Source organism: Plectropomus leopardus, chromosome 18, assembly GCF_008729295.1.
Source record: "Plectropomus leopardus isolate mb chromosome 18, YSFRI_Pleo_2.0, whole genome shotgun sequence".
Taxonomy (NCBI): Eukaryota; Metazoa; Chordata; class Actinopteri; order Perciformes; family Serranidae; genus Plectropomus; species Plectropomus leopardus.
The window spans coordinates 3,071,484-3,214,679 of record NC_056480.1 but is presented as its reverse complement, the minus strand read 5'-3'; the positions used below and the strand labels follow the sequence as shown (position 1 = coordinate 3,214,679).

The following is a 143,196-nucleotide window of genomic DNA, read 5'->3' as shown; positions in this document are numbered from 1 at the left end:
TGCATTTTAGAAAACTAAAATTTTAGAGAGTTTGATGGTTTAACAAGAGGGATCAAATCATTTAATGTGTCTTTTCATTGTCTCATATTTAGAATTTTCACAAAGAGTAAAACAACAAAATGCTTCAGACTTAGTGTGCAAGGTTTCTGTTCGTAACCACTTGGATGAGAGATTAAACTATGGAAATTACAATAGAGTATATGGTGTCTAAAGGGCTTAAGTTTCATTTTAGCCTTAAGAAGATGACAGAAGGGCAAAATTTAAGATTTAGTTGCACAAAATTACTGATAAATTTACACATACAAGTTTCATCCTGCAACTTAACGCTAATCTAAAACTTCAAAAGCATTCAAAATTACTCTAAGTATAGTTATAGTAATACAATTCATGGAGACAAATGGCATATGGAGGACAGCAGTATTAATTACCTGGGGTATGCAGCTCATATAAGTCATAAAAAAAAAGGTTCTAGGAATGAATATATTTTAGTAGTAGCTGTTGTCTTAAGCTCTTTTTAAAGGCCGACAAGGATATAGACATTTTTTTAATGATTGAATAATAATGACGTGCCCATGTGAATACTGAAACAGCTTTTAGGTCCAGGTCAGTAGTTCAGCGTTATTTTACTCACCACTTGGAGAGGTAAAACTCATAGAGTCGGACTGGACAGCGGAGAGGGTTCTCTGTGTTCTCCATCATCTCCAGGATATCCTCTTTACTTTCCTCCTCCTTACGCTTCTTCGCTGGAACCTCTGGATCTTAAGAGAACACAAACATTAACATCATTTCAGACAGATAGACAGATAGATGGAGGTATCATAATTTAACACTGAAGTGCTGGTTAAAAAACAATAAATAAACGTTACAGCTGAGAGGGAAAGAGGGGAGTAAAATATTATTAAACAGATAAAGTGTGTTATTGGTTGCTGTTATTGCCACATTATGGTTCTGTACATTAATAGTGCTGATAGCTCTTTTTTATTAAATTTCTGCGTGTCGTTTCCTAACTATAAATATTGCTATTGTTTTACTACATGAATTCGCATTTGTTTAAAATTTGTTAATTACCAAAAGTTATAAAAGGGTTTTTTATAGGCTGCTGAAAATGTCAAGTTCATCTTCACTTTTTAAAATCCAATCCAATTGCATTTTTAAATTACAACCTTGTCATATAATGTTATTGAAAATGTTCCTGGCTACAAATTGCTTGACTTCGTGACATCTTTATTTTGACCCTCAGCCGTTTCAGTACCTGATTCGGGGTCATTTATGGATATTGGTGGGTAGAAGCGCAGGAAAGTGGTCTTGGTGTTGTTCGGGTTGGTTTTGGTGCAGCGCATGACGTGGGCGAAGGAAAGCTGGCGGTGCTGCTCCACCGTGGTGAAGCCAAAGTACTTGCAGCAGAAGAAGAGCAGAGTGTTGAGGAGGACGATGGGGGAGTACGCCCCCAGCTGTTTACAGTCCCACAGAAACTCCTCCTCCACACGGGAATGGATGTAACCTGCAGACGGGGAGCAACAAGAAATCTGGTTAAATGTGGGTTTGTTGGTGTGAAACAGGAACTGACAGAAAAATAAAAGCATGTAAAACTCACCGTTTGCTGTGACTGAAGGTTTGAAACCTCTCAGCATGTTAGTGAACTCAGTGGAGAACTTGTTGTAGAACCGATCCATGAATATGTTCTCCACGCGACCGTTAGCAAACAGGTACTATAGAGATATTTTTTAAAAAAAGGTTACATAATAAGCAATGACAATAACTAATTCATGTAACTATTTTACATTTGCTGATGCACGACTTTTTGGAAGATCTGGTCTGCCTTACTTCACTGTTTACTGATCATTTTCAGCTGTACTGGAGTTGTGTTCAGTTACTGCTAACACACATCTTTCCTGCAGCGCTGCCTCACATTAAAACCTTTCCACTGGTGATCCAGCGAGATGATTTTATTATGAGGAAGTTATTGAAAATATGGTAGTTAGCACAGCTATTTCTTAATAAATACAGGTTATAATCAATCAGTAACAGTGACAATCTGTGCCTTCTGGTCAAACTTTTCCGTGTGTGACAAACGTCTTGCCTGTTGAATGCCGAGGCAGAGGTAGAACAGGCTGTCGGGGGAGTACGGTTCTCCGTTGGGTCGTTTGACCTCACTGATGAAGCAGCAGAGACCGTAGCTCAGCTCAGCAGTGGTGCAGCGAAGGACGTCCTCCTTCAGCTCCATGGGACGAGCTGACATATGGAGATGTTCAAAACAATCAATGTTTTAAAAAAAGTTTCATTTTGATGTATAATCTCTTAATCTAAATGATCTGTGCACAGATACAGTATCTAAGACAATATGAGAGTGGTAGCAACAACCTCAAATGATCTCAAATCAAAAACGATGCTCAGGGATGACTCCATAACTCTAACATGATTTAAAGGAATCAAATAAAAAGATTCAGGATTTAATTCCCTGCGATTCCTCGAGGTGGAAAATTCTTTATGAGGCCGTACTGCACCAAGCGAAGGAGTCTAAGTATCTTGGAGATTTGTTCATGGCGTATGCAGTGATGCAGGCGTAATGCCGGACTGTCATCAGGAAGAGGGAGCTGAGCCATCAGGCAAAGCTCTCGAATTACCCGTCAATCTACGAACCAACCCTCATCTATGGTTATGAACTTTGGATAGTGATCGTAAAGAATGAGATCACGGATACAAGCGGCCAGATGAGTTTCCTCCGCAGGGTGGCTGGGCTCGTTTCATCTACACTTCATTCAGACTAAGAGAAAATAAAACAGTTGTGTTTTTGCTAAAATCTGTGTAGGCCTTCAAGGGTTTTTTTTCCCACACAGAAAACTGATCAGGAATCAACAGAGGAATCGCTAAAGGATCATCCATAAAGGCATTGGCATCAATGATTTCCCATCCCTGATCGTTCTGGATAAAACTGTCCAACAGATGTTTACAATAATTACATAATCTTGGGTCGAGTGAACAAACCTTTAACGTCGGCTTTAGTGGTTGTGTTAACGTTACATTCAGACTTACAGCCAAAGCGAGGCTTCTCCAGGTTGGGCTGAGTTTGCCTCCACTGGATCCATCGCTTCCAGGCGTCGACTCCGTACTGACTCTTCAGTTTTTGGACGTCGGGACCCTTGGCCTTGTTGGAGGCGCCTTTTCGGGTTGACGCCTCAGCTCCTTTAGACGACCGCTGTGACTTACGACCCTGAGACAAAGAGGAGAGAGCGACAGATATAAACCCAGCACGACTGCCTGTGTCCTGGTCACACATTTGAGAAATTCTCGTGTTTTGCCTAACCTGGTCGGCTCTTTTGATTCAAACTACTTAAAAAAAAAGAATATGAGCTGATTAAAATCAGTGGAGAGCCGCTTGTCTGGAGTTGTCCCCAAATCTGGCTGCTTAAAGTGGAGGTAGCATGTTTAAAATGTATGGGGAGTTTTTTAAAGCCATGACGCCACCATCTGTAAACGCACCAGCAGCATCTTATCCGTTACCACAGATAGTTACCCTCTTTTCTCGGGCTTTCCTATGAGCTTGTCGTCGTCGTGAAGCATTTGGCGGAGGGCTCGGGGATCGCCGGGACTGCTCTCGCAACCGGGCCATCCTCTCCAGAGTTTCTGGTAAAAACACCACATAAAAAAATTAGACTAAGCACGCCAAACCCATAACAAATACATAACAGCTTGATTTGTACTCACACATTCAGCACTTAAACCCCACTAAACTCTAAACACCACTCACGGTGAAAATGGCATCTAAATGCTTCATGCATGCACACATTTGTTCATCTCCTCACCGACAGTGAAGTCAGCTTCGATGTCCATGGGAGGCGGAGCAGGAGGTGGGGGTTCGGAGTCAGGCTCAATGGTCATACCCACAGGAATGTCTAGAACCGGGTTGAGCTTCTCCTGGGTGTACGATCGACTGGGAGACTTGACACCTGCTTCAGAGGAGGCATCCTCCCAGTTGTTGAGGAAACTGGCCAATTCGTCTGTGTCCAAGTCGTCGCTGTAGTGACTGGCCTGGTCTGTGAAATGAAGATTTTGCTAATGTTAAAAACAACATAAAAAATGGTCGAAATAATTTGACAAATACACTGAAAGAGTGCAAGATCATGAAACTACATTATTTTCATACTGTAGTCAGATTATGTCAAGACTCCAAAGTATCCTGAGTGTTGACTTGTGTTTTTTTTTTCAACTTTAACTTTTTATGCTTGAAAACTAATGAAAAGCTACTTTGGAAAATGTAGATGACCAAAGCAGACTGGCTTACATCTTAAGACAACTAAAAAAAAGGGCCTTTTCTTTTGTAAATTGACCAAAACTCAGCAGAAACATGTGGTGAGCATCAGAGTGATGTTTCTTTTATTGTCAGTTGTTGAGCATTAATCAGCACAGCTCTACTATACAAACACGTTATTGTCACTTCGGTCAGTTTTGCTTTCTTTTCCAAACACTAGAATAAATGCTGTCACTTTTCTGTTTGAGTTCCCCTTATAAACTAATGTCCACAAAGCAAAATATAAATGAAATATTTTACCCTCATTCTTAGACTAGAACTGCAATGATTAATACTGAATTAATAACCAACTAATTTAGTAGTTTGATCCGTTTTAGTAATTTCTTATGGCAAAAAAAATCTAAATTCTCTAAAACCACCTTCACATCTGTCAATATTTTGTATTGTGTATTTAATTCTCTATGACAATAACTTGAATATATTTAGGTTGTGGATAAAACGAGACATTTCTAAACATCATCTTGTGCTTTTGCAAACACTGATCAACAATTTTCATGATTTTTGGACATTTTTATCAACCAAACATCTAATCTATTTATTTAGAAAATGACAACAGATCAACAAACAAAGCAGTCATGCAGTCCTATCTTGGATGTACAAAAAAGTTGATTTTTCTTATCTTGATTGTCTTTCCAGTTACCTTAATGAAATAGTTCCCCCCAAAATGGCCATTTATATATCAATTACTAACTCCACGTTGTGCTGAAATGTGTTTGGGAAGTTCTGAACATACGACTTTCTTACCTTCTGGAGCAGCTGCTTCCTGTTTCTCTTTCTCTTTCTCCACCACCTTCTCCTTTGGTGTCTCCTCTTTGTCTTTCGTCTCGTCTTCTTCCGCGACCATCTCGGCCATGAGGATGAGCTCGGCCTCGTAGGGGTCGGATGGGATCTTTTCCTTGATCTCCTGGATGGTTTCCACGATGCGTTCGGCGCTGTCCATCGTCACAGGAAGGAACATGGGTACAGGCAGCTGTGGGAGACACAGTAACAATGTAACAGGTCTGTAACAAGGACGAAGACACTGACTATCTAATGTGTTGTCTCGTATATATATTTCACTTCATAACAGCTCATACAAGATAATACATTTTTATCTTAATTGCCACTTTGGTGCATCAAACATGAAAACTGGGCGTGTGTTTGACGTACTGGTAAAGGCAGGCCCACAGGTTTGGGGGTACACTGGCTGTACATGTTCATGGGTACAGGAACATAAACCGGCACTGGGACAGGAACCACCATGAGTTTTGGGAAGAGGTCATCTTTAGGGAAGAGGAAAAAAGAAAATGAGTTGTTAAAATTGTGAGGGTTCATAACAAAGCAAATATATGAACATAAAAAAGTCTTCAGTCAAGACATGTAAATACAGAAGATAAACTCTGGATAATATTTTCAGGACAAAAAATCTGTACCAACAATTAAAAAATCTGAAAAAGGAAGACAATAGGAGCGCTTCTGGGGGGGCCTCAAACCACCGGTGCTCATGGATGAGAATATATTAAAATAAGAAATATATTATTTCAGCTCGTCCCATGGAGCTGAAGGAGGACGTCCTTCGCTGCACCAAACTCTTGACCCTCATGACTTCTCTCCCTTCTCCTGTGCTTTCACTTTTTATATGAAATCTATGTCATTGTTTGGTGAACCCATGGACTGTCTGTGTGTGTGTGTGTGTGTGTGTGTGTGTGTGTGTGTGTGTGTGTGTGGGCAGGGAGGGGTGGGAGGTGTGGAGGGATTTTTGTGTAAACAGAAAAATGGAAGAACAAATATTGTTTCAGTTATAACACTATATGATTTGCATTTATCCTTCAATTAAAAAAAACATTAAAACTAGACATACCGCCACACGGTTTTATGGAGGAGGAGGAGAGGGAACCTGACCCATAAGTCAGGTTGCACCTACAGTTTACTTCCATGTCTGTGAAAACATGGACGCTTCACACACAGAAGATCTATACAATCAGCACAGTTTTAGAGTGGTTTTTGAGGATTCTTGAGTTCAGGCCAAAAACATGTTATATGAGGTCAGCATGACCTTTATCTTTAACCTTTGACCACCAGAATTTAATCAGTTCATTCTTGAGTCCAAATGGACACGTGTGCCAAATTTGAGGAAACTCCCTGAAGGCCATCTTCAGATATTGCATTCACGAAAAATGAGTCGCATGCAAGGTCAAAGTGACATTTGACCACCAAATTGAAATCAGCTCATCCTTGAGTCCAAGTGAATGTTTGTGCAAAACTCCTTTGAGGCATTATTAAAATATTGTGTGCTGGACACATGGCTGAGGCCATCGCCGGCGCTGAGGCATAAAATAGTATATGCCTGCAGAGGCAGTGGACACTGAATATGCACAGCATTAGCCAAATAATTACTTTTAATTACTCTCCTTGCTTGTGAAAGACCTCAAACTTCCAAGTATGCAGAGTATATGCCTTAAATGAGTGGGGAAAAAGGAAAAAACATGACATAAAAAAGGAATTCAAGGTTTTAAAATATAAATTTAAAAAAAAAAAAAACAATAGAACAATCTCTGACAAAACAATGTCTGACAATAGAACATAGCTGTCGTTACCATAGAAACAATGTTGTCTGGGTGTTGCTTTTACCTGTCTGTGCTTCGACATCGACCGTCTGTGTTCGACAGGAGACCCCTTTGTTCTGCACCAGCGGTCTGCAGAGCAGAGCTTTGTTCTTGAGGATTTTTTGTCCAGGTGGAGGAGGATTAACTTTCACTGAATCTGTCTGAATGCTGATCTGAACGACAGACAAAGGACATAAAGACAGTTACAACTCCAGTATTAATGATCTTAATAAACAACACATGGACTAAATAATTAGCAGACTACAGTCACATACAAATCTGGGGAGCTAAAATGTTCCATCTTTTGTCCGTCAGTGTTTTTATTCAAATCACAGCACAATTTTACACATTAATTGTATTATTGAACAAAGTATCTTCATTTTCTATATTTTCCCACACCTGTGTGTAAATCTATCGTTGAATTTGACTGCATACAAAATAAATATAACGACTCACATGTCCAGATTTCTTTGATTGAAGGCGAGTGACTGTGGACACAACGACAGAGTACGAAACTGTCACAATAAACACTGGTGGCAACTGAATCAACGTGCATACAGCACGTTTTCTCTCTTAAACGTTTGACATATAGCTCATAAATACCTGCTTTTGTGTGCTGTTGTGTACTTTGCTGGGCGGTTTTGTCGGACTTCCCTGTAGGAGAGCCTGCGAGTGAGATGACGTTGGCGATGATAGGCGTGGCCTCGCCTTTACCTGAAAGTTTCAAGGAAACACAAGTTGAGTCAGCATGGGATATTAAAGATCAGTTTCATAACATTTTATTAAAAAAGTCCAGATAAATCAGAATGACTGTCTTGCTGTTGTATGCCTCTGCAAACCTGTGTTTGTCCTTCAGACCCAGTGTGCTGTTTCGAATTCTCTCCAGGTGTGTGCCTGACACTAATTCCCTTAGCGATCTAGAGAAACAAGGATCGTGGTAACCTCCCAGTCATTAAGAACGACTCTCTTAGCTGCTAACATGTTGACCATCAGGTCTTCTGAACAGTATGTAGTCATACAAGAGACGCTTCAGAACAACCAAACAGGGAAATTAATACATCAGGTTTAACGTGCTTATCACAAATATTACAATACCAAAAGAATATATCCTGCCAAGAAGGGACAATCTTAGGACAAAGCCAAATGATCTTGAGTGCCTTTTGCCGAATTACTTCTGTCACAGATATCTGATACGTTAGGATCAGTGATGCACGATAGTGATTATTTCAACCGATACTGATAGACCAATAATTTCCAGCTTCTCGAGGCCAATAAGATACCGATTGTTTTTGTTTGTTTTTCATTACCTGAGGGTATGAAAGGCTGAGTACAGATGAATTTAATTTGTGCATTTTCATTTAAAAAATGACATTTCAGACAAAAAGCTGGGAAAATCAAATTTTTTTAGAAGAAAGTCATTTTCAAGAGCAAAATATATCAATTTCATAATTTATAATTTTACCTTTCTTATCTTCTTATGTCAACTTTGAATTGTACAAAAATAATGCACAAATTAATATTCTGTTTGAGTTATAGTGGAACTATTGAGTGGAACAGTCCCCAAAATAAGAATGAGAGCTGGTCCGACATTTGGAGACACCGGCGGAGATTGATAGCGGAGCGGACATTTAGAGACACCGCCAGAGACTGAGAGCGGAGTGGACATTCGGAGACATGCTGGAGACACCGACGGAGAATGAGAGTGGAGTGGACACTGCCAGAGACATCAGCAGGGTAAGCGCGGAGCAGACACCAGTGGAGACATCGGCGGAGAATGAGAACGAAGCGGACACCCTAGTTAGATAACATTTTATTAACCTTATCTTAGGAATAATGTAATCTACGCATGACCTTGAGCTGAATCCGCTGCAGTCTGGTGTTTAGTGAACTTAAATCGATCCTCTCCATCACTTTTCCTCCACACCTCCTCAGTCATCTCTACACCAAAATCTGATATGGTTTGCTGAAACAACAGCCTTTTTTTAGCCTCTTTATGATTATTTTTGTCATTGGGCCGCTGTTGTCAATAAGTAATTATCTGTTTGTTGCTCAGCTGATGTCAGCTGAAGTGGACATTTGTGCCAAATTTGAAGAAATTCCCTCAAGGTATTCTTGAAATTTTGCATTAACTGGAGTGATATGGACAGACAAACAAACAAACATAAAGACGGACAACCCAAAAATTTCTTGTCTTCACTTATGGCTTTCTCCAGCACAAAAAACACAAAACAACACGGGGAAATAAACTTGAAATGACAATAATAAAACAAACCTCTGTAGATCTCTCCCTGCGTGGCCACTTTATCACAGCAGAACTGCAGAAGACAACTCAGGTCACAGAAGTGTTTGACTTCCCCCAGCATGGGAAGACTCTGCTTCAGTTTCCCTTTGCGGCCACACGTGTCACACTTTGCCACCTGAGAGACATGATAACGTTAAGATCTTCATCACAGCTGTTATTTTCAGTCAAATATGATTTTAATAACTGATGCAAGTCTCGCTTACATGGCAGAAGAGCATGGTGTACTTGGACCGGCAGTCCTCGGAGCAGAACTCCTCCGTCGAGCCTCCGTACTGAGCCGTCACCAGCTTCTTGGACACACTGTGGCAGTAGACGCAGGACTGACAGTGTTTCCCCCAGTTTTTAGTCAGGTCGTGTCTGTAGAGGAGCTTACAGCCTGAGAGGAGAAACACGGTGTCGATATGCATGATTACTGAGCAATTTTCACACTTTTCAAAGACAAAAGCGTGTAATTTAAACCAGTGAAACCTGGAAAAAAAGGCACTTTTCTATTAGTTAAGTTATAAACCCTTTAAACACTGAGCAAATTAGTGTGATTTCTCTAAAAATAAGCAGATTTAGAAAATTACTGGGAAGCTAGGGAAAAAGGCAAGGAAAAACTATATTTATAGCTGTCATTCTTAAATATTTCTTATTTTTTTGTTCAGTTGTTTTTTAAACCAATTTTCATGTAATTTTTCTTTTTTACTAATTTATGTTATTTTCCTTTATTTTTGGACCCCTTTTTTCATTGCCTTCCTTCAATGTTGCTCAGTTTCCAAAGGGTTAACCATGATTTCCTGTTTTTTTTCTCTCCTTACCGTCGCTGCAGAAGAAGCAGTCTCTGTTGTTAATTCTCTTGGCGTCCCTGGTGATCTTTTCGATCTTACAGTATTCACACAGGCTTGTCACAAAGTTGTCCTTCTTGTACTCGTAAGCGCAGTCCATACTACACACGAAAACCAACTTATCCTGCAACACAGAGTTGAAATAAGCAGGTATTAACATTAACATTAACATTAAGTCACCTGTAAGATCACCTTTTTCTAAAACCAGTAATGTGAACTTTCATGCAGAGGAGCTTGAGTCATAGTTTCAAAAAGAAATTAAAAAATGGACAAATAAAATCTGATAAAGTGTTTATGTGTTTAAGTATTTTACTGCTGGAAAGATGTATTTTTAATAAAACTGGGCTGTCTATGCAGTTGCTCAGCATACTTTGGTGTTTGCCTCTTTTGTCGTGGGATTGCGGAAAAAATCTGGGCAAATATTTTGTGCATCATTATTTAAGCAGATTGTACGCACACTGTGAACCCGCCTATGCAGGTGCATCTTACAATCTGAATAATTTGCCCTTTAAATAGCAGAAAAATACTTTGCCATTGAGTTTAGTTTTTGTTTGTAATAAGGCAATTACTTTTTATCTCAATAAAATAGCAAAACATCAACAATGCAACTCAATCTAATTTTAAGACAGATGCGCCCACGGGCACACGGGTGGACTCAAGTACATTTGCTTCTTCATTTGCACTGACCTTGAAAATAAAAACTGCAAAATGTCAAATCAGCATTGACAATTGTGCTGCTAAACTAAACTCCCGTTTTCAAACACACGCTTCCATGCACACGCGTTACCTTGATCTGGAGAAGGTCGGGTTTAAAAGCTATGTTGCGGGAACACTGGGCGCAGTTCAGTTTCAGTGGTCCTTTAGGAGAGTCTGGCACAGTTTGGGGAGGAGTGGCGGTCTGGATTGGAGTGGATCCAATGGGCAGCTTGGTAAAAACATTCACCTGTTTCTGGGACTTCTTGAACTTTTCCTGTGACACAGAAAAACAGCAAGAGTCTTGAATGAAAATTGACGCAAACACTACAAACTTTTTGATTTCCACTCAGAATGAAATTCCAGACCAACTTTACAATAACCAAAACTGAAGAAGGACCACTGTTTATTATGGCATACAACATTTTTTCTACAGTGAAAAATAATATTATTGACTTTTGAAAAAAAGCTATTTAGAGTGGAACATATGAAAGATGATGAACAAATGATATTTTTGTCATTGTATTGTAGTTGGTGGGAAATATCTGGTAGTTGTTGGCAGTTTTTCTTGATGATTTTGTGGTTTGTTTACAAACAATGAAAAACATAAAGCAAAAGAAATGGCCAAACACAAAATGACTCGCTTCACATATTTATACATTTCACTCTGCATACGAGATTCTGCAGCCTGGCTTTTCCCCCGGCCTTCAACACTGCCCGCTCAGATGAGGCAAAAACACTTCTGATTTCTGTTTGGTCTGACAACGCGTCTTATGACCTGATTCTGACTGAGCCGAACCTGCCTCTCATTTCCTAAACTTTTTTACCTGAAAGGACATGACGCAAGGCAGAGTGCAGAAGTTCCTGATGGAGGTGTCTGACATGGCCAGATGATAGGACGGTACGGTGTTTTTCCCACAATTATCACAATTCATCCGAGCACCTACAGGAGAAGAAAAACAGTTAAATAGTTTTAAAAATACACACTCAACAGTGTATTATTAAAAGTCAACATCAAAAACCAGAAACAGCCTGTACCTGATACGCTGACAGTCTGCACCATGAAGGCCATCACACAGCTGCTGCTACAGAAGAGGCTCACAGAGTCGTCGTTGTTTTTGTTGTCAACCATTTCTACCAGCAGACGGGTCGTGCGACACATCGTACAGGGCTGGTTTATCTTGGTTTTCTATTAAGAGATTTTTTTTTTTTAAAGACAGAAAATGTTGAGTTCTGCAGATACTGTGTGTGTTTTTTTTTTATAATTCTGTACATTGCGTTAACTTGCACTATATGTTTAAATCAGTCTTTGCACGGCCAGAACCTGCAGCTTCTGTGCAAACTCTGTGCGGGTCAGATGACGTGGAGATCCCACTGAAGGTAAGCAGTCAAGTTAAGACTTCAAATAGTAATGACATAATGAAAGCAATGAATAATGTATTTTGTTTTCTTTTTGCATTTCATGTAAAGTGTTTCGAGTACTTAGAAAAGCACGACATAAGTCCTACCAACCATTATTATTATTATGTATGCTTTTAAAAAATGAATTTCTTGTTTTAAAAAACATTTGTGGCCATTCCAGTATAACTTACTGAGTGTACAAGGTGAATCTGAACGCACCATGGAGTCTCTAAATCTGTGCGAGCGTCAAACTCTGACACAGACAGAAGCAGCACGGCCGCAAACTGAATATAAATTTAATATTTTGTGGCATCCTCAGCGTACGCTGCGCATTATCTGGACCAAACAGATTCCTTTCATTGTGTGTGTGTTTTTTTAATACCTCTTTGTACTTTGCCAGACACTCTGCATTGCACAGAGTTTTGTTGCAGTCTTCCATCTTCAGCATGAGCGGTTTGTTGAGGGAGAAGGAGCCGCAGTTCGCACAGCCGGCCATGGAAAGGTTGTTCACGGTGCGGAAACGGTTAAAGCAGGCGTCGCTGCAGATCTTGTGGACAGAACCGCCCAGGATCACCTCATGTTTGGTCTGCAGGAGGGAAGAGAGAAATTAAATTTTCACTATTTTGTTGACAAAAAGATTAATGAATTAATTGAGAAAACACAGCTACATAATCATTGGTAATACTCTGTTTTTGTTGTTTTTTAGATTATTTTTTGGCTTTTGCCTTTATTTGAGAAAGGACAGACACAATGTGAAGGGGGGACATGCAGCAGGGGTCGAGGCTGGAATTGAACCTGCGGCTGCTGCAGCGAGGACACAGCCTCTGTACATGGGGCGCCCACACTACCAACTGAGCTACCGGGCGCACCGGTAATATTCTGTTGGACTTACAACACAGTATCTGGTGCACATGCTGCAGAGTGACGGTGGCGGTAGCGGCTGCAGTGGCTGTGATTTTTTGGCGGCGGCAGATTTCCTGAAGTTGAAGTTGGTCAGGCAGCTTTGGCTGCAGAAATCCTTCATGCCTCCTTTAGCATCTGGAGCCAGAATGATGTCCTGAGGCCGAAATATCAACCTGAGAGAGAAATAAGATCAAGAGAGAGCAAGATAAGATCCAAATTCAGCAACACTGATATTATGATATTATTAATATTGATATTTTTAGTTAGCACATGAGATCAAATTTAGGATTATTTATTTGAATGATTTGTGAACTGTAAATGATTTATTATGCTGTTACAGATATCTCTATTATTTGTTTCTTTGTCTTTTTGTCATATATATATAATATATATATATTTATATATATATATATATATACATAGTCTTTGTTAACCATTTTTGTATGTTACCGGTTTGTGTGTATATTTGTATAGATTTGTTTATTTAACTTAAAGAAATGCAAAAAAAAAATTTAAAAAAAATACAGCTACATTGTTGATGATCTCTGGCATAATTATGTTTATCGAGAGGTCATATGGTAAATTACTCTAACTGTTTTCTTACAGAAAATTCTGTTTCCCGCAGTGATAAGTTTGTAAAGATGAAAGTTTTTCTGTTGAACTCACTTCTGGCAGTTGTGGCAGACCTTAGGGGATCCTTTAGCCGAGGGGAGCGACGTAGTGAGGCAGGAGGTGGAGCAGAAGAGCGCCGGGGAGCCCTTCCTCTGGAACGCCGTCTGTCCTTTCTTCAAGCTCTTCCTGCAGTATGAACAGTACATCTCCAGGACGAGGGGTAGATGGTGGGGAGCGACGGCGATTCAGCAGCTGTGGTCACAGAGTAGACCGAACCGATCCTCAAGTCCTCCTGTCAGTAACAGAACACAGGAGACCGGGTTCAGGGGTGCTCCAGTGATTCTGGATCCACGTAATGACTAAAAGACTTAATTTCTGTTATGTTTGAAAAAAGTGACCAAGAACAAGACATTCACAGATGTCCTCTTAGAAAGGAGCGAGCACCGTTTGTCTCTATGACATAACATTTAAGCTGAGGTAGGCAGACATCTGGAAATAGCACAAAAATACATTTTTGAAGAGAATTTGAAAATACACCCTTCTCCTCTGTGCAAACCCCACCCACCAGATAACAAATGCACACATTTCATACAGTGTTTCCAAAACATAAATGAATTGCATCTAAGTTCATTGCAAAGTGTCACCCTCCTCTTACCCTGCTCTCTCTCTCTACCAAAAACAACAAAAATTAGCTCGCACTCGAAGGGCCAGAAGTCCAAAAACTACAAGAAAGGCTGTGAGGGGTCTTTTTGGCCGTCAGATCCCAAACTTTATATGATCTCTCATTATAAATAACCAATATAGATGATATGCAATATATGCATTTCTTGTGTCAGGATATCGTCACAAAAAAAAAAAAAACTCCAAAATGTCCATTTTAAAAAGTTTAATCAGACATTTTTCAATATCTTCATCATCACATATAAGCGGTAATCATTTTATTTATACAGACCAGTTCTTTTATTCATCCAAAATAAGGCAGAAAAAGAAAATAACAATCGATTATATCTGATTTTGCTGGAAAATATTTAATTTTTGGGTGGCTCAGTGGATAGAGCAGTCGCCCCCATGCACAGAGTTGTACCATTGCTGCAGCGGGTTTCAATTCCAGCCTCGGCCCTTTGCTGCATATCCCCCCCCCCCCCCCCCCCCCCCCCCCCCCCCCCCCCCCCCCCCCCCCCCCCCCCCCCCCCCCCCCCCCCCCCCCCCCCCCCCCCAATGCTTACTCTGTCCTATCAGTTAAAGGCATAAAAAGCCCCCAATAATACTAAAAAATATATATTATTTTTCATATAATATTTACAGCACATTTGTAACAGAATAATTGAAAACGTATAGAAAAGAACAAAGTTAGCGCTAATAAAACAAAACAAAACTAGTACATAGTACTAATAATGTTTTAAATAATTACAGTTTGCTTCCATATTACTCAATGGATTTTAATATAATGAGCCTCATGCAAGAAAAAAAATACTAACAAATTTTCTTATATTTGCTCATATGACTGATTTGTTCTTATTTTGTCAGTATCCACTCATTTTTGGGATTCACCAATGTTTTTTTTTTTTTATTTATTTTTGCTCTTCTCTGTGGTGTCCTCACGAGCTCCCTAAATAAGATTAGAGAAAAACATCTCGTTTTCACGAGCCGCAAATTGTTGTCTGGTACAACAAAAAATAAGTTTTTCATTTGAGGAAAATTTAAAAATGCATTAATATAATTCCAAATTAAAATGACGTTTTAAAGTAAATATGAAGACTGGATCATCAAATGTCAAGGCTGAAGAAATACAACTATATGTGGCTGTATATGCGTTCTAATGACATTTTGAAAATATTGCTGAGATTTTGCGCAAATCTGTAATGGCAACCCGCCTATTCATCTGCTTGTCTTACTTATTTGTTGTTTTTTTAAATACATTTTAGACATCACAGGTCATTTTTACGCAGCCAGGGTGGGGAGGGTTAGGTTAAAAAAAATATTAAATCACAAAAAAATCGCTTGCTTGGCTATAAAAGCTTCACAGTCAACGCAGGTAGCCTCCATTCTCCCCGTGCAATTTCCACACACAGGTTTCTGACATTTGCTGCAGGTGTGGCTGGTTTTGTTCTGAGCGCAGTTCCTCCGAACCCGGCACTGCCTCCGTTTAGGTGTCGACTGTGGTGAACAATGCTCCTGCTGACTAAGACTTTGTGCTAACCGCTGTGCTCTTTTTTCCTCCATGAACTCTGCTCGCAGCTCCTCTGCCAGCTGCAGGATGAACTTCCTCCGCGGGATACTGCTGCTGGTGCACTCCTTGAAGAGGATGTGGGCGTTGATCCCAGCCAGGTCGAGGATGTTATAAAATACAGCTAGTGGCCACCTTCCTGTAGAGCTTTTCACAGAGCATTTCCTCGCCATCTGATCGAGGACGTCCACGCTATCCTTGGTGCTGTTATAGTACGTCACCGACTCCGGCGTCGCCTTCGGCCCATCCGTGATGCTCACACTTGTGTGCGCTGTGCTCAGGACGCACACTTTCTTCCGGGGCTTTTCTTGGTAAATGGTGAGAGTTGAATCACCACATTTCAGCACCTTTGTGCTGAACAGCTCTGCTCGCTCCTTCGCAGATGGGGGTAACTCGTGCTTTGTTTTACCCATGGTGCCGAGCAGGCAGGTGTTCTCTGCCTTTAAGGTGGTAGCTAGTTTGAGTGAAGTGAAGTAACTGTTGGTGGTAATATTTCTTCCCTTCCCCAAAAACGGCTCCGCCAGCCTCAGCACCAAACTCTCTCTCACAAGCTGACCTCGGCTCCGCGTCTCGTCCTTCCCCAGACACGGAGCCCCGTTCAGCATGTATTTTGATTGGACATCAGCAGCCAGCCAAAATTTGATACCGAACTTACTAGGCCTATTCCCCATGTACTGAGTAAATCTGCAGCGTGTCTTGGTGGGGAACAGCTGCTCACCTACAGTGATGTTGGCACCAGGTTTGTAGCAGGAGATGCTGTTCTGAACAAACTGGGTCCAAACAGCTGATATCAAAGCAAACTTGTCCTCCTGCAGACGCGCACAGCGAGTCGCCTTATGGTCGAACCGCAAGAACCTCTTTATCTCCCTGAAGCGGTTTCTGGCCATAGTTTCCTTGAAGAAGGGAAAGCCCCATTTTTCAGACCAGAGGGTTTCCAAGTCCATGTTTTTTGCAGCCAGTGCTCCACGGACGTACAACAGGGCGATGAAGGCTTTCAGTTCGGCCACTGTCAGGTCCCACGAGCTTCTGTCACGCTGCCCATGTGCCTCGGCCACAGTGCAGTCCGTTATGTGCAGGAGCATGCCAATATCAAACACACACAAGAAGGCTGAAAGAGCATCACTGATGCTGCGCTTTGCATGCGCGGTGGGGCCGGCAGCTTCAGTGAGGACACTTTGACTTTGTCTTCTCCCTGGATGTTTACTTGGATGCAGGACTGTCCACACTGTCCCATCTCTCCCTTCTTCTACAGCTGCCTCTGGGTCGAAAGGTGGGCTGAGCACTCCAGTTGGTACAGGTTCAGGGAGGTCTAGAGTTGACATTACAGAATTATTATTCATACTGTTTTATACAAACAATAATTAAATAAGGGGAGACCAGTGATGGTTGTAACAACTAATAACAATAAGCTTTTCACTGTACAAATATTGGTATTCTGCTCTGTAGGAATTCAATGTCTTTATCTGTCATAAAGATTAGGAAATACAAATATATCTGTTTTAGTCAAACTTTCCTGCTTCTGTTTCAAAATAAAAGTCCTCTGACAACTTCTCTGTCGACAGAATCCCTTCAGTTGTTGACACAAGGCATTTTATTGTGAAACATTTGTTGTTGACTGTGCAGGAGCTGCAAAACTAAATAAATTACTGGAATATGTGTTTATAAATTTGGAAAACCCTGCAGAAGTGTCACAGCAACAATGCAAAGCGACGTTGCCGCCACGCGCTGCTCACGCATGCAGTGAGCTCCAGGCACGCATTTTCTGCTAGTTATGGGCACTGAAAGACATCCTGTTACAACCGTCCCTAGTCTCCCCTACTTTTTGTCCTTCAAAGCAGCGCAGCAGAGCAGAGCTTACCCGCGTCCACCGGGAGCAGATCTGGATGATCCGTCTCTGATGAAAGTTGGCGTTTTCTCTTTCTCATTGGCATATCTTCAGAATCACTTCCAGATGAGGATGAAACGTTCTCTTCGACCCAAAGAAAGTCACTTTCATCCTCTTCCTCCTCAGACAGATCCCCGGCATCATAGTCGCTGTCCAAGTCCTGAAACATCTTCCAGGCCGCATCAGCAGTCACATTTCTCTTCATACTTCTCATTCAGACACAATATTTTGGTCCAAAACTGTGCAAAATTGCATATGTAAATGGAACGCACGGCCGCACTCAAAGTTTTACTTTTGACAGAGACAATGACAGTTGCCAAGCAACCAAGACGCAGCTGCCACCACGCGAAAATGTTCTCAATTTGACCACAGCGGTCATCATGACCGCCTGTGGCCGAAACAGGTAAAAATGATCACGTTTTCTTTGCCTTTTGTATAAAGTGATGTCTATCCAGCCTTCAAAGGGTTAAAGAATCAGGCTCTAAATTAGAGCATCTCATACAGAGGACGAACACAGGTGTTCCAGCACAGACATTGTTTTTCTTTCTTGATATTTCTATTGTCTGTCATCTGTCAAGGGACTACAAATGTAAATTAGCAGTCCCTCTAACTCCAGTATATTTACAATTGAATTGTATACTGATATTTATTAACCCTTTAACAGTCACATTAAGAAATGCCTTTGCAAAAAATTATACACCCTTATAGATCATAGAATATCTTTAGAATATCTAATGCCTCAATTTATGAAGAAAAAAAACATTTTCCCAGTATAATGCATTTTAAAATGTGCAGAAGTCAATGTTATATGACAAAAATCTGAAAATAAAAGTGACTTCATACAATAAACATATAAATAGATACAAATAAAAATGAATCAAGAAAAAAATAAAATATCAGTATAAAATATATGGTACAAAAATGTTAATGTTATATAATAAAAAAAATCTGTAAATTAAAGTAATTTCATAAAATAAACAAACCAAATAACAAAATAAATATAAAAAATATACAAATAAAAATTAAAACAAAAAATAATAAAAATCAGTTTAAAATGTATGGTAAAAAACAAAGTTAATTTAATACAATGAAAATAGAATTTAACAGAATAACAGTAAAATCAAAATACTAAAATGCATTGTATAGAAACATCTCTATAAAATGAAATTGGGTTTTGCTAAATTTTTAGAAAAGCAAACTGATCACAAAAACATGTCAACCACACGGTTAAAGTGCCTGTTAAAGGGTTAATATGCATGTCCCTATGAATAAAAGTTTTTTGACCATCAAAGGGTGTAAAAAATGTTCTAGTATACAAGAATACATGAATACAAGTACAGAGCTCAAGATAAATTTCAAACTCCTTATAAAAGATGTGTGCCCCACCTTTGCAGTGTTGGGCTCATCTTTCACGCTTGCTGTCGGTGTCGAGGATATTAGAGCTTGTTCATACTCTTCGTCTATCGGCTCATCCTTCACAGTCACCATGGGAGGGGAAGGAGACGACTTCATTGGCTGAGCATCAGATTGTATGATTTCCTATGACAGGAAAATACACACACATCAGTTTTTAGGAGTTCCATGACCATAACTAAGAAGCAGCGGTGTAATGTGACATACTGATAATACTCATCCTAACACTACTTAACCCCTTGAAACCTGAGCAAAATGGCTAGATTTCTTCTAGAACGTAGGAATAAGGCAATGACCAACGAAAAAATAAGTGACCCCAAAGTAGCAAGACATTAGAAAAGTACAAGAAAATTACCTGAAAATGTGGAAACATTATTACAAAGTTGCCCATTGCCTTATTTCCGATGTTTTTGAATAAAATTGCACCGATGTGCTCAAGGTTCAAAGTTTTAAACATTGTGGAAGGCGTCTGAAAGCAGCACAAGAAAAAGTATTGATACTTACATTGTCAAATGTTGGTATTGACAGCTTCACTACTTTCATCCCGTTCATTACAGTAGCTGGCGATGAACTGTCCCTTCCTGCAGGAATATAAGCAACATGTCAATCGGTGATATTGGTGCAATAAAAGTAATAAACAAAAAAATGCATGAAAACTAGAAAAGTAAACTCAGCAGAGCCCAGATCTCTGCCAGGTGGCCGCCTGAGCCGACAGCGGCCACTGTAGACAATTCTTGTCATGCCAGTAGACCTGCACCACGTTTCAGAAGTGTCCCTGAAGCTAATAAAAAAACACACCACTTCTGTTTTTGACAGAGCTGCAGCGCATTGACGGATCGATTTCTCAGCCATTGTATGTGAAATCTGGATGTAGTTATGGGGATTAATGTATTTTAATAACAAAATCGCAGCCACAAATCTCTGATAAATGTCTTTCATAAGTGGATTTTAAATTGTATTAACTTTATCTGCAGGCTACAGCAACACAAAATAGGAATAGGAGCCACAATGTGTCCTGTAATAATCAGTGGGGTTTGTTGTTTAAAGCTGAGTCCATTTCCAAAAACGATTGCGCCTCCCACCGGCTGGTTAAGAGAAGTGAGGACTAAACAGTCAATCACAGTATAAAACAGTCAAACAAACAGGTTTTCAGTATTTGTGAATTAGCACAAACATGAGAGGTTCTTGAGCATATCGTTAGAAATGTGCGCACAAATGTTTAGGCTGCGCGCGCACACACACACACACACGACTAAACATACGATACCCTGCAGGTCTCTGTCTGCTGTTTATAAAAAGCATCCATTTCAACAATGATATAAAAATAAGCAGATAAATTCAAGCTTTCTTTGATTAAGCAGCCAGGATTAAAACTAAATCTAAATTTTATCATGACTGTTTAAAACATTTAATTTTAATTGCAGGATGTGAGGAAGGGTTAAGATGCTTTAAAAGTGCCAACTTATTTCTAATGTCCTGGTTAGCACAATATATACTCCACCAGCATTTAATGGTGAGACGTGCACTTGCCAAAATCTCCAAATCTGGTAGTGTTATCTCTTATCAGCCATTGCAAGAGCTTTAGAAACGTCCTTTATTGAGCTGGTCATATAAAAACTGGTTGGTAAATTATGTATATCTGAGTTTAGCACAAAAGATTTTAATTTCTTTTTAGGAAAAACACCTCAAGGACAGCTGCTCTGAAATCACTCACCTGTACTGGCCGTGGCCTCAGACGACGGAGACGAGCCGGACTGCATCACGTCCAAACACACTTTCATGTCCTCCTCTGCAGGTGCTGGTAATACAGTTGGTTTCACATCCGTTTCCTCCCCAACAGAGTTACTGTCCTCCGCCACTGAGGCTGTGAGGAAAAATTCCAGTTAAATAATTTAAAGACATTAGTAGGATGCATTAAAAATGTTCTTTATTTACATTCTCAAAAAGATGCATATTCTGTGTTTAAGGTTTACTATGCAGCAGGTTACAGGTTACTGTTAGTAAACACACGCACAAGCAAAGTACAAGAAAGTAAAACCCAACCCACTATTCCCTCGTTTGGTGTTTCACCTTATTATATATATTTTTTCAGTGCTGTGTTAAAGAAATTAAGGAAAACCTAATGCACCATACATGTAAAGCAACGGTTGTCAGGGGTTTTAAAAACTATGCAGGATTTACCTAAAAACTATGTATACTCACAAAGAAGTAATCCCTCTCAATCATTACTTTTGACCCACTAGAAGTGTGTTGTGGTGTATTTTTCTGCAGAGGCTCTGCCCTCTGCATGTTTTTTCTTATTTTCTGGGTTTTGGGACATTTACAGCGTGTACCCAAGCAGCACTCAGGTGAGGTCAGAGCTTTATAAAAAGGCAGAAAACAGGTGCAAGGCAGCAGCACGGTGCTGAAAAAAAAAAAAATCACGAATATAGTGAAGCGAAACGCCTCACCAGATCAAATCTGGGGTTGGCTTTTACTTTCCCTTTTGAGAGATTTAACAAACAGAAACCAACAATCCTGCATTGAACACCTTCACTCATTAGTTTGTTCTAATTACAAATTAATTACATGTCCAATTTGTCACCTTGCACAACTTTTTTTTTTTTTAAACATGTTTGAAATCAAGATTCATTCAATTCAATTATGTCATACTGTTTGCAACAATAGAGGCAGATGGTGTTGTGTTACAAGTCACACCTCTTTTGCTTCTTGGATGCCAGCATGCTATCTAAAATCACACACTGGAGCGACACGATGCCGTCATACTTTGGGTTTATTGCAGAAATGCAACGGCAAAGACAAGAAGGGACTTTGTAGTGGCCCTGGAGCACAATCATTGTGTACAAAATGGCTAAAGAGAGAGGAGGAAAAGGTGGACTATTGCATGCAATGTTTCCAGGGAAAAGAAAAAAAAGAGAATTGTGTACTAAAAGACTTTTAAACCTTTGTGATAAAACTTCACCTGTAGTTGAAGTGGTAGGTGATCGACTGCACTCCACGTCCATCGAGTTTTCCTGCTGCTCCTCTTTCATCTGAGCCTCCTGCTCCACCTGGTCCACCGTACCAATGTCCATCATCTCATCGAGGTCGTCCGCTGAAGAGAGCCTCGATTTATTCACCTGCTGCTCGCTGGTGTCCTCCTTAGTGTCGACTTCTGGCTCGTTCAGCTCGGACTCCTCCTCAGCTTTCGGCTCTCTCTCAGACTCCAAAGTGCCGCCTTGTTCACCGCCGTCAACCAAAACTGTGCTGATTGTCTCTTCTGGAGAGAGAGTCGTCTCTGAAGCCGCCTCGCCTTCTTTAGGTTCAGTTTCTTTACTTTCCGGTTCATTTTCAGAGGCAGCAAAGTTGTCCTCCTCTCCGTGTTCAGAAAGTCTAGGAGAAGCTGTGGGAACAAGCTCTGGTTCTCCAACATCCACTGACGCTCCCGACGCTCCCGACGCTCCCCGACGTTCCCGACGTTCCCGACGTTCCCAACGCTCCCGACGTTCCCGGCTCTGGAACACCTTCCATGGACTCTCCTTCTGTTCCCTCTGGCTCCTGTGAAAGACGATGAGCAATTAAGCCTCTGTAAGATGCAAGAATACTGACTTTTGTAATGTTATTGAAAAGTTTTTTTCATATTGCTGGTTTATCCAGTGTAAAGCAGGGATGCAAATTTAACCCTTTAAAACCTGGGTCAACATCAGTTTCCTTGTGCTGCATTCAGACACCACTCAAAATAAATTCAATACTTCAAAATGTGAGCAAACTGGTTTGACTTCTTTGAAAAACATGGGGGGGGACTTGCCAATCTTGGTAATCTAGGGAAAAAATGCCAACAAATCATGTTTTTATTATATATTTATATTTTATATTTATTATATATTTCTAAATATTTTTTGCGCTTTATGTTTTTTTTTTTTTTTACAATAATTTCCGAGACACATTTTTACAAATTTCCTGCCAATTTTTGTCGATTGTTTTGTGAGTCGCTCATTGCCTTCTCCCATGTTTTTGAAAGAATTTAAACCCATTTGCTCAGGTTTTAAAGGGTTAATCGAATGGTAATCATAATCATGATTTAGGCTTCTCACAATTAAATGAACATGATCGACTGAGTTACTGGTGTTAAAAATGAGTCCTCTGCTTGTAGAAAACCCAGCACAGCAGTTTGAGTAAATTAACTCACACCTCGGTCAAAAACTAACCTGTTAAAAAGGGTTGTAGTTTTAATATGTAAAACATTTATAACTTTAATGACTTGAATAAAAGTTAGGAGAGAGTAAAGGTTTGTTTTTCCACAGCTTTATGTGTCACCTTGGTAAACAACTAACTTGATATTGCAGGATAACTTACACCATGTACCCATTTTAAAAAGGAGTCAAACATCTGTTTTTATTTTCACTTTTTTTGTATTTTTAAGCACAAGGAGATAACCAGTGACCATGTAAACCAATCATGCAATTCAAGCAATGTCCATGAAGTAATATTTCAAACATGAACACATATTTAGATAAATATTAAATCTCTATTTAAATGTACACGGCTATATGCCTGTGTGAAAAATGTTTTTAAAAGCTTACTTCAGGTTTGAAGGTTTGACCCTTTTTTAAGTATAAATGAGAGCTGGAATGTGCAGATTTTCTTGCATGATCGATCGTGTATTTTAGGGACATTAAACTGTGATGTGACAGTAAGTTTTCAGACCGACAAACATTATATTATGTTTTAATATTTTTTATTATTTTTATTAGGGATGCACGATACTGAATTATTTGCCGATGTCCGATATGCTGGGATAAAAACAACTTATTTGGGCGATATTGTACGTTTTGTTCATGTTCACATTGTCAATTAAAAAAAAGAAAATGATACAACAGGATGTGAATTCAGAAGAAATCAGCATGTTGGCTGCCTCCACTACTTCCTTTTAAAGCCAATATCTGTCGTACCGATGACGTGCCGATGTTATCGTGCATCCCTTTTTGTATGGTGATATTTCTTTTTTTGTAGGTATTCAGAGCTATCTTACCTGAAATTTGGGCACAGCATTGAGCTTCAGCATATGTCTCATTCGATTATTTGGCATCCTTGTTACTATATAATCATCTTCAGAGAAATGTTTGCTACAAACGCGGAGTTGTTTCAGTTTTGCGGGTGGGGAGTTGACGTCCCTTTTCAGTGCAGCTAACCACAGCATTCTGAGGTCGATGTCAATCAGAGGAATACGGTGAAATACATACGGGGACCACCGCTTTTCTCTGTTTTTGCAGCCCGGATAAACGCAACTGCGCACCATGTTTGAAATCTTAGGAAAAAACGCAAAGTTTGATTTCAGTCTCCTAACAGCACTTTCTGACTGAGCTGACCTGCAGTGAGCGTCACACACTTGCACTTCTGCAAGGATAAGAGAAGTTTTACAGTTGGAAATCAAAGTAAAGCAGTGAAAACTCTAAATACAGCGTGCACTTGATGTAGGTTTTTTGGGTGGGCCTTTTTTAGGTGGCTTAAATGTGTTTTTCTGCTGCCCCGGCCCAAAGTAATAAACTGTGCTTATTTTCCACTGTTACTCCTGACTGCTTCTCCAAACTGGGGGCGGGCCTGCTGCCATCTTTTACAACCCCCACTGCAAAAAATCCAGCCTTCTCCTTTAACCCTTTAAAACCTGGAACAACTTTAATTTTATTGTGCTGTCCTCACACACCTTTCACAGTGAAACCTGTGCAAATTTGGTCGATTTCTTTTAAAATTTGGATAAAAAGGCACTGAGCAACTTGGTACTATAACTCCCACAAACTGCAAGAAAGAAAGAAACAACCTTAAAATGAGTTTAAAAGATAACGTGTGCATTCACGTGTGAAAGAGAGAGAGAAAATTATAGAAGCTTATACCTTAAAAAATAGGGAAAATGTCCAAAAAACAATATTTATACTACTATATCATTATTATTATTATTAACAGTTTTTTCTATATATTAGTATTTTTAAAGCTTTTTTCTTTTCTTTAAATAATTTTCAAGTTAACTCTTCCCTTTTTGTATTTTTCTTAGATGCCAGTGATGATAGATGATAGTTGGTGACAAGAACATGACCTCAAAATGAGTTTAACGGTAAGAGAGAGAGCAAAGTATTTCTTTGAAATTACTAAACAATTAAAAAATAGGGAAAATGTCCCGAAAACAACAGCAATACCAATTGTTATTATTATTGTAGTTGTTAATCGTTTCAGCTATACTTTGGTTTTGATTTTTTAACCTCTTTTCTTTTATTTTTTGGGGTAAATTTTAGGTTATTTTCTTGTAGCTTGAAAGTCCTTTTCTGGAAGGAAATTAAGCCAAATTGCTCAAATTTAAAGGTTGAAGTTAAAAGAATACCATCGCTAAATAAAACGGTAACGTATATTGAATAACTCTCTGCTAAATCGACCTATAGAGTCATTGATAGTGTCAGAGAGCTACATTTAAAGCACTTATATTTTAGACTTATTTACACGCCCACATGGCCCGAGCCCTGCAACATGCCCGAGCGATCAATAACTTCACACCGAAGCGAGCTCAAATGCAATCATGACATTTGTGTAACGTTAAATAAACGGACGCTAAAATCGCGATTGCAAAAATGTAAAGTTGCATTTGCACACGCGCTGTTTTAACCGTTTTCACCAAACAAACACAAATTAGCTTGTTGCTCGAGCAGCTCTGCTATGTAAACACAAACTACCGCCGCACAGCCAGCGTGGACACGAGGAGGTCTATCACCTCCGCGCGAGCCGCCTCTGTGGATTGTGCACGTTACGGCGATAACGTTGCCTAATTACACGACAATTCACGTTAACGTTAACCAAGAAAAACACCAGCTGATTATTCGCTAAGCTAACGCTAGCCTACAAGTCTGCACACCCCTCTCTGCCGTTAGCTCGCTGCGGTTAGCTGCTAGCCTTTAACGCGCCGATGAGCCCACGCGCCTCAATAACGACCCGCCGCGACGCTCAGAAAGCATTTACACGTGCAGTAACGTTTGATGCATCGCCGTGTCCGTGTCTCGGCGGTGTAATGTGTGTGTACAGCCGTAACAACGTGCAGAATATTACCGCGCCAGAGTCTTGGACAGACGAGACTTGATTGGTGGCCAGTAGTTGGTGTCCGTCGCCAGTTTCCGTTGCCGCCATGTTGGCTCCGGAATCCTGATGTGTGTGTGTGTGTGTGTGTTTGCAAACTGAGAGCACCTTTTTTTAAACACACTGTTAAACTGTAAAACACTACTGTTGCGGTCTTTTACGAAAGCTGCATATTTCCCATTCAGTCCGGCTTGTCGCAGTCTTCTTCTTTTGTTGACTTCTTCTGGTTCTTCTTCTTCGCGGTTTCACGACCGACTGCATCCTAAATGTGACACTACCGCCACCTGCCGGAGTCAGCCACCTCCTACAGCGGGGACAAATATAATAATACTAATACTAATACTAATAATACTAATACTAATACTACTACTACTAATAATAATAATACTAATACTACTACTACTACTACTACTACTACTACTAATAATAATAATAATAATAATAATGACAATAAATAATGATGATGATATACTACTACTAATAATAATAATATGATGATATAATAATACTATAATGACAAGAATAATAATGATGATGATATATACTAATAATAATAATAATTAATAATAATAATAATGATATGATAATGATAATGATAATAATAATAATAATAAAATAATAATGCCCCCCATTCATGTTTCTAGGACATATTTTTACATTTTAGGATGTTCCTAGGATTTCAGGACATTTTAGGATTTTCGAACATTTCTAGAATTTTGGGATATTTTTAGGATTTAATGACATAGGATTTTTGGATATTTCTAAAATTTTAGGATTTTTCTAGGAATTTGGGATGTTCCTATAATTTTATGTTTCTAGAATTTTGGGCTATTTTTAGGATTTTTAGGATTTTCTAGGAATTTAGGATGTTTCTGGAATTTTCCAGGATTTTGGGACATTTTAGTATTTTAGAAATTTTAGAATTTTTTTAGGATTTTAGGATAAAAATTTAGGATATTTCTAAAAATTTAGAATTTTTAGAAACAAAATTTTTAAGACATTTCTAGCATTTTAGGACACTTTAGGATTTTACATGTGTTGGGGGGTGCAGGGGATCCTCCACTGGTACTTTTTTATTTAAACAAGCTCTATTTTGATGTTGTTTTATTCACTATGGCACCTTATTTATACTAAAAGTACAAAACAACACTTGAATCACTTGATTTTTATTGTGGGTTAGGAAATGGCTGGGGGGCACCTGTCACCCGATCAGAGGCCAAAGAGACTCTTAATCTCAGTGGGACCAACCTGGTTAAATGAAGGTTTAATAAATAAATAAATAAACAAATTAATATAAAATAAGAACTGACTGCATACTCAAACACCGTTTTATAAAGGTAGATTTATTTATTTTTTCTTATTATCACATTGAAGAATCCCAGTCTCCATTCTTTGCTCTTCATTAATATTTCTGTCACATTTCCTGCATCAGGTTGCACAACATACAATACTTACATTCACACTTTATTTAATATCCAAACTCTGCTCGTGATTAGCAGAGCGGTCTGTGAACTCTTGACTTTAACAGGAACAGGGGAGCAACGACAAAATCTGCACACTCATGTAAACAATACATGAAATTATACTTTCAGTTGCCACCAAATATACAAAAATATTCTATTTGTTTTGAGGAAACTCTAAAAATATTTTTCTCTGTGTTTGTTATGAAACAACAAGCCTTTACCCTAAGTTTTAATTGACAGTGAAAATGCATATTGGCGTGGCGTGGTTTGACTTGCACAGCCAATAAAAAAAAAAAACTATTAAATCTCATTTCCCCTGCAAACAAACCCCACTAACATCCAGCTTTTTTTTGCAATCTGAAAGTGTACAAAATCATCATTTACCCTATTGTCAAAAGCCTCTGCAGTAGACGGGATATTTTATCGCCTCCGGCTCTGATGGAAACACAACGCCCATGTGAACGCGATAATTTCAACTCTTCACCAGGAAGATGCAATGACGCGCCATCACTAAGTGCTGTCCGTCTCCTCCTAAGCAGTTTAAACATCACTCCAGATGAGTCTGCACCGAGTTTGAAAGAGAGACTGAAAAAGTAATCGAAATATAAAGAGAAGAAACCACTGACAAGTTTTCACAGACCTCTTTCACTGTCTACTGTTTACCCGTTCTCCTGTCTGTACATTACGCCAAATGGACACACCAGCAAAACAACCCGGGAAGCATACAGTACTTGTTTGCTGCAGAATTGTGCACACAGTTCTGCTCTACTGGCAATGGGGAAAGCATTATATAATCAATAGTGTTTAAAAAACCCGTGTGCACACTAATTTTTTGATGGAAAATGAGTTTTAGTGAGGTCCAGCAGTACAGGTAGGCGTTAAAGTCAGACTTAAATTCAGCATCCCAGTTCTTCTTAAATTTCGGACGGGGCTGAAGTCAGAGCTCTGAAGTTATTCCACACCAAAATCAAGACATCATGTCTTTACGGATCTGACTCGTAGGAACATTGTCATGTCAAAGCAGGACTTTCCCCAAACTTACATTGAGATTTACCTCGATTTGAACAAAGGAATCAAGCCAAAAAAAATTGAACAACGCAGAATGCCTGTGGACAGGGCCGTCCATGTAGTATTGGTCATACAGTGCTACCACAGTGGACGTTGTCTTAGTGGTACGTCAGTGTCTTTGGTGCTCCCTGCTGGAGCTTCAGAGACGTTATCTTACTGTCCAACTCGTCCATGAAGCCTTCGTCCACAGACTCACTGTCCACCTCCTCTCCTTCAGCCTCTGTGGGCAGAAACACGTGAAGCTGCGTGCGACCTGGACCTGCAGCCAGAGCGGGACGCTCACCGCAGCTCGGGAGACAAGGCTTCCCTACCACAGACAGAGGCTCCCCCTGAGACGGCGAGTTACGATACTGCACCACTGAAGGTCGGAGGTCACCCTGGACCGTCTCTGCGCTCAGGGCCGGGTTGTGCGAATGCCGTCTCACTGGTTTTGGTTTGGAGCCCGGCTGGATGGCCTGGGAAAAGTGAATGTAGGCCGGTCTGCTGGAGCTTTGGACCTGGTTCTGGTGGGTCTGGCTGGTCCCGAATGGGAGGCAGGTCTTGCAGGGGAGAGGGACTGATGACTTGGAGAACGGAGGAGGAGGCGGAGGTCGCTTCTGTAAAACACTGCGGCGACGGCTGCTGGAGAATCCCTCGAATAAGATGTTGTCATTCGGGGTGAAGAGAGACGGCTCGCTGAGGCTGTGGAGACAGAGACGGAGGGTTTATCAGCAAAAACACCCTCAGGGGTTAAATTAAAGCCACACCAGCAGCACTGTGAGGCTGATCTCAGGCACAGCAGTGCTTTAACCCTTTGAAACCTGGACTGACACCGGTCTCCTGGTGTTCGGACAACTTTCACAAAGAGAGGACTGGTTGCTCTGCAGAGTTTAAATAAAAAGGTGAAAAACTGTCGGGCGCTCACGAAAAACAGGAACCAACAGGACAAACAGGAAGGAAATCCAGGAACTCCAAAAGTGTGAAAAACAAGGAGGAATTACATAAAAAGCCTCTGTTATTGTGGCTAAATCATTAAAAAACATGTTTTGACAAACAGCAGTCTTCATCAGGGCTCTAAAAACATGAAATTCCTCCTAATTTTTCATGTTTTTCACATTTTTGGCGCGCCTGGATTTCTTTACTGTTTAGCCTTTCACATGTTATTTAAGCCTTTGAAACCCAAGCAAATTAACTTAATTAAATTTCTTTTAAAAATATGGGGGTAAATGAAATGAGCAAGAGCTGCCCCATAAACTGCAAGAAATTATTTTATTTATTTACTCATTTATTTTTAAATATTTTACTCATTAATTTCATTGTCATTGATTACTGCTATTGTTTCTGTATTATGTTTAACATTTTTGTCAGTGGTTAAATGCTGAAAATAAAAGACATAATTGAAAAAACAAAATCTGCTCTGCTTGTGCAAATGGAGGTCATCAAATCCTCCGTAAGACAGTGAGCGACGTGTGTTTGTGTGTGTGTTTAAGAGCTTAAAGTGTGTGTGTGTGTGTGTGTGTGTGTGTGTGTGTGTGTGCCTTGCTCAGGTTTCCCCCTCCTGTGAGTGAAGCCAGTGTGGGTGCTGCACCAGGCGACGGATCGGCTTCCACACCTGAGATTTATGACACACTGGGCGGTCCCTGGCCTCCTGTACTCAAAGCAAACCGAGGGGGGGGCGCCGAAGTGGCCCACATTATGCTATCAAATTGGGACGGACAGGGAGGAAACAATTACACTGTAATTCGTCAAGCGTTGAAGCTCTGACAGGCACTTTTGCTGAAATGAACAGAGACGTGGAGATGTGAGAGTGGAGATGACATACAGGTGATTAATCACATTCAGAACGACAGTGACGCTGCAGCTGCTGCAGGATCTGCACCTGGTGTCCTTTAGCAGCGGCTCGCCTGTGTTTTTTCTCATTTTTTAAAGATGATTTGATGTTATTTTTAAGTCATTTCATATGTACATATGTAAATGTTCTCTGTAAAGTCAAGTTTTATTGCTGTAAATCGTGTGCATCAGTCTGTAAACGATCCTTAAACTCTCAGGATGGAGAAAAAGCTCCACACAAACATACAACTAATTATTCTTTAATATTTTAATTATCACTTTTCGTCACATGTTCATAACTATTTACACCTTTGAAATATGAGATAAATTCATTCTTCTTTTGCCTTTTACCTTTTTGAAAGACATGAAGTCAATTTTCTCAGGTCTCAAAGAGATAAATAAAAATGACAAAACATGAGCATTTATAAAAACAAATTAAAAAAAAGACACCAGGATGAAATAACTCCTGTAAATATATCCTATCCACCTATCTGAAACATTTTAAATGATATTATACGCAGCAAAGACTTGCTGTGTAATGTTTTCTAGATTAATCGTTATATAAAATACCAAAATATACTAAAATAAATTTGCATCACACATTTTTTTTTTCATTTTTAAATTTCAAATGTTCAATTAAATTTTAATTGACCGATTAATCAATCATTGATTATTGGTAATAATTCCTAGTTTTTACTGTTTATGTTTCATGTTATATTATTAGATTTAAGTTCACATTTAAATAAAATGATAAACAGGATTTATATGGAAGTTAGTCCGCCGCTCCGACCATCCAGCTCTGTTGATTTGAATGAGAATATTCAGCCTTCATTTATTTTTTCTATAGTTTACTTTTTTCCTCCTATTTTTGCTTTTTTTCCAGATAATGTTCTTGTAACTTTTTGAATTTTTTTCAAGTTTCCAGTTTCTTATTGCCTCTTTTTTTCATATTTTTGAATGAAATCAGGCCAATTTACTCAGGTTTCAAAGAGTTAAGAGATCTGTCTTTTCTGGCTATCTGAAAAGGAAATACAGCTGCAAACTGAAAACAACAAACATGGAAACAGATTTTTTTTTCTCTTTCAGGTGGTTAAAAGAGTCTTTGAGGATTTTGGAAATAAAAGCAGCTGTGAGTATTGCTGAGATGAAAAAAAAGACATTACTGAGAGAAACAGAAGCTCAGTTTGGTGACTTGAATGCAAACTGGGGCCACATAAGAACTGAACCCACCTGATCCTTAAAGTCTGATGTGCATCTTACCTGAGACGGGCCATGCTGCTCCTCCTGCGGGGCCCCTTGGCTGTGGCGACCAGTGAGGGCAGCCTGACGGGGGCCCGGGTCCCCCAGGCCCCTCCTGCTGTGGGTGGAGGGCGCACAGAGCTGCTGAGCAGGTACGTCTGGACCAGGTCTCGGCTCTTCTGGACGGCTCTCTGATGCCACCGTCCGCTGACGTCCAGACCCAGGCCCAGCACGACCGTCGGGGGAGCAGCTCCGGCGGGGCCACTCATCGGTGTCCGAGTTTGAGACACACCTGGACAGGAATTCACCTAAAAATGTCCTCTGATAGTTAAACTAAATGAATCCTGCCACACATGTAGTGACTTCAGGTATCAGATAGATGCTGCACAGACCTGGATGTGTGCCTGCAGGCCGCGGGGGGTGAATGCAGAGGGGGTTGTACCGCTCCACCTGTGGGCAGCGGACGCCATCAATGATGCATGTCCATCAATGATGCATGGCTGCAGATGGTCAGGTGGACACCACCTCCTTCGCCTCCTCTCCCTCTCTCCCTTTCCCTCTCCCCCAGGTCGGCTTACAGAGGGAGGGAGCAGGTGGCAAACAGAGGCCAGGAAACGGCGACGTGATACAGTGAATTTCAAATAAAAACACCCTCACTTCAGCGTGTTAGAGGTTTTTAACCGAAACACATCTGAAACTTTCTGTCTGTCTTTCTGTGAGCTCATACAGGATTAGATAACACTTTATAATGTGAAAATTTACAGTGAAATAAAAAAAACACCTGTCTCTTCTGCTGCTTGCAGGTTTCCTGCAGCTTAACCCTTTGAAACCTGGAGTGACATCACTTTTTTTGTGCTGCTTTCAGATGCATTTCACATGTATTTAAACCTTTGAGCCCAGAGCTAAGTGGTATTATTTCTTTCAGAAACATGGAAAAAAAAATGCAATGAGCAACTTAGTAAGAAATGGTCCGCAAATTGCAAAAAAATTACAAAATTATTTTAAAAACGTTTTGGGAAAATGTCTGGAAAAAAATATTTAAAAGGAATTATCATAATTACATATTTAAAACTATGCTACCAAATTGTAATAAGTTTTAACTACTTTAATTTTTAAAAAAATCTCTTTTTAAACAATTTTCAAGTAATTGTTTTGTACTTATTGCAAATGTCTTGCTAATTTTTTCCCGTTCAGGTGCATTCACATTTTTGCGTTGGCAGCTGTATTTTTTCGACACACCTGGCACATGAGAGTTTCACCGCTAACCACTAAATCCTACAATTATGTCTCTTCGCTCGTACATTCCCAACTGTTATTCCCTTCTTCTCCAAATACTTTTCTTGTTTGTAAGTACCAATATTAAAAACAGTTTATTTAAAAGTCTGGTCTTTGGCAACACTGTATTTGCTCCTGTTAACTGACAAAAAGACAATAAATTTATTTAATCAAAACTATACTACTTAACACTATCTGTATTTTACCTGCGATAATAAATAATATATTCTTTCCAGACATTCAGGAAAATACAATCCAGTAAACTAAATATCTTTTCCTCGTTTTCACTGAGAATTTAAGTTTTACCAAAATGTTTTTGTGCCACTCAAACACTCTGAACTGGATCGTTTGGTTTTAGGTTCACGTTTTTTTCCTTTAATTTGTCACCTGTCTGTGTTTCTGGCTGCTAACAGCCTGTTTACAGTGTTATCGTACCTGAGTGCAGCTCAGGTGAGCCAACGTCAAACTGACCCACATTCGGCCTCCCTCAGTCAGTCAGGCTGCTCCATATCGCCTTCCTCGCTCCGGCCTGGACCTCCTCCAGGGTTGACAGCCAAGACCTCAAGATACAAGTGTGATCCAGCGGCGGAAACACTGCACCTTTACCCTTAATTGTAACCGGACGGGCTTCAAAGCCGGAGCACTGAGGCGAGTCAGGCCGCCGAGGAGGTAGTTAATCAACTGCTTAGAGCTTTTCAAGGTCCAGTGTGTCGGATTCAGGAGCATTTATCACCATAAATGATAAATAATGAGATTATACTGACCTGAAAATAAGAGTTATTGGTTTTTTAACCTTAGAAAGAGCAGTTTATAACTACAACTGGAGTGGATCCACAGTCTGCCATGTTTCTACAGTAGCCAGTTCTTCACCAACAGATGTCACTAAATCCTAAACACTGGACCTTTAAGTGTGTAAAATACATCATCAGTGCGACTAAATCCAGTTAAACTGTTTTTTTGGATCACTAAGTTCTTTGTAAGTCCCCATTTTATGCAACTTTAATATGTAATTATGCTATAAAGAGCAGAACACTACTACTACTACTACTACTACTACTACTACTACTACTACTACTACTACTACTACTGCTACTTTAAAGTAAAAATAGACAGTTTTTGCTTTAACTTCTTGTTATGAAGTAAACTTTGTTTAAACAGTGTGGTAGCTATAGATTAACCCTTTTGAAACCTGGATCATCAGTTTTCTTATACTGTGATCAGACACTTAACACAAGTATGTAAACCTTTGAAACACGAGCAAAATGGTTTGATTTCTTTGAAAAACGTGGCAATGAAGGCAAGAAGCAAGAATTAGTAAAAGACAAGAAAATGAGCAAAGAGCAAGAAAATGACTGGAAAATTATCTGAAGAAAAAAGGGGAAAAAAAAAAAATATTTAAATTATATGATAAAAATTGTTACACAAAAATTAAATTTAATAAATGATAATTTAACACTTTTTCTAATTTGTTTTGTGTTTTCTTTCCCTCAACTCTGCTTTTTAGTGTTAATGTTCAGTTAATTGCCTGATAGGCTTTATTTTTGTTCATTTCTTAAGTTTGCCTTATTTCCATTTTTTAAAGAAATTTGCTCCAGTTTTATAGGGTTAATGACATCACCGGCCGCACTTTCACTGTCATTTCTGTCAGCCTACAGTCACAGCGTCTCCCAGGAAAATTAAGACTCCATTTATGCCACAAAAGAAGTGCGTGCAGTGGACCACCACGGGACCTTATTTCTGAAAAAAAAAAAACTGTTGTCCATGGGGAGACACAAACTATTTTTTGGTCCCGTTTCAATAGTGCCATGAATTATGTTTGTCAATTAAAAAAACATTTTTTTTGGAATATTTTTGTAAAAAAAGTTGCAGTTTGTTGTTTTAGATTTGACTGAATATATGTAATTACACTCGCCATATTACATGTGTGACATCACAGCTTTCCCTCTCCCTAAGCTTCGATGCCTGATGTGTTTATTAAATTATTAAATTCATCTGAATTCATAGTGGGACGTACTCACATGAGCTTGATTTTTCTCCTGCTCCCTGACCGATGAGGACCAGGAGTCACTGGATAAAACACATCAGGTAAGATAAGATTTGTACTGTTTACATGCTGCACTGCTCACTTTATCTATTTATTTATTTAATTACCCAATGTTTTTATCTATTATAACATTTTTATTCAAGATAATCTAGACCTGAATACTTCATTTAATTATTTTCATGTACTACATGGCTGGAACAACAATAAAGAAATCTTGAATAAAGTTACATTTGTGCCTTACTTTGACTCTCTATCACACAACTAAAACAGTATCAGTGGAAGATCTTTGCAGTTACTATCTCTGATTACAAAAATGACTGACGGTGGAACAACAAAAGCAAATTCTGAAAACTGTGTTAACCTGCGGGGCTCCGAGCAAAACGGTAAACTATCAGGTTTGCACTTAAACTTCTCAATATAACAAAAGGTTTAAATGGACTCAACATAAAAAGGATTTATTCTGTACCGCAAAAAATTCAAAGAACTTAAGTAAGGTTTGTGTTATTTATTATTAAAGTATCAAAATAGAAAAAAAACAAACAGTGCGTCCCTCGTCTGGACTGCAGGCTGCTTGTCCTCCTGCTGGACGACTCCTGGTGCTGCGTCTCCTCCACCACCTGCAGCTCTGCAAGAAGCAGAAAAAAGGGTTTTTAAAAAAATGGAGATTGTAGGACTGACATGTCTCAACAGCAGTCTTAAATGCATTATACACCAATGCTTATGCAAATCAAATGCTTGCCAGTACTGGCTCTCTAGATTTTTTTAATGCTTTTGAAATAAGATTTTTTTTTTTTTTAATCATTTTTTGCATCTAGGTCTGAAAACCAAATAGGAGGGACTAACATGGACGTCACGCTGACATCACCACAGGGCTGTGGCTGGAGTCTCCTGCAGCTCTGGCATTTTATCAGACATCAGTCTTCATATTCACCTAAAAAACAGGAACAAACAAAATAGCAAAAAAAAAAAATGATTTAACGTCTTCGATTAAAATCAAGATTAAAAAAAGAGGAAGCTCACGCTGAGCAAACTCACCCTGGTTTAACGGTGTGGATTCTCAGCCTCCTCCGACCGCTCGAGGCTCCTGTGGCGAGAAAAAAACAATGAGAGCCGGACAGTGAACTGCCTTTACAGTTTTCTACCTTTGTTTTATATACTTCACTACTTTGAGGTTGCCACCCTTAAAAGTGACAACCTGCGCATCAGTGAGTCTGTGTGTGTTTTGTGTGTGTGTGTTTGACTGTAGCAAGCATATGTTTAAATTATGAATACAGGTTATGAAGTTATAATGTGGACATGCATTACAGGTCAATAACTCTCCATGTGTATGTCAGTGTGAGTACACGTATGTGGTATGAACTGTGTGATAAAGTTAAAGTACAGGATTTTAGAGAGGCATGTCAGCGTCCTGAAGTAGATTCGTTTATTTAGAAACTGCAGACGAGACAAATTTATGACAACAACCTTCAGATCTGCTGCAAAACCTTGAGGTTTTCTGTTACCCTGTTACAAAACCATGTGAAGCTGGACTTGGTTCTGACACATCAGAGGTGTTACTGCAAAAACCCCAAACTGAGCTGGGAGCTGCACCATAGAGAGAAGCTCTAGAGAAGTGGATCGTTTTCAGTGTCAGTCGTGTAGACTTTGGGCAGCGGCCTTTTAGACGAGGCCAGTCGAGGCCAAAAAGGGTTATTCTGGCATCACACTCAGAGACATTGAGAGATTATTTTGGGTCAATCGGGACTGAAGACTTTGTTGGAAAATGGATCACAGTGCAGACGGATACATCTCGACAGCCTCGGGGGCTTAAATCAGGGCTGAACACAGTGAAGCTCCCTCTTGATCAGGGAGAACCGTAAACTCCACCACGGTCCTTCACAGCTACAAGACGACGTCTACTACAAAATGAAAACGCCAGTCGAGACGTACTGTGTTTTCACAATGACTGGCTGGTCACTGGCAGGACAGGTTCAGGTTTATGAGGAAGAGGGACAAAATATGAGCAGTGAGAAGTACTGAGAGGAGACAGGCGATGAAAGCAGGAGTCAAACACTACGTCATTTTAAGCTCTGCATGTGTCTCCCTTTGCCTTCCTGTCAAGACAATAAACAGAAACCTAATGTCAATGTATTTTTTCTGTGTCTGGTTTGAGTGTCTCACTTCAGCCTCAAACAAACAACCGCCAAATATGCAGGGGTTTGCAAAATTTTTTGTCAGTGATAGATCTGCAGTATTCTTGAGGACGCTGCCCTGTTATAATGTTGAAAACTGTACTGAAAGTGCTATGCTCACAAAAATTAAGATTATTAACAGATCCTCTTACCAACTATGGGAGATAATCATCTCAAAGCTTTGTTAAGACAGTTCCCATGATGCTCTTGGGGGATGTAAATAGGAAACATGTTGTTGCAGTTTTTTAAGGGTCTGCTCAAAATCACATCTGAACATACCAGAAGGATGTAAGATTGCTTTATTTTGAGTCGAGCTGCTGTTATAGCTCTTTAATTGGACTGCCGTCCTTGTTCCAGTGTACAGGCACCGATTATTGACAGAAATGTCCCCACAATAGGTGGAGACGTGCCCTTTTTAAGCTTGTTGCTATTGGACCTATTTCTGGCTGACCTGTTACGTCACATACCAAAACAAGATAGCAAGCAGCTAACAAGTTGCATGTCGAGTGGGGACAACATGGATAACTCGGTTGGTTCATCCAACTGCGAGAAATTACCATCTCAGCTGGACTATATATGTATTTTTAAAGTCCAGTTTTAGTAGTAATAACACAGTAATCTGACTTTTTCTAACATCATGTGAGCGTACTGACTGTGGAAAATAAGCACCTTTAAAATTTTGCTTCATTAGCTGTTACATGTACAAAAAAACTATCACTGAATTACTTATGAGGACATTCAATTGCAATGGCCGTCACAGGTGTGACATCCTCAGGAAGTGTGTCACACTGAAGGCACCTTTAACAGTGTGTTTCTCCTCATACAAGACTTCCTGTAATTAATGCACTGGTGCAGCCTGAGTGCTGATACACGGTGAATATACAGTAAATCCAGTTTATAGACTGAGGTTATAAGGAAAATTATGACAAAACCACACGACAAGAACTCAGGAAGTTTGTTATAACTTGTGTGAATTGGTATTTTTTAAGGGGAAAAAAACATCCACACCGAACCCCGAAAATACAAACACAGTAAGTCACACAGTTCACAGTCCAAGAATCAAACTACATTGAGCACTGAATCAAAAAGACACTTTGTCTGACAGGGATTTATATTTTCTACAATCCCACCCAGAGCAACCCCACAAGTATGTGACACTTCAAAGCTGTAAAGACAACCCAACCCAGTACCACAAAGTATTCAAGCTTATAGTTTTACAGACATTTCACAGCCAGACGCAGTCGAGAGAGGTGACGATAGCGTGAGCTCTTCTGCCCAGTGCTAACTCTGACGACATTTAAAGCAGCTACAAGGGGTGAGCGTATTTTTCCTGAGTTATGGCCATAAACATGTGAGGTCAAGTGACCTTTGACCAACAAATTCTGATCAATTCATTCTTGAGTCTATGTGGATGTTTGTGCCAAATTTGGGGAAACTACTTCAAGGCCTTTAATCACATGTTTAAATCACGAGAGAGACACAAAGGTCTCAGTGACCTTTGACAAGTAAATTCTGATCTGCTCATTGATGGGTTGAAATGGATGTTTGTGCCAAAATAAGTTTTTGAGACACAACATTCATGAGAACAAGACAGATGCAAAGCCGGCGACCTTTGAATGCCCAAAAATGAAATCAGTTCATTCTTGAGTCCAAGAGAATATGTGCGCTAAATTTCAGGGAACTTTCTCAAGTTGTTTTGGAGATATTGCATTCATTCATGTGAGACGGATGAGGGACCTTGATCTTGGAAAACCAAAATATAATCAGCTCATCAAGAAGTCCAAATGGACGTTTGTGCCAAATTTGAAGAAACTCCTTTGAGGCAGTTTCAAAATATTGCATTCACGAAAATGGGCTGTCAAAGTTCCTTGTAGTTGCTTTAAATACTTGAAACAATTTTAAAAATGTACCATGGTTCACTGACCGGACAACTGTACTATAAATGAATTCACAGGAAACAAAAATTGGCCTGCACATTTGTGCTATTGTTCCTTAAAGTGCATAAATCTGCCAAAACCACAAAAAAATCTGTACAAAAATCATGCAGCACTATTTGATTTATTTTAATGATGTAAAAGAAAAGTGCACAAAGACAGAACTACCCAAAAAGCTTTTTTTTTTTTTACGTTACAATGTAAAATGTCATCCATGAGTTAGTCTTTGTGTTTGACTTTTTTGTGTTGACTGTTGGATACAACCTGCCTGTCACCAAAGCTAATTACCTTTTAAATGAGGCAAAAAAGTTCAGAAAAAAATCCCTAAAGAAATCAGCTCAAGCTGAATGGAGAGAACTGAAATATCCCATACAGCTGTGAAAGACTGAAGTTTCCTAATGCTATAAAATTATTCCTTCAACCCGCTTCAACTCTTCAAGCACCAAAAATAAAAAACTTCTCTTGACTTGTAGTTTCCACAAAATGACAGCAGCACTGTATCAAACACGTGTGGTTAGAAACTGCAGTGTTGAACCAGTGACTCAGCCGTCCATACATCGCTTCTGTCATGCATACATACGGAGAGGCCAAAGTACTACAACCACACACACACACACTGCACGGGCTACGAGGCTTTGCCACATCCACACACAAAAAGGTAGAAGAACAGAGATCTGCACTGTGATGCCATTCTTTGGAAGTGTGATGCCAGAAGCCCTGTGGACGCCACTGTGAGCTGTGACGTGGTGTCAGAGAGGACAGAGAGTTAAGTTGTGGGATAACTGTGCATCTTGTATTATAGACATGGATGGGACACTTACCTTACTCGTTCAGCTGATCTGTGTAAGCATACCTCTGGCTGCAGTGCAAACAAGTCCAGGCTTTACTGTCCACTGACTTCTGCAGAACTACTCATCGTCAATGTAACCCAACTGCAGAGAAGAGCCTCTACTGTGGACTGGGGCAGCCTGTCTTTGACAAGCTGGCTGACAGCAGCTAACACACCGCTCATTTACTCAAAGACATGACACACACACACGCACAACCACACAGGCACAACACGCCATCCTCTCTTCAACCATTAGGTGCATGGGACTTCCTGCCTCAGGCAGGTTGATGAATAGGAGGTCGATCAGGTCTACGAGTGCAGCTTCTACCAGCAGCTTTAAGGGTCAGGATTTGTCCACAAAAGAGAACAAATATGGGTGGTGAAAAGTTAAGACTTTAAACAAATCTTGACTAAGCAGTCCCTCCAGGATGTTGTGATAGCAACAATTCATGCAAATTCAGCCAATCCCAGTGAATTCTGCACCATCTTGAAATTTTGTCAAATCCCAAATCTTAATATTTAAAATGGAAAAATCTCATTTCATTGCCTAAAATGCATCCATTTACTCAGCCAATTCTGTCGCTCTGTTTATCATGAGCCTGCTGCTGCAGGACGGGAGCTCTGTGCCTGGGATGCATGCACACCGACAAGGCTAACTGTTAGCATCACAAGGCTAATGTTACGCAACGGTTAGCAACTGGTTTAACAACTAAGTTAATCAGCTTCAGTCACCTTGTTGGGGTGAAATTAATGGTTTGTTGACTGCTGTTTTTTTGGCCCAGGCAGCAAAATATGACGAGCAGGGATGAGCTCAGGTTGTGCTGTTTCAGCTCGTTCTAACTGGGCTGAGAGTGCAGGAGGACAGCTGCTCACAGACACATAACGTCAGTACTGCGCTGAGCTGATCGGCAGCTATCAGCTGCTGCTTCCCCGAACAGAATATATTTATTCTGTGGGAAACACTGAATGCTCATAGTAATAATAAGCAGCTGAGAATCCAAAAAACGCATCACATGTATTTTTGTGATTCACGCTGATGTTATTTTACATTTTAAGAGAAGCTGCTGTGGAATCAGGCATTTCAACAATCCTGAAAACGGCCCACAAAATCCTGGAGGGACTAAGAACTTTTCTTTAGGTATGCTGGTGTCAAAGCGTCGGTTTCAATTACGACTCCAATAACACAAAGTCAAAATGTGTTGCAACAGGGGACATCTGCTCCGAATTTCTATGTTATACTTTACAGCTTTGATAAAGAAGTTCTCTTACAAAATGTAACTGTCAAAGCTTTGCCGTCAATTTGATCTCTGATGATGCAGTTGCAATAGAGAGGGGGCGATCGTGCTCTGAACCTCCAACATAGTTACGATGTCATCTGTTTAAGTGGACCTTGACAAAGAATTGCTCTTAAAAATGTCAGTGCCAAAGCCTTAATTTTCATGTTAAGTCAAATGTGCTGCAATACGTCCTTGTTCTTTAACTCTAATGTAGTAATATGTAGGAATGGGTATCGAGATGCAGTGCTAACTTGGTACCAGTTTCTGGTACCACACACCACACCATTGCTTCCACGATAATCCTACGTTATGAACAGGAAACCCGTGTTGAAAGGATAGAAACAGTAGCATAGTGAGACTTTACTTATTTTGAAAGTATTTCTCATGTCACAGAAGAGAGGACATCTTGTATTTTGGTTGTCATGCTGTGAGTCGTGTGCGTTTTTGTTCTGGTGCTCTGCACAGATCTGACAGCTGCCCCCCCATCATCCCGCCTCTGAGCTGTACCGACTGTCAGATGTGTCAACATACAAAACAAATTTAACTTGTTTCTGCAAAACAGTAATAAATAACAATTGTTGAGTCTTTTTATGTCATGTCGTCATCTTCTGCACTCAATTATGGAAAATAGTATCAATAACAGTATCGACAGGTATCAAATCTATAAGCAGCATCTGTATCAATATTGTGTCAGAAAAGTCCTAACGATACCCATCCCTGTAATGTGTCATTTGTCTAAGTCTGATTGGCGCCACCTTTACAAAAATCTTGACTCTGAACTTCTGACTCTCGATTGTCATCGTCAGAGCTTTGGTTACTGTTTTTGCACGAGCTCAAAATGTGTCGGCTGCAAAAGGACACTCCTGTTTTAAACCTCCAAATAGCTTCTGAATAGGTTAAAATGTGCACCAATTCCACACAAATCCCAACATAGAACCTCTATGTATTCTCTGTTCATTATGACATGCACCAAAATTTTATTACCTGCACCATTTTTTTACTGCACCATTTGGTGTATTTGTCCTTTTTCGTTGGCACTTCTGCCAGGGCCTGATCCAACTGAAAAAAATCCACACAATCACTGCAACATTTTTTCCCCTACTTTCATTGTAATTTTATACAGTCATAGTCGGCAAACCTGCGAAGGAAAACTCTTATGCATGTCATTTATGAAAAGATGAGGATATTTTCAATATGTTAGGTTATCTTCTGAGCCTTCCTGTGCAGTAATGTGCAGTGAAACTTATCCAAATTTTAGATGATCAGAGGAATTTTTTGAGCGGCTTCTTGGCAAATCTATTATGGAAACTGGTTTTTACCATATTAGGACTTCTTTGGTGAAGTCACCCATTTTACCAGTCGTATCTAGTTTATAATATATTGTTTTATATTTTAAAGTCTTAACTTGGTGAAAGTATGTTTATAACAGGCCTTAATCAAAATCCAAGCGGTGGCTGGCTCTAATGCAACACTGTATAAAATGCTGCTGTTGCTCTGTGCTGCTCTGTCTCACCAGCTGTATGCCATCAGTGTCTTTTTTTTTTAAACACACAGCTCATTTGTTTCTCACTGGAAAACTGACTTGTGGCCTGAGAGCATTTGAAAAATGCCAATTTGAGTCTCATGGTCAGTGCATGACAGCTGGCAGCACTGCACAAAGTATTTCAGTACAAAGGTAGGTGCACTGTTGCACGCAGAGCTGAGAATTACCAGAACAGCTCAAATTTTACTTGCACTACAGTGCATGTGCACGTAGTATTTCAAGTTTAGTAACACAGTCAAAATGTGCTGAGGAATCAGAACCCTTCACAAACCTCTGTAACGTAGTTGTTAAGGTGCTTGCTGCTTTCTTTAAGCAAATCTTGACTATGAACTCAGAAGTGCCAGTGTCAAAGGTTTGATTTCCATTTAAACTCCAATAACAGAAACTCTTCTGCTGTTGGGGAAGTTTAGTGTTCAGGGCACAGTAAGTGTGGACAAATGTTGAAACCGTATCTTCCAACTTCACAAGATACAATCCAAGCTATAAAGCCACCACCTATCATGATAAATGTAAATCTTTCCAGAACAGGTGCTATTCGGTCCTGAAGAGTGACTGAAAAGTTTCATTAACAAAAGTGATGAAGCTACAGACTTTGACTTTGTTGGTTTTGGAAAGTTCCTTCTCTTAGTCCAACACCTTTAAAGCTGGTCAAACCTGTTAAAAAAAAACAAAGTGTACACAACACCAACAAACAGACATAACATTACAAGTTTTAGAAGTTACACTTAGGTCACGTCAATGAGCGGCACTATAGTACTTTGCGGATGTTCAGATGCTGTCTGGAGGAAAATGTCTCTTTTTTGGTTCAGCTACAAAGTCCCTTAATTAGCTTAACAGTTTTTCTTTAATACGTATCTACATTTACACAAGAGGAAATCATTAATTAAAAATCTTAACTATTTAATTATTATGTTTTTTGTTTAGACTTTTTAAATTGTGCCCAAATTGTCTTACCAACTCCAAAGCATTTGTAGTCATCTGACTTTTCCTTTTCTTGTTTCGTTCACTACGTGAGAAAATCCTTTCAATGTGTTACATTTTAGTCTGGAAATCCAGTTAAACAACTGGTATTAAATCAAACACTGGATAATCTATAAAACAGCACTACATAAGTGGATGCAACAGTTTTCTCCTCGTCAATCATCATAAAGAGAGAAAAGACTCTAAAGAAACTAAAGCCTCAAAAAACTGACAAATTTCTTTTCTTTATCGCTTGCAATAATTAAAACTAACTACAGTTATATTCATCATTTTTGAAAAATATAATTATCATCTAGAAACAAATATATATATCGAGCCATCCAAAATATAAATTTGGAATGACTATAAAGGCTGAAACTGGAATCGTACATAAATATGATTCAATGCTGCATTAATATTTAGTTCCAGGCTGTTAAGAAAATAATAAATACACCAACATTGATCCACAAACACAATTATTGTGAACTCGCTAACAACAATCTGCTGTTGCAGCAGCAAAGAGTTCAGCAAAGAGGCAAACATGTAACTGCAGCATGTTCTCAAAGAAATTAAATAAATTGTCAAATTTATGAATACAGTGTACTTATTAAAAATTGCCGGCATACAAAGGAGGCAAACCACTATCAGAAAAGTTAATACTCACAAGTTCCACGGGGATTTTCTATTCTCTGGCCTAAAGAGACATTTTTCAGGAAATCTAAGGATCTACATTAACATTAAAGAGTGCATAATTTTTTTTTTAATCAGTGAATCACATTCTGGTCTTACAAAGGGATCTTGGGGTTTGTTGTGATTTTATCTACAGGCTTAGGGTACAGTCACACATGAGCGAAATTAACACTGGGTAACTTACTTTCATTCAGTGCAAGCAGAGGGGCGAATAAAACTTGGCTTTGCATTCAGTTCACCTTTGGTGAACTTTGGTGAAATGGCAGCCTTAAACAGTAAAAGGAGGCGTATGTGTGGATGAGACAGATTGTTGCTGTGACTAACCAGCCAATTCAGAACAGCATCAGCCATGAAAAATACAAACTGCCACACGAGAGATGCTGCTTGGCTGGCAGTGAGTCAGGGGACATGTTATGTAAAAAAAACTGGAAAATGTATCAATAACATTATATTAGGGTTGCATATATATAGGGTTGCAGCGATATACTGGTTTTGAGGTATACAATGATATAAAAGTTGACGGTAATAATGTGTAGAATTGCTTATCTATGATACTGAAAAAAAAAGAATTGGACAGAATCTAACCTTTTATTTTCAAAAAAGACTTTTTACACATACTTCCATAAAAAATGGTTTCAAGTTTTATGCGCGGCACACACTGCATGCGTGAGTAGCGTGTGATGGCAACCTCGCCAAACTGCGGCGTCTTGCATGCTCACAGTGTTCGGACCGACAGGATTGTTGCTGTGACGCTTCTGCAGGGCTGCCTGCTGCAGTGAGTACTGTACATCTATAAGCACATATCGCACTCATTTATGAAGCCATGCAGCTCTTGCCTTGTCAACAACACGGTCCTGCAAATATTTCACAATAAAATGCCTCGTGTTAACAACTGCTATGATTCTGTTGACATACCTTGTCAGAGGACTTTTATTTTGAAACTTAAACAGGAAAGTTTCATAAAACAGATTTGTATTTCCCTCATAACTGAGACAGATAAAGACACCGAAACTGTAATTAAAGGTGTTTTAGAGAAAATATAAAAATCAAACCACTATTTTCAATGTCTATTTCTGCTTACAACCGCATGCCGTGTGTTGGACGCGGGACGTGGAAAAAACAGCAAGCCACGGTTTCTCTCGATGCGCTGCATCTGACAAGCACCTGAGACGTGCCTGACAAGCGCTGCTCATGCAGGCAGTGTGGCTGCTCTAACGTGTTAACATGGGCACCGAAAGAAAACCAACTGGTTCCAGGCATTACTTAAAGTGATAAAACATTTGTATTTATCACTATAATTAATTAAACCCTTTGTTTTCATTCTTTTGAGGGTCATTTTGGATAATAATAATAATTCTGTAATACCGTGATAACATCAAAACGCAATATTTTCTGAGATGTATCGTACTGTGACAGTCTTGAACCGTTGCAACCCTAATTTCACAGTAATTGGCAGGCTAACTTGACATGTGAATTACATCCAGTTCAGCATGTTATCACCTCGGCAGGCAATGGTCACTCAACAGCAGTCACTCATGTGTAACCGTGCCCTGAGAACATATTTAGATCAGCATCAATACACAACTGGCTCTCGATGCTACGCTGAGTCAAAGGTAAATATGTTGGCCAAAGGTGGCATCCTGGTTTTTATCCTAAGTATATTGTTCCGTTACTGGGATATTATGCACAAAAAGTCCAGTGTTTAGACTTCTTTGCTAAAGCATTCCTGAGACCAGGCTGTACAGCCACAAATTCCTCCACAGTTCACAATCTGTAAAGCCGGGCAAACCTGTTAAAGAAAAAATGTACAGAACAAAAACACACGAAACATTACAGATGAACACTCCATGTTATCCAAGGCTATTACCAAATATGTGCAGTCCTGTTTCGCAGCCATTTCAGGTGTGATTTGCAGGATGCCACACAAGGGAGGACTTACCTCATATACTTTCTAAAACAAAACAAAACTCTTAAAAAAAGTTTTTTTAGTTATTCTGCAGGGTACACTATAATATTGTGTACAATAGAAATACTATAGGTTAAGTTTCTCGATGTCTTGCATACTCCAGTGTATTGGCAACTATTAGACAAATGAAAAGAACAACCACAGGATGCATTTTGGACATCATGTAAAGGTCAAAGTATTGTCCAAAATCAGCCACTGGACAATTAGTGTTTACGAAAGAGCACTATAGAGTGACTCCAAAACTGACTGAAAGACTGAAGGCCACTTATGGTTCTTATTCATCTTACTAATCTAAAGGCTGAAAAAAAAGTATCAGAAGCTGTGCTGCTGCAGGGACACTTGTCAACTACACATAATGCAAATAAACCATCAACAGTTGACGAAATGTCAATCACACTGGAGCCAAGAAAAAAAGTGCCCCTCTTCATCTCTCAGCATATTCTTCATTTCCATAACAAGAACACAGTCAAGACAAACAATGACACTTTAGGTTTAAATAAAATGTGGTCCATCTCAAAAGCTGTAATTAATGCAAAAAATACTTACACTCACATTTACAGCTCATCTCCTTCTACAACACAACTCGGAGAAACGCTTGCTGAGGCAAGCTAGTCGTTATTTGATGCCAAGATGAAAAAAAATACCTCAATGGGTACTGACATGTTTCTTGGGGCCAGGCTGAGCACAAATGTGACCTTCAGCTGGAAGAAGACTTTAAGTAAGGTTTTAATCCTTTTCTCTTCCATCTGATAATCACGTTACATATTGGTGATAATAATTTGACAGCTTCTTGATAAAGAAGGCTTTTCATCAGTTAGCCAAATGTCAATAAAACAAAAAGACCACTGTGAAAATTTAACAGATCTGGTTCATTTAATTTTGCTTTCCATGTTTCATGTTTAGAAGGCCCAATATCCTGGCTGGAAGGCTGGTATGTTAGAGCTACTAATAAGGTTATTAAAAATGTGTTGTTTTCAAATTGTTTTTGTAATTTTTGTGTCTTGTGATATTCCCAATTTGTAGCCCCAATTTACAAGCAGTTATGCTGCCTCTTAGTTCTGTATTAAAGATACAATTAAGGAATGAGAAGACTGATCTGTCATGCCTTTTAGGTGGCACCATAGATCGTAATAGCGCCAAAAAAAAAAAAAAAAAAGTTGCAGAAACGGGACAGTCGGCTGGATCATGGGTGGTAAATGTGTGATGTTTTGATGAAGTGTTATGCATGCCGTCCACTGCAGGACATTTTAAAAGTAGCTGTAAACAGTTGGCAGTTGACTTTAAAAAAGAAGAATGACAGCCGAAAATGTCTTTAAATTGTAAAAACAATGAGGTCTGGGAGCACTTTAGCCTCCGAGCAGAAGATAAGATCAGCCGCCACATAACAGAGGGTAAAAGATTGTTTCTGCCATGTTATGGTATTGGTATTGATTAAAAAAGACTGTCCACGTGTATGTGATTTCTCACACTGGAGATCAACACTGTTGTGTTACATATCTTGCCCGTCACACCTCTTGATTCCACGATGCCGACCTGCTACTTAAAATCACACACCGCATTTTGCCACTGTTGTTTAGCTCTGTGTAGAAATGCAACAAAGGCAGTGTGAAAAAGCAGACTTTGCAGCAGCCCTATAGCACAATCTCGGTGTGAAAATGGCGATGATATGAAGCAGTATGAGAACAACAAATTGAGGCCAGTTCTGAGAAAAATAAAATGAAAGCACCGTGTCCCCAGCTGTACCGAGAAAGAACGTCTTCAGTCACGTAGGTTTACACATCCAGGCACACCGGAGTGTATGTGTTGAACACAAGATATATGAAATAAGAACACACAAAGTGAAAAAGTTGTCCTAATAAAACTGATAAGCCTTCCTTCTGTGGATGTAAAAGAGAATTCACAAACTGGAGAATGGGAATTGTCAGCGTTTGCTGCCACATATCCCACTTCAGCACGAGCCATGCTGATGCAGAGTATCTTGCTTATGCTTCCAAGTCATGGCAGAGAATTGAAACTCTGGATTTCTTCTCTTCTTACTGGTCCGGCACAACGAATTCTTCATCTCAGTACAAAATACAACCTGTGCAAGGGTAGGATCTATATTTTTTTTTTACAAATTAATACATTAAGAGCAGTAACTGAAAAGAATTGCTCATATCGGCCCATTCAAAGGGCTTGCTTTCCTGTTTAGGCAAGTCTAACCGAGTACGTTGCCAGTGATGCAAAGGCAAGTTTAATCATGCCAACCAATAGTCTAACTATTGAATAAACATTCAATTCAGATAAAAGCTTGTCAATTCATCAAATACTTCCTTTTCTGTTCCTTTTAACTTTTGACCTCTGTTGTACCAAAAAAAAGTGTTCTTAACTAGATCGAATATGACTACGTTTACATGCAGATCTGTAAAGGAACATCATTCTTACTTGTTTCACAATTACCGGATGTATACAAAAGGTTTGAATTGTGCAACTTTGAGGAATGTGGTAACGGGCCTCTCATTTGCTCAATTACACTCTTATGAAATAGATATCTCCTTGCCAAGAATAAAACTGAGTCTAAAAATTCAATAATGTCCATTAAGACATCATTTAAGATAAATACAAACACAAACAGGGCCTGAAGAAGCTTCATACATAACTCGGGAGCCGAATGTAGTTTTTATATTGGGTAAGATCTCATATACTTACAAATTACACTACCTCTCTTCCACCAAGAAGGTGGCAACAGTAAGTATTAGTGCAGGTTACGTGTCAGCAGTCCAACTACCAGAAAAATTTGCTAACAAAACAAAAACAAGGGTGAGCACTTACATGATAATTATTATCATCATTATTATAATGGACTGCATGTAAACGTAGTCAAAAGCCTCAAAACATGCACAAAGACACACTTGTGTGTGAGTACGTAATATGTGCAGGGTGTGTGCGTAAGAGGATGAGTGTATGTCCACTTGGCTACCCACAACCTCACACACGAAACTACAGGCTTTCTTAAAGGATCTATGTGTAATATTTCTGCTTTCCTGAAGCTACTGAACACCAATGACAGACAAAATTCAGTATCGCCACTTAAAAAAAATTCTAAAAGTGTCAAAGAGACGAGACCATGATTTCCACAGAGCACAGCGTTCAGTGATGACAATGTGCAAAGCTGCATAATAAAAATATACAATGAATGGAGTCTCCTGGCCAGCTCATAAGTGCTCTGTGCCGTCTAGTCTATAGACGTCTTGCCAGATGCCAGATGTTTTTGCCAATGCCATTCTGCACTACGAACGATCTGCTTAATTACAGCGTTGTATAAAAAAACCCCTCTAATTTTAACGAGAATGCTTATTGCGTCAGTTACGTTATTGTGTCGGTGTTATTTGAATTCGGCAAGCATAAAAAAACATAAGCAAAGGACAGAGTGGGGTATCTGTAGTGAGCCCTCAGGTGTTTTTTTCTTTTAAATTGTTGGATCTTGTGACACTCGTCACTTATCGAAAGCAGTCAGAACTGCGGCAGAGATAACACATAGACCCTTTAAGACCTAATGTGGCAGATGTATCCACATTATTTACAAACAAATAATTACTGGTATTTAGTTGCTTTTCGAACGCACTGTAGGTTTAAACTTTTAGGAATAAATGTTAACGGTTTGTCCTGATGGAACCAATGTGTCTTTATTATAATACATGCTTTGACTCCAAATGTATGGCACAAAACACAGCCATATAAAGTAGAGAAAGTTGTTACAATTATCACTTCACGGCGACTCACAGAGCAAAGTACATCTAGAAAAGAAAATTATACATGGGTCAGAAAGAACTAACGGACCACACGAGGTTGTCCCATATTTCCAAACTACTGACAATACAAAATAAAAAAAGGAAAATATTGACTTTGTCATAAAATGAGTAAATTGTCAAGCTAAAATGTAGCAACAATTTAAACTTAAATACATGAAATTCGACTCAACAGGTTTGATGTGAAGAATCTGTACAAATGTTGCTGCTGGGAGCATCAAAGAGCAGTGTTTAAAAACGGGGTTTCTTAGCGGGGCCATCAAACTCCTCGCGGACCCTGCCGTACCCGGCGTTACCAGGACCCATACCCCTGGGGCCACCCTGAGCAAAGCGCTCATTGCGCTGTGGGGTCAATTTGCCAGGGAGGCAGATGGGGGGGGCAAGGTATGGGATTGGTGCGCAAGCACAGAGTTCATGTCCATGTGGAAGTGTTTAAAAAGGTATGGCAATAGAGGTGATTTTTTTTTATATTGTGAGATTTACAACACAACCAGCAGGAGACGCATCCGGAGAAACCGTTCGTTCCAATATGAAGATCCACAGGTGCCACAGGTTACATACGGAAAAGGAAGAGAGGGCAATGCTTTTGTTAGTCAGTGCCTACCTAGTATGGTCTCTCCAGCGCATGCCAAGACGAGCCTATGGCCTAGCCATATTGCTTCAGAGGCGCAGCATTTTGTAAATGCTGCCACTATTTATTTCCTTAAGATCATTACACATATAAAAAGATATGTAAAGTACATTTAACTTTTAAAATAAGATCTTCGTATTTTTATATTCCTTTTGTTTTGGGTGAAATTCATATTAATTGAAAAAAAAAAATGAAATTATGTGCCATTGTAACAAATTCTCACTGAATTGAGTGCTTCCCAATCTTTAATGAACAGAAATTATGGTGTATTAATCTAATGTCCACCTGTCACAGCACCTCTTAAGGCACAGGATTGAAAAATCTCAACTAATGATCCAAAGTGTGGCGAGCACCTCAAGTATCAGGACTGCAGCATAAATATATGCATATTATATAGGCACAGTAAAATGTTAACAATTTAGAGGACATTCAACACAACTGTTTTTCTTACAAGACAGAAGCTCATTTACCAGGAGCACTTCACATGCCAAGTCAGACAGGCTCTGACTGGACTAAACCAGAAAAGCATGAGAAGAGTGAAAGTCTCAAAAGCCGAAACTCCAACAGAGGAGCATTTCATTTACAACACAAGGCTACGGTGGAAAATATGTTGAGCAAAACATACTAAGTAATGTAGTAAAAATATAAAGTATTCATATCTCCAGCAATGGATCCACATCGCTCTGCTCAACCGACTTAATTATCAAAGACTTTAAGTGAGCTTTACATTCAGATGTGACGATGAACTGCAGAGCTTCATTGTTCACACCTCACACGTGTTCATGGTGCATTGCCAACATCAACACTGCCAACAAGCCTGAACCTAAAACACATTTTCACCTCCTTAAAGTGTTTTTTTACAATCACTTTGAGGTTAAGAATTGGGCTGTAAAACCCAAAGCTAAATAATTAATGCATACTATTATCAGCATCAGTAAACAAAGTTTGATTTGTCAAAAGATAAAAAATACGAAGTGCACCGTTTTATCAAATGCAAAACATAGTTCAGTAAGTTGAAGAATACTCTGCACAACGAATACAAATGTTGTATATAGAGTAAAAGTTAAGTATTTTGGAAATGCTCTTCATTCGTTTAATCTACATTAGCACATATTTAGTCGTTTTTGCGGACAACTGTAATGCAAGGCCAACCCAACACTGGTACTACAACCCTGTAGAAGCACTGATCTGAAGCCAGAATTCACCATCTCCTCCTAAACACAAATGGTCACAAAGCCTTGCCTGCCCCCGTCAATTAATCCTGCTGAAATATACAATATTTCTTACTGATTGCTGGATTTAAGGCCTCATACAGGGGCTGGGCGTTTGGGCAAAAACTATGATTGTGGTAGTTTTGGATCAATACCGATATTTCTCACAGTATTTAATAGTCAATGTGACAGTGCATATAAAATATTTAAATTTGCAAACATGGCAATAGTTTAACATTGTGTGAACATGATTTGGTTCAGAGTATGTCTGAGCTACATTACTAATAGTAACTGAACATCTAACTCTGCATACATGCAATATCAGACATAGAACAGTATTAGTTAACTTGCCTTATCTCTTATTTAAATAAGGTGATTTCAAGTGATAAAAAAGATGCTGTATTTTGCAATTGGCACTTAATCACTTTTGCATATAACTGACATCAATACTTCCTCAACTGGGTTTGTGGTGATTGATTAAACTACTCACTGCCCCTATTGTCTGCTGTGTCATAGGCTGTTTGGTCTATCCACATTGTATAAAATGCCCCATTATAAAAATTTTTATCTCGATCCCCAAACGAGACCTTTTTTTGCCCAGCCCTACCTTACACCGTCAGCCTGCACTAAAAGCATTTTAAATACTCCGTTACAAAAAAGATGTTGATGAGAAAGTAAAGCTTGCTGCTCCAGAAGATAAACTTCATCCCTACTACAGGTCTCAAATTGGTTTGTAGCACAAAAGGAGCTTTAAACAGGATTTCACACTGCCACCCAAAAAAAAGACAGATGATGCATGAAACTACGAGCGCAGTCCAAAAAAAAAGCTGTTAAAAACTAAATGGAAACATTGTCAACAATTAAGAGACAAACTCTGTAGCTGACCTTCTGCCTCTGGTCAAGAAGTAGTGCCTGTCCAGCTCACGTGAGACAGGGCTTGCAATAGCAGTCCACTACACAACAGTGTGAAGAGTGAGCAGAGCCACTGGAGTCTGTCTACAGCTTTAAGAGAGCGCGCTGGAGGGAGCACGTTCTCGTGATTTAGTGCAGGTTGACGGTTTTGTAACTAGAAAGCAGCGAGACTCAGGTGAACTGAGGGGGCGTGGCTTAACACTGAGAGAAATCCTATCCGACAGGCAGCACGTGTGTCGCGCACAACAACCAGCAACCCGAAGACAGCTGGGAGCAGAAAGCATCTGTAACTTTTCAAACCGGCTTGGTCAGCTAGCCTTGATGCTGGGAGTCTCTCCAACAAAAAGTCACAGCCGAACACAAACTACATTAACTACAGATCGTCCAAAAAGTGGGATACGTTACCATTTCTTTGCCCATCAGGCCTCCAGAAGCTGATCCCAGTCCCTGCTGGCCCTCAAAGCCCAGGCCACCCATGGGGAACTTCTGGTTGGACCCACCAAAGGACATTTCTAAAGGAAAGAGCACAACATGTCAAATTAATTCCTGAGACAGTCAATCAATATAATCAATAGGTGTGGGACTCACCAGTGGCCACAAGATGCAAAATTATTGCGATTTTTTAATATGAAATTTGTGTATATTATACAGCACAGCCAACATTCATCATTTGCTGTTTTTAACATTAAAATTAGATAATATAAAATTAAAAATAAATTAGAAGTACATGGAAAGTGATATCAAATACATATATAAATATAGCCAGAAATAATTACATATTAGATAAAACACTGTGCATCCTGGGGACTCACTACAATTTAAACTTTTTAACATAATTAAGAATTACTACAGAAACTTACCACCCATGCCCAAACCTCCACTGGAATTCATTCTCATTTCCCGTTCCCTCTGTAGTGAGAAGACAGGAAAATAAATATTGAACCGGACACATATTGACAAAGTATCTTGCCTAGCTGCATATATGACATTTTTATATTCATGTCTTGTGTTCTTTGACTCACGTCGATGAAGTTGCCCATCCTGTAGTTCTCCTCACGCTGGCGGCGAATCTGCTCTTCTATCTCCCTCTTGTGAATCATCTCTTCTTCCCGCAGGCGACGCTCTTCTTCTTGTCTGTTTACAAAGTAAATATCGGTCATTCATGTGATCCCAGTTCAGCAATATTTACAAACTGAATCTAATTTTCTCTTATTACAAAAGAAAAGAGAGACGTTAATAGTAAAAGAGGCCGCCGCACACTCGATCTAGATTAAAAAACAGAAATACCTGAGCTGCATCTCCTTCCTCTTCTGCATCTCCTGACTGTGTAACTCCTCCATGCGCCGCAGCTCCTCCTGCCGCCTCAGCAGATCTGAAACCAAACATGAAACAACAACAGTTAATTGTGGCACTTAAATCCCGTGATGCACCACACCTTGTCAGTGACGTGCAATCTTTCCGGTGAAAATAAGCAGAAAATATAACCAAACAGCTGCAGTACTCTGTTTTTTTCCTCCTTAAACCTAACAATACCACTACACCCACCCTGTCTCAGCAGGTTGGCCTGGTGTTCATGGTACGCTTCCTCCATCTCGCTCTCCAGCTTCTCACGGGCCTCGCGCATGTTCTTCTCTACCTGCTGCCTCTGCTGCTTCTCCATGTCGTCCAGGGACTTCCAGCGCTTTGAGTACTCGTATTCGAAACTGCCGGGACGAGCAAAACGAGGGGGTTCCTCGCGCTCTCTGTAAGACAGGTTAACATTAGGTTTAGATGAATTTTTGCACCACAGATCAGTACAATGGAAATCCTAAAGCCGATTCACAATGAATGTCGAGAACTACAAGCACATTAATGCTAACCGCACGATATACATAGATGCCTTAATCGCTGTAACAAAACTGTCAGTGGCAGTTTTATATTATCTAGTATTTTGTGGCAGTGAGGCTCAAATATGTTACACTGTAGTTAACAGTATGGGGGGTTTAAAGGCTGCAGTCAATTTCCTCAAAACACCATTCCCCCCAATTTACACGAGTCAACATCTGCTACTCCACGCAGACCCTGAATCCACACCCCTCCCCCGCGCATATCCACCGCCCACCATCTGCTGCTCACAGAACAATGACTTGAAACAGTGACGCTCTTAATTAGGCAGATCGTATCAGACAGGAACCGTATTCAACTCAAAGTCAAAACAGCTCGAATTATCCCTACAAAGAAAAACGGATGGGATCATCAGTGATTTGCTTACACTTGATATCTGGGGTTCTTCTGTGCCAGCTTTTCTGGAAGACCATCCTCATCATCAAACTGCTCCAGAGGCTCAACAATGACAGGCCGGGGTGACCTGAAAACAGTGTAAACAAAAACAAAAAAACCCCAAACAAATAAGCAAAAGTTTGCATGATTTTTTGGCTGAGTATCAACTCAAAGCAAACTCTACAAAAGTGTGTTTTTGAACTTAAAGTGCACATACGTGGTAAGCAAGAAGACGCCCTCATTGCACCGATCCAGGGCTTTTCTGGCTGCAGGTTTGGAGGCAAACTCAACAATGCCCTTGCCCGTGGGGCGTCCGCGGTCATCCACGATGACGACGGCTCTCTCGACCATTCCAAACTGTGAGAACGCTTCTTCCAGGAGTTCGTTGGAAACGTACGGTGACAGATTCTTCACGGACAAAGCTGCAGAGTGAGTGGCAAATCGGACACGCAGGGGTCTGCCTCTTGTTGGTGTGTCATCCAGCTCTGCTTTTGCTATCTCTGCCAGTGCACGCGACTCCTGAAGAAAGAAAGCGTTACAATACTCATTAGGGATCTGTTCAACCTCAATCAGAAATAAATAATTGCTAGCTGCAGGTCAACATTGAGGACAACATATGACAGAGAGCTAATGACAAACTAGACGATGTATCAGTATTCAGATGTAACGGATGCATTGTCTTACCAATCGGATGAAACCAAAGCCTTTGTTTTTGTTGATGAAGACCTCACTGGGCTCTCCGAATTTCGCAAACAGCTTCTTGAAATCGTCCTCTGTGATGTCGTTAGGGAGGTTTCCAATAAACAGACGGCATCGCTGTGTGTACGCCTTCTCGCCAGGTTTCAGTAGCATGGAAAGTGCTGCCTTAAACTCCTGTTAAACAATTATTACATTAAAACTTAAATCTCTATTAGACAAAGAAAAAATCTTCCATACTGGATCACAAAATACATGAATGTATTTAAGAACTGACATAAAAAATAACTATTAACTCAAAGGCAATTACTAGCTTGTTTGTTTGTGCGCTCATGTAATCTACAATCACGTCTTTTTTTTTTTTGAAAGATTTAAGGTCAAAATTAGATATATTTAAAATTTTAACTATCCTAGGTTATCATCTGATAAAAAGTATGACAATTTGACAACTGTTACAGCAAAACAATATGTACATAAAATCACTTAGCTAAAAAACTGTCCTCCTTTAGTATTGTACTTGTAAAAATAATTTGATGATACAGTCATTGGTTTAAAATTGGCATGAACGATTAAATTATTCAGATATTGCCGTTTAATTCCATCTTTATAGTCGACTCTGGGATTTTTTTTATTATTCATTTTGTTTTACAAATTCAAGAAAATATTTAATATATATGGGTCACACAAGTTTGAGAAAATAAAATATATATTATATTTCCGACAAGCCGCCCATCCCCCACCCGGTGTCTGTGCTCAACTGAAAAGCTTGACCTACATTTTGTTGACGTTGATTTTCGGGCAACTATCGTACACGAGAAAAATCCCGACAACGATTGTAAATCAGTATAAAAACACATTACTCACTTCATGATCTTTGTTTTATTCCTGTTTTTAAATTTTCATATAAGTGGCTGTTCGGATTTTGGACAAGATGGCGGACAGCTAAACGGAAACAACTTGGGTGCGCTTGTTTTGTGGCATGGCATGCACCGCTACATGAAGCAGCAGACGATTACAAAGCAGCTGAGAGAATGAAAGCTAACACCGCTCGCTCGGGCTGCACTGTGCTCCAAATCGAACGTAGTGCTAGTCCTAGAGAATAGGCTAACGTTAGCTTCCGACGCCATTAACGGAAGAAAATGTATAGAAATAAAAACAAATAAATTAAAAAACAAACCTTTTCCCGGGGCCCATCCGACACGATCGCGTCGTCGTTTGTGACCATTTTCTCCGGCTGCTGGCTGGGCTTAGTCGCCGGTGGCCCTGACCTCTGGCCTTGATATGGACCCGTCCTCTGGCCTTGATAAGGGCCCGTCCTCTGGCCTTGTTGAGGACCGAATCGCGGGCCCTGTTGAGGACCGGACCTGGGGCTTTGTTGTGGACCGGACCGGGGGCTTTGTTGAGGACCGGATCGGGGGTTTTGTTGAGGACCGGACCTGGGGCTTTGTTGAGGACCGGACCTGGGGTTTTGTTGCGGTCCTTGCTTCGGGCTCGGTTGTGGGGGCTGCCTCTGCTGCTGTCCGTTTGCATTTCCAGCCGGCGACTTCATCTGCTGGTTCTGGTTCTTGTTGGCCTGGTTGGGTGGAGGGGAGGTCATGGTGGGCTTTGGTGGGGGTGACTGGATCTTCGGCTGGGGCGCGGGGGTTGTCGGTTTCTGCTGCTGTTGTGCCGGTTTCTGCTGCTGCTGTGCGGGTTTCTGCTGCTGCTCTACCGGCTTCTGCTGCTGCTCTGCCGGCTTCTGCTGCTGCTGTGCCGGGCCTTTCATGGTGAGAGCAGGGCCGGGACTCGGCGGAGGGATGATGGGCTGGTTCTGTTGTGGCTTCTGATGACCCCCCCTGTTGTAGTTATTATTTCCTCCCCTTCGATTTTGGTTGTGGTTCTGGAAAGGATGGTTCCTAAAATGTGGGTTTCCCATTAACCCACCCCGCATCGGGCCGCCGGGCCCACCGCCTCTGCGCTGCTGGAAATTCATCCCAAGGCCGCCACGGTTGTTGTTAAAGCGAGACATTGATCCTTAAATCGGCGGAAAAAATGTAATTAAAATACCAAACGCGTTATAAATTTGCTGCGTAACGACGACCGTTACCGGTGTTGGCAGGTCTGCTGCTCAAAATGGCGACCAACGGCAGTGTGTCTGGATAAGTCGTTCTTTCTCCGGAACAGCGCGCTCCGCCCCGGCCCGCTCATTGGACCGCTGCTGCCCCGCAGGAGGAGCCAGCACCGGCGGGCATCTCTGGAAGGAGCCGCTCCCTTTTTTTGTTCTGCTTTGAAGTCTGTGACTTTATATTTTCCATAAAGTTCTTTGAAAAATTATATTTATAACGTTAAAACAAGTTAACTTTGTTATTATTATTATTATTATTATTGTTGTTGTTGTTATTATTTATTATTATTATATTTATTTCTTAATTAAAAAGAAAAAATAAATATAAACAGTACTGTACAAAAGTCTTAGGGCGCTTTAAACTTTATTTTAGCAAGGTTAAGATGACTACATAATTATTTCTCAGTAGTTTCTTTACTAAAATACAACCAGTATACAGTATTAAAAAATGAAATATTTCAGAATAAAAAAAACTCGCCAGGCTTGATTTGCAAATATTTACTGTGACCTCCATTTCCACTTAGCATGTCTTGAACTCTATTAGGCAATATGAGATTTACAGTGTATTTACACCAGGTAGCATTCAAGACATGTCCAAAGCTCAATATTGATTGTTTGAGCTACCTTTTGTTATGGTTGTATGATTCCATGTTTCATACTAAATATCGACTTCAGTCAGAAGAAGTCATTTTTTTTGACTTTTTTGCTGTTTTAAAACATTGTACATGTTCTCTGTATTCTTTGTATCTTCTTAAAGAGACTAAGCAATAAATGTTTTTATTATATCCTCATATAAAACTTTTCTAAGACAATAAATCTACAGTGGCCTAAGATTTTTGCACAGTATATTACTGTGATTCTTCGTCTGTTGTTGGCTCCCCATGCTGGGATGCACAGTTGGTGTTTTCCTCAAATCAACTCCACCTGTGGGTTTTCTTTGTGATATTGCCGAAAGTACATGCTGATTAATGGGCGTCTGGCCCAAAACGTCCGTGTGCCAATAAGAATAAAGCTAAATATATTAATTAATTAATTAATTATGTTGATTGTGAAGTTATCCATTCATTTATTTTTATTTTAATCTAATTTAATTTAATAATAAATAATATTTATTTATTTTTTGCATATAATTTACTGTGATTTTGCATCTTAAAAATGTTGGCTCCCCTGCTGGGATGCACTGTAGGTGTTTTCATGTGTGGACTAACATTCACCCCACCTGTGGGCTTTCTTTGTGATACTGCCGAATGTGCATGCTGAAGAGGGGCATCTGGCCCGAAATGTCCATGTGGCAGTAAAAAATGCTAAATTAGTTAATTAATTATACATGCTAGATAAATAAATGTTTATTTATGGACAAATGTAATGAAAGCACTCATTGTTTGCATAAAAGTCCATCTTCTACTATGAAAAATGAAAGAGAGCTCTATTTAAATGGACCTTTTTTTTTGTCTTTATTCCGCATACAGGTGTTTTGGAAACAAAAAACAAACATGGAGAGACCACCAAGTTTTGCCTACACATTTTCTTAATGCTCATCATTATAAACAGACACAAAAAGGATGAGATGACAACAGTGACAAAACACAACGAAACATAACTGATAAACAAAAAAAAAAAAAAACACGTCAAAAGTTAAAATCAGGAAAACCACCAGACAGTGTGACGTCGTCACAGGAGGGGAACAATAATTAAAAAATGGTAAAGGTGTAAATGAGGAGAAAAATGAGCTAAAGAAAGCAAACCGGCGCAAGACTGCATCAGAGAATCAGAGCCGGGAGAAAACAAAAGGACTGGAGGAGATGAGACACATTCATTGATTTGTCAACAACAATCCAAACAGATGAACAACAATATTGTTGAGAACAACAAGTAATCATGAGGAGAGCAAAATTAACATTCACAAAGAAAAATGCAGAACACCTGATATATATATTTTTAAGCACACACGACTCCGCAGAGTTACACTCCTATGTTATCACACGTTGTTCAAGATTAACTTTTTTAAATTTGTAAAATCACCCTTCAGTTATGTTGGAACAGCTTCTTGCCAAAGCCCTCCCAGTGTATAGCCATTTTTTACAATTTATTTAAAGAAGTGAACTATAATAGCATTGGGTTTAACTTTAATTCTGACCTTTTATATCCTATTAGTGGGTTACAGTAAGTTGCCAGAGGAGGGAGTAGAATGATGTTTTCTTACATTTTCTTGGGAATAAATGGTCGAAACTGCTTTGGTGTTGTGGAAGAAGACACAGAGGAAACAATTTTTCCCAGGAAACAAACAAAACCATTAAAAATGAATCGGGAGTAATGGAGAGGAGGCTGTTAATGTGGTGACGGATGCTGAAACAGGAGCATTTGAATTGGGAAAAAGAGGACGAGTCGGTGGGAGGAACAGTGAAGTGACTCATGGTGTGCAGTCTGTGCAGGCCTGCAACCATTATTTCATGCAACTCATTCATTAACCTTTAAGCCTTCACTCTTACTGAACTAAAAAAAAGACATTGAGGTAATTTAACATAAAGAATCCCATAAAGCAGAAACAGAGCATGCAGGGGTGGAGGTTTTTGAATAAACAGCACAGGGTGGCAAAAGCATTGATTGATTTGTTTTATTTCAACTGGATTTTCTTCATATAATTAATATTTAATCACACTCATTAAAAAAAAGAAATACTGTAATACTTTTATGGATGTTGGTGCTTTAATCGGAAGGTAAATTAGTGATACAAGACCCAGACAGGCTTCAAGTCACGGGGTGGAAGGCGGTGGAATGGATGGGACGAAGGAAACCAGCCGAGTCAGACTCGGTGGGACTCGAGCGCTGGATTGGAGCTGCAGTCAAGACTGAACTGGTGTAATTTTTTCATGTGGTGTAGAAGAAAAAATCAGTAGAGGACAAAAAAAGTGCAGCTATGGATTTATCCATAGACTGTATAAAATAATGGAGGGGTGTTCTTTCTAATGGCCAGCAGGGGGCGACTCCAATGGTAAATTAAAGGCCCCACGTTATCCAAAAAATAAAATAAAATTGTGATTGTTTTGACAGAAGGCAGATTTATTAATGAGAATAATACGTGTAAAACAAGCAGCAGCAAAGAAAGGACACTTGAGTGATTGCAAAGACAGTGACAAAGTTTAAAGACGATAAAAAGTTTGATAAAACCATAGACTATTTTAGTGGGAATTTATTTTTTGCATCTCATTTTCACTGAAAAAAAGATGCATAGCTCAGCTCCTGCCATTTGGATATTGCACTTGGCCATGATGCAATTTCGAATTTCAAAGCCCGGCGCACCTCAAGGCTTTAAAACGGATGTCCACAACGGCACGATGTCTACATCCACTTCTTTTATGCAGTCTGTGATTTTAACATTTTACTGTCTTTAAACTTTTTCACTGTCTTTGCATTCAATCAAGTATCCTTTCTCTGCTGCTGCTTGTATTATATGTATTATATTGGTGTATATTAATAAGTACTTTAAAATGGTTGAATAACAGTGTGAATAATGTTAATGCATAACATGTCTGAGATCAAGAGATTGTTTGTTATACTTTTTTTCTGATTTTTAGTTTCAATTGTTTGTCTTGTCTGTGTCTAATCTGTTTCAGGTCTTTTATGTTTTGTGTGAACCTCAGGAGGAGTAGCTGATCAGCTTATTGGGATCTTTATAAATTCATAACTTTAAAGAAAGACTGAACAACCAATGAGAAGCCAATCCCACCTTTTCTCCTGAACTGGCTGGACATCGGAGAGTGTCAAGATTTTGTGCGTAAAAGCTGAATCGAATCAAAAAAAAGGAGGTCAATTTGGGACGAGAAGCAAACGTGTCTCGCCACATAGAAACGATTGGGAATCCAGTCTGACTGCGCTTTAGTTTGGTCACCGACAGAAAATAACCCGCTCATCCGACTCAATCTTATTTCCACTAAATGCCTTACGAACCGGCACAGCGATGTCAGAGGGGAAAGCGTGGCAGAGGAAGCACGGAGGATGTGACAGCTGGAGGTAAAGATGAAGCAAAATGCGACAAAACTGAGGTGGCGTGGAGGCGACAGACAGAGGCTGTTTAAAAAAAAAACCAAAGGGAATGTATAGTGTGTCAGTGTTTCTCCCTCCAAAAGGCTAAGATGTGTGAGTGCGAGCACTTAATGATGTTAAAATCCAATCGGTGTTTGACGGATCTGTTTTCAGTGTGAGTGTTGTTGGATTTGCATGGAGAAGCGTGTGTTTGCTTTAGCAGTGTGGATCAAATCATCATGACTGTTGTATGTATGTGTGTATATGTATGTGTGTGTGTGTTATCTTGCCGATGTGTGTGGAAGAGGGGGTGCTCATGGCTGTTTCCTGTGGGAGAATGGCAGATCAGGGGTGAGAGGTCAGTGTCTCAGGGGGTCAAAGTGGGGATGAGGTGACGTCAGATTCGGGGCAAACACTTCTCCATAAATTCCTTTACAGCCGCCATCTCCTGCAAGAGAGCAACGAGGAGGTTGGTACAGTGGACAGATGGTTGTGTTGTCTCATCCCTTTTAAAAAAGGACAACAAGACTGAGCCACTGACTGTTCGTAGGGGCCGCATGATTATGCATAAAATGGTTATCAAGATTATTTTAATCAATGTCGGGATCACGAGTTTTTATCCAAATTATTCACTGATTTTAAGTTTTGTTTGTTTAATTTAAAGGTCCGGTGGATTTAAGGGTACATACTGGCAGTAATAACATAAAATAAAGTAAAAAAAAATACAATAAGTACCTTTTCTTTGGTGCGTAATCACCTGGAAATAAAGCTACATCCACATTATTCTGTTTAAATTTGAGATGCGTCGATATAACTACGTTTCAACCTGACAAAGCTGATACAGCCTTCAAACATTAAGAAAAACCATTAAATGTTAAACATAAAAAAACATTTTTTGGTTTCTCACACACACACACACACACACACACACACACACACACACACACACACACACACACACACACACACACACACACACACACACACACACACACACACACAGTACCTGAGGACAGGAGCAGTGTAGCATGTCTGGGTAGGTTTTGAAGGTGACCATCGCAGGGTCGATTATGGCTTTGAGTTTTTGTGACGTTGCATGACCAAAATGCGGCGGAACCAATGGGTCCATCTCACCGTGGCACTGCAAGATCGGGGTGTTCTTGTTGCCGCTGGACGCCTGCCGGACAGACACAACACACATAAACGGACATCAAAAAACAAGCATCAACAAACTCTTGTGTCTATCCTCGTCTCTGCCAAAAAGTTGCACCTGCACACATCACAAAGCCTACAACCAACGGCCAACGAACACGTACTTATGGAGCTTTTTGTTAGAGGTATTTGTTTGCATATCTGATGTTGTTTTGATTATTCTAGATGTTTACATTACTTGGGTTACATTTTGATAGTGTTTTGTTTTGCTAGTTATTGGTTTAGTTTTTAGGATATTTATTTATCTCACAATGAGTATTTGGTTTTGGTTTTATTAGTGAATTGGGTGAAATGAGGCAGCTGCAGTTACAAAGACAGATAGGCAGGTCGGACCAGCATGCACTTTGGAGGGGATAATAGTTACTTGCTTGATTTTGGATAAATAAATCAAAAGAACTGACAAAACATTGAATGGACATTTGACTTCTTTCGCCTCGGACATCACATACACATGGTGCATCAGTGGCTCTCTGATCGCTTGATTTAAATCTGATTTTTGTCGACACATGGCTGCGACATGTACGCTCTGCGCATGCATGAGAGGATTTAACTCTTCACACCAGCAGGTGGCGATGGTCTGTTTTGGTCTTAAAAGCCATCCAGAAGACCAACTAGACGGATTCAAGATGCAACATTACCGGATGTTCAAAGAAAAAACTATATTCATTGTGCACTAGCAAACAATAGCAAGGACAATTATGAATAATTTCTGCCGAAGAGCTCAATGCCTTAAAAAAATAAATCTACCGTAATTTAGTCAGTTCAGTTTAGTTTAGTTTACTTCAGTTTATCTGGCTTTAATACTTTTTTAAAAACCTACGTTTATTTTTTTCAGAACACAAATCTCACAGTGTCACATAACAAATCTGTAATATATAGACTCAACTGTGAAAAGGTATAAACAGTCAGAGAGGAGAGCGTTACTTCCAAAGAGGGCAAACCCAGCAGGAATAGCCCTGAAGTTGTTTCTGCAGTAAAGATGCTGCACAACTCACGAGCTATGTGGCTCCAGTATCCAGCAATCAGATTACACGCCCAAAAAGTAGTGGAAATAAGTCCCGAGGTCTGTTTCGCACTTTCAGCAAATCGGAGAGATGCTATGAACTTCCGTTTCTGTTATCGTGCACTGAACTGAACTGCAAATCAGCCTGATTTCTCTCACCGACGGGCTCTACCAGCTCCGATGTTTTCATCCCCAGATTTGCTGCAGAGTGAGTGCACTTGACTTTCATGCACTCTTTGGCGCTGCAGACATGCAGGCAGCGCACAGAGGAGGCACCTTCTGCTCAGTGGTGGTAAAAAACATGTTTTTTTTTTGTAAAACGACCGTGAGTTTGTGAAAGGCGCTATATAAATCCAATGTATTACTATCATTATTAAATTTGAAACTCACAGCAACTTAATACGACACAGTCTCTGGCTTTTGTGCGATATCTAGTGACAGAAAAAAATGTTGTTGCACATTTACGACCTGATGTTAGCCCCGTTAGTTTGTTTACGCTGTCACACTGTGCAGTGCGGTGGATCAGAGATTTTGCTGGACGGGTCCTTATTTTGGACACTGGCTAGTAACATTTGAACAAGTATTACATTTAAGAGGCAGAAAGACCATTTTAACTTCTCCCCAGTAAGACTGTGACTATACCGATGGGAAGGTCTGGTGAAGTGGTAGCCAGCAGCTGAGGGCCACAACGCCGGCCAGCTGATGCTCGCAGGTCAGGGCGGTATACAAGGACAAGGCCCCACCCTGAGGAGGAACGGAGGAAGCAAACATGGAGAGAGAGGTTTGTTACAGTATTTCAATTTTTTAAAATAGTGAGTTAGAGATATGGAGATTTGACTTTGTGGAAAACAGTGGAAACCGCTTTTAGTGATCACATCTGTCTGGGTTAAATTGATTATTATCAGGGGATGATTATTATAACAGTTTTCCTTTATTTCTAAAGCGGATCACCGTAAGTATCATGATAGAGATAGACAAGAAGGGTTATAAAACAAAAACACAATTATCGACTTTTTATATTGTTTTTCCACGTTGTGTTGCACAAAAAGACCCCAAAATGACCACTGAGAGCAGACAATTTAAAAACTGTGTGTAAATTATATCAAAAGCATCTGTACAAGGGATGTTTCTGTCAGACGCTTTGATCCATATAAGTGTTTGATCACGAGCGGTTTCCACTGTCTAACAAAACACTGAGATATGAAGTCCCACCTGAGAGAAGCCACCGAGCATTATGCGATTCGGGGGAATCCCATTTTTGACCTCATGGTCAATTATGGCCTTGACTAGAGGAAACAAACATGTTATTCATCATATCAGAGAGACAACACACAGTGATAGCATTTATTGGAAACAAACCCTTCCCTGTCACTTTTAGGACTCATCAATTTTGGCAGGACCACAGCACACGAGGTCAGTCCTATAAAAGCCCCCTAACGAAGGGAGAGTCAGTTTGTTTTGCTTGGGGGTCGATTTAAAAAATGTCAGGAGGCCAGGCAGCCCCTTACATGTGTTTCTAGGATTTAAGGACATTTCTAGGACTTTGCATGTTTCTAAGATTTTAGGGTGTTTCTCTGATTTTAGAACATTTCTAGGATTTTCGGACAATTCTCAAATTTTTTAACATTTGTAGGATTTTAGAACATTAGGATTAGATTAAATCATTTTAAATTATCTTTTTATCTTTGCACCTCTTGTCTGCACTGCTGTTTTGCTGTTTTAATAGTGATTTTTTTTAAAAGTCATTTAGTAATCGATTTTACCTTGTATATCTTAGCTCTTTTCTCTTTTATTATAAATCTGTATCTTTTATTAAGTTTTTATATTTTATTGCTCCGTAAAGTTTATTGCTTGTCTGGCAACTTATGTATACCAGAAGTACAAAAATAATTCCCAGTGTGAATTACTTTATTTTTATTGCGAATTAGAAAATGGTTGGGGGGTCACCTGGTGCACGATCGGGGTCCAGATTTGGCCTCCCGGGCCATAAATTGAGTACCCCTGCTCCAGTGTTGTACACAGTGCAGCAGTTTACTAGGTTTTGACCTTGTCTTGTGTTACTCTGTACTTTAAGGTAAGTTTTGCTTTCTAACCACTGGGAGGAGCCTCAGACATCAAATTCATTTCTGATTTCTGAAATAAATGGCCTGACCGAAATGAATTAGTTCACATGACGCGTCAACAGTCTCATGACAATAATGTTTACAGGCGCTCTGAAAGGTAATGTTAGGGTGAGAAATGAGCATCGTAGAGAGGCATTAATCACATTAACACAATAGTGAACACGTTCTGATAAACTCACTGTTGTCTGCTGCCTTCTTGATTCCTACTTCATCCTCCTGGCTGTGTAGGGAGAGACCCATGAGGTCGAACCTGCACACATGCAGAGGCGAGCGTTCAAGCAAATCAACAGGCACAATCACAGTATTGTTAATGCCACTATGGGAGCCTATTGTGGTTTCCAGGGAAACAATAGAGGCCAGTGTTGAGTCTGTTTTCATCGCGCCAACCCATCTCCTGAGGTCACCAGTCTTTTTCAATCGCGCCACCACGCGGGCATCCTCGCTCCCATGTTGAGAGTGACGGGCATCGGAAGTCTGCGGGGGGACAAAGGGAGAACATGTCAGTCAGTGTAGGAGTTTACCGGCAGCCAAAAGTGGTATATTGATTATTTATGTATATATATGTATATTATTATATTTTAATTATAGATATAAAATATCTATTCAAAGCTGGTTTTGCATTCTTATGTGCAAATAGTCTTTTAAAAAAGAGCAAGAAACTATATATTCATGGGGCGCCCACTCTATCCACTGAGTCATCAGGTGCCCCAGATTTGTTTTTAGGATGTTTCTGAAATTTTTAGATATTTCTAGGATTTAAGTACGTTTCTAGGATTTAAGGATCTTTCTAGGATTTTAGCATGTTTGTAGAATTTTAGGACATTTCTCAGATTTTAGAACCATCGACGCACCTTAAATTTCAACATGACAACTTTGGTCGTTTCATCTGTGTGTGATGTCTTTCTAGGATGACATATACTTTTAGTAAAGATTAGTAAAGATTGGATCTTTAATCTTAATCTTTTTAAATGATTAAAAAAATGTATATTAACTGCGGCCGGATTATTTGAACTGCATATATTACTACAAAAAAACAAAACCAAAAAAAACAAAAACGTGACAATCTCTGAGGGATAAAATATGACAGAGGAAATCGGAGAAAAAAAAGACTTACGCATGGGGGCAAATGATCTTGACGTACGGCAGCTGGATCTCCATCAAACCCTGTGCCCACCCATGCCTGACAGAAAACACAGAGACAGAAAGTCTTTGTTTCTCATCCAGCTTCAGCAAAATGACAAATATGCAGTACATCAATACGCAAATGTATTACAGCTCAGCACAATGTAGGAAACAGAGAGTAGCACCACATGTGGCCTATAAATAAAAAACACTTCTACATTTAATTTGCACTTGAGGTCCGATTAGGCACTTCAGAGAAAAGCACCCACCGAAGGGAATATTTTTAATCTCCTCTGACACGATTTAATAATCTGATTAAGTGCATTACTCAACATCAAGTGCTGATTTGAGAGCTTTTGAATTAGTCATTCACAATGTTGTTAGTGGAGTATCTATGAAATTAACATGAATGAGGGCATCAATTAAACATTTTTACACTTAGTGCCACTTCATGTATCTCTGGCAGTTCAAACAGCATTTAACAAGGCTGCAGCCGGGATCTCAGAAACACTGAGTCCCAATACACAAACTCAAAAAGAAGGCTAAAGACACATAATTTTATGTGCAGTTTGACAATTTAAGGCAGTTTTTAAAAATTCATCTCCTCATCCACCTCACTTTGAGAAATAAATACATGATCCTTTTTTTATTGTGAAAAGAAACCAACATTTTTCAACATTAACCCTTTGAAACCTGAGCAAATTGATTTGATTTCTTTCAAAAACACGGAGGAAAGACATCAACTTATCGAGACATGGCCCAAAAATGAGCAAAAATTAGTTACGAAAAAAAGTTGAAGGAAATTGCTTAAAAAATAAAAATACCCCACAGTAAATGTAAAAAAAAAAAAGAAAAAGTTGCAGTTTTTATAATTAAAAAAATAAATAAATAAAAGAGCACATCAACACAAAAAACGTACAGGTGCATCTCTACTCTGATATTGCTCACTTAAACGTTAAGATAATGACAAATAATTAATATAAAAACAACATTAAATCATTCACTGAGAGCTTCATGTACAGATATTTAAGATGAAAATGTCACTCACCCTGAGTCACCCAGCCCATGAAGGAAGATCACCTGCAGCACAGATCAAAGAACAGTGGTTAATTCTCTGTATATCTTTTAAATATTTACACTATTGTCAAAGAAATTGGGAACATTTCTAAGCATGTCCTTCCAAAAGCAGATACCAAGACATTAAGAAGTTTCTGATACCGATCGTTAACATTGGACACATTAATTGCTGAACACATCATAAACCTGCTTTGAACCTGGAGACTATTTATCACTTTACATCCATCTTGTAGTACTCGATGTACCACTGGTAAGCGTGCGTACTTGTTCCAAAAACAGAGAAAATAACAGGCGCCAATCTCCAATTCGTGCCAAGACAAGCTCTCACTGCCAGTCTCCACACACGCCGCTCCCCTCAGAGAAACCATGAAAGGGAATAACAACAATTTAGAAAAGCTGGCAATTCTCTGCTCACTGGCTAGAAATCAGACACTCAGCTGTCTTCACAGAGATCAAATACTTTTCTTCCACGTAGGTTTTGCTGGGAGCCGGGATCAGTGACAGTCAGCTTTGATCCTGCACTGTATCTGACAACGGCACATTTAATTTTTACACTCAGATCCAGCTGAGCATCTACACAATGTGTCTGCTCTCTGCTCTGCACCTGTTACACATCCCGCTACAGGTGGGGCTCCTCCTCACAAAAAACTGTGTTTTTTAGGACTTTATTAAGATTTATTCAGTACTGAAGAACACTGAATATTTCTGCCAAGGATGACATTGGTATTTAGTGCTTTTAAAGGCCCAATGTGTAACTTTTTGACCAAGTAACTTAAAGATAGTTTTGGCTTTTTGCTCTTATTGACAGGACAGTTTAAGCATGAAAGGGGGAGAGAGAGGGAATGACATGCAGCAAAGGCCGGAGGCTGGAATCGAACCCGCGGCCGCTGCAGCAAGGACACAGCTTCTGCACATGGGGCGCCCACTCTCCCAACTGAGCTACTGGACACCTGCTGACCAAGTAACTTAGAGATATATCTGAAAATATTATGCCGAAATTTTCCTGCCTTGATCAAAGGGAAACTTTGTATCATGACAATGTGGGAAATTTTAAAAGTTTTTCAAATTTCCTTAAGTAACCACGATAATACGTAGTTTTGCTGCCGTACTTGCAGAACATTTTTCAAACATCATATGGATCATCACTGATTTTTATTGTGCTTCGATCAGATAACTTTCACAAGGATTTTGAGCACATTTCTGCAGGCCGATCAGCCTGCCACCAACGACTTTCTGTCTTATTTGAACACATGAAAGCTTCAAAATTCAAAGTGGGATGCTGTGTCAAAAAAAAAAATGATAGTCTCTTCGACTTGTGTTACCGCTGACTTTATTTCATTTCTAATCAAAGACCCACTCACCAGAGGTGCTAACTCATTTCTGGGTTTCAGGACTTACTCCTGAGGTTCTCTATTGGGACACCCCAAATCTTTTCCTGGCACGCTGAATAGTATTGTAGTATGGTTACTGAAATTTGCAGTGTTACACAGTTTATATGGAGCCAGACTGGTGTTGTAAGATCTGGAGAGAAAGTCAAACTCCCTGTTTCTACATGAAACATCGGCACCTTCCGGGCGACACAAAAACAAGCCTTTTCCCGCCTGTGTGTGTTTGTTTGTTGTTCCCACTCACCGCCGCGGTCTCCTTCTCCTTCCCAGACACCGTCACAGCCTCGGCGAGCAGCGGCACAGACATGTTGTTGCCACACATACACTGTAAGAGGTGCTGGAATCAAAGCAGAGGACAGACAAACCAGCTGAGTGCAGATCCCACAGTGCGGAGTACATAAATTATGTTGTCATGTGCATCGGGACCAAAACAAAGAGCTTTAGTTCATGCATACATTCATACATTTCAGACATTTTTGAGGCAATTTGCAAACATTTTCTGCATTATTTCAAGAGTTTCCAGAGCCTTCACATTAAAACTAAGAGACAGAACACATTTACAAATGTACTCAATGTTTAAACTTTACATATTTGATTCCTGCTGTTATAGAGAGATGAGTAAAGACCCTGATCTTTGGGAGGATTTTCTGGATGATACAATTTTCAATAATGGAAGCAGACATCAGTTTACACAAATAATCTACCAGTGAAATTTGCTTTTAATGAATCAGCCCCGGGCTCTGGAGTCATTTGATAACATAATTTGAACTGGAGAGACTGAGACTCTAGTTTTTAGATCTGCAGGACAAGGACATAAATTCAGATTCAGAGTCCCTTATTGATGCCACGGAGGAAACTGGGAGATGTCACAGTTGCTATTATACTTTAAATAGTAAAACAGAAATAAGAAAAATATGCAAGAAAAAATAAAAAATGTGCAACACAATATATAGTAAAGATATATCTCGGATAAGAAATATATGAAATATGTAGGAGTAGAATAGGCAAGAATTAAATAAGAGTTTTTTTAAGCTGAAATACTGCACAGTGCATTTCACAGTTTATTATTATTTCACCATAATGTAAACGGCTTCAAGTCAGTATTGCATAGTTTATGGGTAGAGACAACAGAGATCACAAAGCTTCTTCTTTTACAGTTTTCTTTTTAATTACTCAATAAAGATTAAAAAAAGTCAAAAATCCAGATGAGAAAACAGCTTTTTCTAGAAGTTTACATTGTTCAATTTTTCAATACTTGCAGCCTTTAATTATCACTAAGAGCAACAAACTTTAGCCCTTGATTTTTGCCTCTCAGGCTACATACAGACTCCTCTTGTAACTCTCCTCTGGTAAGAGGTTACTGTAGATTTTCAGAAGTAAAAACATTTTAAAAAACCAACGTATTTCCACCTCCCATGCATGTGTTTGGTAAATTAAAAATCATTACATCTTTATTTTATTCATAGTAAATATTCTCCTTAAGGGACACAAGAATTAAACAAAGATAAAGCAGCAAAGGATGGTGATGCATTTACTTAACATTATTTATCAGTGAAACTAAATGTAAATTTAATTAGACTTACTGAATTACTAAAACAGCTATTTAGATAGAATCTAACATTTTTGTTGCAATTTCATTAAGGTCACAACTAATAGTTATTTTTGTTATCAAATCATCTAAAGAGGATATTTTCAAGTAACAGTTTATTCTGTAAAATATTTACAAAATGGGAAAATTAGTGCCAGTTAAATCTCTCCAAGCCCACAGTGATGTCTTCAGTTAGCTGGTTTTGTCCGTCAACAGTCCAAATTTAGAGTAATTCCATTAGAGATAATCAGCAACGGTGAATATGTTTGCTGCAAAGAAACTGCAGTATAGAAATGCCAAATTGGGTTTGAGGTCTTTTTAAAACAGTGGGTCTCATTCACTAATATGTGCGTAAAAGCCGTCTTACTCTGCCATTGACACGTGCATACCGGCGGATTTTGTTAAAGCTCAAGTTGGTGAATCAGAATCATTTTAAACTGACAGGCTTGTGCCCGCTAACTACGAACAGCCACGCCCTCATTTCTCAAAAAACACATTTGCCCAGAGGTGTATCACAGAGAGAGCCACACCAGTGTCGGGCCATCAGGGAGGGTCTGCGAAAGTGTTGGCAGGTGAAAAGCCTTGTCACTCTCTTCAGATATGTTCAAACACGTCGCTCTCTAATGCGCTCTCTCCTAAAGGTGCGGACTGAATTATCTTCCAGCAAGGTAAGATATGAAATCTTTACACCTGCTGGGACGTAAATCAGAGTCTTAATCTTAACATTTTAAGAGGCTACCAGTCATCCATTTGGCTAAAAATGAACATGTGCGCAATTTCTATAAAATAAAAAACCTGGGAAACTCTGTTTTCCTTGTTGATTTTTTTTTAAATTAATGATAGATGAGGATGAAAGTTTGTCAGTTTATAGATTATATATATTTTACATATACATTTTAGAGAGGGAATTATGAAATTTAAAGGTCTTAATTACTTTAAAAGAGTTCAATTGTTGTTTTTTTATTATGAAGACTTTTTTTAATGATTTCTTTGTTTCCCTGCCACAAAAGGGGCAATAAATTACAACAAAAACAAAATAAACCACAATATGAAAACATCCATATAGGCTATCAGCCAAATTGTTATTTTAAACATCAGTAAAGGCCCAGAATTTCGAAATCCATGCATTCCTTTAAGAAAGTGTAATAAACGACGGGATGACTTAAAAAAAAGTGCAAAAAGGGGAATAAAAAACCAACAAAAACAACAAAAACAACAAAAACAAAAAAGTTGGTATCAGCCAAATTGTCATCTTGAACATCGGTATCTGTATTTGCCCTGAATTTCTAATCGGTGCATCTCTAGTTTACACATGCATGAATTAGCATGGTTCGCTTGAAAGCACAATAACTGAAACGTGTTAAATTCTCTTTTGTTTAAAAACATTTTACCATTCTCTTCATCCATAATTCAAAAAACTGAATGCTTAAATCACCAATAAATAATGGGCAGTGTCGTTATGCATTCCTGATTTGTTATTTAATCAAGGAATTATGTTTATTTGATTTTTAGTTGGTTTGTACTTATTTTTCTGTTATTATTATCATGTATTTATTTATTTTTCCACTTCACTAAGACTTTGTTATGTGGGATGGTGGTTTGTAAATGTTTGTTCTTTTTACGTCAAATAAATAGAGAAGCCAATAAACATAATCGGGGGGGGGGGCATTGTTTTGTATAGGTGTGCCTGTCATGTAGTTTAGATTACTAAATGTTTATTTTAACATCAGCTCTGACAATAAACGGCTCACTCTGACAGTTACAACTCCGGCTTGTTATCAGCGCAGCCACTGAGTCTGCAGACAGGAAGCTGAACAAAACACTTATACACACATGAACATGATGAAGCTGCTGCTGAACCTGAACAGCAGCCGTGAGGTATGTGTGTGATTGTGTGTGTGTGTGTCAGCAAGTGCCCAAGACTCATTAACTAAATGAAACGTACCCCCCCCCGTCTACTGCAAACCGACTGCAGACGCCCGTCCCTCCACACAGTGAGTCAGACATCGATAACATGAGATCAGGTGGTTGCTTTTACAGTAAAGCCGGGCAGTAAAAGCTCCATAATGCCCTCTAACTTTCTGTTGATGTAGGGAAGAATGTGGCAAGACGGGACGGGCGGGTCAGAAGGCGCGCTGCCTGATTGGTAAATAGGCGATGAGGCGATGAACAGGCAAATGTCTGAACCTCAAAGGTTAATGTGTAAACCTTGAGCGGGATTATACTCCACGGGTGTTAAAATTCCTCCGCCGTTAAGGCCGAGCTGCGCAGTTCTGTGCACCGTGTGTTTGCTGTGGTGACAAATCATCATCTGAAGGTCACGGCTAAAATACATGGAAGTGGGCCGTGAACGTGGGATTTAAGCGTCCAAAATGTGGACAAAAGAGGGTTGTTTCTGGCCTGCATCCTGACCCTTGATGAATGAGTAATAGTTGAATAGTAACTGGGCAGGGTTAAAAGGAAATAGCCTCTTTCAGAGCTGTACAAAGTTCTGGGATCAATCTCGAACATCAAGAAGGAAAATTTACACACAATGTTACAATTTTTATTTCCACTTAATGCTACTTTATGCTTCATTTTAGAGGGAAATATTATATTTTCTGTATTTACAAGTTACGAGCAGTGAAGAGCCCTCCAAAGTCATAATTACGAGTCGGAAATTGGGAAAAAAGACATAAACACTGATTACATCTTGACTCATCAGTATTAACAACCTTATTATCTAAGATATAAGAATATATCAATCAGTTCACTCAATCATCAGTTGTCAGCTATTAATTTAATATCCAACTAGTTTGATTCATTGGTTTGAGTAATCTCTTTCAGAAGAAAAAGTCTAATTTCTCAGATTCCAGCCTGTTCAATGTGAATATTTTCCTAGTTTCTTTGAAAGTTATCTTTCAAAGAAAGCCAACTGAATATCTTTGGGTTGTGGACAAAACAAGAAACTGAAGGCTGTCATCTCAGGCAATAGGAAACACAAAATGGACAATCAAACAACTAATCGGCAATTACAAAAAATATTTACTGGTTGTTGTATGTTTGGTGCAGAACCTTGTGATACTTAAATAAGAGTATTTTTTAAATGGTGGTTTTGGTACTTTAGCTTTAAGAAGATGATGCGATTACTTTTTTCCACCACTGGATGCTTTGACATGAACAAAATGTGATGTGATTACGACGTACATCACAAGATGTGCACTCACTGCCACTAAATTCTAATTCAGTAGTAAAAACCCATCTATTCTGACAAATGTAATTTAGCCGTCCTCTGGCCCCGAGTGGGAACACACAGAGCCACATTCATAATACGACTAAAAGCAAACAGCAAAGGAAGAGGAATCAAACAAAAGAAGATCATAAGAAAAGATAAGCAGGAGTGAGAGATGGAGGAGAGCAGGGACATCGGACAATCTGGTCGAACAAGCTTTCTAAACGTGGCAGCATATGCAAAGAGGTGATTAATCACTTTAACATCCTTTTTTTCTCTCCATCTGTAATTGTTCAGAAGATTCACAATGACCCACAAAACAGATTACCAACATAAAACAACCGTGTGGGTTTTCAGTGCTCCAAGAAACAATGGCTCACTCTGGAGGAGGCCGGTGGTTAAAAATAGTGCCACGTTGTGCACAAGCATCTTGTCCAATTCAGGTTGGGACTAAAAAGAGACTTGTTCCACACATTCAGTATAATGTATCAAATGGAGTTTCTACCTGGCTGTGCTTTCCTTTAAACGGCTGAATGGATGCAGCTACAGCCTGATTGTTAATATTTCCTTGATTTTTCACGGCCCTCTGCCAATAAAGATATATATTTAAGCTCTGCATGGAAATACACCAGCTATACATTCACCGCCAGAGAAGCCTTCAAAACACAACGCTCGAGATAATGCATATTAACTGATTTATTTTTTTTTTTGAAAACTTGAGTCTTCTCCTTCTGTCAGATGTTGTGATGATTACTTTCATCAACTGTTAATTATGTTTGCAATTTTTGCAATTAATCCATTAGACTTAAAAATGTTCTCCAGATCCATGTTATTGTCTAAAAAATGATTAATTTGTCTTGTATTACGTCTAAAATTCACAAATACTGAACACTGTAGCCTCTAGTGTGGCGCTGGAGAGGATGAAGAAGTTCAGCATCATAAGTAAGTAAATGTGCAATGTATGATAATTGTACATTTTTATATCACGGTATACAGCTGTGACCCTACTTTCTACCCTCTCATTTCCTGCTATCTCTCTGTTGTCAACTAAAGTCAAAAATACTGTTACAGGCTGATGTAGAAAAAGCTGTGTTGTAGTTAAGTGACACTTACATCATTGTGACAGAGCATCAAGTGTTGTCAGATGAATGAGTAAAAATGTGAGCCGAAGGCAAATGCTTGCTGTTGTTACTTTTTCAGTGACACAAACCATGAAAGCACATCACGAGTCACCACCCTATGTGACTCCAATTACATTTAAGTCAACGCACACACACACAAAAAAACAGCCCAGAGTCGTGCTGCGGTTGGTACATTTGTGTGTGTGTGGACGTCAAACGGCCGAACACACATACACACCAGCGGCCACTGCCCAGATGCATTTAGCCATGTGGACTCAGGATTTAAACTGTGTAGAAATGTAGATTATTTTCATGAGATTTATAAGGACGCACGTGCGCCTGATTGTGTTTTACATATCTCAATTAATGTGGAACTGAGCCCTCGTGCTGGAGCCTTATTTCCACTCCCAACATTAGCCACAAAGGGAGGTGGAAAATGGATCGGCAACAATAATTACAAAGGAGATAATAGCTCAAAATTTAACAAAAAAGAAGACATTTTTATCACTCATAAGGGACTGTTCTTTATTTATCAGAGGAGGGGGTCGGCTGGCATGTGACCTTATTTTGTTTTGCATTTTGACCCTCACTGAATCTAATATTTTTCCCTTGAGCCTCTCTGAGTGACCGACTGCATGACTCTCTCTCCACCATCAATTAGTTTTTTTAGATTTTAAAAACTTGTGTGATCGTGTTCGAGCAAACGATTTATTTTGGGCCAAAATTAAGTAGGGGAAAAATCGATACAGCCTAGTTAGCACACCCCAAGTATTGATTTTTTACTGAATTATATAATATAGTTCTTTTTCAGTCCACTAAATACATTTTGCTGCAAAAAATGAATGAAATGAGATGAACAGACTGAAAACTTTATCTTATTAAGAAACACAGATGCTTACAAAAGTTTTACTTCGGAAATATAATAAATCAAAACATATCCCAATATATTTTATCTCAATACTCAGCATATTGCAACGCAATTAAAATCACAATAATATTCAGTTCTAACTTTATATTGTAAGAATGTCATCTTGTGGGGCCTCTGGTGATTCCCACCCTTAGAATAAAGTGATTTTAATGAAATATCATTATCTTAAGCTTGGATGTGGATTTTTTTTCCCTGACAGAACATCTTAGGCACATGATGTGTCCAAGGACCATCAAAAATTTGAAAACCCAGCAATTTCAAAAGAATTCATGGCATTTCAGGGATATTAGGACATTTCTACAATTTAAGGACATGTCTGGGATTATGAGACGTCCAAAGAATTTTGGGACGTTTCAAGGATTTCATGGCATTTCTAGGAATGTATGATATTTCTAGTATTTTAAAACATTGCTAGGATTTAAGGATATTTCAGGGATTATGAGAGGCGTAAAAAAAATTTGGGATGTTTCAAGGATTTCATAGCATTTCTAGGATTTTAAAACATTTCTAGGATTTAAGGACGTTTCAAAGATTTTAAAACATTTCTAGGATTTAAGGACATTTCAGGCATTGTGAGACGTGTAAAGAATTTTGGGGACGTTTCAAGGATTTCATGGCATTTGTGGGATTTTAGGACATTTCGGACAATTCCACCTGCCACCCTACAGAGGGCCAGATTTGGCAAGAGGTTTCCCTATTTTACAGCATGCTGTGTACCCTGCAAACATAATAACAGACAGGGAGATTGTTGACAACCTAAAAACAACGTATTTCAACTTATAGTAAATAGTTTTCTTTTCGTATCGACTGCAGCTACCGCAGGTAAAACATGAGTGCGCCTGGTTTGAAATATGCGTGAAATGCGCGCATTTTGTGCGCACGCATCGTTTATACATCTGGCTGCTGCATTCAGGCAGGTCTTTGCTCAGTGGTTACGGGCGGCTGGCAAGGATAATATGCGGTACTGAGTGACAGGCATCCCCCCTTCCTCCTCCTCCCATACACCATCCACCGCCACCAGCAGCAGCTAGCTCCGCTCTCCGCCTGCTGCTGATGGAGGTTACCAGCTCGGCTGCTCGCTAGCTGCTGTCGAAACACACCGCAGTCAAAAGAGCAAAGTGAAAACAGTGAAACGTTACATAAGAATTAATAATATCGGTAGCCGAGGAAGAGGAAGCGTGTGGTGGGGGTGTCGAGGAGGAAGAGGACAATGAATGGTTGAAGCTTAGCTCTGTTATTCGACCCATCATCCCCCAGTAGTGATGGCACTCAGCGGTGTAAAGCCTCTGCTGCCCCAAAAACACTGTATAACTACCAACCCTTAATCTCTCTCACACTCACACTCACACACACACACACACACACACACACACACACAATAACCGGAGCTAGCTGTAGTAGAGCTGCTAGCTAACGTCGCACACACACATTAATTGTATTGTCTTCCGCCGCCGGTGTCTCTGTTCGTCAGCCCCGGGCGACCGTTTGGATTCAAATTCGGACTTCTGACACGGGCCGTTTTTTAGAAGACACTTTAAGCAACAAAAGGCTCCGGCACCAATCAGTTTGGAGCGGAATAAAGCGCTTAAAATTAAAAACCCGCGGCCCACTAGCTAGTACAAATGCAGTACACTTACCGCTTGCTGTCCCAGTTCACGACGGAACGGAACTTCCGGTACTGGCCGCACAGAAGCAGGGGGCGGGGACAGAACGTGGGGACGTCATCACATAGCAACGCCCTACCGTAGATACCATCGTTTTCTTATCACGATTTTATTCCCTCATAAATTGATCAATATTTTATCAATAAACAGAGATTAAAGACTATATATAATCAGTCACTATACTCTTCAACATTTCAAAGGCAAAACATCTCATAATAACTCCTTAACGTTTATTTGACAGCTGTTATACTGTTATAGTGTTGGGGAGTAAGTAGTCACATGTGACCTGTTAAAGTCACAGACTGTATGGTTAGAGTAATTAAATTTCAAAATAAATGTAAGCTAACTGCAATCAGTTAGGCCTAAAGTTACTGAGAAAAAAATGTAATTAAATTACAGTTACAGAGTAGTTAAATTGACTGCTAAAAGAAAATCAAACATATATTTATAAATATTTGCTTTTAAATAAATAAAAATAATACCATGGGAGCCACTACAATTTACAGAATAGCCCACATGAGGTCTGAGGTCTTAATTATGCTTATGCACTTTTCCAAATTTTGTACGCCTTGTTTGATTGTATCCCCTTTCTTTCTTTGTTTTCTTTTTTTTCACTAATATCAGGTACATTTCTCAACATTTTATTTAAGCTTTTTCTCAGTAATCTGGGTAATTTCTTGGGTAATCGGTTGTTGCTCGTTGCCTTCTTCCCATGTTTTTAATTTCACAAATATTTAAACCCTTTTCTCTTTGAACCTTTAGTAAGTTGGTGCAATTTCTTTCAAAAACATTGAAAAAAGCAACTAGCAACCTGGTAAGAAATGGTCCACACATTACAAGAAATGAGTAGATTTTAAAAATTGTTTTTGAAAAAGTTAGGGGAAAATATTTTTGGTTAAAAAAAACTATAAACTATATTTATAATTGCATTCATAAAATTATCCTGCAAATATTTTATGAATTTTTATGCACTTTTCCAAGCCTTGTTTGTGGGGGGTTTTAATCCCCTTTCATTTTTTGTTTATTTAATTTTTTTAAATTTTATAATTATCATTATCTTTTATTTTTGAATATAATTTTTAGATAATTTGGTTGTACTTTTTTTTAAAAACTAATTTCTAACTAATTTGGGTTATTTCTTCTGTCACTGCTAATTGCCTTCCTATGTTTTTGAAAGAAATCAAGACATTTTCTTAAGGTTTCAAAGGATTAAAAATTGTGCTTAAAATGGAATAATTATTATTTTTATGTTAAACAGTTCCCTGAAGTATTTCAGGTAATAATATACAGTCTGCTGTATGATTTTATAGTTGATGATGTAGATGTTTCTAATGGTCCTCCACTGAGCTCACACATTCCCATAAATTCCCTCACATGCTGCTGCTCACTGCATGAGGGCATGCTGCATATCTAATGCAGCAAAATCAAGGATGACATCACCCCTCTGTGGAAATAAAAACGAAGGTGTAAAGATGACAAATTGTTTTTCGGGAGTTCTTTAACAATGCAGTTACATGATAACCTGCATGTGTTTGTATTAAAGTGTCACAGTGGCAGAATCACAGCTCAGCCTGTTCAAACAGCCCTCTGCTGCAGGAAACCTTGGATCTGGTCCAAGGCTGAGTCTCAATTCCTCATCCAGGCTTCCTGAATATCAATCCCCTCGACTCCACTCACTTCGCTCCCCCCCATATTACAGCAAATTTACTGAATAAACTGTGCCTGCTGGGAATTCATCTCATCACAGAGATGAACTGAGGAAAAACAAACAGCATTTTGGGATATAGAAACCCATCAAAGATCTAATAATATTAAAACCACTAGATGGCAGAAAATATCCTGCACCGGTTAGCTTCGGCTTGATTTCTTTCAAAAACATGAAAAGAAGGCAAGACACCAGCGGAGAATGAGAGCAGAGCGGACACTGGCGGAGACACTAGCGGACAATGAGAGCGGAGAATGAGAGTGAGTGGACATTCAAAGACACCGGAGGAAACACTGACGGAGACATCAGCAGAGAATGAGAGAAGAGCAGACTTTCGGGGACACTGGCGGAGACATCGGCAGAGAATGAGAGCGGAGCGGACACCGGCGGGGGGTGTAAACATGGCAATCAAACTTTTAATTAATCAAAAAGTTCCATCACTTGGTTTATTTCCAGCTGTCTGTGTTTTATTTAGTGGCGTATTGAAGTGGTGGATAATTAGACATTAATCAGAGTATACTGGTTAAACTGCTAACAGACTTTATCTGAGTGTCAATTCATGCATTTATTATTAAGCTTTTTGCCCACATTCAGCCTTCACTCTTTATTGCCGTAGAAACAGAGCAACAACTCGGCATTCCAGACGCGTCTAAAGCTCTCTGCTCTTCAGATTTCGGTGCTCAGTCCGGGTCGAGCTCAACCAACCTGCAGCCACGCAGCGTTGAACTCATCTTTGACCTTTTTGTGTCAGTGACAGTCAGCAGAAACCGCCCCTCGTCCCTCTCCTCTTCCTCCCGACTCTCTGAAGCTTCTTCAGGAAATGAAATTGGTTTGTGGGATGATGCTCTCCACTTTGTGATCCGCAGGGTTCGCTGCGGCCTCGTAGTTACAGATCGTCACTTCGTGTCTGTGAGCCTGAAGAGCACAAAAAGAAAGAAAGTAATTTGTTATCCTAGCGGTGACATCATAGTCTTTAATCACTGTGCTTAATGCACAATGAAGACACAGACTTGATCGATTTTATAGTTTTTTAAAAGAAAATACGTAAAAAAGAGCAGACTTACAGCATGAACAAACACTCAGTGTATAGTGTTTCAGCTTAATAAAGGCTACAGAGAGAAACAGCTGGTTATGTTTTATGGATGTTTATTGCTATTTTGTGTATCTGTTATTAAGTAAACTTAATTAATTTAAGCACAATGGGATAATGGCAGGTATGCTAAAATGCTGGAGTAATAATAACTAGAAAAAAAGACAGTAAATAGTCTGCAACAAACTAAATGACACTAAATATTATTTCCAAACTTATTGTTTGGTCTATGAAATGTCAGAAAAAGTGGAAAATCATGAACGAAATAACTAAGAAGTAAAACGTATGTACCAGAAAACATGATCAGACCATTATAACAGCTACATGCAACTTCTTTCTCAAGTTAACTCACTGAAACCTGGGCAAATTGGCATGATTTCTTTTAAAAACATAAGAAGGTAATGACGAACCTCAAATGACACAGAAATTAGCAATACATTTGTAAAAAGCACAAAAAATGCTTGAAAATTAACACACAAAGACCCCAAACACAAACAAAAAATAAATAAATAAAAGTAAAATAAATAAATAAAAGAAATGACCTGAAAAAAAATGCATAAAAGAAATAATAATTCTGTAAAAATAATTTTAAATATAGAATTATGATGGTCACAAATATAGTTAAAAAAGATATTCTCTAGAGAAACGTAACTTAATGAAGTAATTTACTACAATACTTTTATTGTACCAGTTGCAACTTTTTTTGAGTTATCAGATGTACTTCTGAGAGGATATTAGATCCCTTTTTATAGGCATTCCCCCGGGTTACCATCAAAAATAAAGATGCTAATGATTTTCTTTTCCAAAAAAAAAGAAGCAAACTAGACTACATTTGAACGCACAGCTGGTGCAAATCAGCGCAGGACAATAATCAAACTAAAACTACGGTATGACTGCATGCTTGCAACATGCATGATCTTTCTGAGCTGCAGGGAAAAGTGTTAACTCATGATTTAATAACACAATAAAATAAAACTATTATTCAAAAAAATGGGGGAGAAACGTAATGTTTTGTTAAGGTTACAGTAACTGGGAACTCTGGTGTTAATTAAAAAGAAGGACTTTGTGAACAGCTTAAACAGCTGTCACCACGACAGCATCGTACCACACGGACACAAAAGTGCTCTTTTGAGGACTGAAGGGAAAATGATGTAACACCAGAGAGATATCAAAATATTTTGGAAAACATCTGCTGCCCTCGGGATTAAAAATGAGTCAATAACATTTCTCCTTTTAATGCAGTTTTGATGTGACGCACACAGACAAACTAACCATGGAACCACAGGGGAAAAAACAAATATTTATAAGTTTGTTTGTCCTGAGACTAAATTCCTACATTTGAGAAGATTAAAAATGCCAGCCAGTTTATTGGGTTCAAAGGGCTTAAAACTTATGCAGCCTAATACCACAACCCTGGAAAAATTCAGTTTTGTACAGAGGTGTTATTTCAACTTTGAGGTCATTCTGGAAAACGTGGTTTGTTGTGTTACACTGTGAGGTGTTTCTTATATTTAGTCTACCCTGAATGATATCTACAACAATATTTAAATATTTTAGATGATCATTAAAGTAGAAATACCACCTCATAGTTGTATGTAAGTCGACTTACAGTTTACGCCAATTATTTTTTTATTAATAATATCAATGGGTTTTACTGAATTTATTTTGTTTCCTATCTGATTTTATGCATTCTGTGCATTCAGTTTTTATCCTTATTTTATCTTTCTTGTACTGGTATTATCAGGTGGGGTTTATCCATGTGAAGATGCATTCTATTTATTCTATTCTGATCTCAATTTTTTTTTTACATGCAGGTTTTATTTTGTCTATGTCTTCTGTGACTTTTGATGTGCATGTAAATTCTTTCTTGTAAAGCACGTTGGGCTGCATTTCTTGTATGAAAGGCGCTATACAAAGAAAGTTTATCATCATTATTATTATTGTTATTATTATTAGTGTCACCAATTTGGTATCTGACCAAACGTCTCCTCTTCTGCTCCTGAGATATGATGTTAAATAATGCCCTGATAAGTTTTTCTGAAGAACATTATGATGTCAAAGTTGATCTTTGATAAATGTCAGAACTTTATCATTATATCCTATGACAAATTTGCGTGAAATCTTACCATAATTCACATATGAAGTTTTGAGTTATGGCCAAAAACATGTTGTGTGACATCACTAACATTTGACCACCAAATTCTAATAAATGTATCCTTGAGTCCAACGTTGGTTTTTAGAAAATTCTCTCAAGGTCTTCTTAAGATATTCCATTCAAAAGAATGACACAGATGCAAGGTCACAATAACCTTGACCTTTGACCTTCAAAATCTAATAAGTTTATCATTGAGTCTAACTGGGCGTCTGTGCCAAAATTGAAGAAATACCCTCAGATGTTTGTGAGACATGGGGTTCACAAGAATGAGACAAAAAAAGTCACTTCATCATTATATCCTGTTAGACATTTATGAGAAATCAAGTTATGACCAAAACCATGTTTTATGAGGTCACTGTGACCTTTGACTTTTTGAGCTTCAACCACCAAATTCAAGTCACTTCATTTTTGAGTCCAAAGGAATGTTTGTGTCAAATTTGAAGAAATTTCTCGCAAGAATGCAAGGTCACAGTGACCTTGACGTTTGACCACCAAAATCGAATCAATTTATCACTGAGTACAAGTAAACGTTTGTGCTTAATTTGAAGAAATTCTCTCTTGGTGTTCATAGGATATTGTGTTTACAAGAATGAGACAGATGAGGTCACGGTGACCTTGACCTTGACCTATGACTACCAAAATCTGATAATTTCATTGTTGAGTCTAAGTGAACATTTGTGCTAAATTTGAAGAAATTCCCTCCAGGTGCTCTTGAGATATTGTGCTCACAAGAATGAGATGAATGCAGGATCACAGTGACCTTGACCTTTGACCACCAAAATCTAATCAGTTCATGGTTGAGTCTAAATGAACATTTGTGCTAAATTTGAAAAAAAATCCCGAGGTGCTCCTGAGATATTGTGTTCACAAGGATGAGATGAATGCAGGATCACAATGACCATGACCTTTGACCTATGACCACCAAAATCTAAACAGTTCATGAGTGAGTCCAAATGAACATTTGTGCTAAATTTGAAGAAATTTTGAAGATATTGCATTATAAGAATGGCTCAAACAGACAGACGGACGGACGACCTGAAAACGTAATACAAGGAGGAACAAACTAACCTCTGAGTATTCTCCTCTCAGACCGATGTAGTAAACTCTGGTGCTCTCTTCTCCAAAGTTCTTTGACACGTGGATGGAGAGGTGGTTAACGTTGGAAAAACGAGCAATCCTGGAAATCAACGGGAGAAAAACTTCAATTCAAGGCCTCAGTCCACAGTCACACTCAAAGGAAGCAACACTATACACTTTATCACGAAATTTGTGGAGGATTATAAATGAGGAATTAAATATGTCCGTCCCGAGCCGCCGCATGTTGAACGTGTGTTCATGTAACCAAAACACTTACACACGCATACAAATGAAGACACGCATGACGACCTGAGACAAACAGAAAGAAAAACAAAGATTTGCTTCCACTTCTGTTTTGAACGCGTCCTTGACCACAAAACAAAGATCGAATTTCACTGCGTCAAACTCACAACGTGCTTTTATCACTTTCTATCTTCGTGTCTTGTTTGGCTGTTCAGTGTTCTGCCTGCTGGAATATCAAGCATGAGCAAACCCATCGAGGTAGATTTTTTAGGACATGCATTTGTCCTCACAAATAAAAATATGAAAGTAGCAGAGGGCTTTTATTTTGATGAAATTAAAGGCAGTGACAACGCAAACTGATGCAGATTTGTATTTATGTGAAACAGTTGATGTCCTGGGATGCTAAACAAATTTCAGAAATATTTCTGAAAAAAAGTTACGTCTGTGGGAGTGTTTTCATACATTCTTGTTTTTTATTTAGTCAAGTAATTATGTTTATTCTAGTTTTGGTTTGAATATATTAAGGTATCTGTGCAAGCATTGCTGTAAAAGTAGATGTGTTTTTTTCTTTAAAAATTTTTTAATAATGATTTTTATTTGCATTGTTTATTTATTATTATCCTTATTATATACAGTTTTTTAAACTATAGGGATTCATGTTTGTTACATTTTTCCTTTCACTGAGAAAGATTTGTGAATGTATATTCTGTTTATTCTAAATGCACAAAAAGCCAATAAACATAATAATAAAAAAATAACTACAAGAAAAAAACTGACGCCTCTGTCGTCACCACATCAACCCGTGCTGATCGGCTGTTGACGTGCGGACGCACAAATCTCCGTTCACGTGCAGAAAACAGTGCAGACAGTCTGTCTGCAACATCTGATCTGAGAAACAAATGTGGTTTGAACACACAAAGTATCAAACAAGTCGACTCTTTAAGCCGCAGATTTCTTGAGTGCTCAGTGATATCTTTGAAGACAGAAGGGAACTGTTGATTTAAGACCAAAAGTTTCTGTTTGAAGGCAAGAAGTGATAAAAATAACTTTTTCTGCCCTCACTTTGTCGGGTACTCGAGCTCAGCAGCGGGGTCTCTGTTGAGTCTGAAGGCTTGTTCAGGTTCTCTGCCGGTGTCGTCGAACGACATCTGAGGGATGTTCTTGTACCTGCAGAGGAAAATAAGATCATGAAATCACTGCCCTCTAGTGAAGGAAGCGATAGAAGCACTTTAACAGCAGATCAGTAGAGTTTTTTCTAGAACATATTTATTTCTAATTTTAATGGGAATTACAATCAGTCAAAAATTCCTCCTATTATTTATTTATGAAAATTGGTCAAAAAGGCTTCACCATGTGTCCACTACTATAAGACCTGATTTTGTATAGCAGTAATATCACGTCATGTTTTTCAAATTAAAATATATTTTTATTTCCCCAAATGTACGACTATGAACACTTTGAAACCTGAATCGATGTCAGTTTTCCTGTGCTGCCTACAGACGCCTTTTACAAGCTGTTAAATCCTTTAAAACCTAAACAAATCAGTTTGATTTATTTCTGAAACATGGAATAAAAGTCAGTGAGCAACATGGTAAAAAAAAATGAGCTGAAATTTAAAAAAATTTAAGGGGGACAATTAAAATAAAAAAACTATTGAAAAAAGTCAAGTAAACTATTTTCATAATTGTTCTAATTAAACTTTTTTGCTGATTTTCAGGTAATTTTCTTATACCTTTCTTTTTACTAATTTCTTGCTAATTTGGGGGCCATGTCTTCATTAGTTGCTCATTGCCTTCTCTCCATATTTTTCAAGAAATCAAAACAATTTGCTTTGGTTTTAAAGAGATAAAGGATGATAAAAATGTGAAAGGATACGGACGTGCACCTGTGCAAATGTAAGTGCATATGTATGTGTGTGTGTGTGTGTGTGCCTGTGTGCATATGTGCATGCATGTGTGTATATATTTGTGCAGATTTTGCTTTTATTTAAGAGGGGTTGCCCGCTAGCTTTTTGATTTGTTGAGTCCAGTGGACACACATGTATCATTTTGTTTTCTGTGATTTTTAATGGAAAGCATTAAAAAAAAAAAGTATATATCAAAAAATAAATAAATAAATAAAAGCCTTTAACACTCACAGTCGAATCTCAGCTGGATGAGAGTCGTCATCTTCTCCAGAGATGATGATACCTTTCAGCTTCACGCTGCCGGTAAAACTGAGAGAGACACACAGTTCCTTCACTGCTATCTCTGGCAAAACTGAGTGAAATCACAAAGAGACGCTACCAACAAATGGTGAATTATGAAAAATCAAAAATGAAAATAGAAGCAGAAATGTTTTGGTCTGAAATTACAGAAAAAAAAAATCCCCCAAAACTTTAAGAGCTCATTTATCATTATAACTGTCAAAGAAGAACCTTGTTACTAACTTAGCGGAAAAAAACATTTCATAATGACTACTTTTGTGTTCAGTCATTTTCAGAGAGAGGGTTCATATTTGGACTAATTATGAGGATGATGATGATGATGATGGTGACGGTGATTACTTTAGGACTTACGGGATGTTGAACAGCAGCTCTTCATCTGCGTCGCTCTCCACGTACTAAAAGAGAAAAACAAACGCGTGTTAATCCTTTCTGAGTCATCACAGAGCTGCAGCAGCAAAAAAACAAACACCACAATCTGCACTGAGACATGCTCAGATTTGGATACTGGTTTGACTGGTTTTGAGGCCACAAAGATCCTGGTATGAGTGATCAGAATCGGGCATTATTTTTCAGTGTTTTCCGACATTTAATAGACAATCAATAAATCAAGAAAATAATGTGCAAAGTCATCAGTGATGAAAACATCAATTCAGTTATTTTAGATGTAAATTTGCAAACATTTACCATTTTGTGACAAACCATAATATGAATATCTTAAAATAATATAATAAACATCATGATTATGATTTCAACAGTGGAGGAATAAGTATTCAGTTAAGTAGAATTACGAGTACAACAATGTTAAAATACTAAGTTCAGTTTCCCATAAAACGAAAGACCCTTCTGAAATAAATATTATTATATATTACATTATAAGATAATACAAGAAGCCTTTAACTGTTATAGGTGACCATAGTTGAGCTAATCTGTAGCAATCATATTTCATTAATTATCACTGATTATATTGGCAAGTTGTGTAATTTGGTTTAATCTTTAACAAAATTGTTACATTCATATTGTTAAGTGCAAAAATGTGCCACTGAAACCCATTCAAACGGCATTTTTTGATCTCACAGCCATCAAAGCATAAAAACATGCATTGTATGATTTCTGGGTGTCATTCTGGACTTTTGCCTTGGATTTTGTCATTTCTACTTTTTTCCACCTGATGACATTTTTTTTTTTTTTTACCATACTTGACAAATGGAGAAAATACATTGTATTTCCACTAGGTGCAATGGTGCTGCTAATCACTGACACATCCCAAGCTACAACAATTTTAAAAAAAATCTGCCTTGCTTGTAGCAAAGTGAAAATAATTGGGGGGGGGTTTCATCTGAAAACATAGTTGCATCATGACAAAAATCTGGCATTTAAAGGGTTAAAATTCTGAGGAATTAATGAATATTTAATATTACGATTAGGACTGATGTTGGTTAAAAAAATAAACTCAATGTAAGTAGACGGTCATATTAATGGATAACATTTTTAAAGCCTGATTTTTAAAAGCACATTTTGTGTGCAGAGCTGTGTGAGTGTGTGTATGTGACGGTGCACAAATAATATCAATGTATAAAAAACAATGTTGCTGCTAATCACTGACATATCCCAGGCTGTGATAATTTAAAAAAAACAAAAAACATAAATTTTGCATACAGTAAATGGAAAATAATGGGGTTTTTTTTTTAAATCTAAAAACAGAGTGGCATCATGACAAAAACCTGTCAAAATTCTGAAAATTAATGAATATTTTTTATATAATTTTTATGATTGGGACTGCTGTTGATTAAAAATGAACTCAATAAAAGAAGAAAATAATAATAATGTATATATATTTTTTTAAATCTTATTGCTCTGCCCTAATTAGCAAAGTAATGTACAGAATTGCAGCCTCATCTGCTTTGGCAGCCTCCGTGATGTCAATAAAGTTTTGTTAGTTTTAGTAACTGCGCAGCACCACGGCGACGCTCCGCGACAGACGAAGCCGCAGACCTGCACCTCCACCCGGGGCACACCTTCAGAGAACGCCCGTGTAACTTGGGTCCATGCTATCGCTCACCGCGCAGGCACAGAAAAGTGACCGGGTTAGAGGCTCTGTTCAGCCGTTACCTTGTCCCGCTCGTGCCGCCGGTCCCACGGTTTGAACACCAGCTTCCCGTCCCCGTCTCTGCTCTCGTTCAGACACTGCAGCTTCTCCAGGTCGATCCGCCGGTAGAGTCCGTACTCCAGGCCCCTCTCCGCGGGCTCGTGCTCACCCTTGCACCCGCAGCTGTGTCCCTGTCCGTGACCGTGGCCGTTTCCGGACATCGTGGAGCTGAAACGCTGATTCCCGTCGCAGTTAGCTCGGACAAACACGAGTGTGACAGGCGCAGCGTGTTCGGTTTGTTTTCAGAAAGTAAAGTGTGAGCAGCGAGTTTCGCTTCGCGGCCTGAAGCGAACTGAAATCTTCGTCAAGCGAACAGAGAGCAGACATGTGCTTCCGGTGCAAGATTTACAAAATAAAACGCTGTTTCTCGACATTTTTTTTAGGACAAGGGGGCTGATAGTACTAAAATAACATTAAATTGAGTAGTAAAAGATACTATCAGTTCACACTGTCTACTGCACCCTAACTGTCCTTTGTTGCTGCTGATGTTTGCACACGAATCATACTTTCATGTATATTTTTATACTTTGTAAATATTTTGCGAAATATAACTTGTGTATTTTGCAGCCTATGTAGGATTTTAGATTTTGATTTCGTTATCTATCATAGCTTACATTTGTGTCCTAAACTACATAAAAGTGAATTTTTATTTTCTTTTAAATAGTATGCACTACTGAGGGTGACACAGCTGCACTTCTTGCATATTAACAATAAAGTCCTTGAACCTTGAACTTGAAAGTGTTGTGAAATACAGACATATTTTAATATACGAAATGTTTAAATTAAAGATAAATGTCTAACAATTAAGCACTGAGGAATAATAATGGCACATTATTTAATAAATATTGAGCACTTTGGGCCCACATAGAAATTAGCCTTTAAACATAACGGTTCTACTAGCTATATATTCTCACATCAACTTGTTATTATTATTGACATATTAGTGTTATTGATATTAATTAGTATCAGGATAGGGTTTATTGCCCTTATTATTTGGTGCATAGGCTACAATAAGCATTTTAAGGGGACATAAAATAAAAAGAATAATAAAAATAAATCAAGAAGCCCATCCATCCATTCATTTCTATCAATCAATCAAGAAGCATGAATGTAGAATAAAAAAATTCACGATAAAAGTATGCATAATATTACAGTGTTATGTCCAGGGTCGGAGGGGTCAGCCACAGTCTATTTCCACCTCAGGGTCCTGGATAGTGATATAAATTAAAAAATACATGTACGTACCTGAATTAGACAGGCATTAAAAAATGTGGCTTGAAAGCGTGTTGGACATTAAGATGAAATCAATATAGATGTAACTAAATATTCTAAGTGCAACATTCATTACTTTCTTGCCTTTTACAACTGTATCCTTCTGCTTTTTGGGGGAAAGTGTCGCCATCTCTCTTTTTGAAGTACAGATATTTTATTTTGAAGGGGAAGCGTGCCCCGCAGGAAATCATCTTCTTCGACATTGACGTCACTTTCCAGAAGTCAGACGCTCTGATTGGCTCGTATCGCTTACCACCAAATGTCAAAACTGTCGTACGTTACCAAAGTGCCGTGAAGTTAAAATTATAATAATAATTAGAATAAGTGCATAAAAATGGATGAGCCATTATGTATTTTATATGTACATCTAGTTAACTAAAACTAGTGACAAACAATTAACAAAAAATTATAGAATAATTGATCAGTTTCTGTGGATGAAGAAGAGTTCAGATCTTTTACAAATTTTAGAAAAAGTCCTAAGGATGACATATCATGTAAAATATATACTAATAACTAAGGCAGACAGGACAATCTAGAGTGAGCTTTTTATTTACTGTACCTGCTTTTCTGCAGAATTTTTAAATTTTATCCTGCCATTTAGAGAGAAAATGTTTCATAGAAAATACAGAAGATGCTTGTGTTACTTGATAAAACACTACCACACACACACACACACACACACAAAATCTACTTACAGTCCTTAAGGGCAAAAAGTCAATTTTAATAAAAATGACCGTATAACATTTATTAAAATCTAATAAAATTACAATTTTTAATCTACTTCCTTTCGGGCCCATGTTGTGGGGTGCCAGGTCCCAGTGTTGAAAATAAATACATCTCATCATTGTTGTCGACTGAAGCTGCTGACGTCCTATTAACTTTCCTTCCTTATTGTTGTGTTTCCTTGTTGTTCTCTTCCCGCAGTCTCTTCAGCACTCACTCAAGCTATTTGTCACAGTGAAGCAGATATAAACAGGGACACACACACATTCGACAGCAGGAAAACATGATCTGAAGCCACAGGAGGGTTAAAACAAGTCTACTATGTGTGTTTGTGTAGTTCACTGATATCATTTTAGCCCTACACATTAAAAAAAATGTTAAATATGTTTGTTTTTTTTAAAAAGCAGAGTCTTTAACCAGCCAGTTGATGCGTCGGCTGACGTGCACCATGCATGCCGTTAAGTTAAAAAAAAAATGGCGTGTGAAGGTTTTCCGCTAGTAGTGTATCATTTGATCGTTGTGAAAAGTAAAAAAGAACTATTCTTTAAATTAAAATAATTGGTATTTTCTCTGCCCCATGAAGGAAAAGCTTGATGTTTAATTAATAAGAAATACTTTTTCTTTTTATTTGCTTTCTTGCTGAGAGACTGACACCACTCTCACATCTGTGTGCTAATATGAAGCTACAGCCAACAGCCGCTAACTTAGCTTAGCATAAAGACTGGAAACGGAGGGAAACAGCTAGCACGGCTCTGTTAAATATTGCATACACTTAAACTTTTGTTTTTAGGTGCGGCTTTCTTCTGGCGGCTTAAGTTTTGTTGCTGACCCGTCCACAGCGGCACATTGCTTCACTTTCAAACTGTGTGTGTGCCGACTCATAAATACTGTGTACGTAAAACACTGACGATAGGTAAGCACACCATATGACCCCACTTTAAAAAATTTAAACTATTCCTTTAAATATCACAAAAGACATTTCCAGCACATCTTGGGCTCATTCATTAACGTGTTTTGTCTCATTTGTTGAATATGTGCGTGTAGTTTCTTGTGTAAAAGTGACAAGTCAGCGTTTTGCACATGCTAGAATACTTCTTCAAGTCTACATCTGGTCCTCGTCAAGACATAGCTTTGCACAAAGCCAGAGTAATACTACAATTTGTTTTTACACGTGGTTTTGGACATTGTTTTTGTACAGTTTAACCCTTTGACACCTAAGGAAATTTGCTTGATTGGTTTCAAAAACATGAAAAGATGGAAATGAGCAACCAGAGAAGATATTACCCAAAACTTAGCAAGAAATCAGTAAAAAGCACAAGATAAAATAAAAATAAAATATTTTTTAAAAAGAAAATTGCATGGAAAATGTGCTTAAAATTATAATAATTTCATAACATGATTTTAAATAGGTGTTATGATAATTAGAAATAAATATAGTTTTTCCCTTGCTTTTTCTCTTTTATCCCTAGACATTTTCCGCCAGAATTTTTTTTGTTTGTTTTTTTTTTAAGAATACATTTAAAAATCTACAAATTTCTTGCAAATTGTGGAACATTTCTTACCAAGTTGCTCTTTCTTCTCTATGTTTTTAAAAGAAATCCCACCAATGTGCTCATAGCTCCAAATGCTTAAATACTTGTGAAAGGCGTCTGAAAACAGCACAAAAAAGCGCTGTCGCTCAAGGTTTCAAAGGGTTAAATATACCAAAATTAATAGAGAGCTCAATTATGTTAACTGTATGTTAAGTAGCCTTAGAGGTTTACACTTTAGAGAGTGTTATTTTGGACAGAGCCAGGCTGTTTCCAGTCTTCGTGCTAAGCTTAGTTTCGTATTTAGCGTTCAGGCACGCGAGCGGCATCAATCTTGTTTTTTTAGCTCTCGGTAAGAAAACAAACAGGCGCATTTCCTTCGAGGTCGAGCTGTTCCTTTTAAAATGTGAGCTAGAAAACGAGAAAAAGTAACAGACTGTGTGATGTCCTTGTAAAAAAACTGATGACTTATTTTCTTAAGACAGACGTCGTCACACTCACTGACCGTCACTTAAGAGTTAAATACTCAGTTAAAGATCCCCAAAAAACCGATGCCACTGCTTAAATACATATACTTCTTAAATTAACCTTTTCTACTTAAAAGTTCATATGATATGTTTGGTGGGTCGAGATGATGGTTTTTGTGTGTGTGTGTGTGTGTGTGTGTGTGTGTGTGTGTGTGTGTGTGTGTGTGTGTGTGTGTGTGTGTGTGTGTGTGTGTGTGTGTGTGTGTGCAGGGACGACGGGGTCTCCGGTACAGTTTCTGCTAAACTTAAATTAAAAACACAGTTGGAATTGATAAAGTACATTCAGTCTCTTTCACACTATCGGCGGGAGAATCTGTTCTTGAAAGCTTTGATAGTTTTGGCCATCATGGGGGCGATTTCTGCGAGAGGAGGAACCACAAAATCGTTTGTGAGATTTTAAAGAATTTCAACACAACTGGCTTTTTTCATGATCGTTAACTGAAGCGAGTCAACACACACACACACACACACTTACTTTTGACCTGAGGCTTGTCCCGAGCGACAGGTCCTGGTCCTCCTCCTCCTGGTCCTCCTCCTCCGCCTCCTCCTCCTCCTCCTGCTGAGGAACGAGACAAGCTGGTAGATGGGTTATTTTGGGAGGAAGAGGAGCGGCTTGATTCGCCAGAGTAATCTGTGCTAGCTGGTCTTATTCTGAAAGATAGAAGAAGAGAAAATAAATCTGTGACGGTGCTGAATGTAAAGTGAAATGATGCAAACACCAAGAAGTGCAGAAAATACACGATGAACTTCATTTTAAATATGTATCGAAGTTGCAACTAATAATTAGTTTTATTTTTTTCCTATTAACTGAATTGTCATGTAGTCTATAAACTATAGAAAATCAGTTAATTCGCACATTTAAAAAGCTGTAAACAAAGATTTTTTTTTTCTTGGAAAACTGCATCTTTTTTTCTCTTTTCTTTCTTTAAATGGATGATTTGATAATAATCAAATAACTTTCTGCTGATCGACAAATCGATTAATCTACTAACCGAGCACTTGATTCCAAAATGACTTTGAGGAAACTATTTTTTGGTTTAAAGGCTGATTAATTAGATTATATATGTTTAAAAATACTGTCCTTAAAAAGTAAAAAAGATGAAAATAATTTTGAAATTGCAACATGATGGATAAAACACAGAAAAAGGGGGCCGGGGCATTTGCTGTTGCTCAAAAGGGCAGAAAACCTAGCAGAATTAAAATGATACAAAAATCTGCATAGTATCCTTTTAAAGTTTTAAATATGGACATGCAGAATATTTTGTCCACAGTGAGCATCACTAGTTCACAGTAAGTGGATTTCTTGAATCCACGTGTGTCACCATTACTGGTGAAATTACAGTAAACAAAAAATGTATCTAATTTAAATTACAGAAATATGCACGTTTAATTTTAAAAACGTAGATTTGTATGTACACAGCAGGCAAGTCCACTAAATAGGACAGTAGGACATCCATAAAAACATTTAAATTAGCATAATCACCAAATATTTCATCCAGATCTGTGACATAATAAGGAGGGGAGTGGAAAAACAGATCAACTCCCCTGATAAACTGTAAATCCAGCCTTGGAAAAAAAGGGAATTCCTAAATATATAAATCCTCCATGTTTCTCAACAGAGTCACTTCAGCAGCAAATTCACGTCATAAACCTCGAATATCAAATATGTCGCCGGATGGGATACTGACTTGATGGGAGCTGCAGCTGCGGTGGAGGCGGCTGACGAACCGCTGATGGTACCGAACTTCTCCTGACGGCGGCGAACGTCACGTGGCGGCTTGGCGACAGAATTCACAAACGCCATCTTCACCTGACGCCCTGCCGGGACAAAAACAACACTCACACTAAGTAACTAACCCTCTAAAACCTGGAATAAACGCTTCACCCCAAAATGAACGATGCATAGTTTTCCTCTCACCTGTAGTGCTATTCATCGATTTAAATTGTTTTAGTGTGAGTTGCCGTGTTGGAGATTTCAGTCCTAGAGATGTTTGCCGTCTATCCAAAATAATAAAACTAGATGGCACTCGTGAAAATATGTATTGTTTATTTTTGGGAGAACGGTTCCTTTAATAATTAAACTTCAACATCAATTGATGACACTTTTATAGAAATTAAAGAAATTAAACCATTTTTGTCGTTTTCTACTGCTCATTAATCCTTTGAAACATGGGCAAACTGACCTGAAGAAGGCAATGAGCAAAAAAAGAAGAAATGACCCTAAAATTAGCAAGAAATAAGTAAAAAAATAAATAAAATAAAAAGGAAATAAATAAATAAATAAAAAAGGAAATGACCGACAAATGTGCTTAAAATTATTACAATTCTGTAACATGATTTAAAACATGTAATTATGATAATTAGTTATAAATATAGTTTTCCCTAAATCTAATTATTTCTTGAAATTTGTGGAACATTTCTGACAAAGTTGCTTATTGTCTTTTTTGCTTTGTTTTTGAAAGGAAGTCGCCGATTTGCTAAAGGTTAAATTTTTAAACACTTGTGAACGGCGTCTGAAAGCAGCACAAGAGACGTGACGTCACTCCAGGTTTTAAAGGGTTAACATAACACAAAAGTGACTCCTACCTTTCGGCTTGTTGGCGTGAGCGGAGGAGATGTTCTGGGTGAGCAGCCTCAGCCGCTCCTCGCGCTCGTCGTGCAGCCTCAGGTACATCTCCCTCCACGACTCGTACTCCTGAGGAGTCTCGCGTTTAAAGTCCCGCTGACAGTGACGCATCCACAGCTCGTCAGATTCCTCCGTGAACCACTGAAACGAGAGGGAATAAAATCAAATACACTGTGCTCGTTTTGTTTTGGGTTTTTTTGTCATTAGGGAGATAAATTATTGCTTTGCTTTCTTTGGTTATGTTGTGCTTATATGTTATTTTTGGCTTTTATTTAATCTATTATAAGACTGTAAATAAATAAACGTAAATACATTTTTATTGTAGATAAAAACCTCCATTGTTAAATCTCAGCAGTCTGTGGCTGCTGGGGACTTGGGCGAGATACATGCTTTTTATCTTTTCTTTTATTGATCTTTCAGTCCTCACAAGTATAGTCCAATGTGTGTGTGTGTGTGTGTGTGTGTGTTACCTGGTTGCTCTGCTCGATGCGAAACAGCTGCTCTGGCGTGCATCGCTCCAGCACCGGCTCCAGGATCTCAAACGGGACTCCTCCCACCTCGGCGATGGCTGAAAGAGCACAGAGGCATCGGACAGTCACACCTGAGCGCTTGTGTTTGTTTGTTTTAACCACCTTAAGACAACAGACGGGTGGAGAGGGAAGCGACTGCAGAGGAGTACATATTGACTCTCAAATATTGGTCTGGTGATCGTAAAGGCTTCCTTTTTGTCTTCTGTGCTTGGTGGTGAGCCAGCACTTCTGTCACGTGTATTTAACCCTCTGAAACAACAACAGAGCAAACTGTTTTGATTTCCTTCAAAAACACAAGGAGAAGGCGACAAGCAGCTCAAGACATGGTTCAAAAATTAGCAAAAAAATTGTTAAAAAAAAAAAAAAAAAGAAACCCCTTGAAAATTGACAAACCAAAAAAGTAACGAAACATGAAAATTACCATCATAAAAGTGCTGACAAAAAATGTTTTAAAAAAAGTATTTCTTTTTATGTTTTTCATTATATATTTTTTCCTCTAACATAATTTTAAATACAAAATTATTATAATTTAGAATATTTTTGGGGAACTTTTCCCCTATTTTTTTAGGGGGAATTTTCTAATAATCTTCCTATTAAAAAAAAAAAAGAAGTCATTTTCTCATCATTTTTTACCTATTTTATTTTGCTATTTCTGGGACATTTCTTGCCTAGTTGGTCATTGCTTTTTTTCCCCATGTTTTTGAAAAAAATCAAACCAACTTGCTTTCAAAGACTCAAATAGCCTGTGAGCGGCAGCACAAGAAAAATGTTATCAATCCAGGTTTTAAGGGGTTAATGTATAATAAAACATCACTGTAAATACATTGTTGAGCTTATTCTACATGTTTGTGTCAACACCGTTATAGTGCCACCTGCTGGAAGACTCAGTGACTGTTTTTGATTTTCGTGGCTGCTAATGTGATGATAAGAGAAGATCGAGCAGCTCCACTCACAGTCGATGTTGTTCTGCAGCACACGGATGCACTGCTCGTACAGAGTCATCATCCTGGGCAAGTAGGCCGTCTTTGATCCCGAGTAGACCACCATCTTAGAGTTGAATCTCTTCCCTGTGAACCCGGCGTCCTCCTCGTCGTTGCAGACGGGAACTGAAAGTGTAAGTCAGAGAGTGTGACACACAGCAGGGCAGGATGAACTCAGATATGGTGACACTGACAAGAAAGAAAAAAAAAAACAAGAAAAACTAGATTACAACTGGTACAAATGCAAAATAAAAATGCACCCGTTTCAACATGTCAAGGCTACAATCCGATATTTGACAACAAAATTCTGTTCAGCTGCGTCTGAGTGAGCCAGAAGCCTCCAGGAAAGGCGGGTTATTATTTAAACTGCACAATTTAGCAACTGAGTGAGTCATTGTGCGTCACGAACAAAGTGAATCAACTAATGCGCTGATCTGGAAATTAATATCTCTGCTGAGACATTTTGTTGACGTTTTTTATTTAATGTTTTTAGGTCAAGTCTTTTATGAATTTTACGGTGAAACTGAAGGCAAATTCTCACATTTGTGGACAATAAAGTTTTCATAATTTGTAAGTGTAATTCACTGTTGTTTTTGACCCAAGTAGCCACAAACTGAGTGTGTTTTTCAGGAATGGATTTAGTGATTTTGGGGCTCACCCTTTCTCGAACTGGAAACACTGGTATCAGTAATGGTGGGAGAAAAGTTTTTGTAAAAGCCACTTAATCACATATTAAATATATAATATATCACATTCACGTTTTTACGACAGTTTCTGTATATTTTGACTGGTGTATAATAGTAGACTAAGCTAAAGATGCGTTTTCATTTTCATTACTGCTTATATTACATCTTGTAGTATGCAGGTTGAGTTATGTACCACAGAAGCATCACTCCAGGCGTGACCTGCTCCAAAAACGCCTTGGAAACGTTTCTTGAAAAACCGCTGGGAGTGCCTGTGAAGCAGAGCTGCGTGCACGTGGCCAAAAATGACAACCGGTGCGACTTCGTGCATTTTGAATCTGTTAGTGTTATTGCGTTTTTGTGTTTTTTATCTTACCTTCTGATTATTATCATTTGTAAACTTTCTTGCCATTTTCTTCGTTATGCCTTCATGTATCTCTCTTTATCTCTCTTTGAAGCACTTTGAGCTGCATGCCATGTATGATATGTGCTATAAATAAAACTTTATTATACGTATTTTTATTAATTCTTTGTCTTACATGTGTATACTTGCAGGAAACCTGATTACACATATAAATGGCCAAGGTATCGGTGAAATGTAGCCAGGGATATTTGGCTTCTGTAATCCCTTTGCACCAGTTACCGAGTTTCTTGTTCATGTGATGTTTAAGAAATCAGGTCACAGTAGAAAGTTTATTGTAACCCTGAAACTGAAACACAACGCCCTGCACGTTACTCACAACTCTGAACAGAAATTCTTCGGACTGAAGCAACGTCAGCAAGAAAATACAGGACACAGTGAAGGAAATCTTGACCAGAAGTGAAAATTCCTCCATGAAATATTAGAAATGCGTGATATGAATATTATGTTGGACATAATATCAGTTCTTGAAGCTGTGAAATGATGGTTTATCACGGTTTAGAGGAAGGAACTATGATGTTTCATAAAAAAAGACATGAAACTTTAAGATGAGGACGCTACCTTTCCGTCTCTGAGGGGACAGCGGTGTGACGTCGATGGAGGGCAGAGGTCTGTAATTCGGCTGAATTGCTGGCAGAGGGATTTCGGGGAGAGTCGGAACAGCGTCGACTACCTGAAAACGACATAAAACATTAACATTAACAGACAGGATGTGATAAAAACTCCTCTTTTTGTCGCCGCTGCTGTTCTCACCTTCTTGCGTTTCTCCGGTGCTGCCGAGCTGGAGCCTGAATGTGACCTCTTGGTGCTCTGCGTGCCGTTAGCCTTGCTGCTCTTGGAGGAAGAGGAGGATGAGGAGGGTGCGGGCGGAGGGGTGCGTGAACGATGGGAGGACGACGTGGAGGAGGAGTGAGAGGGTCGACTGTGTGACGAGGATGACGATGATGATGGCTTCTTCTTCTTCTTGACAGGCGTCGGGGCGTCATATGTGAGGAAAGACTCAAAGGACATGGTGTGAGTCTCGTAGTCCTCCTCCTCCTCTTTGGGTGGAGAGTCCTTCGGTGCCCGTGGTCGCCCTGGAAACACAAATGGAAAAGTTAGACCATGCAGTGAATCATGGGAAATCCCCAGCCAAGTCCACATTGACTGACATCTAGAAGAAGGTGGTAAAACCTTTTAAAATGTTTGCCGGCTGCCAAACACATTCTCATTAACTTAACTGATTATTTGGACATAAAATGTCATAAAAAAGTGAAAAAGGCCATCAAAAGTATAAATATTTGGAGCTTTTTGTAGTGTGCCTATGTGGAATAAACTACAGTTAGAAACCAAATAATGTAAAAATATCAGTTTGAAAAGATGCACAAAAATCAAATTTCTGCGAGATACATATATGAGTGAGGGGAATGTGCAGCACGCTAATAATGTTACTGTTGTCACTGGATTTCTTTTTTTGGGGGTAAAGCATAAACAGTGGTTTAGATGTGCAGGTAGACACTTGTGCGGAGAGTTGTTTTATAAGACTAATTGTGTAATTATGGGTTAAAATAATAATAACAACAACAAAAAAAAAAAAATAATTTACAGCAATTTGGGGTTCAGTATTTTGCCCATAGCCGGGGTTTAAAATGCCAATCTCTCTACAATCTCGAAAAAAACCCCAAAAATGTTTTCTTTCCCACACAGACAGCAGAGGGTAATCTGTTACTTTACTATAATTCATATAAACGCACCGTGGTAAAACATCTCTTGTTGAAGTGTTCGCCTCTCTAAGGTCAAAGCAATCACTCACGGTTGTCATTTGCTGTCAGCAGAGTCACTTAATATACAGATTTTATCTCAATTAGCCGGTACAGGATGTTCCTCTGCTGCGGCCACAGTTTGTCGGCTTATGACACAGAAACATGTTTTCTGGTGCACAGAACTGCACGTTTAATCATTGCATGAACACATTATCATTGATTCGGCTCCTAAGGTTTATGAAATGCAATCGTACTGTCAGCTTTATGTTTGAAAGTGCTGCTCTGGAGCATCAAAATAAATGCAAAGAGTTCATATAAGCTGTCTGTAACAGAGGTTATCGACCTTCTTTACGTCAAGGACCTCTTAATTGACACACATTAGATCACAAACCAAAATTTGATAAGATTTTGCTGCAGGGACCTCCGTCTGAAAATATTTTGGCTGTTAGAAAAACTGAATTTTATGTCAAATACAGCTGAGGAGAGATCGGTGGAGGAAGTGAAAGCTGTGATCAGAATCGTTGGACAGATTGGACTCACTTTTATGGTGAATGACAAAGTGAAAACAAACTAAAGGTCGACAGATTATCTGCCTGGCTGATGTTCGAGGCCGATATTTGGCATTTTGTCAATAAACTGTATCAGTGTTTCAGTTTCATGATTGCAGATCAAATAATTAATTAAAAAGTGCATAAAAAGTGTCAGCATGGGAGGAACTTTTATTTTGTAGAACCTCAGGGAGTTGTTTTTCTTTAAATTTTCACTTGTCTATTTGATGTTGAAAAACCTCCTAACTGACGCTGTTTTCTGACATATACTGCAAATGAATCCAGTCTTATTATTTACAAACTTTGCAATCAACAGAAATCAACGTCTATTGTATGAGCCAAAATATGAGAATAAGTTCATTTAAAATGTATAAAAAAATAATTTTCAGACATTGCATAGAACATAGTTATGTCTGTATAACTTTAAAAGGATGAAAATGTTTAAGGATAAAAATAAATGCATGTTGAACTGCAGTGTGTTTGAGCAGAAAGCTGCATGAGGCACGGGAGCGCAACGAGTGACTGAGTGTAATTTAATCGTTTTTTAGTAAACTGGATTACATCTCCCGTCATTTGGTCAGACTGAAGTTTCTGTTCTGGCTTCATTAGAAACGCCACTACATCTGTACTGTCTCATAATTCGTCCACGCCACGAAAAAACAGGACAATGACTGCTGATGTCTCCGAGGAGTCTCTGGTGTGACAGAGAGTCTTCGACAAACACAAAGTGAACACAAACGCACTCACCCTCGTCTCCTCCTCTCTTTTTCTCCTCCCTCTTACTCTCATGTGTGGAGGACTTTTTGCTGTGCTTTGCAGACTTCTGTACTGGACTCTGCTGCCTCTCTCTGTCTGCGCTGCGTTTCTTCGCCTCACCTCCTCCTCCTCCTCCTCCTCCTCCTCCTCCTCCTCGATCGCTGCTCATCTGTGCATGGCGTTGCCGCCGCTCCTCGTCTCTGTCCCTGTTTTTGTCACCATGGGAACCGTGGTGGTGGTTCTTGTTGGGCTCTTTGTTTGGTTTGGAGTGGCGGACCTCTTTGCGAGGAGGAGGAGGAGGAGGAGGACTCGGCTCAGGTTCAGGTTCTGGGCTCTCGTACTCGTCCGACTGGTAGCCTCCTCGCTGTGGAGGGCTGTACTGCTCGTGTTGAGGAGGTGAGGGCGAGTAGTTCGTGTTATAGCCTCTCTCCTCCTCCTCCTCCTCCTCCTCCTCCTCTTCCATGTAGGAGGGCTCCTCCTCAGGGGAGGGTTCCCGGGTGCGTCTGTGTCCTCCTCCTCCACCGCCTGACTCCGGGGCCCGAGAGTGTGTGTGTGGCCGCGGTGCCTCTTTGACGTGGCTGTTGGTGGGTCTGAGGGAGAAACACACACACAGAGTCACAAAACTGTCCGACTCAACTGAAGCACTTCAAAATAAACCTGATGCACCAGCCACAACAACTCTGAACTTATGTTGCTTTTATTTATTTCCTGTTAACATGGAAGAGCTCTTATTTTGAAGAGACAGTAGACAGGTGGTAAAAAAAAAAAAAGACTAGAAGGAAACAGTAACATTAAGAGGATCTATCTCTAATAAAAGGCAAAAACCCCAAAAAATAATCTTAAAAAAAAAAAAAACACACAGGAAAAGGTAATGAGCAACAAAAGAAATGACCCCAAAAGTCAACAAAAAATACAGTGAAAAGTGTAATTCAACATTACCTGAAAATTTGACCAAAAAAAGCGAGAATGATCTGAATTTTTTTTTAATTCTAAGACTAATTGTGATAATTATGAATATATTTCACTGGTTATATTTCCTTTGTTTTTTAAAAAAAGTCGTCCACGTCTACCAGTCTCTTTTTTTGGCTTCTCTCTTGTTTACTATGCTGATAATACTGTTTTTATTTTAAGAATTTTTAAGAATCTTACCAAACTAACAATGTGAGTAGCACGTCCGTACTGACAAAAGTTTTCACATTTATATTTGTATGCGTTTTCTAAGCAGCTAACTTACATTATCTCCAGCAGGTAGCCTTCAACACGTTTTTTTACATCTAAAAAACTTCTATAAAAATGAACTGCATGATAACTAGGCCTCTAAGACTGGACTTAATTTGTTAAAATGCAGAGCCACACTGGGCTCGTGAAAGAGACTGGGCGAGAGAACAACCTGGACCCCAGTTAATCTGTAATTTAGGGTTTACAAGTGGACATTGCACCTCTGTTGTACACTGCAGACACAAAGACAAACAGTGCACCGGCACAGATGAGAGCTGAAGCACGGAGCTGTTTCACGCCGGGGCACAGGTGTGCAGACGTACCTGTCTGCAGACTGAGGAACCAGTTTCTTCCATTTAGCTACGAGGCCTTTTGCCACCTCACCAGCAAGTTTGTGTTTCCTAAAAGAGTTCACAGTCTTCCCAACTCCAGTTTCCTACGAGACAGAGCAAAACAAAGTGAAAACAAGGACACCGATCGTTTTTTCTTCTTCCATCCAAGTCCTCCACACATAACAAAATGAATAAAATCTTGTTTAAATGTGTATTTCAAACCTAAAAGTCTTATTTTATGTATATCACTTAAAAAGAGTATCGGTATATTTTGCATGTGATTTGACTTTTACAGCTGTTGTATCTTCGGCAGCTTCAGCCGAGTGATCTGATTGGTCAGAAACATGTCGAGGCTGTGCTGATAATGGCTATAAATCGCTGCTGACAGACAGAAAAAGCTGACTCGGCAAAACATTTTTGTTCCCAAGAAAAGCTTTTCTCAGAGTTCAACCACTGTCTTATGTTGCTTTTTCACTGGAGCAGTGAAAAACGAAATGTTTTGCTAAAAGAGCTCAAAATCTGAAACAGATTTTCTACCGATCTTGGCAGCTTAAAACTGTTTCACCACTGCAGCGTAACTTTTTCATGGCGGACGTTTAACTTTGGAAATCAAAGGGGATCCTTACCACCAGTATGTCCACAGTCATTGGAAGTTCCCCCAGTCTTTTGAAAGTCTTAAGCAGCTGGAAAAACAACAGAAAAACTTCAGTTGGACACATTTTTAGTATCAATAATATAAAAGAGCTCTAAACAGTGTGACTAATAATGAAGATTAATGAGCGATGAATCATCATTTCAATCAAATATCCTCGGGGCCACTTTTGCAAAATGACCAGCAGCCAGTTAATGAACAAACATTAATAGTTTTAATATGAATAATTAGGGACTCTCCTCTGGCACGTTTTTAAACTAACAAGCTCTATTTGGGTGCTTTTTATGCACTCTGGCACCATATATACAATCAAAGTATAATTAAAAAAATAAATGTATATATTTAGAGCATGGACAGAGTGGATTAGTTGCACGGACAGACAGCAGCGGAGAGCTGGTTTAAAAGATTGACAGTGTATTGATGGGTAACAACAGGACAGGAGTGAGAATAGACAAGCAGTTTGCTTCTTCCTACTCCTTTTCGGACATGACACGTAAATCTATAATACTTATTGTTTGTTTTTTACATAAACATTGATTTGTTATTTTTTTTATTAAATCATATTTTTTATTTGTATTTTTTTAATGTTTTAAATAAAGTATAATTAATTAAGTCCAATTCAATTCAGTATATATACATAATAGATATTTTATTTATTTATTTACTCACTTATGTAATAGTCGGCTGGCCACCCTGAACCCTATTAGCTGTAAGCGAGTATCACGACCCTATAGTATGATATATAGAGATATATAAAGATACTGACATAATATTACAGCGATAAATCATATGCTCTTTATTGTCTTTTTGTACTTGGATATGAAGACAGGAGAGGATGTGACACAGCAGTTTTTTTGTGGTTAGAATAAACAACTAAACAAATAAATAAATAATCACCATGATAATAAAGGAAGGATGCATGTGTCATAAGTCTACTTGTAGCTGCACTTTGATATGACTTTACTAAAAACAAACATTTAAGTTGGTTGGTAATTATTTAATTTTAAAGCATGCTCACATATCTGCAGATTCACATTTCAGTTTCAAGCTCTCCTTTCAGCATGCTTTACATGACAATAATCTTAAATGTGCACTCTTTTTGTTCACATTTTTTGTCGTATAAAACAGTCCCCTGATAAAGACATTACACCTGGAGATCGAGGATCTCTTTCTGACCTTTTAATTATCAGAAAAATTAAAATAAACAGCAGAGTCTGTGATTCACGGTGGGAAAAGCAGCATGTAGCAGCCCTGCGTCACGGACACTGAATGGTAACGTGGCCTAACGGGGCCGGGCTGCGCTCAAACCCGCTCAGCTGAGTTTTCACCATTTATTATAAAATCATAACTTATAGTGACCCCATTAAAGCGTCTGTTAACCAAACCGACCACAAACATCCTGCCCGCTTTGTTTTGGGAGGTTACATTTGAGCAGTGAAAGTAAACAAAGGGGCGGTCGGACTCTGTAAATTATTATCTCTGTGCTTCTAATTTTAAACATCTAACGAGCACACACACGTGCAGCGACGCGCAGCTGCTGCATTAAGGTGAATTAAATAAATCAGTGTGACATTAGAGGCCTGAGGTCGGTGTTTACTGTCAGGACTTTAACGTTAGTTAGCTAAAAGGCTAACGGCTACTCTGGCCTCTGGAGTTTCGTTACAGGATAAATTACAGTGTGGTTAATTTTACTATTTTAATAACACAAAAGGTGTCTATGAGCGGCTGTTAAACCGAGCAGACAGGTGTTAAAATGAGCTAAAAACAAGCGTTAAAGAAGTACGTTATAACAAGTTAAAACCCCTTAATTATCGTGACGTCCACATGTTGTGTTCAAATGCTGTCGGAAATATTGAAATCCCAAAGTGAGCACCAAGAATCATATCTAAATCTACTCAACGAAGTCTTTTTTTTTTTACATTCATTTATTTCATGTATCATTCTAAAATATTAAACTACTTTAAAAAATATTTTAAAAAATACAGTATGAAGTTTTAGTTATATCTAGTGGTGAATTAGACTCAACTAAAAAGATAATAATAATGATACTAATAATAATGAAGATTGTGTAAAATGTTTTAAATAATTTAAAAAACAAGAACATAAATAACAATATCAATGATTGTTGGAGATGAGTGAGCTACAGGCCTTTAGGTTGATATCAATGAAAGAATGTTTCTATGAAAATAAAATATGTAGTCAGCTTCTCTCACATGCATAAATAAAATATGGATTTATTATGAGTAACAGTTAAGAAAACACAAATATTTACTGATATAGCCTGCACAAATTCAAATACTTGCAAAAGTTTACAAAGCCAAATATTGAACTAAAACTGCGAAGGAAATGACATTTCTTAATTTTTATCTTTGAGTGTATTCTAAAAGTGGTGAAGTAACATAGAACAAACTCCCAAAAATCTGAAACTCTGTTTTTTTTTACTTTTTTTTTTTTATCAAGGGTGAAGCCTTCTCTCTTTGCTGCTGCCTTTTATTAAACTAAATATTACCTTCATTAATCTTCATACGCTCTATTATAACTTCTAATATTTTCTAACTGTCATAGGTTTTAGCAGGCTTTTAATTACATTTAATGTCCTTTTTCTGAACTGTATTGTTTGCATATCTTGCATCTCTATGCTTTTGATTTTTATGTATGCTTGTTGCCTAAAAAGGTAACAAGAAACATGTGAAACAAATCAGAAAAAGCTGTAAAGTAAAATGAACTGTCAGTGAGTAAATAAGTAAACAAAATAAAGACAGAAAAAACAGGGAAACAGCAAGAAAAACGCATTAAAAAAATAAATATTCACTTTTGATTGCACATTTAAAGCTGATTACATTAAAATATATTTAGCATCTTATTCATGATATTCCCCTTTCCTTTTATTATTCTTTTTTACTAATTAAGAATATTTCTGAAAAACAACAAATTATTTTAAAAATAATTACTAAATTGTAATTATATATTTAAAGCTATTTACATTTATTTTTCTGCACATTTATTCAAGATATTTCCTTTCATCTTTCGTTTTTCCAATTTCCTTATCTTTTTTTGTTTACTACTGTTCCATATTTCCATATATTTGCTAATTCCTTGCTAATTTAGGGTATTTTTTGTGATAATTCTCATTGCCTTCCTCCCATGTGTTTGTCAGAGAGTGTCGATAAGGTCAAAATCATGATAAAATTGATTTCAGTCATGATATGTCATGATTTTTGTTCCAGTCTCGTGTTTACCACGAAACCATCTGATTTATAAATATAACAACTCCTAAATAAAACAGCTGCAGTTTCAGATCGGCTGTATTCTGTATTTCGGATCAAAATAAAACAGTAAAAAGCTGTTTTGGGTGAAATGTTTTCAGATGTCGGAGCCGGACGGAGGCCCTCAAACGCCGCATTTAAAAACCGATGCGACTTCCAGAGAAGTGCCGTGGCCGCGGCTCCGTCTCGAGCCCCGCGGACAAACCGTCGCATTTCGGGACACAGCCGGTGCTAAACACCGAGTCGGCCCGTCCCCACCCACGCAGAGGTTACCTTTCGGGGCTCCGGATTCTCCAGGAGCCGGGACTGAAGTCTGTCCACTGTTTCCAGCAGTTCCTCCGCCATGTTTACTGCTGGTACCCTGTCGCCCGGAAACGACTTCATCCTGAAACGGAACCGCGAAAAAAACCGAGAGGTTCCGCTCGTTTAGTGACTCCTACCGCGAGGACGAGTCGTTTAAAGACGTTTAAAAAATACCACATCGTGCGTAACTAAGAAACAACATCGATATACACACTAAGAATCAAATAATTTACATAAAAACAGAGAAACTCTGAAGTTTGTACATTAACAGAACAGACGTAAAAGACGGAACTACGTCATAGCACAGCTGACGCAGCACGCAGGGACACCTGTTAGTTTGACAGCAGTGAAAACGCGTAATTAGCGTTTAGTTTCAGCTACAATCTTGTTATTTTTTGGCTAAATATCAAAATTCAGACGGTTAAGTGGAAAGGTTGTACTCTCCATTTTACAGCACTTTTTAATAATGTTGCCAAATACTTCATGTCATAACAACCATTGGAAAAAATGAATTGAAAACCAAAAACCAAACAAAACAAACAAAAAAGAAAACCTGTAGCCTATTCATTTATATCCAAGTCTTTGCGCTATATGTCACCTGCATTGCTCCTTTGTGCTCCTTTTTTATTTACCCGATTGTTTCTCCTTTTTGTTGCCTTTTTGTTAAAAATCAATTTTATCCTTTGATTTTCCAATATATTGCTATCTCTACTGCTTTTTCTTTTTTTCTGTATCTGTCTGTTTTGCAGTATCAATCTGTCCTTTGTATTTGTTTATGTTTTCCCTGACTTGCTCTGTACATTTTTGTATTGAATAAAGTTTAAAAAAAAAAAAAAGAAAAGAAAAAGATACTAAATTAAGTGTTGGTTATTGTTCAACCTGTTTACGCAGGATCTTCTGTCAAAGAACTGTAATATTACTGTAGACTTAATAGTAATAATTTAATAGTGCAAGTTAGTTAGAAAAGTCATACACTTAAAAAATGTATTACTGTCAGTGCAATAATAAGAAATGTACATAACAATAAGAAATTACCCAAAGTACTTTTGCATTTGATATTATCAGCTTATTTAGAATACTTTAATTCTTCAGTAAACATTTGAATTCAGGAATTTTCCTTGGAATGGAGTATTTCTATAATGTTATATTGGTACTTTTACTTAAGTACAGGATGAGTAGTAACTCTGTAGTAACTACAGTAATCTGTGTCCCCCCTTAGAGGCACATCAGATAACATGTTTTATGTTAACATGTGTGAGTTTCTCTTGTTTTGTTGGTGTGAAAGATGAATTAGAGAGATTAACAGTCAAAGAAATACAAATCTAAAATCTAAAACCCTGAGGCCATGAGGGGGGTGAGGCAGTGTCGGGTGAGAGGGCAGCCGGCCTCTTATGGGATATTTTTGGAGGGGAGGGCAATGAGGAGTGCCTGTATTTGGAGATGGAGGTGGGAAATGAAAGAAGAGCATCAGAGGGAGGCGCGGTTGGGTTTTTGAGGGTTTTGGTGAGAGGGGCGGTGAATGATACGTCACAGCTTTGGTTGGGACCCTCATCTGACACACACAAACACACGCACACACTCACACACACACACACACACACACACAGCACTGACAGAGGACGGACAGACGGACGAAGCAAAGACCCTGTTAGAGAACAACAACAGAGAAAAGAAAGACGGTTAAAGAGAGTTTAAAGACTGAAGTTGAGTGAAAAAGGAAAAGAAGAGGAGCAGGAGTCAGGGGGGAGAAAGAGGTAAAAATACATTTAATTTTACTGCATCACAACTCAAGAGGAGTTAGTACTTAACCTTTTGAAACCTGGAGCGACAGCTTTTCTTGTGCTGCTCTCAGACTCCTTTTGCAAGTATTTAAACTTTGAGTCAAGAGTGCAATTTCATTCAAAAACATGGGGAAACAAGGAAGTGGGCGACTTTGAAAGAAATGTTACACAAATTGCAAAAATTAGTCAATTTAGATTTATTATTATTAGAAATTTAAGCATTTTTTTCCTAGTGATTTCCATGTTTTTTTTTAAAAATTAAAAAAAAAAAATTCCAGCACTTATTACTAATTTCTGGATAATTTTTGCGTCTTCCGTTACTCATTACTCCCTTCCTAAGTCAATTTGCTGAGGTTTCAAAAGGTTAAATGAATAAAAGTTTTGCATCCTAAAATCTCCACTTACACTTTTGTCACTAAAGTTTCATTAATAAAGGACAGAAATCACCAGTGAAGTACATACAGTTAATGAAGGGGGGCACCGGGGGGAGCTTGCCCCGGGCACCGAATGTATTAGGTGCAACACTGGAAACCACATATAAAATGATATATCCAATGACATCATTGCATTAATCAGTAATTTATACTAATATTTATATTTAACTGCTGAATGGAAACAATGTAAAGAAGTTGCCAGTTGCTGTTGGGATACACACAGCGGGGGCGTCGGTCCTTCTGTTTCCAGCCCTTAGCTGCGAAATACACACAAAATACACACACGAAGTACATGTTGAGTGTGTCAGCGCCTATAAATACACACAGGAGATAGAGAAGGAATTTAGCTGCAGCCGAAGAGCGACAGAAGAGGTGGAGAGGCATGCAGGGTGGTGTGTGTGTGTGTGTGTGTGTGTGTGTGTGTGTGTGTGTGTGTGTGTGTGTGTGTGTGTGTGTGTGTGTGCACTGTAACAAACTTTCCTGTAAAATTACTGCAAACTGCTGCCAGGTGTGGTGGCTATTTTAAAGAGTCACTACTGCAAATTACTTTAACAGTATATAACTGTTGAGTTTGTAACAGTATTCTGCAGAAGAATGTGAGGTTTACAGTGACAATGGCTCAAAAACTGCATCAAGATTTACAGCGTTTTGCTGTAATTTGGAAAAACACTAGTAAAATCTGACTGCATTTTTACAAAAAAAAAAAAAATCGCCCTCACTCACAGTATAACTTGTTGAAACTGCAATAATTCTCATAAGGTTGCAAGAATTTAAAAAAAACGCTGTATCGAGGTGCTGTCCTATTTTGACTGCTGCATTTTTACAGCAATATCACAAAAACAACTTTTCCAACACACTTTTTAATACAGCACTATATCGCTGCAGTTCGTACCACTTTCGTAAAGTTTTAAAAAAGACAGTCAGTGGTGTTGGTCCTTGACTCTACAGGGTGTTTTGGTGTCTTTTAGCTCATTATTTTGGATTTGCACCTATTATATTCCACTGTTTTGATTGATCCAAATCTTTATTTTGGAAATGTACATTTTTTTAAAGACGATAAATAAACAAGCCAACAAAAGAATAGTGCAGATCAAATCCGTCGCTCCGCTGGAGGAAGTTACCTGCTCGGGCACATTCAGCCGCATTCAGCTGCCGTCAATCTCGACTACGCGTGCTCTGTGAGCCCGAGCCCGTAGATTTGGGTATTTCCAGTAAAGTTATATGGCTTTTCCAGTTTTGCCCGAAATACCACCTCATGTGAACATAAAAACGTTTTTGCGTTTTTTGGGGGGTTTTTTTTCAGAATTGACTTGTTTCCATCAGGCGTATTTAATGATAAATATATTTAATAATATGTGTCATGGCCAACAGTTATTTGATTCATTTTGGAAGCACACAGCCGTTGTTTCCTCTGCAAACACATCTCTGATAAAAGCATCACAAAGCTTCATTTCATGTTGTCTCTGCTTCTTTGCAAAGCTTTGACACGCTGAGGTCGACGTCTAAAAATAACACGCAGACCCCGAGGAGCTCAGATTTCCACCCCTTCCTCTTTCCTTACGCACCTAAACTGTTTATTTTCCTCTAAATTAAGACTCTCACACACATCAACACCTGGCAACCAGTTAAACTGCAGTTACTTTATATTATCAGTTCTTCTCCAATGTGCAGTTAACAAACACTGCCAAGTTTTTTGCTCTCCAAGAGAAACAAACCAGCCGTTACATTAAAGAAGAGACGGTTTAAAAACAGTCACATGACTGTAAACACACATGTTCATGTCATTGGTACGAGAGGCTGCGGCTGATGTTTTTGCTCTTCTCAAGACGGGGGCAGTGATTCAAACTGAGCCCTATTTCTGCTCAGCTGATTTTAACAGTAATGTCTCAAATAAATACTATGCAGAGTAATTTTGGTTAATGCATTTTAATTTAGCAGGCCTCTTAACTCTCTGAAACCTGAGCAATTTGGCTTCATTTCTTTCTAAAAAGAAGGGTAACTAGAAATTACCCAAAAATTAGTGAGAAAATAATTTTAAAAAACTTTTTACGTCAAATTAACTGATATTTGCAAAAATATATATATATAAAAAACAAATAATTAAAATAAAAATAGTATATCTTTTTCTTTAGGCTTATTTTAAACATATAATTAAATACAGATTTATCTGTACTTTTCCCTAGTTGTTGATGATTTCATTGACATTTCATGCCAAGCTGCTGATTTCATTTTTCACTGTTTTTTTGTTGTTGTTGTTGTTGTTGTTAAAAAAACAACAGTGAAATGTATAAGAAATAAATTTACAAAAAATTAGAGGAAAACTGTAAACGTGTGTTTTTAACCCTTTGAAACCTGTATTACCATCAGTTTTCCTGTGCTGCCTTCAGATGCCTCTCACAAGCTAGTTAACCCTTAAAAAACAGATTTCTTTCAAAAAACTGCAGGGAAAAGAAAATAATCAACTTGGCAAGAACTGTTCCTCAAATTGTGAGAAATTAGTGAAAAGGAAAAGGTGACAACAAACGACCTGAAAATGTGTTTTTTAAAGAAGAAATATTTATATATTATTAGAACTATATATATTTGAATTTAGGTAAGAGAAAAAATATGAATATATATGTTAAATTTTCAGCACTTTTTTGGGTCATTTTCATGTTTGTTTTTACTTTTCTTCTTTTTTTGCTTATTTTTATGTTATTTTTCTCATATTTTTCATTATTGCTTTTTTTTTTGGTGATTTCTTGTCAAGTTGCTCATCGCCTTCTTCCCATTATTTTTGAATGAAAGAAATAAAACCAATTGACTAAAGTTTTAAAGAGTTAAAGTGAAATCTTAATCTGTAAAGTAGACAGTAACTATGGCTGTTTGATGAATACTGCAGAGTATAAAAATACACATACTCTGACGTACATATACCTAACGTTTACTCAAATGATGTACGATATGTAAATAATGTAGGGCCTTTCCACAGATGCAGGTGACGTCTGTAAAATGTAAATTAAGCTCTTGGCGACGTTTCAGACAACAAACCACTTGTTCAGTGGTTCTGCGGCATGAAAATAATCTCTGCACAGATCAGCCTTCAGAAATATCCGGGCCAAGGTTAGCGTAGGGAGCAGCTGCTCTGTCATCGGCCATACTGGGAACCAGACCTCACCACCACCACCACCACCATCATCATCATCATCATCACTGTCAGATATACTGTAACTAACAACAGCGTCTCCTTTCAAAACAAGAGTATAGTGGCTGTGTCAGCAACGAGGAAAAATCATCACATACACAGAATCTGATGATCATTTTACGCCTTTCTATTGTTAGATACTAACACCACTGACATATAATTTGGTTATGATTGATTTTACAGGCATGTAAATTCCTGATAATTTTTGAATAATTTCCAAAAGCAGGGTGATCTGGGCGTAATTAGAAAAGTACCAAATATGAAAACTACAGAAGCCCTTAGTGGCCATACTTTCAAATATTTGTTCCCCCTCTGTTTTTCCGATCTCAATTTTCAATCTTATTGTGCCGTCATCTCAGGATAACACAGTTTTGTTATCTCAAGAAAATTATCCGCTTAGGGCTTCCACAGTAAACAAATTTTTGTAGTTTTTTTTCACCTCGGATTTTTCTTGTGACCCTTTGGAGGGGTCCAACCCAAAGTTGGTAACCACTGGACAAAACAGTATAAAGTTTTTGAACGTAGTTTTTGCCATCTGCAGCCTCAGCCTGAAACACCAGGCGGGTTTCCATTACGGATTTCAGCAAAACAAAACGCTTCAATATTTCAAAATGTCGCTAAAACATAATTGCGAGATGACGCCTTTGCGTTTGTGATGTTATGCGACGTCTCTCCTCTCGTGATAACGTTCAAAGAAGCATGGCGGAGGATGTTCAAAACATTAGCAGGTTTATTTCTACTGCAGCCACCGCACTAACCATCATTGTTTCCAATCAAAGGCGACGAAGGCGTGTTGTTTGATAATGGAAAGGCGAGACCCCTATACGTGGAAGGGGCCACGTATGGGGGGGTTTTACGGAGGTGATTGGTGGATTTAAAACTTCTTGATGATCTGCCCAACTTTGAAGAGTTATGCGATGCATGTTTTTTAGAGAGACTCTTTGTTGTATCATGTGACCTATAAAAGCCAAAAAAAGTCTTTCCACTGCAGTTTTGCGAAATTTTTTCGAGTCGCCTGAAATACCACCTGGTGTGAGCGTAAAAACTTTTTTGCTATAAATGGGAGTTTGTTTGTTTTTTCAAAACTGATGTGTTTCCATTGGGTATATTTTACGTTTGCAATTTCAATTTGCGCAATTTCAGTTTATTGGAAACTCAGCTGTCAGTAATAACAATCTAATCATGTAGAATTGGAAACGAGTATGTTTATTTATTTTTATTTTTTTAATATTTTAATCACATTTTACTAAAAAAAAAATATTTCTGTAGTTTACTTCAGTAGTTGTTAGGGGCTATTTTTGGTACTTTTTTTAAGTAAAGATGTACTTGTTGGATTTTTTTTGGATACTTTAAATTCTGCAGATGTGTTTACTATGATTTTATTGCTCATTAGTAAAATCAAGTTGCTTTTATCCTCCACCTTGTTGTTTTTGCATCAATCGAATATGTTTTTCACATCATCGTCCGGCCCCTCGTGTCTCCAGTTGGCTTTGACACTGAATTTCTCACGTTTTCGTGGCTCTTTGCCTCCGGGATCATCAAACTGAGCGGCTCACAGTCACAGAAACTATTAGCCGCTGTCGAATAGCAAATTATCCTTCTCATTTAATTTTTGTAGTAATGAGGTCATACAGTGTCCTGGCTGCTGGACGTTACTGTTTCAGCTGTTTAAAGGGTGATTGCAACATCTACAAGCAGCATGTATGGTCTGTGACAGGAAGCCCCGCCTCTTCATATGACACCGACAACAGCTGCGGCTCCAGCGTCTGTCCCCGGTCTGTCCATGTGTGGAGGCCGTTGGCCGGCGAGCCAATAGGTGCTATTTAAAAAGAGCCAAGTTCAGACACAGAGCGAAGGAGGAGGAGGAGGAGGAGGGACGGAGAGAGTCATGTACATGTTTGTGGTCAGAGGCGTTATTTAAAACGGCCACCAGATAAAGTTAATGAGGACGTCACAGACAGCGGTGTGAAACATTTTTGATATTCTGAGGTTGTTTCAAGAAACCTTTAAAACACATAAATGAACATAACATTTCCAATTGAAGTTAAAGGAGCTGTATGCGATTTTCAGAGAATATTGAGCTACAGTTCAGAGGCTGGGCCGTGACTGTCTGCACCAGCACGTTCTCATTCGGGAAATAACTCATAAAATAGGGCCGCTCTGTCAGAGTTTTTGGCATACGTGTGAAACGCCAAATGGCACCTTTTGCATGTGCATGGTAGGCTGAGTATGCGGCCGGACAGAAACGGTCGCAGTGTTATCATACGCTGATAAATGGGTGGACAGAAGCTGCTGCGTCCACCCAATACGTGCACAGGCAGCGTCACCTGAGAATGCAGCCGGACGCAACCTGTCGCGTCCACATGAAACACAGCCAGATGGCGTAAAGTTGAAATGCTGCTGCTGACTTATAGTAATAATATAAACATTTAACATAACATAAAACATAAGACATTGAGAATGATTTCGCGACGACGCCATCGCTGTGATAAGACGTATGTGTGCCGTACAGAGAGATGTGCAGTCACACAGAGAGACAACATTCTCCACTCAGGACGCCATCGCTCCACTACATTTCTGCATAACAGTTGTTTGCTGCTTTATTAGGCCTCCGACTGTCATATAGAAAACCTTTATCTGACAATAGATGTGTCTAATAACGCTCACTAGAAGGTGGAAAGGGCAAAGATGTGAAAATGTCAAGTATGGGTCTTAATAAAGCTCAGTGGGAGAAAGATCATTTATAACTGGCACACAGCTGAGGCCCCAAATAGACACTGGAGTTACTTTAAATTTCCACCCTGACACAGCAGGGAGATAATCTCTGCTGGAGGCTCAGGTGAACGACAACAAACCGTGAGCCAGAGACAAAGATCGGTGTCTCCTGTTTACCAACAGACGGCCAGCTCACTCTAATGACGCCCTTTGACTACAGGGACGCCTCGTATTACTATATTACGATACTGAGTTATCATATTTCCACTTGAGCTGCTGTCACAAAACGTTACCAGTTTAGCCAAATACTAATAATATGTTTAACAGTCGTCCCACTATTGTCATTTGTAGCTGCCATTAATGCAGTAGGTGAAGACTTTTTTAGCCTTTGTTCACAGCCGGGTCACCAGCAAAAAATGCAGCCATTAAATGCAAAGCATGTTTCATTTGTACTTTTCATATATATCGTATCAACTATATGAGCTGAGGCCTGTCAAGCTGCAGATTAATGCAGGCAACTTTTTGAGACCAAAAAAGCTGTTTTCTACCAATGCATCGCTGTGTTACCTGCTGCTGTTTTTGACAATTTCGGACCTGGGTCGACATCAGTTTTCTTGTGCTGCTTCCAGATCCCTTTTACAACCTGTTTAACCCTTTCAAATGCATGCAAATAAAACGTGGGGAAGAAAGGCAGTGAGCAAATTGCAAAAAAAAATGGAAGTTACAAGAAAATTACCTAAAAATTATTTTGAAAATAGAAAAAAAATAGAAAACTCTGTTCATAATTTTATTATTATTATGACTTTGATTATGATGATGATGATTATATTATATTTAATATTGTGTTACAGATTTTTTTTTTTCTTTTTTTGAGTCATTTCCTTTTTCTTTTACTCCTTTTATGTGTTTTTCTTTCAGGTTATTTTGTTTTACCTAATTTCTTACTAATTTTTAGGCCAATGCTTTTTCAGTTGCTCATTAGAGTTCACTTAAACACCGAGACACTGAGTTTCTTGCCGCGATAGTACCGAGAAAGTTGAGTATTTCAAACCTGATCTCTTCCAAACCATCATAGAATGTTTTTTGTGCCTAAACCCAACCATGTTTATCACAACATCGCTGAAACATTATATTTTTACAACCAAACTAAGAAAACACAAAATGCTCCTTTTAAAATATATATATATATTGTTTATTTCAGCATGCCTCTACTCTGCACATCAGCTCTTAAATGTGATGCCTTCGCTCTCTGCGTCCGTCTGCGGCTCACTGTGATCATGAATAAGATTCCTCAGGTGCATTAAATGTCGGATGGCGGCTGTAAACCACAAAACTCGACCCCGAGCTTCTCTTCAGGACACTTGCAGCTGTCATTCACACTGCTGCCAGCACACAGAGTCTCTCAGTTTGTAGGTGATCCTCAGGATTTAGGAAAGGTGCCGGTGTGTTTGTTGTTTTGTTTGATGTTGAGAGATTAACAGAGAAATGTGCATCTGTCAGTGGGTTTGTGGCGTCCTCCAGTGACCATGAAACTGTCATTTAGATGCTGGAAACATTTGCCAGGTGTGTTGTTACGATTTTCTCTTCAATAATTCAAAGTATTAAAACACATTGTCGTGGACAAAGGAGAGATAAGACAGTAATTTGTGTTTTCTTTAGAGTAACTCTTTGTTAGTGATATATTAATATAATTTAAATACATACATACATGGTTTTGTTTTAGTGCAGAAACTGAATCTTGCTTTAAATATCTAATCCCTTACTGCAAACATGTTTGCTTTTATCATTGTTAAAGTTACATTTTGACAGCACAGTGATTCTGCTGAAAGCACAGACCAGTTAAAAATGTCAACACTAAAATAATGCCATGATAAATTAGCTTAACTTGAAAAAGTTTTATGTCTCTGAATGTGGATTTTCATATTTCTCTCAAATAATTTCAAACTGATGGCCGCCTAATGCTGGAAAACATTCAAATATTTTAAAACTATGATATGTTTGTGACACATTGCATCTTTTACATCAAGATTATTGGAGATATTTAGAATACATGCAAATGTAACATATTTGCAGAAACATAAAATGTCAACATTTTTTTCTGGGGACTTTGCAATAAAAAAAAAAAACATGAAAATATTTAGAATAACAAAAAATGCAGTTTCTATACTTCCTGTTCTTCCATTGTGCTGAACTGGGCATTCAATGGGCTAATTATACCTGTACATTTTCACACACACACACACACACACACACACGCACACACACACACACGTTATTTCAGCTGTGCATGGCACTTATTTTGGTTTTGGTGAACTATAAGACTGATTAAAATGAAGATCAATCAAATGGTTTGAACAATTTGTGTCTTCACTTTGCAACTGATAATTACATCTTTGTCTCCTCCTTTTTCAGGTGCTGTGTGCTGTGTTTAAACCACCAACAAAATCCCAAACCAGTCAAACCATTATACCATTCTTCGCTTCAACCTCCAGCCAAAGCACTTGCAGCAAAGTCAGGAAACAGTTTTCATTAAATTTTGTCGATTAGTTGGATTTTTAGAAAGTTAAAGAGTCCCTGTCTGTCAATAAGTCGACACAATAAACCTTTTATTAAAATAAACTTAAAACCTACAAGAAACGACCTAAACCGTCAAACGATGGCCCCCAAGAAGAAGGCCTCCCGTCAGAAGAAGCCCGGCGTGGAAACCATCCCTCAGGTCGCCCTGGAGACCACCAAAGCCCAGCTGAAGGTGGAGAGCCGTGGTGACGGTGTGGTGGTGGTGGAGAGCGGCGTGAAGAAGATTGAGCAGATGGCGGCGCTCGACATCGCCCAGCTGAACAGTCTGAACCTGCCGCTGCCGCCGCCGGTCATCAAGCCCGGAGAGAGAGGCCTCGGCCTGGGCAGCGAGCTGACACGACCGATGCACGGAAACACCATGCTGGAGGAGCTCAGCAAGATGCGGCAGGAGAAGTAGGTTCAGATACTCACAGTACTGTTTGGACCGTCTTACAATTACAATACTTATCACTTACGATACTTTACAATTACAATACCGTAAGATTTACATACTATTACGATACATTACAACTACTACACCATATGATTACCATAAAATTTGGATACTTTACAATTACCATACCATACGATTACTATAAAATTTTGATACCGCATACTGTACGGTTTCCATATGATAAGGATATTTTACAATTACAATACAGTACGATTACTATGAATCTACAATACTTTACAATTACGATATGGAATGATTATTGTACCATTACGATACTTTACAGTTACGATACATACAATTACCATATGATAACTACACAATGTAGATACAGTACAATTACGATACAAATAAGAGACATTAGAATTGCAATACAATACAATTATGCTAAGTTACAATTACAATACAGTACAATTACTAGATAATTACGATACTTTACGCTTACAATACTTTACATTACAGTACATTACAATTGCAAAACAACTTTGATACAATACAACATCAATACCAATTCAGTATAATTACCAAACATTAATTGTACTGCATGGTACAATTATGATGTATTACAGTTACAGTACAGTACATTGTTTGTGTATCATCCATCCGTCTGCTCTGCTCCGCAGGTTCCTGACTGATCTGGAGTTGGCCTGTAAGACGAAAGCCTTCGACGTCCACAAGCTGGTCATTTCGTCCATCAGTCAGTACTTCAGAGAGATTCTGGCCAAAGACCCGGGCATGAAGCGCCTCGAGCTGCCGTCCCTCTCACCTCTGGGTAATGACTCTGTCACTGCCGCAAAAACTCCCGTCTGAAGAATTCAGTCTCGGCTCGCCACGGTTGGCTTTTTAAATGAAAGTTTGTCTCACTCTTCTGTCTTCAGGCCTGGCTAACGTCATCACCTTTGCCTACCTGGGACGTGTCCACATGTCCCTCTACACCATCGGCTGCACCGCCTCTGCCGCCGCCACTCTGCAGATCCCTCAGCTCCTCAAGATGTGCATGGACTTCCTGCTGGCCGAGCTCAACGTACAGACCTGCGTCTACATCTGGAACATCGCCGCCGCCTACGGTCTGATGCCCGTGTGCGACGCCGCCCGCCGCTTCGTCCTGGAGAACTTTGTGCAGTTCGCAGAGACGCCGCTGTTCACGCAGCTGACCCTGGAGCAGATCTCCGCCTTCCTGCAGGACGACTCGCTGTTGTTGCCGTCAGAGGTCACCGCCTTCCAGGTGAGAGGTCAAACTTTGTCTTTAAAGGTTGCTGAAAATGTAGGTTGCAATATGATCTTCTGTCAAGTGAACATATTTACTTCAAATATCCAAACTGAGGAGAAGCGCCAGGTCTTCTAGGAGGCGACCGCTGCCATCCAGCATTAACTCGACGACCCTCTGGGACTATTTTCATCCAGAACTAAAAACAGACCCCAGACCAGCTGCTCACAGCATAACGCAGACCAGTCACCTGCAGGTCGACTGTGAGCAGAAACCCCGAATATAACTCACTGTATGCAAGAAGAGCTCGTTTATTAATACACAACTCTGCTGCAGACCTGAATAGACAAACAGCTGAGGAAGCAGTGATCTTTATATTTATAAACTGGACCAAATGTGTCCGACAGCCCTGCTTATAATCCTCATTTATCTATTCAATTTATTTAATTTATCTTTTAATGTCTGATGCTACAACTACATATATATATTAGGGATGTCCCGATCAAGCTTTTTTGCGATTTGAGTAATTTAATATCTACTGATACCGAGTCCCGATCTGATACTTACCTGGATAATACAGCTGCACACATCAAGTTCTTTAAAGTTATTAAGATCAAGTCATTGTATTTACGCGACAGTTTCATAGCTCTGCAACACAACACATGAGAAAACGTCTGTACCTAAACTCTTCCTAAATGTCTTTTATTTTGGTAAATAAACAAACAAGGAAATGACCTGAAAAAGTGCACAAAAATAATTGTGAATGTTTAATTATGATCATTGTAACTATAATTTTCTTAACATTTTTCAGTTTTTTTTTTGTTTTTGTTTGTTTTTTTTACAATTTTTTAAATCTACTGTCTTGCAATTTTGCAGGATATTTCTTGTCAAGTTACTCATTGTCTTTTTTTCCCATATTTTCAAAAGAAAGCAAACCAACATGCTCAACGTCCAAAGGTTTTAAAACATGTGAAAGGCGTCTCAACGTAGCACAAGAAAACCAATCTAGGTTGGAAAGGGTTAAGCAACCACAGGTTTTTAAAGGTGCTCTGTTAGGATAACGATAAAATATATCATATCTGTTCACTGTGAACGTGTCTCCCTGCAGCTGGCCATGAAGTGGCTCGACTTCGACGCCACTCGTCAGGAGCACGCCGCAGAGCTGCTGTCTCACATCCGCTTCGAGACGATCCCGGCCAGCGAGCTGGTGAGTCAGATCCAGCCGGTGCCCCGCATGATGATGGACGCCCACTGCCACCGCCTGCTGGTGGACGCCATGAACTACCACCTGCTGCCCTACCAGCAGAACACCCTGCAGTCCCGACGCACGCAGGTCCGTGCCGGTCAGCAGACGCTGCTCACCATCGGCGGTCGACCATCGCTCACTGAGAGAGCTCTGAGCCGCGAGGTCGGTGCTTTCAGTTTCTCACTACCTTAAAAGTAACATTGGAAACGTCCTCACTGACCTTTGACCTCTGCGTCCAGGTGCTGTGGAGGGACCCTCGTGAAGGAGGAGCCACCTGGCGTCACCTCACCCAGCTGCCGGCAAAGAGCTTCAACCAGTGTGTGGCTGTGATGGACGGCTTCCTGTACGTGGCCGGAGGAGAGGACCAGAACGACGCCCGCAACCAGGCCAAGCACGCCGTCAGCACGCTGAGCAGGTAGGAGCGAGCCGCTGCCATCGTCTGAAACAAAACCAACAAACGCCGCACCATCCGGTTCATTTTCTGTAGAAAGTCCAAAGTTTGCAGGATGACACCTGAAGGGCCTCATCATGTCAGTTAACCCTTACAGGCCCGCTTCAATACTACACACACTTATTCCACTCTGCACACAAAACGCACATTTCAAAATCAGGCTTTGAAGAATATTATACTTTAATATGATTTTATACTTTCCTCGAGTGTATTTTTTAACCAACACCAGTCCTCATCATAAATATCAAATATTCATATATTTTTTGTTTTAACCCTTTAAATGTTAGGTTTTTGTCACAATACCACTATGTTTTTAGATGGGAAAAAAAGAAAAAAAGTAATAATTTATTTTCAAATACTACATGCAAAGTAGAGTTTGTTTTTTAAATCACAGCCTGGGATATTTCAATAATAAGGCTAAAACATGATGCCTGTGACTGTTTTCAAAACAACTTGTCACATCTGGGCTTCAGGACACTCGGATTCCTTCAGATGAGCAGTATGGAGACATTTTGTCGTTTTATTATGTGTTTTTTTTAACCTTTGAATCCTGTACAACATTCGCTTCAACTGTCTGGGAGATAAGAGCAACGCCTCCAGCAGTGTTTTGTAGACAATAAAATTTCACCCAATTCTCCATCAGCATGAGAATGAGTAGATAATGACTGAATTTACAAAGTGGGTCCCAGAGTTTAAGGGCGCCCAAAAGCCTCACAATCATTGTGTGGCAACTGTTTGATTGCATCCTGCAACTTTGGGTCTCAAACATCTGAACTATCTGTCCTTTAACTCCACCAGATACGACCCTCGCTTCAACACCTGGCTCCACCTGGCCAGCATGCGTCAGCGCCGCACCCACTTCTCTCTGGCAGCCAGCGGCGGCCGCCTGTTCGCCATCGGCGGCCGTAACGTGGAAGGCCTGCTGGCCACCACCGAGAGCTACGTGCCGTCCTCCAACACCTGGCAGATGCGTGCGCCCATGGAGGTGCCCCGCTGCTGCCACTCCAGCGCCACCCTGCCCTCCGGAGACATCCTGGTGACTGGCGGGTACATCAACTGCGCCTACTCTCGCTCAGTGGCGTGCTACAACGTGGATACCGACACCTGGAGCGAGAAGGCCCCCATGGAGACCCCCCGCGGCTGGCACTGCTCCACAACGCTCGGAGGGAAGGTGTACGTGGTCGGAGGAAGCCAGCTGGGGCCCGGAGGTGAGAGGGTGGATGTGCTCTCCGTGGAGGTCTTCTCCCCAGAGAGCAGCTCCTGGAGCCGAGCCGCCCCTCTGCCCCTGGGCGTGAGCACCGCCGGCCTCTCGCCGCTGGCCAACAAGCTGTACCTGCTGGGAGGCTGGAACGAGGCGGAGAAGCGCTACAAGGCGGCCGTCCAGAAGTACGACCCGGCCACAGACAGCTGGTCCATGGCGGAGGATCTGCCCGAGCCCACGGTGGGAGTGTCCTGCTGCACCCTGACCCTGCCGCCCCGCCACGCACCGCGCCGGCAGCAGCACCGCAACACGCCGGCGCACGACGAGCAGCAGCAGGCCGCGAAGAACCGGAGCAGAGAGAGCAGCGTGGCTCCTTCACAAACCATCACAGCGTAGAGAGACAGGACGCAGCGGAGAGACGAGAAGAGAGGTTTGACCTCTGGAGAACATCTGGATCGGGGCTGCTCTTTTCTCTGTTAACCCTTTGAAACCTGAGCAATTTGGTTTTCTTTCAAAAACATGGGGAGAAGGCAACGAGCGGGCCAAAAATTAGCCCAAAAAAAAAAAGTTAAAAGAAACTTAAATTTAAAAAAAAATTAAAAGTTTTGAATATAAATATTTTATATTATGTATTGTATTTTTTTCTGTTAAATAATTTTAAATATAAAATCGAATTATAAATATAGTTTTAGGACATTTTTCTCTTTTTAGGTGGGAAAATTTTCTAATAATCCTATCTTTTTAAAAAGAGGTTTTTAAGTTTCTTGTCACATTTTACTACTTTCTTGCAATTTGTGAGACAGTTTTTGCCAAGGTTTTTTAAAAAATATTTAATTGGACAAAATTATCCATTTTTTCATGGATATACACAATTTAGATGAAACTTATTTTATAATGTCCAAAGAAAATATCTGCATGACATCTCTTCATTATTATGATGATTAAAAAAGATAAATTAAACTAGACCTTCATGCTGCTGCAAATCATGCAAGAAAAGAGAGCGTGCACGATCCAAAGTGTCCTCCGGAGGTTTTACTTGAATGGAAACTGAAGTGAAAAAGGTGGCAAAGGGTTGTGAGTTGTAGAGCGGAGCAGGTGGAGGTGAAGAGGTGATGACGGAGGAGGAAGATGAATGATGGGAAGACGGGAACAGTGGCTGTCTGCGGTCTGAGCGGGTTTAACAAACGTCACTGTGAATCCTCTGGCAGTTTGTGTACAAAGATGTATCTAAGCCGAGTGTGTGCGTGAAAGTAAAGTGTGAATGTGTGCGTGACTGACAGGAGTGTGTGTGTCCACGACAGGAAAATGAGCCAATTCTGACAAAAAAACAAAAATGCAAAAATCAAGATTTGACATCAGCGAACTTGAAATATTTCTTCATGAGGAATGAAGCAGGTTGGCAATAAACAAACCTGTTTATTGTTTAATTTATTTAATGATATTTTAGAGGTAGTGTAGATTAATTGTGAAAAAATACATAAAAAATATGTAGATGTAGTACTTAAGTATAAATATTTTATAAGTGCGATGGAGTGGAGGGATTACGAGGCGAACACGAGGAAGGCGGTGTGAACTCAACAACACCGGTGAAATTTAAAAGGTAGTAAACACAAAATAACATGAACAAAGTGTCCAGACATCTTGGCGTCAAAAAATAAGCTTAAGTAAAAATATTTCTGAAAATGATGTAAAAATGAAAAAAAAATCTGAAAAAATGTATAAATAAAACTTGAAAAATAAAGATGAAAATCTGAGAAAAAAATGTAACAAAAATCTAAAAAATAAAAAAAAATCCACCCAAACGTCACCTGTGTTTGTGATTTGAAACACTTGCCATCCTCGAATTATTCAACAATTTTTACCAAAACTATGACAAACTACCAAATGAAGAACCAGTGAGACTCCAGCAGGTAAAAAATCAAAGCGAGCTGCATCGTAATGACAATTACTGATAAATATCTGTCATCACGAGATACAACGAGGTTAATCTGGCTCATTTGATTGGATGAATCCCTCTGTATTTGTCTCCTTTTCGGCACTGATGAGCTCTGTGTTGGTTGTTTCACTGAATAAAGCCAATATGATCAAAACATGCCGTTTCCTGTCTTTTGTTTATAAATGCAAACCAGGCTGCTGGGAAATGCAGTGTGATCACAGAAAAGAAGTTTAAACTGACTGCTTTTATGTGCTGCAAGACGCATTTGATCAGAGGCCAGAAGTTATTAACATATATTTATAAGTTAACATATAATTTCCAGTTTAGCTCGTACAGGAAGTAAACAAAATTGTTATATTCAAACTGTTAAGTGCAAAAAAAGATGCCACTGAAGCCCATTCAAACTGCAACTTTTGATCCTGCAGCCATCAAAGAAATAAAGACATGCATATAGTTATTTCTGGGTGTGGTTTTGGATTTTTGCCTTGGAACCTGTAATTTTTACTGTTTTCTACCTCATGACATCATTTTTAAAAATTGTAATAAAAACATGCTATTTCCATTAGGTGCACTGTCACAGTCAATGTTGCTGCAAATCATTGGCATATACCAGGCTGTGATTTAAAAAAACCCCAAAACTTTTCATGTTGTATATTAAAAATAATTATTTTTTGCATCTTAACACATAATGGCATCATGACAAAAACCTGGCATTTAAAGGGTTAAAATTATAAAAAAATTATAAATATTTGATATTTATGATTAGGACTGATGTTGGTTAAAAAATAATCTCAATGAAAGTAGAAAATAATATTAATGTGTAAAATTTTTTAAGGTTTAATTTTGAAAAGCCCGTTTTGTGCGCAGAGCGATACGAGCGTGTGTGATATTAAAGCGGTGAAGATTATCTGGAGGAACGAGACACTCAAAAACAATGATCCATGTCTAAATGTAAAAACTATAGAGATACTTCAAAGTAATAACAAAAACAAGTCTTTTTTTTCCATTTTATTTGTTACAAACAACATCAAAAGGTGGTCCTTTACTTGCCGGGGAGGATGATGCCGTCATACTGCGGAAAAAAGAGCAGAGAGAAAAAGAAATTAGAAAAATATTACACCATAAATCGACAGTATTTCTGCACAGCATCACACCCAAATAATAGAGAAAAATAAGAGCGCGCACGCCCGACGACACTCACTTTCTGCTGGAACCAGCGCATGGCCTCCTCTTTGCGGATGCGGTGCTTGAAACCGATGCGGCCTCTTTTCCGCTTCTTGTCGGCGATGCTGAAGCCGGGTCTGCCCAGAACCTGAACAGCAAGAGGACGACAGAGGCCGTCAGAGAACCCCAACAGTTTCTCCAGATGAATAAATCATTATCTTTCAACATTTAAAAACTCACTGAATGTCACAAAACTCCGGATATAATGAGACCTATGAACACAACTGCAGTGTTGATTCTCTACAATGAGAAAAGTCGTAAAGACTCTGCAAAACCTGTATTTATTTATATTTGACAAACTAACAGAAATGTTTAAAACCTTTGACAGGTTAAATATTCAGATTAATCAGCTAAAACTTGTGATTTATTTGATTAAATGAAAAATAATCACCTCATTTTCTCAGCACTACATTTATACCACGGATACAAAAAAGTTTGAAACTTTGTACAAGACATCACTGTTTTATGAAAACATCTGTTTGCTGAGTAAGACATTAACCGTTTGACATCTGGAGCGACATCAATGAGCAAATTTATGCAATTTCTTTCAGCGACGTGCAAGAAACTAGAAGACTAAAAAAAAAATAAAATTAAAGCTAGGCGAAAAATTTAAAAACTAGGAAAAAACCCACATAATTATATATACCTAAAATTGTTAGAGAATTACACATTTTAAGCACTATTTTGACTACTTTTGTTTGGTTGTTTTTTTAAAATAACTTCATGGTAATTTTCTCGTGCTTTTTACTAATTTCTTGGTAATTTCGGGGTCATTTCTTGTGAAGTTGCTTCCATGCTTTTGAAAGTAATTCAGCCAGATTACTCAATTTCAAAGAAACAAGTAAACTTTTTGTATCTGCGCCTCTTCAACGTGTCATCCGACCATAATTAAACATTTAAACTAGGACAGGAAGCATTTAACCGATTTCCTGTTGACCAACTTCTGAGAAAGAAGTGCAGCAGCAAGTTTCACTAAATATCACAACAATTACAAATTCACAAGAAATGAATTCAGCTGCAGCACCGGATCTGCAAAACTCAAATCTCGCTTCACTTCAAAGCTTCCATGATTAAAAAAAAACAAAAAACACAGAAGCACAAAGAGATTTTGACCGCGTTTACACACAGAATTGCGCTGTAGGGCCTCAACAAAATCCCGCCCCGCGCTTTCACACGGACCCAAACGACGGCGGCATTACGGGTCGATCACACAAAGATGCGTCGCTAGAAAGTTGCCAGCAAAATCACCGATACCGGGCGCTGCTCTCCTGCTGCTGTGCAAATTTCTCTGCTGGTTTTAGGGTGCGCAGAAAAGTTAAAATATTTTCAACTTTTCCGCTCAAGGTGCGGCGTCGCACTGCTGGTCATTATCACTTTTGGCCACGCACACGCAGCATCGAAGCCGTCTTCAAAATGTGCTTCAGGGCGTTTTTGAAGCGGAGGCTGCTAGCGAGACGCGTCTTGATGTGATTGCACCCTTATTCTGCTCCTGTGTGATTATTCACTGCAACTTTTCACATTCAAACATCCACCTCTACACACAAAACGTGCGTAAGCAGCACTTTCTGACCAATAACAAACACGTCACACAGATTTATTTAGTCTCAGTTATACGGCAGCTGACCTCGTCCTCTGCTCGGAGTGAGAGGAGCTCAAAGTTTGCGGACATTTACGGCCGATGTTTTTTGTCTTTATTAGCTGCAATTGTTACAGCTTCTTTTTTGATCTCCTGCGGTGGTTCGCACGCATAAACCTGTCATAAAAACGTCACACCCATGACCCCGCGGTGACATCTTCCCAGCTTCACGTTTTCCACAGGCCTCGTTTCTGGGCTGTTATTAGCTCTGTTAGCGGCTCAGATGCGAGAGCACTCTGACGCTCCTTTCCGCCATCGGACGTTCAATACAGAACGGCGAGGCAGCGTAACGGCATGATATTCCCGCCTTGAACAGGCAGCGTTAAAATGGAAAATTAGTTCCAACAAAAAAAGAGACAGTTGTCTCACCTATAAGCCAGCAGCGGAGGTAGTAACGCCACTGAATCGATGTCTGTGTTAAAAGAGCAGCCGGCAACATTTCATGCGTTCAGCCCACAACAGGGAAATTAACAAAGCAGCTAGCAGCAGGCAGCAGCTTCTCAAAAGAAGAACCGAAAATGTTAACAAAGTGGAAAAAATTTGGTCGGGGGAGCTCCTTACTCTTCGAGCTGAGGAAGAGATCAGCCACCACGTAACAGCGACCGTAGATAATTGTTTTTGTACACTTGAGGCGACCAATGTTGTGATATAAGCTACACCCTTTTGCTTCCTGGATGCCGGCATGCTGTCTAAAAATCACACTGGAGCTGGATGATGCTACCGTCATTTGTTTCGTTATAAAAAATGCAGAGAAGGACTTCACAGCAGTTTTATTGTGTGATTTCTGTGTAAAAAGAGCTTTTGAGATGCAAAATTAAAACAAGAGTTGAGACAATTTTCATTCGATTGTGACAAAAACTCTCCAACAATTTATTATCGCTAAGAAGTCTGTATGCACCTATAAACCCACAGGTTTCCACTCTCTGCTCTCACATGAACGGCTTTAGCACCACGTCCTCCAGCAAAAACACCTCCATTCAGCTTCATTTAATATGGGGTTTTTTTTTCGGCCACTCACCACGTAGAAGTCCAGTCCGTAGATGCCGATGCTGGGGTCGTACTTGATGCCCAGATCGATGTGCTCCTGGATACCGAAGCCGAAGTTTCCAGTATCGGAGAAGTTGTTCTTTCTCAACTCGTACTCGCGCACCTGGAAGCAGTAAAACATTCATATAACCTTAAAACAAATGCTGGAAATGTAACTATTAACAGCCTCAGTGCTTAAGAGCATTAACAGCACAATAACATCTCCGATCTTTAATTTGTCCACATGCATTTTGTTTTTGGAATAATTTTGGATAATGACAAAACCCAAGCCACGGTGAACACTGTACTCACAAGCCTGAATATGAAGCAAAATATTGTTTTTTTTACAATGTGAGCATGATACCTTTTTCCTGTACCATGTCCTTTACCCGAAACTTTAAGTTAAAGTGTAACAAAAACGGTCTGAAATCAGCTCTGAAACTACTTTTAACAGACATCTGTAATTATACTGAACATTTCTGAGTATTCATATTATAAACATGAAAGGGAAACGCCATCCTTTAACTGATCGACCGCCGATCGTTTGACAGGACTGAGAAATGCAAACAAATAACGACTTTCTGACCTTGAGTCCTTTCTCGAGGATCTCCTCTGCTTTGGCTCCACGGACGGTACAGTGGACAGCAATCTTTTCATTTCTGCGGATACCGAAGGATCGCACAGTGTAGCGGGCTGTAAAAAGAAAACAAACGGGTAAATACAGTAATGTGACATCCATAAACTATAATATTTACAGTCCGTTTCACAGTTTCATCACGTCAACTTTTCGCAGTTTTACTGTGACTGCCAGCTGATCGTCTCATATTAAACAGCTCGAGGAATGTGCGTTATTCTGCTTCTTCATTACGTTGGACGAAACATTACTCAGGCCGTGTCTACATGTCTACAGATTTTTGTTTTAAAATGGTTATTTTCCTACTGTTTTTAAAAAACAATTCTATCCACACAACCTTCATTTCACAAAATATCTCCATCCATACTAAACGGCAAAAACAACCCAAAAGCGTGCCGGCGTTAGCCGTCTACCACGTTTTCTCCCGTCGATCATTGCAGCAGTACAAGAATAGAAATAAGTGCAGGTAAGCATAGAAGTTAGTGGTGTTAAATAATAAAAGATAATAGAGTGATGAAGTAATGCGTCCTAAAATGCAGAAGTCTGTTGGCCTTTCAGCACGTCCAGTTCCCTCATCTTAAAGTCTATGGGATTTTTTCTAAGGGTTTTCAGTAAAATGCCTTAAATCAGGTCTATGGTTAACACAGGCTAAAGATACTGAGACATTATATTCTGCAACATAAAATACCTCTGCTTAAACCTGATTTACGAACTTTAGAGGTTTAACTCGTCTTAAAAAAGGCGGTTGCCAACAAGTGGCTACATGGGACAACAGTGTGTCATCCCAGCGGACATAAACTCATTAAAGCCCCTCGTGTCCACCTTTACAGAGTCGCACTCGATTGTGTTTATAGTGGTGACATTTAAGTTTTTGCTTCTCAAATTCATTTACGCTTCAAAACACAAAAGTGGTGTTCATCTGTGAAGATTATCACGCTGAAAAGTTTCATAAACTTGTGTCATCACAGAGCTTATTTTTGGCAATAACCGAAAATCCCATTCAAAAATCCCTTTAGGATTTTGGAACCAGTGCGGTGCTAACTTCCTGCTTCCTGTCCTACAAAAATACATCATAGCTTCACGCTCTGTAACGTGCTGGCTCCCTAAACCTGAACTCGACTAACTCAAACCTTTGAGCCCTAAAGTGAACACTTCCGCTGCTCCTACCTTAGTTTTCCCTCCACACACGAACACAAACAAATAAATCCAGGCGGAGACAAAGGCACTGACCCTTGGAGAAGACGGGGGTCTGCCCGGTGAGCTGCTCCAGCACCTTCGCGGCTCTGGTCAGTCTGTCTCCGCTCTCACCGACGCAGATGTTCAGGCACAGCTTGCGGATGCGAAGCTCTCTCATGGGGTTCTCCTTCTTCTCACCCTGGTCCTGAAGAAACCCAAAATAAAGGGTTAAAATAACACCACAGACGAGTGACTGCACATACCAGAAGAGCACAGGGACACCTGAAGTTTGACACCTGGTCAGCCGCTGCTGCCATGTTGACTTCACCTCCGGACGTTAGCCTGCTGACAGCTAACAGCTAAACCGTACGGCTCAAAGACGAACCAGAAAACTCAAATTTCAGGGTTGAAAATATAAATTATGATTATGTGTAGATCCACGCGCTCTGACAGTTAATCTGTGTCCTAAAATCGACCCCCGGCAGTGCGGGACCGTCACACGCCGGCCGGGAACATGTCCGTACATATCCCCGCTGCTGTTAGCATGTTAGCATCCACACAGAGCACATAAGAGCCAGCAAATTTAACTCTTTTACACAATAAAATCTAATTTAACATACTTAAAAGCCCCTGCTGTGTAACCGCAGTGTCATCATATCAGCTGTATTATCGTCATTAATGAAAGAATCTCACTTAAAGTTTACGGGCGAGATTTTTCTCACGGAGCTAGCATGTTAGCATCGCTCGTTTCTGTAATTTAAACGTTTTTTATTGCTTTTATAGCGTAAATAATAATTGTATTTATTGCTTCATGGTGTATATTAAGTCTCTGAACGTCAAATATCGGCCAGGATGGCTCCACAGCTCAGATGATTGCGGATTTCAACCACAACTTGACATTTGTTCGCCATCGTACGATGTGAGACCGTACTCACCGCCATGTTGGATCACTTGAAGAGGACGTTACGCTTCCGGTGAGGGGCTTTTATAGCGCAGTGTTCATCGCAAATAAGCTCGGGGAAACATCGTAGATTAAAGCGAGGGTTCCGGTTTACGGCACGAAAAGCAAAATATTAGCGTAAAGAAATACATAAATTAACGAATTGAATAACGTTATTATAATTGAATCAAATGTAAATGCCTTATTCACTGTGGTATGTTTTAAATATTTTTATATTTTATTTTATTTATTATGTCCTACCTACGGACCTCTCTGAGCCAAATATTTATGTTTTATACTAATTAATTTTTTTGAAAGATCCATTTATTAAAAGACCAGTTTCTGCTTATTTCGTATGTTGTTCTTGTTTTTGTTTCTTCTAAAAGTAAATCACTTTAAATTACATTCAGTTTGTTTGAAAGGTGCTATATAGATCCAATCTGATGGATTGATTTTAATTTCATATTTTAAACTAAGTTTCGAAATGACAAATAAATCTCCCATGTCCCTTTAATTACTGTTACTAAATAACAGAATTTTAGTTAAATTGATAAAATAATGTCACATCTATTACATGCAGTCATGCAGTATATGTTCATTGCTAGTTTTTCTTTTATGATGTATTCATTGATTTTCACTTTTACAAGTTAAACAAGTAACAACAAGTTATATTATGAAATGCAGAGGAAAAAAATGTTCAAAAAAATATATATGTATTACATTTCATACAAGAAATTCATCCCAACATGCTTTACATGAAAGAAATTACACACAATAAGTGCTTCGCATCAAAACACATAGAAGACAAAAAGACACAATAAAACCTACACATATAAACAAACAAGTCCAACCAAACTGTTCTGGTTTCAAAGGGATAAAATCAAACATTATAAACCGTTAAAATCTTGTTTTTTATTACCATGGAAAATATGATATTTGATATAATCACTGATCAATGAAAATCGATACGGAGTAATACGTTTCATTTCCTAATTTAACCTAATTCAGACACTCTGTGAAAAGTGCGTCTGCAGTATTTCATATATGCAGTGTGCTTCCTCGTTTCTTATCAATAACTTATCCAACAGGACACATAAACAGCAGCTGCAGCAAATATCAGGAGCAGCATATTTTTAAAAGCAGCGTTCAGGGACGTCACTGCAGTCAGTATGGACGACTGATCAGCAGCTGTCTCAAAAGACTGATCAGCAGCTGTCTCAAAGGACTGATCAGCAAAGGAGATATCCTCCACGAGACCCATTAGTCTCAGCGGAGGGACGGGAGCTGGAGGCTTCAGCAGCGGCAGGCCCTCCCTCCTCTGCTCCTCCAAGGCGCAGGTGAGGAAAGCCAGCGCTTTCCTGGGGAAGACGGCCGGGGAGAAGAGGTTGCAGGAGGGAACGAAGAAGTGAGGGAGGACGGCTGTGCGAGCGTGGGCCTCCAGATCGCCGAGGAGGTGCAGGAAGCAGGTGGGGAGGTGCTGGCGAGCCCACATGGAGTCACTGAACCTGAAAAACATCAGAGGAATGACTGGAAGAGAAATGAAAACACTGACAGATTTAATAGTGGTTCTATCATCGTGGTTTACAAATTAAAAAAAAATATATATATATTATTATTATTATTAATAATAATAATAATAATAAAAAGCACGCACATCCAGACGACAAAAATACGACATGCAGGACAAGAGATATTTTAAATTTCGCCTTTCAGATGTTAAGAATATTCATAAATCTCAGAGCCCAGAGTGGTGTCTTTAAATAGTTTACTTGTCTCCAACAGTCCAAAGAGATTTAATTCATAATTATATAAAAAGCAGAAAATGTTCATATATAAAGGAGCTTGAAAAAGAGACTTTTTAGCACCTGTGTTGCTTGATAAATTACTTAAACAATTATAAAAAAAAATATTTATAAATTCATGCTCTGTGCCAATGCCTCCATTAATCCTTCTGTGCTTACATACATTTATTATTTGTGAGGCTGCAAGCTATATCTTTTTCTGTTATTGATTCATTCTTGGCTTATTTCTTTAAATGAACTGATTAGTCGTTTTGTAAAATGGCAGAAAACAGTGAAAAATGTGGATCATAGACTCTAACAAGAAGTCTTTAAACCTGCAATAACCAAATCTTTTGGCCACTTTAAATGTAAAAATCCAAAGATATTCAATGTACAATGATTCGACTGTAATCACAGTACAAAAACACCACTAACACAGCTACTACTGGTAATATGATGCTTCGGTGCTGCTGTTACAACCGCTGCTTACTTCTGCACTGCACTATTTTTCTATATGCTTCAATTTTGGTAATTTCGTTTATGTTTCTTCATGCTAATGCTTTTATCTTGTAGCACTTTGAGATTTGTTTCTAATGTAAGTTGCAGTACAAACAAAACCTATTATTGTTATTATTAACTTAAAGTGCTCCTGTTTCCATTCCTCGGGTGATAATAATAACAATGATATTTTAATAATCAGAGTACCTGATGGACAGGGTGTGGAGGAAGGCGGTCTTCCCGTGGTACGAGCAGAGGTCATCCAGCTCTTTGGGGAAACGTTGTTTTAGGCCTTCAATCAGAGACTTGAGGAGCATCAAACACTGTTTACTGTCAGAGAGAAGATTAAACCATTTATTGGAGGAAAAACTGTTAATTCAAAATGTATATGTTGTCCTTTACAAAATGTTATGACACCTATTTATCGATTTAAAAACTTGAAAAGTTTCAGTCGGAGATCGTTTTGGTGTCTTGTAACTTAATTATTGTTGACTCTGAAGGCCAGTCGGTCCCAACTGGTGGGTCAAAGTCCAAAAGTGGATTGTGGGTCCATTCTGTCCGCAAAGGACTCGTGAACGTGTCAAGTTTGTAAAATACACCCTTTATTTTGAAGTACAGTAAATCTGTGGCACAGAGCTTTTATTTTGAAATGCCGTTTCTGTGTATTCTTGCCACATGTTTTATTTCTTTGTGTCCTCAGCCAACATGTTGAATACATTTTGTGAAATAAAATTGGTCATCATATTGTGTGGACCTTGAACCAATGGCTGAAGAGAAATCTGGACCCTGTGATTTCTAACATTTTATAATTCGACCTTTGTAAAGGGCTAATAAGTTACAAATAATTACTTTATTGATGGTTCAATAAATAGTTTATGATTTATTCTTATAGATCAGTTATAAATTATTAATAAAAACTAATTTTTGGGTTGTCATGTTGTAAAAAAAATCCTTTATTTTGGCTGGTAATTCACTTATTCATGTAAGTAATTCATTAATAAAGGTTCATCTTTAACAAATCATCAAGTCTGTAGTTATAGATGTCAATAGTCATTATTAAAAAGGGGTTTTAAATATCAAGTTTTAAGCGGTTAGTATTCATAAGCTAATAAATGAGTCATCTGCAGCCATTTTCTAGAAAAAAATGGTCAGATTTTTATAAACTGGCCACCCATAAGATGTTCTTAATATTCTGCTTCATAAAGCATTACTAAAATGATTTCTTTTTTTATTAATTAACTCATCCATTAATTCCAGCTTTAAAACTCGTTATATAGAGTGTTTTAATGGGACTCCATACATGCTGAAGCTTTCACCAGTTGCCTTTTTGAAGCACTTTTATCAACATGTTGTTTTTCAGATAAAAAACAGACACAAATAATTAGATGAATAAAGACGTTCATGTTCAGGACGATGTGGAAAGAAACGGCTCAGAGTCTCACCGGCAGCATTTGGTGGCTTTGCTCTCACAGCAGGTTTTCTTGTTTCCATGGCTTGTGATGATTTTCTTTTCGATGTGGGAGAAAGAAATCCTCCAACTCTCTGTGACAGAAAAACAAAAACCTGAGTGGACAATGTCACCATACAAATACATGTCTTAACTTTGGGGAATTTACACATTGAAGACAAGGACAGGCACTAAAACTTTGTCCAGTGGTCTCCAAACGATGGGTCGAGCTCCTCAAAAGGGTCACAAGATAAATGTGAGGAGTCCTGAAATTTTTAATTTAAGAGGAAAAACAAAGATCTGCTTCATAAATCTCTCCCCATGTTCAGACCTTTCTCTAATCTTTAATTTTTCTCTAAAATGTGGGAAATTTAGAGGGGAAATGTCTCATAGATGCAGCTGTATCATTAAACTTCATTCTTTCAGAGTCGTTGTTTCGTCTCTCACCTTTGGCGTCCTCGCTGAGGTTTCGTCCTTTGAGTCTCTTTGGTACAAAGTAACACGGTAAACTTCTGATTTCTTGGCGAACCTTCTTTCCCAGCCACTTGTCCACATCTGGACCGTTTCGCACAGCGAGCGGCCAGCCCTGAGAGGAGTGAATCTGCATACAGGAACAAGGACAAGCGTTATATTAAGTATAATACTACCTCTACTAATGTTATCTACCTCTGCCATTACATTAGTGCAAAGTAGCACTAATTTTACTCATCTTCTACTTCTACTTATTACTCAGACTACCTTTATATTAATTACCTACAACACTGTTACTACAGGCTGAGGAAGTATGCACATCTTTAACATAGGTAACATAAAAACTACAAGTAATTTACAAGTAAACACACATATGAATTATTCAGTATACACATGCACTTTACTTAAGTAAAATTTAAAGTTACTTTACTTGAGTATTTCTAGTTTATGTTACTAAACACTTCTACTCCATGATTCCAAGAGGAAATATTGCACTTTCTATTCCACCTAATTTTAAAATGTTAGTTACTATGTATTACCTCGAAATTTTGGAGCTTAACCAATACAAAGAAATGAATCATTGGAGCCAAAATTCAAAGGTCAAGTGTGTAAAATTTAGGGGGATTTAGTGGCATCTAGCAGCCAGGACTGCAGTTCGCAACCAGCTGAGACAAACCGATTTGCTCCGTTTTCAAAGGGTAAAATATCTTGTGAAAGGCGTCTGAACACAGCACAAGAAAACTGATGCCGATGTAGGTTTTAAAGGGTTAAACTGGTAAAAACACTGAATAAGGTAGTTTCGCACAGTGTTTTTTCAACACTCTCGACACACAGGAGCTGTTAACTACGAGGTCGACACTAAGACACGAATGGCCTCGTCTATACACAGAAGATATAATAAGAATACTTATTATATTATATTCTATTTCTGCAAATATCCCCCTAAATCCTACAAACTGAACTTTTAAGATCAGTTTTATAAGAATAGTTTAAACATTCCTGATGAAGGTCCAGAGTGACCAAAACGTCACTGTGATCAGTAAATTGTGAAGCTGAGCACCAGCGGGCAGCTGCAACGACTTTTCCCAAGACTCAAAAGATACTTTTTAACCAATACTCTTGCATCTGAGATAGTTGGACATGTGAATATCTACTTTGAATGTGAGCAAATGTGTTTGTAAAACTGTTACCTCCAGAGCAGGAACCAGGTCCACAGAGATCAGCTCGTCAATGTTGTTTTCAGTCCTGCACAGAGACAAAGTCACAGCCGGCGAGAACGGTCGCTTCCTGTTCACTATCCAGCGACAGCATTCATCAGGCACTGGAAACAAGGAAACATGAGTACAGAAAGTTATTCAGGTTCCCAAAGTTTAATGGAGATAGACAAAAAGAAAAAAGAAAAAGTAAGAAACTAGAATTACGGCCTCACGGCTGTAAACCTCCGCAAACCACTAATTCAGTATCTGACTAAATGTCGTCCTTTCTCAGATACGGTGCTGACTAATGGCCAGAAAAGTATTTTAGTGTTTTTGAAAAACATGATGACGGTGAAGTTTATCTTTGACCTTTTAGATGTCAAATGTAATAATTTAATCATTATATCCTATTAGACATTTGTGTGACATTTTGTCATAATTACTGTATGAACCCTCGAGTATGGTCATGTTTGTGAGGTTACACTGACCTTTGACTACCAGTTTCTAATCAGTTCCATGTTGCCGAATTTCCACACAAACACAGAGAACATAATGAAAAAAACAGATGTATTGTTTATGAGATATGATGGCGTCAAACTGTTGAGCTGCTGGTTACAATCTCATTTAACAACGGCTCCTGACTTTGACTCAAGCACTGATTTGCTCCTGGTAACTTTTTTATTTTTTTGCACCTTTTATTTAAGCCTATTTGTACAAAATAGTGATTTCTACATCATCGCTTGTCTGCTAAGATGAAGACTTCAAGGCACAGTTCAATTTTTTTTGAGGTGGGCCGTATGGGTCACTTCAGTCAGTCTACTTCCATGTATAGACGGATGGAAAACTCCTAATAATGCCTTTGGCCACAGCTATTGCTTGCGCGGAGGATGTTAAATCATGACACCTCCAACTCTGCTGACTGTGCAAAGACAGAAAGCAGAGAGAGAAACCAGGTGCTTGTCAGCAGGTAAGAGGCGACAGTGATGTTCAAACCTTTGTAGGTCTTGAGGAACTTGCGGACCAGGCGGTGTGTCTCACTCAGGATCTTGCTTGATGAGAGGGTGCGCTCGTTCTCCACAACAAAGCCACGTATGGGGCTCCGAGTGGGTCGGGCAAGATCGATCCGGTAGAAGAGGCCATCGTCGAGATTCGTCATGGTGAAACGTGACGGAGCCTGAAGCTTCAGCATCATGTCGAACTCATCGGGGATGTGGATCTGAGATTCAAAACAGAGACAGTGGCACTTGTTTATCTTGCATCCACTTTTCTGTGCTGTCCGTCATGCAAAACTTATTTAATTTAATAACTTTTTAAAATTGTGGCAGGATATTATGGGCTTAGTGTTTCTCATGACCTCACCTTAACTTTCTCAAAATAGCTGCCGGTGTTGAGGAAGTCAGCTGACTGGAAGAAAGGCTGATCGACGTTGTTCCGCAGGAACTTCAGGAAGTTGTCTCGGAAATCGTTGACCACCTCTGCGGCCCAGCGGCGGTCTGTCTGCCGGATCTTGAGGTCTTTAGCGTTGTTTTTGATCCAGCTGATCAGCTCTGGGGAGATGGAGACCAACTCCTTGTCCGCTCTGGATTCCTCCTCTGCAAAGAGATGAGGACGAGACTTAGGGACTGTATATTTATGACAAAAACTGTCCTTAAGAACAAATTTGAGATACTTGTATCTAACTTGAGTATTTCCATTTAATGCAACTATTTCTACTCAATCTTTGAAGGAAATATTGTGCTTTTTACTGTACTACATTCATCTGAAAGCTTTGGTTTCTTGTAAGAGTGCTGTTTTCAACCCCGTCCTGTCCAGTGAAAATGTTCCTCCAAATTTAGTGATTTTGGTTTTTAATGCTTGTGATAAACTGACAGAGGTGGGACCAAGTAAGAACAAATACATCTCAAGTCTTTACACTCAAGTCAAGACAGAAAAGTGCTGGAAATGAACAGCGTTAATGTCAGCTGGTTCAAGAGATGAGGGGAAATTAATTAATTTGTTGCACAATTTTAAGTAACATCCTTTTTGATCTCTGCACTGGGGGGAAGGTTTCAAGTATTTTCAAGTCATAGGGCTCAAGTCCAAGTGAAGTAACAAGTCACTGGTTTTTAAGTGCAAGCAGTGTTGCAACAAGTCGTTTTTGATTTTGTCAAGTTGAGTCTAAATCTAAATCTAACTCTCCTTCTTTTTATTTTTATAAGCTAAATAAACCTTCTTGGATCAGCTGTAAAATATATCGTCACAAAGCTGAAAACAAAAGCAAGGTTCTCACAGCACAGACAAACGAACATATGATGTTCTTATAATATTGTGGATTGCTATTGATAAAACTACCCAACACTGTATAAAAGAGTTAAAATGACATCGACAGCAGTAAAATGCAACATATACATACTATAAGTGCAGCAGTAAAATTAATCAAAAAAACCTTAAAACTCAAACAAATTTAAAATGCAGCATTACCTGCTGGTTGTTGCTGCTGAACTCTCTGCCTCTGTTTTGGTAGTTTGGGTTGTGGAGGACTCGAGTCTTCTCTGATGGCACCTTTAAGCTGCTTCACTTCAGTCAGACCACCCTTCACATCTCTGTCCACTGCGTCCATAACTCACTCGTCTCAACCTTGAAAGTTTATGTACAGAAAAACAGGAAAATCTGTTACTGAAGTACACCCGCCAACCATATATACTGATATACTATAAGACAGCTTTATAGATAAATAGATAGATAATTAGCTCACCTGTGTTAGAGAAGCTTCTGTTGCAATCAAAGTTTGTCTTTCCGTCTCTCCAGCTCTATCCAGTATATTTGCTTTCACTTTCAGTTTCGATGAAACACAACCTGAGGATAATGTCTGCCTCCTCCTCCTCCTCCCCAGTTGATTAATTCATTGCTGCATTAATATTCACTTTACAAACAGAGAAAAAGTTACAGCTCCACCCATGAATAATGACGCTGTGTAACTCCCATTTTGGGCCAGCCAGTTTCACCAGTGTGTTTCTGTATCACATTACAACAAGTCAGACCTTTTTGATTAGTCAGTTTATGTAGGCGTTCATCTGTTGTATGTGAGCTAAAAAACTAGGTTGCCATTTATGACAATATCATATGACAAGTCACAAATACACATGTGAACCACTAAAACTGTACTTTTATGAAGACCCACGATCACCTCAGACTCTGCAGAGGAAAACAGTAAATTATCTTATTGGTCTTTCAAAAGACGGTGCAGTAATGAGCATTAAATAAAACCAAAGAAACTATAAAACTTTACAATCAACAACTGTATGTGGTGCAAATGGGGGTAGTAAATGGGCTGAAAAATGGGCCCTATACAGGACTGTCCACAGGTGGCCCCATGCCAAGTTCCCACATTGGTGGGTTTATCAAAATGGGCCTAAGATAAGATGCCCATTTTGGGCCATAAACACCCAGGTAACCTTGGATTAGCAATGCAGGGCCCACTTTGGTAAACCCATCCATTTGGACAGTTGGCATGGAGCCAATATGGAAGCTGTGGACAGTCCCATTTAGAGTCAATTTTCAGCCCATTTGTTACACGTTTGCTGAGAAACTGCGTGATTGTCCTACCATGGAGGTAAACAGAACCAATATTGAGTGGTGGGCCACATATAGTACATTTGAAGAACAAGCTGTGGGCTGGTTAAAATTAGCCGTGATTGGCCCATAAGCTGAACTTTGAATATATAACATACAACACGTCAGAAAATACCCCACACATGAATTATGAATTATGTGTCTTAAAAAAAGGTGGTTCTTTAGTGGCCAAATGAGACCACAGAACGTCTCCACGCCAAACGCAGCTTTACAGCCTTGTTGTGGTGTCAACGCTAAATTATGCAACCCTGGTATTTGTTTACAGCCTAACGTTAGCGTTTTACTTCTGGAAGGTGCAATTTGCTGAGCAAAATGTAAACATTTTGGGTTTTTTTTGTTTAAATGTAATAAAGTATGTAAGCAAACTTCATATAAGTAGATTTTTTTTTCATTTTCTCTGTATTTTTATGATTGTTGTTATCATTATCTTTTCCTGTTATTATTATGATGTTTTTATTGCTCTAGTATATATTATTATTGTATTATTGTGGGTTTACTTCAAATGATCAAAAAACCCAATTAACATAATTTAAAGAATAAAAAATAAAAAAAGATTTGTTTACCATCAATCCCGTAAATTTTTTGACGAGGGAACGAGGGCAATGCGTCAGCCTATAGAAAACCCTCACCCCTGAGGCACTCTTCATGCTGATGTTTGGCATGTTTATGTTATTACATTATGTTAATGTAACATTTATTTTATTTTATATATATTATTTTCACCAATAGGGATGTGTAGGCCGACATGGAAGTTAGCGTAGCTCTGGTTCCCTTTCCAAAAAGTCTCTGTGATTTTTCACTGGATTCTGGATTATTGTAGGAAAAAAACTGTGGCAAACACATTTGCTACATGTTTTGTTCAGCAAGATAATGTTAATACACAAACGCCACTGTCATGATTTTTGAAGCCAAAATGAAATCACCAGAAGTAAAAAGCTAACTTAAAGCTATGATTGAACCGCACAATGGTCACATGACAACAAGGCTGTAAAGCCGCGTTCAGCAGCACGGCGTGATACGTTCTGGTGCCTCATAAAGTCACCTGTTAGCATCTGTCATTTTTAAGACACATGAAAACTTCAAAGTTCGGAGTGGGGTATTTATGAACGTATTTTATGTTGTAGAACAAAATGTGAAAGTCTCTTTATTGAAGGCCACTAACCAGAAACCCATCCAAAAACCCAAGGCTTCTCTGGTTTGAAAGACTCATTACTTGGACAGTCTATTTGGTCATAAACCAAAGTGTTGAGCTTACTTTGACCTGATGATGGCGCTACAGGAAAAGTCAGAGGATCATTAAAGTGACGCCAGTTCATCCCTTGAAAAACACACTTAGATGTGTACCAAATTTAATGGCAACCTGTCCTACAGTTGTTGAGACATTTCACTCAACACCACAAACATCGACAAACGACAAACATCGAACACATGACCGTCCATACAACAGCTGTGAAGACATTTCAAAGTGGTGGCCAAAGGAGCAACATTTCAATTTACAAAGTCAATAAAAAATATCCATAAGTAGAACTTTTAAGTTGAACAGAAGAGTGTTTTGTTTTAAAATTGATTCCAGTAATGATTAACGCTGCACACCAACAGTTCAGAGTTGGTTCAGGGAACTTTTCAGGTGATCATGACTGTGGTCTCATGGTTCGCTATGAACTCAACCTTACAAAAATGCGTTGTATCCTACAAACTGTTTTTCAAACCTACGTTATTTTTAGTTTTGAGTCAATGTAGCCGATTAAACGGGGAACATGAAGTAAATGAAAAAGATAAATATTTTAGCGGAGATATTGCTGAGTGCCGGTAAATAATCCCAAACTGAAAAATGACTGAAGAATACTTTGTCATCCTTCAGATCAGTCTTTGCATAAATATCAGCCAAATGAATAAATATCCTTTTTCTTTCCCTCCTCGGGTTTAAAGGGTCTCGCGTTCATATGGTGTTGACTTGGGTTATGTCCATTATATACATTATTTCTTTAAATGTAAATACAAAAGAAATTGCCAAAAAAGGGATGTTAGATGTTAAAAAGTTTTAAAACAAGACAAGAAACATTTTTATTTGGCATGTTCAAGATTTTTATTCATTTTATTTCAACCCAATTTTATAATAGCTTCCCTACAAGACGGAAGCATTCCTTTCCGGCGGAAACTTTTCCAATGGTGTTTAATCATCCTAAACCACAAGACAGCGTTGGGATGAAGAGGGGATGACTGCTGAGACCTGACTCTTTGTTGGACGTCCTGCATGAGAATTCATTTCTTCTGTGCCTTCTGTGCAGACTTGGTGACCTTTCCACCAGTGGACTCCTTCTTTTCGACCTCCTTAATGACACCGACAGCCACAGTCTGCCTCATGTCACGCACAGCGAAGCGACCTGAGAGAAGATGGACAAGAGACGGACAAGAGTCAGCAAGAGGCTGCCAGATTTATGTCCCAACAGAACCTGAAATTAAAACCAGGTTAATAAAACTCTAGATGATGGATTATAACTGATCATTAATTACAGAAAATCACTGTCTCATTCTGTCCTTTGGTCCAAGTCTATCTATAACATCTATGTATTTTAACTGGGCTGTGATAAGAGAGGGGGAGGACCTTTAAATTTTGCCAAGCTACATGTTTTCCCAGAGACGGGCAGCATTTTAATTAAATGCATTAAAAAATGTCTATTTAATTACTTTTGAGTATTTTGTGATTTGTATTTTGCTGAACGGAAAACAGTAAGATGTTACTTTGAAAAAAAAAAACACAACTTAAAGCTTGTATGTGAGTATTTAAAATACCTAAAATACATTATTCTATTATTTTTTTCAAACAATCAAATAAAAGAAAAAGTGCTGATAAATAGTTGGGCGGTAAAGCAAAACCTAACTCATTATCTTCACATCAAAATGTAGTGAGACCTACAAATGCAGCAGATGACAGTGATGGCAAATATGGCAACAGAATGATATCACAGTATTTCAGTGTATTTTTGCTAAAACAATATCTTTGACAATATGACTCAAATACTGAGACAATTGTTTTTGTTAATTTCAAGAACATACAGCAGCAACAGAGTAAGTGTTACGG

The 143,196-nt window shown here is 38.9% G+C and overlaps 10 protein-coding genes across 12 annotated transcripts in view; 1 reads left to right on the top strand and 9 right to left on the bottom strand.

The window, feature by feature from the left end:
* zmym4.1 (zinc finger MYM-type containing 4, tandem duplicate 1) overlaps nt 1–24,270 on the bottom strand; it is a 25,671-nt gene extending 1,401 nt beyond the window's left edge. The window contains 27 exon segments of the mRNA XM_042506166.1: nt 632–758; nt 1,253–1,501; nt 1,595–1,709; nt 2,081–2,232; nt 3,034–3,211; nt 3,515–3,624; nt 3,804–4,034; nt 5,054–5,279; nt 5,459–5,571; nt 6,920–7,067; nt 7,351–7,382; nt 7,498–7,608; nt 9,167–9,311; nt 9,400–9,572; nt 9,997–10,147; nt 10,811–10,993; nt 11,544–11,659; nt 11,755–11,905; nt 12,500–12,703; nt 13,010–13,193; nt 13,687–13,846; nt 13,849–13,924; nt 19,131–19,283; nt 19,662–19,738; nt 20,872–21,021; nt 22,120–22,694; nt 24,169–24,270. Of these exon segments, the coding sequence (XP_042362100.1) occupies nt 632–758; nt 1,253–1,501; nt 1,595–1,709; nt 2,081–2,232; nt 3,034–3,211; nt 3,515–3,624; nt 3,804–4,034; nt 5,054–5,279; nt 5,459–5,571; nt 6,920–7,067; nt 7,351–7,382; nt 7,498–7,608; nt 9,167–9,311; nt 9,400–9,572; nt 9,997–10,147; nt 10,811–10,993; nt 11,544–11,659; nt 11,755–11,905; nt 12,500–12,703; nt 13,010–13,193; nt 13,687–13,846; nt 13,849–13,924; nt 19,131–19,283; nt 19,662–19,738; nt 20,872–21,021; nt 22,120–22,694; nt 24,169–24,188 (4,310 nt within the window). The 5' untranslated portion in view covers nt 24,189–24,270.
* A 4,611-nt stretch (nt 24,271–28,881) lies between these two features.
* LOC121958132 lies at nt 28,882–32,100 on the bottom strand. Its single transcript, XM_042507002.1, has 2 exons — nt 31,853–32,100; nt 28,882–29,464 (listed from the first exon to the last, which is right to left on the bottom strand). Exons 1-2 carry the CDS (start codon nt 32,098–32,100, stop codon nt 28,882–28,884), a joined length of 831 nt encoding a protein of 276 aa, XP_042362936.1.
* A 3,540-nt stretch (nt 32,101–35,640) lies between these two features.
* sfpq (splicing factor proline/glutamine-rich) lies at nt 35,641–58,141 on the bottom strand. Of its 2 annotated transcripts, XR_006106775.1 has the most exons (12): nt 57,195–58,141; nt 56,006–56,194; nt 55,539–55,840; nt 55,314–55,409; nt 54,608–54,804; nt 54,350–54,434; nt 54,085–54,196; nt 53,923–53,971; nt 53,468–53,574; nt 36,186–36,234; nt 35,994–36,081; nt 35,641–35,775 (listed from the first exon to the last, which is right to left on the bottom strand). XR_006106775.1 is itself a non-coding variant. In XM_042506015.1 (10 exons), exons 1-10 carry the CDS (start codon nt 58,023–58,025, stop codon nt 50,540–50,542), a joined length of 2,079 nt encoding a protein of 692 aa, XP_042361949.1. In that variant the 5' UTR covers nt 58,026–58,141; the 3' UTR covers nt 50,160–50,539. The 2 variants fall into 2 exon arrangements, 1 of the variants encoding a protein (XP_042361949.1); XM_042506015.1 differs by lacking the exons at nt 35,641–35,775; nt 35,994–36,081; nt 36,186–36,234 and adding an exon at nt 50,160–50,650.
* A 2,000-nt stretch (nt 58,142–60,141) lies between these two features.
* Nucleotides 60,142–78,573, bottom strand: lypla2 (lysophospholipase 2). The gene is made up of 10 exons (XM_042506367.1): nt 78,555–78,573; nt 70,314–70,406; nt 68,653–68,684; nt 67,597–67,662; nt 66,909–66,956; nt 66,662–66,732; nt 65,572–65,645; nt 65,002–65,103; nt 63,151–63,321; nt 60,142–62,592 (listed from the first exon to the last, which is right to left on the bottom strand). Exons 2-10 carry the CDS (start codon nt 70,389–70,391, stop codon nt 62,542–62,544), a joined length of 693 nt encoding a protein of 230 aa, XP_042362301.1. The 5' UTR covers nt 70,392–70,406; nt 78,555–78,573; the 3' UTR covers nt 60,142–62,541.
* Nucleotides 78,574–80,706: 2,133 nt separating this feature from the next.
* pithd1 (PITH (C-terminal proteasome-interacting domain of thioredoxin-like) domain containing 1) lies at nt 80,707–89,509 on the bottom strand. Its single transcript, XM_042506859.1, has 6 exons — nt 89,167–89,509; nt 87,409–87,452; nt 86,989–87,066; nt 85,914–86,018; nt 84,600–84,708; nt 80,707–81,201 (listed from the first exon to the last, which is right to left on the bottom strand). The coding sequence occupies exons 1-6, from the start codon at nt 89,362–89,364 to the stop codon at nt 81,100–81,102; spliced, it is 636 nt and encodes a 211-aa protein (XP_042362793.1). The 5' UTR covers nt 89,365–89,509; the 3' UTR covers nt 80,707–81,099.
* A 3,214-nt stretch (nt 89,510–92,723) lies between these two features.
* Nucleotides 92,724–107,413, bottom strand: eloa (elongin A). The gene is made up of 12 exons (XM_042507101.1): nt 107,282–107,413; nt 103,717–103,773; nt 103,082–103,194; nt 101,532–102,130; nt 99,248–99,570; nt 99,056–99,167; nt 97,364–97,516; nt 96,351–96,448; nt 95,841–96,021; nt 94,943–95,072; nt 93,730–93,905; nt 92,724–93,613 (listed from the first exon to the last, which is right to left on the bottom strand). The coding sequence occupies exons 1-12, from the start codon at nt 107,390–107,392 to the stop codon at nt 93,552–93,554; spliced, it is 2,115 nt and encodes a 704-aa protein (XP_042363035.1). The 5' UTR covers nt 107,393–107,413; the 3' UTR covers nt 92,724–93,551.
* Nucleotides 107,414–108,875: 1,462 nt separating this feature from the next.
* klhl43 (kelch-like family member 43) lies at nt 108,876–123,086 on the top strand. The gene is made up of 7 exons (XM_042506594.1): nt 108,876–109,065; nt 117,838–118,395; nt 119,056–119,204; nt 119,311–119,657; nt 120,748–121,047; nt 121,125–121,300; nt 122,135–123,086. The coding sequence occupies exons 2-7, from the start codon at nt 118,082–118,084 to the stop codon at nt 122,931–122,933; spliced, it is 2,085 nt and encodes a 694-aa protein (XP_042362528.1). The 5' UTR covers nt 108,876–109,065; nt 117,838–118,081; the 3' UTR covers nt 122,934–123,086.
* A 2,380-nt stretch (nt 123,087–125,466) lies between these two features.
* rpl11 (ribosomal protein L11) lies at nt 125,467–131,125 on the bottom strand. 2 transcript variants are annotated; one of them, XM_042507025.1, is made up of 6 exons: nt 131,105–131,125; nt 130,224–130,374; nt 128,946–129,052; nt 128,352–128,483; nt 125,675–125,785; nt 125,467–125,545 (listed from the first exon to the last, which is right to left on the bottom strand). In XM_042507025.1, exons 1-6 carry the CDS (start codon nt 131,108–131,110, stop codon nt 125,516–125,518), a joined length of 537 nt encoding a protein of 178 aa, XP_042362959.1. In that variant the 5' UTR covers nt 131,111–131,125; the 3' UTR covers nt 125,467–125,515. The 2 variants fall into 2 exon arrangements, with proteins under 2 accessions (XP_042362959.1, XP_042362958.1); XM_042507024.1 differs by lacking the exon at nt 131,105–131,125 and adding an exon at nt 130,466–130,501.
* An 845-nt stretch (nt 131,126–131,970) lies between these two features.
* Nucleotides 131,971–139,353, bottom strand: LOC121958065 (cyclic GMP-AMP synthase). The gene is made up of 9 exons (XM_042506922.1): nt 139,237–139,353; nt 138,963–139,118; nt 137,862–138,094; nt 137,496–137,718; nt 136,497–136,627; nt 135,283–135,436; nt 134,831–134,930; nt 133,596–133,718; nt 131,971–132,614 (listed from the first exon to the last, which is right to left on the bottom strand). The coding sequence occupies exons 2-9, from the start codon at nt 139,099–139,101 to the stop codon at nt 132,179–132,181; spliced, it is 1,539 nt and encodes a 512-aa protein (XP_042362856.1). The 5' UTR covers nt 139,102–139,118; nt 139,237–139,353; the 3' UTR covers nt 131,971–132,178.
* A 3,023-nt stretch (nt 139,354–142,376) lies between these two features.
* si:ch1073-513e17.1 (sialin) overlaps nt 142,377–143,196 on the bottom strand; it is an 8,628-nt gene continuing 7,808 nt past the window's right edge. Inside the window, exon 5 of the mRNA XM_042507001.1 lies at nt 142,377–142,498. Within this exon, the coding sequence (XP_042362935.1) occupies nt 142,377–142,498 (122 nt within the window). The remainder of the gene's footprint in view (nt 142,499–143,196) is intronic.

Coding starts and splice junctions, on each gene's coding strand:
- LOC121958132 (XM_042507002.1), bottom strand. CDS start 32,100: ATGAGTGGCCCCGCCGGAGCTGCTCCCCCGACGGTCGTGCTGGGCCTG. Junction 29,465..31,852: donor AGCAGCATGGCCCGTCTCAG/GTAAGATGCACA, acceptor CTGTCTCCACAG/CCTCAGCGAGCCGTCTCTCT.
- sfpq (XM_042506015.1), bottom strand. CDS start 58,025: ATGTCTCGCTTTAACAACAACCGTGGCGGCCTTGGGATGAATTTCCAG. Junction 55,410..55,538: donor GGCGTCTTCTTGCTTACCAC/GTATGTGCACTT, acceptor CACTGTTTTCAG/GTCACCCCGGCCTGTCATTG. Junction 54,435..54,607: donor GGCCAACCTGCTGAGACAGG/GTGGGTGTAGTG, acceptor GTTTGGTTTCAG/ATCTGCTGAGGCGGCAGGAG.
- lypla2 (XM_042506367.1), bottom strand. CDS start 70,391: ATGTGTGGCAACAACATGTCTGTGCCGCTGCTCGCCGAGGCTGTGACG. Junction 68,685..70,313: donor AGGAGAAGGAGACCGCGGCG/GTGAGTGGGAAC, acceptor TCTGTGCTGCAG/GTGATCTTCCTTCATGGGCT. Junction 66,957..67,596: donor AAGATCATTTGCCCCCATGC/GTAAGTCTTTTT, acceptor GTCCCCCCGCAG/ACTTCCGATGCCCGTCACTC.
- pithd1 (XM_042506859.1), bottom strand. CDS start 89,364: ATGTCCGGAAACGGCCACGGTCACGGACAGGGACACAGCTGCGGGTGC. Junction 86,019..86,988: donor CATCCAGCTGAGATTCGACT/GTGAGTGTTAAA, acceptor TTTCCTCTGCAG/GTACAAGAACATCCCTCAGA. Junction 84,709..85,913: donor GAGCTCGAGTACCCGACAAA/GTGAGGGCAGAA, acceptor GTTGATTTCCAG/GATTGCTCGTTTTTCCAACG.
- eloa (XM_042507101.1), bottom strand. CDS start 107,392: ATGAAGTCGTTTCCGGGCGACAGGGTACCAGCAGTAAACATGGCGGAG. Junction 103,774..107,281: donor AGAATCCGGAGCCCCGAAAG/GTAACCTCTGCG, acceptor TTGTTTTTCCAG/CTGCTTAAGACTTTCAAAAG. Junction 96,449..97,363: donor GCTGCAGAACAACATCGACT/GTGAGTGGAGCT, acceptor GTGCTCTTTCAG/CCATCGCCGAGGTGGGAGGA.
- klhl43 (XM_042506594.1), top strand. CDS start 118,082: ATGGCCCCCAAGAAGAAGGCCTCCCGTCAGAAGAAGCCCGGCGTGGAA. Junction 119,658..120,747: donor CAGAGGTCACCGCCTTCCAG/GTGAGAGGTCAA, acceptor GTCTCCCTGCAG/CTGGCCATGAAGTGGCTCGA. Junction 121,048..121,124: donor AGAGAGCTCTGAGCCGCGAG/GTCGGTGCTTTC, acceptor CTCTGCGTCCAG/GTGCTGTGGAGGGACCCTCG.
- rpl11 (XM_042507024.1), bottom strand. CDS start 130,486: ATGGCAGCAGCGGCTGACCAG. Junction 129,053..130,223: donor GACCCCCGTCTTCTCCAAGG/GTCAGTGCCTTT, acceptor TTCTTTTTACAG/CCCGCTACACTGTGCGATCC. Junction 125,546..125,674: donor TGCGCTGGTTCCAGCAGAAA/GTGAGTGTCGTC, acceptor TTTTTTCCGCAG/TATGACGGCATCATCCTCCC.
- LOC121958065 (XM_042506922.1), bottom strand. CDS start 139,101: ATGGACGCAGTGGACAGAGATGTGAAGGGTGGTCTGACTGAAGTGAAG. Junction 135,437..136,496: donor ACCTGGTTCCTGCTCTGGAG/GTAACAGTTTTA, acceptor TCCTGTATGCAG/ATTCACTCCTCTCAGGGCTG. Junction 134,931..135,282: donor CCTCAGCGAGGACGCCAAAG/GTGAGAGACGAA, acceptor TTTCTGTCACAG/AGAGTTGGAGGATTTCTTTC.